Here is a 121,599-nt window from a genome sequence, read left to right on the forward strand (position 1 = left end):
TTAGGTGTGCCCCATGCTTCAGTGCAGTGGCTGCAGCTGCCGCCTTGATTGACAAAGCCAGTGTGCATGTTAGGCTCCCCTATTCATCTCTATGTTCCCCAGGCGGTGTCAGCTATTCTACAAGTTCAAAGGATACGGCAACTCTCTACACGGTGACAGGCCACTTATGAGCTGACTTTCTCATCATCTTACATCGTTGTAACCGTTTGAATCCAGCCACTTTACTACCCCTCCCTGACGGAGAGCCCCGCTGTATCACACGTGATTGCCTTGCAGCCGTAGAAATGGTCTCAAAGGCACGAGAGGTTCTCTCAGACACCCCTTTAGGTAACCCAGCCTGACTTCTATTTTGTGATGGCTCCCGTCAATGAAGTTTCTTGGGAAACATAACTGCTTACGCTGCAGTTTCCCCTCGTGGGACGCCTGCTGCTCATTCTGATGCCACAGGAAAATCAGCCCTGGCTGCTGAGCTCATAGCTCTTACTAGAGCTTGCACCTTAGCAGAAGGGAAAACTGCCGCTATTTACACAGATTCCAGATGTGCTGTTGGAGTCTGCCTTGCTGTTGGCACAATTTGCAGATCCCGTGGCCTCTTAACTTCTGCAGGTAATCTTATTGCTAATGACCATACAGCAGCTACCTTATTACAAGATAGTCACCTCCCTTCCAAAACTGCTGTTGTTCATTGTTCAGCGCATACCAAGGAAATGCTGTATCTTTAGGAAATGATCAGACTGACAAGAGTTGCTAAAATCCAGCTCAAAATGGACACCCTTGTTCCTTCTCTACCGAATTTTTAAACTTACTTTTATTCTTGACTGATTTTATCAACTGTTAAGCAAATGCCCCGCAGTCTGAAAGAGGCAAACGGGTGCAAAAGGGTGCTAAACAATTACCAGATGGATACATCAGGCCAAATGAACTTCCTATAGCACCCTTTCCTTTAACCTCTTGGCTTATATCCCATCAAGTGGGATATATGTGCAGATGGGGGAGAATTAAGGAAATACAAGACAATTGGTTTTGCCCAGGCATCCATAGAATTTCTGACCAAAGTATTTCCCTGTGTACTACTTGTAAATCTCCCCAAATTTCTGGGAAATACCTGGGATACCCCAAGAAATCCTCCAAGGCCCACATTCCCCTTTGTGGCACTCCAAATGAATTTTATAGATTTCCTCCCGCTTTAGGCTATTCTCACTGTTTGGCTGTTGTCTACATGTTTCGTGGATGGACTGAATCCTATTGGACTACACATGCCTCAACCACAACAGTGGTAAAGACATTAATAACTGACGTTATTCCTCACTTTGGCATTCCTTTATGGATTGAATCAGATCAAGGAACTCATTTTACAACATAAAGCACTTGCTTGCAAAAATTCCGGGGTACTCATTACAATTTCAGACCCCGTATCATCCTTAACCCTCAGGGAAAGTGGAACGTAAAAAATCTAGACATAAAAAAACTTTAGGAAAGATCTGTCAAGAAACTGGACTTAAATGGCCAGAAGCTTTGCCCTTGGCCCTTATAAAGATCCAGAATACTCCAAATAGGAGACACGGACTGACCCCTTTCAAAATGGTCTTTGGATACCCAATGTCCATTGGTATTTCTAAACCTTCCATTCCTGGGTTAAGTGAAGATTATGGGAATTTAGGTGAACAACCTGATGATATGACTAGCTAGATACAACAACAAATGTACATGAAGAAGGTAAAAGGGGCTTGGCTTCCATCAACTGATAAGCCTCGCCATCCTTTCGACCAGGAGACCAAGTGTACATCAAGGTCTTTAGAAGAAAACATGTGCTGTCACCTCCCTGGGAAGGGCCTAATGAGGTACTGCCAACCACCTACACTGTCGTCAAAAGGAAAATCCTCCTGGATCCATGCAAGCCATGCCAACATAGGCCCAGAACATCCCTCTCAAGACAAGTGGGAGACAGATCCCCCAGGTGACTTTTAAAGATTTCCAGGGCCAATTCCCAGGCCCCAGAAGCAGCCAGCATCATGAAGTAGACAGCTTTTCCCAAGATCACAGATCAAGAAGCCTCACTTTCACCTATCTCCCTTTCCCCACTTTTAAGACTCCCTATACACACACATTAAAAACCAAAACAAAACACTTTTTCTTATTAACAAATCCTTTCTCTGCATTTATTAATCATTTATTAGAAAGCTAGCTGGAGAGCACTTGTCTCTATCTTATTTCTCCTCTAAGTCTCCACTCTGGGCTCGTTTTCAACCTGTGTTTTGTTCTTACTAACCCTCCCTTACCCCCTTATGCTAATTTACCAAACCCTGGCCACGCTAACTCAGCCTGAGTGTTGATTATGTCAACATCTGGATAGTGCAAAAGAGCCTGAACAAGTCTGGGTTCCTGCTGATGTGGACGTGGTGGGCTAAGTACGTAAGATGGATGAGCGGCAGGGTATGATATCCATGACAAGAAAATCATCACTCTGCATTTTTTTGTGATACGCGGGGCTCTCACTGTTGTGGCCTCTCCCGTTGTGGAGCATAGGCTCCGGATGCACAGGCTCAGCGGCCATAGCTCACGGGCCCAGCCGCTCTGCGGCATGAGGGATCTTCCCGGACTGGGGCACGAACCCGTGTCCCCTGCATCGGCAGGCAGACTCTCAACCACTGCGCCACCAGGGAAGCCCTCTGCATCTTCTTTTAGTGAGTCATTTGGGCCCCAGAAAAAAATCTGTAGAAGCCCACAGACTGTCCCTTACCCAGATAAATAGGTGAAAAATTTTCCCTTTGCATTAAAAGCAAACATGACACTGGACCTTTCTTGGGTGACATACCAGGACAATATTGCAAATCAAATTCTGTGGTTTGATTCCATAGGTGACATCTTTAAACCTCTCAAGGAAATTGCAAATGACTCTAGCACCACCATCTTGGGAACAAATGTCTGCCAAATCACCACGTGTCCCGGATGTCTCAGAAGTCGCCCTTGTACAATTCAGGATATTGCAGCTGCCCCCATGATCAAGCTGCCCCAAACCACAAACTATACATGGGTGGATCAAAAATCTGGACTTACTTTGGTTAGGTGACAGAAATAAGCTTTACAGCTGCCAAAACCAGACAACAGACCTCCTATATCAGCTATTTTGCAATCTGTTTCACTCTCACATGTCGACAGGAGCGCATGGAGAATGGAGGCGTTTGGACACTACAGCACCACTGGCAAAAGTCATGGAATACCCCTGGGAATCACAGCTTCCATTCTAACCTTGTCTGTAAACCACTCTAGTCTTTTTATTTTATGTGACAACCAAATGTATAAAGGGTTCACTGACTAAATGGTCAGGACCATGTGGATTTGGATACCAATCTCCTTCTGTCACCAAATACTCCACCCTAAATGCCAGCCAAATTACAAACATGAGTTCCTTTGTTCATAAAGTTGTGCCACATAAACATGCTTGCCGAGAAATCACAGGCAATCTGCTGCGTATCCCAGTCCCAATGTCTTTTCAGCACTGAGGGTCTTATTGCCAAGCTTTAAAGATTATGAATTGGAAAAAGGAATCTCTCTGTAGTAATGGAAGAAGAGTTCAATATTGCTATGCAAACCCTGAAAATACTCCAATCAGAAGTTAATAGCTTAGGGCTTCCCTGGTGGCACAGTGGTTGAGAGTCCGCCTACCGATGCAGGGGACACGGGTTCGGGCCCTGGTCTGGGAGGATCCCACATGCCATGGAGCGGCTGGGCCCGTGAGCCACAGCTACTGAGCCTGCGCTTCTGGAGCCTGTGCTCCGCAGTAAGAGAGGCCGCGACAGTGAGAGGCCCGCACACGGCGATGAAGAGTGGACCCCGCTCGCCGCAACTAGAGAAAGCCCTCGCACAGAAACGAAGACCCAACACAGCCAAAAATAAATAAATAGATAGATAAAACACACACACACACACACACACACACACACAAAAACCAAACTGCTTGAAGACGGGAAATGAAATTTTAAAAAAGGGGGAGGTATTAATATCTAATGCCAACTCTTAAAAAGTAAAGAGAGAAAGACAAATACCGTATGCTAACACATATATATGGAATTTAAGGAAAAAAAATGTCATGAAGAACCTAGGAGTAAGACAGAAATAAAGACACAGACCTACTAGAGAATGGACTTGAGGATATGGGGAGGGAGAAGGATAAGCTGTGATAAAGTGAGAGAGTGGCATGGACATATATACACTACCAAACGTAAAATAGATAGGTAGTGGGAAGCAGCCGCATAGCACAGGGAGATCAGCTTGGTGCTTTGTGACCACCTGGAGGGGTGGGATAGGGAGACGCAAGAGGGAAGAGATATGGGGACATATGTATATGTATAACTGATTCACTTTGTTATAAAGCAGAAACTAACACACCACTGTAAAGCAATTATACTCCAATAAAGATGTAAAAAAAAAAAAGTAAAGAAACATTACAGAAACCTAAGGTGGAATTATTGTTGCCACTAAGGTAAGATAGAAGGCCCACTCCAAGAAGGGGCTATCACCATAGATAACTATAGTATAATATAAACTATGTGTGGTAGACAGGAAAGAACCCGGCAAGGCCTGGTGGGTCAAAGTCTTCTTTGAGTCCCACTATCTCTAGATGTCCCAGCAAACGCTTGTCTACCAAGCATTAACTCTTTTCATCTTCTTGTGGATTATCTTACTTCCGCTAGAAGTCCCAAACCTCCACCTCCTTTCTCCTTGGTCCAGAAGGACATATATACCTCATCTTGCCTTACTACCTTTGTAATTTCTCATGCTTATGTGAATTCCCCATATGTACATGTTAAACTTGATTTTCTCCTCTTAATCTGCTTTTTGCCATTTTAGTTATATGACCAGCCAAAAAGAATCAAGAGGGGAAGGGGGTAACTTTCCCCTCCCCACAGATGCATGTGTGTAATATATGTGTGTGGAAGGGGGTGACAGAGTGTGCCCATGAGAAAGAGGGGGGCAGAGAGAGAAGAGTACAAAGAATACTGGTCTCAATTTCAGATTTCAGTTTAAGCTCTGTTGCTAACTAGCTGTAAAACCTCGGATGAATTATCCAACTCTCTAACCCTCAGCAGCCTGTTCACTGAATGAGACTAAGAGGACCTTTTCTGTTATACCTTCTTAATCAGAGGGTTTGGGAGGATCAAATGAACTAGCTAACATATTAATTCAACACAACTAAATTCCTGCTCTGTGTATTCAAGTTAGTAATACAAGATGAAAACATAGTCACTGCCTTCAACAAGCCCACAGTGGTAAGAGCTGTGAGCTGGTGGTGACAAAGACGGGGAGAGTTGAAGACCAGGGCAGAGGAGAACAAGGGCTAAGGACTCACAGGTGAGGATGCTTAACCCATTCTGGGAAAAGTAGAGATGGCTTCCTACATATAGCAATGAGGTCTTCACTGAGCTGGGTTGGTGTTGATCAAATGAAAAAGGGACGGAGAGATGAAGGAAATTGGGGGGATAGGAACTGGATTTCTAGTTGTGAAGTTGGAAACATGATGTCATGGCAAGAATAGAGAAGAGCCAGTTCACACTCTCTCTATGAAGATGACTTCAAGTATTGCTTATGTCTGGTAGGAAACATGGTACCTGGCCTCATGGAATCTAGAATCCAAATGGTGCTTTTATGCCCATCAGGAAGAGCTGTAAGACTCAGATTAAGGAGGACTTCTGGATTCTGCCAGTGATTTGGATTTTATCACAAAGCTGCTGGGAAGTTACAGGAGAGATTTTTAGCTATAGGGCTATAGGTGGGGTGTAATCTGGTTTTAGAAAACATCAGTGTTTTAGAAAATCAAGAGATACGGAGAATGGAATGGGGTAGGGGAGGTATTAATATCTAATGGCAACTCTTAAAAAATAAAGAAACATTACAGAAACCTAAGGTGGAATTATTGTTGCCACACACATGCACAAAAAATCACCTCACAAGGTACTCATATATTATAATTTCAATATGTCCAGGCTGCCTAATTTATACCAGCATTCCTTTCCATTATATTGACCTAGGGTAAGCATCTCCTTGTGTGGGGTTCAGAGGCAACCTTTTGATCAAGGGAGTGACAATCAACAGTTAGACCTTCCTCCAGCTTGAGTTGGTAACCAGGCCTGAAGCCTGCTTTCCATCTTGTTCTGGGTCTCTGAACTAGACTGCCTGGGTTTTGAACACAAGAACAAGAGAGGTGAGAACTTGCAAGCAAGGAAATTCAGTGATGTTTTGTGGTTGCTTGATCAAACCACATTGTACATGTACAACTCCCAAGAATGAGCAATATTATCTTGGTGACGAAATAAACTAATTACTTTTCTCTAATTTCCAAAAATAAGCAAAATGGAGTCTGCTATTACTGAGACCATTTTTTACATGATAATGCAGAGCATTTAGCTCCTCAAAGGTACAACCCTCAAACTTCTTAATTCATACTACATTCCCACAACAAAAGCCCAAAGAAGTCATTTGCTCAGAACAGGAACTTTTGCTGTTTCAACAGGCTCACAACTTTGCCAAGTCTTTCCTTTTCTTATCTTGGGTCTTCACCATGATCTCCTTGAAAAGTATGCGTGTGTTAAGAAAGATTTGTTTTCAGGGTTTCTCTCTGAATAGTGGCACTTTTTTATTCCTTTCTGTGTTGTTTACATTTTTTGTTTTTTAACAATAAGCATATACTATCTTTTATAATTAGAAAATAAGCTGAAATTTTTATTTCAGAGAACCATGGGATCTGTGTAATTGTTAAAAAAAGAAACTACAGGCCCAAAATGGAGTCACTTATGTTGAGCTCACGAAGACTTAATACCTAACCTAACTGCAGTTAGAACCTCCCCCAGAAATGTACTCTTAATTGCTCAGTCTGGAATTTTCCAGTCAGTGCCAATGAGGTCATCTGCCACATAGCCCCTTTTCCATCAGCCAAACGAAGATGAGCTTTCCATTTTGTACAGCTCCTCTGAGCTTCTGTTAGATGGGTTGCTGCCCAATTCATGAATTCTTGGATTAAGCCAGTTAGACCTTCACATTTACTCAGTTGAATTTTTGTTACTTAACAGATTTGGTGGCAGTGACAGTGGGATCCAAAGTTATCTTCTGATGGCATTTAGGGACAAAGAGAAACACAGGTGTGGTACCCCATACAACCTTTGAGTTCACTGTCTTTCCTGTTATTTTCGAGGGCCACTGGTAAGTTCCTTTTGGTTTTAAGCTCCACTCTCTTTGTATAGAGCTCCCCATCTAACTGGCTTTCTGCAATTCCCTATTTGGTTGGAAACTCTGACCTTGGTTTTGTCTCCCAATCCCCAGATTCCATGGTGGTTACTGGCCAGAGATGACTGGGTCCAACTTAAAAACCAAACTGAGTCTGAGGTTGGACTGGGTCCCACTTGAACTGGACTAAGTCCAGCAAAGTCTAGTTGATAATGGGAGAAACTTGAGAGTCACAAAAAGCTGCAAAAATGCTTGGCATGCATTGAGCATTTAAGAACTGTTACAGCACTCACCACTTAACCTGAAAACTCCCGTGTTAGGGTAAGTTGGTCACAGAATGGGTTAGATTGACACTAGGTCACCCGCCAACCTCTAAAAAATGTCTGTGAGAGAAGGTACACTGTGAAACATCACACAATTTCCAACTCAGCAGCACACTTTTTAGATGTTAGTTTGATGCTGAGAGACCCAAAAGTTTAACTAAGTAAATCCAAAATGGGTTCCTTAAAATCCAAAGAGTTAAGTGCACTACCTTACGGCACACCTACCTATTTTATAGGTAAGAACTATTTGTCGTGGAAGCTCCAAGAATTTGGCTTGGTAACCATGAGGTTGGGGGTCAAAGTTTGGCGGCTGGACAGAGATGTGGGTTAATCTCCATTTTCAGCCCAGGTCCTACCAAATTGCTGCCAGCTCTTGGGGAGTTACAACGGCCACGACGGACCATTCAGATTAGACAAGATCATTTAAAAAGTGCACTTAAAAGTAAGGGTTCCCAAATTAAGCAAGCAGAATGGGATACCTATTTTAATTAGTACACAGAGGAATCCAAAAGGCTTCAAAATTCCAAAATAGCTTCATGGGGGGGAAAAAAAAAGATTGTTGCAGAAGACAAATGAAGATTTAAAGACAGGAGATCATAAGTAAAAGCTCACCAAACCATTAGCTTTACAGGTACAACAGCTTCAGGGCCAAGCACCTAAAATACCTGGTCCCCCCACAGGGCACATTCCTAGGAGCCCTGTCATTAAAACACTGGCCTAGGGACTGTTGTTTTAGTTGTAATCAACTGGGACACTAGAAAAGAGGTTGCCCTTCAAGGGCCTATGATGATTTGTCAACATCAATTCAAATGCCTTCATAATCCACCCCTAAAGGTATGCCCCCTTATAGGCCCCTTCCAGAACTGATGGGACTCCAAGACTCCAAAGGATTCCCTGGGAAAGTGCTATGCTATTTTCTTCAATAGCCAAGGGAAGTTAAAATTTAAATGAATAAGAAACCAGTCTGCAGAGGGGATTCCTGGAAAAACTGGCAGAAGCCAGTTGAAGGGTGAGAATTCTTACCACAATCTCCTGAATCTGTCGTGCTCAGCTGAGAGAGAAAAGTAAAATTTCACGTTGTTCCTTTCTTTCCAAATCCAGACCTATTGGTTATTGATGCTTCCTCTCCCAGGGACAACTGTTGCATTCTTTCTTGTCTAGTTTTGTGTCCTAAGAGCCTGGCTTGGCGTTCTGCCTGCCTGGGACAAGCAGGCTATGGGTTCTCTAGCTATCTATGGGAGTGCCTCTAGATCTTGGGAAGGGGGTAACTTGCACACTAAGATGCCTTTTGGGTCCGTGAAGTTATTTAATACCTGCCAGAAATATTTATTGTCTCTTCCAGCTGAAACCTGGCAAGATATTTGAAAACATTTAATAACTATTTTTATTTAACATCTTCATTGGAGTATAATTGTTTTACAATGTTGTGCTAGTTTCTGTTGTATAACAAAGTGAATCAGCTGTATGCAAATGTATATCCCCATATCCCCTCCCTCTTGCGCCTCCCTCCCACCCTCCTTATCCCACTCCTCTCGCACCGAGCTGATCTCCCTGTGCTATGCAGTTTCTTCCCACTGGCTATCTATCTTACATTTGATAGAGTATATATGTCAATGTTACTCTCACTTCGTCCCAGCTTACCCTTCCCCCTCCCCGTGTCCTCAAGTCCATTCTCTAGGAGTCTGCCTTTATTCCTCTCCTGCCCCTAAGTTCATCAGAACCTTTTTTTTTTAGATTCCATATATATGTGTTAGCATACGGTATTTGTTTTTCTCTGAAGGGATTTAATAACTTTATGATCAGAAATTTGGCCAAATTGGAAACTGATATTCAGAGCCTAAAGGGATTTTTTTTTAAGCCTCCTCCTGTAAGCTAAAGTGAAACCACGTCCCCAGAGAGAAAGAAGACCTATTTAAAACCCTCATAAAAGGATTTTGGGTGGATCAACCTGTGGTGTCATTTAAGTTACAACCCAATTGCTTAAAGACAGTTGCTCTTAATTCCTTATCTCTAAACTCCTTGTAAAACTAGAAATGCAGTTTTGGAGACAGTTCAAAGTTCACTTATTCCTTTACCGATCCCAACACCCCCCCCCCCCCCCATCCCTCAGAGGTCTGTAAATATTAGCCTTGGGAAACCAAAGTTCTTCTTGGAGGAACTTGCATTCCTTCCCTGTGCTTTGAGATATAAATATTCTATAAACTTAAAGGAAGTAATTCTTGTTAGAAGGAAAACAAAAGGGGAAAAGGTAATTTGAAACTTGGGCAAAGAGAAAATTCTTTTAATTGCTTCTCCACAGATATATATTGAAAGGCTTTAACCAGGTAAACTTAACTTACTCCATCTACCAGAAAAACTTAGATTCAACTTTTATAACTAATGAGCTTTACATGATTGTACCTATCTCATGGCTGAAATTTCAGAACAAGTCTATAAGGTCTCTGCATCTGTCTGTATGTTCATGTGTGTTTATATAGATAGATGTGAGATATATATCTAACACTGGATGGTATTGCTAAGATTAATTTATAGAAGAGCTCTAATTGGCTTAAAAAGCACTTATATAAATTAACAGAAACTAAGCTAACGTGATCTAGGATTACATTGTGTTTATATAGGTATATAAGTATTTTGGAAATTATGTGAAATTCCTGAAAATCTGATATGTCCTGATATAATATTATCAGTCCTAATGCCAGTTATCATCTATTGGGCTGCATCCCTCAGGTCTGCAAGTCCTGTACTTGCCCAGCCTCAAGATCAAAGAAAGAGCTCAGAGATGTTACCCAGTCCAAGCTTGTACTGCTCACCCTCTGGCCAGCTAATAAATCAAGAGACAAGTTGTCTAAGTGCCCATCACCGGATGAACGGATAAAGAAGATGTGGCACATATATACAATGGAATATTACTCAGCCATAAAAAGAAACGAAATTGAGCTGTTTGTAATGAGGTGGATAGACTTAGAGTCTGTCATACAGTGAAGTAAATCAGAAAGAGAAAGACAAATTCCGTATGCTAACACATATATATGGAATTTAAGAAAATGTCATGAAGAACCTAGGGGTAAGACAGGAATAAAGACACAGACCTACTAGAGAACGGACTTGAGGATATGGGGAGGGGGAAGGGTGAGCTGTGACAAAGCGAAGAGAGAGGCATGGACATACATACACTACCAAACGTAAGGTAGATAGCTAGTGGGAAGCAGCCGCATAGCACAGGGAGATAAGCTCAGTGCTTTGTGACCACCTAGAGGGGTGGGATAGGGAGGGTGGGAGGGAGGGAGACGCAAGAGGGAAGAGATACTGGAACATATGTATATGTATAACTGATTCACTTTGTTATAAAGCAGAAACTAACACATTATTGTAAAGCAATTATACCCCAATAAAGATGTTTAAAAAAAAAAAAAGAGAAGTTGTTGGGCTTCACTGGTGGCGCAGTGGTTGAGAGTTCACCTGCTGATGCAAGGGACACGGGTTCGTGCCCCGGCCTGGGAAGATGCCGCGGAGCGGCTGGGCCCATGAGCCATGGCCGAGCCTGCGCGTCCGGAGCCTGTGCTCCACTACAGGAGAGGCCACAATAGTGAGAGGCACGCGTACTGCAAAAAAAAAAAAAAAAAAAAAAAAAAGACAAGTTGTTGGGACAAGCAATAGTGGCTTTATTTGGAAAGCCACCAGACCAAGATGTTGGGCTCGTGTCCCAAAGAACCATCTTGCCTGAGTTAAAATTCAGGCTTCTTTTATACTAAAAGTGGAGGGAGTGAAGACCAGCATTTCCTGGTTCCCATCAGCCTCTGGGGGGGTTGTGTTAATTTCTTCCCTCCGGCTGTCATTCACAGGTGGGTCTGGTCAGGATGTTTTCTGTGAGCTAAACAAAGGTATTTTAGCTTAATGCTCATTACCTGGGAGGCAGAGTTCCCCGGGAGATGGACCCTTATGTATAACTTAGGCTGACGGGCAACATCCCTTTAGCAATTAACTTGAAATACAAAAGGTTCTTCCCTATTACAGTACCCTGTCAATATCCCTTCCACAGTCTTGTGGGGAAAGGGATGAAGACTTCCCTGGCTTTCTGCTGAATGGAGGTGATGAATATTCCTTAGAATCTTTAGTCAGGCCTCTTTTTTTTTTGCAATACGCTGGCCTCTCCCGTTGAGGAGCACAGGCTCTGGACACGCAGGCCCAGAGGCCATGGCTCACGGGCCCAGCCGCTTCACCGCATGTGGGATCCTCCCGGACCGGGGCACGAACCCGAGTCCCCTGCATCGGCAGGTGGACTCTCAACCTCTGCGCCACCAGGGAAGCCCTAGTCAGGGCTCTTTCATCTGCAACTATTTGAACCTGATGAAACCCCTTAGCACTTTGTTGTCTAATTTGTAATTGAACTTGGAGGTTTTGTTCCAGTTCCCAATACATATAATAAATTCCCACGCTATTTATTTGGACATAAATAGGTAGGTTGACTCTTCTCCAGCTACAATGAAACTACCATCTACTTCAGCTGGATAGGCAGACCTGTTGGGGGCAAACTCATGAAGAGATTAGTATACTGCCCAAAGTTTTAATGTAATTGGCAACTGCTGGGTCTCTTAAAGCATTTATAGATTCTCTCGCCTGGGCAGACACCTGGAAATGGCCTACCATACAATATTTCAAAGGGGCTTAATTTAAACCTGCTTCTGGGTGCCACCGATCTGTATCAGGGCGACTGGCAAGGCCTTATCCCAAGTTAAATTAGTCTCGACATATTTTAGAGATGTTCCTTTTTAAAAGTATAATTCACTTTCTTGGTTTTTCCTGTTGACTGTGGTCTGCAGGATGAAAGTAGTTTTAATGCCTCAACCCAAATCCGGGGATAATTTCCCTTAGGAGGGCTTTAACCACTTCAGAGACTTCTGTCCAGGTGGAATATGCTTCCATCCATCCTGAAAAAGTATCCATAAACACTAGCAGGTTATCAGGAATTTCCTGCAGTTCAGGGTATTTGAGTAAAGTCTATTTTCCCGGCCTCGGTGTGGCAGGTTCCTGTTTTGAGTCCCCATCTAGGGAGGTCTGACGGCAGTCTTTTTATTATTTTTAGACTGTGATGTCAAGCTGTTCTGGTGGAAAGCTTCAGGGTGAGGTCCATCAGAAAGTTAATCAGCTCATTCCCCACTGTCAATTTTTAAATGGGGCTCCTGTGGGGAATTAGATGCCTCAAGTCCAAGGGAGCCCCTGGGCTTCTTTGTTCATCATGTTCCTCTCTTTCTACTATGAGAAAGTCTTACTGCTTTACTTATGTTTTGGCCTAGGGCAATCTGTTTTCCAATGTTCTTTCTGCTTACAGGAAGCACATGTTTCTTCTTGAATAGTGGCTTACCTCTCTTCAAGAAACTAGCCTTCTGGGAATCCAATACTGCTGCCAAAAAAGTGGCGTTTTGTTTGCATCTTCTTTCTTCTGTTCACCCTGCTGAACACTTTAAAAGCAACATCCACCAATTGAGAAGGATTTATTCCAAATGCACCATCTAATTCTTGCAATTTCTCCTGGTATCTGAAGCACTTTGCCCTCCCCGCGCCCCCCAAAAAGGGGCAAGTTTACCATTCTTTTATTTTCAGGGGCCTCACAATCTGCATTAAGATGATGTCAGTAGGCCTGATAAATCCTTTCCAAAAACTCAGAGGTCTTCATTTGTGTTTTTGCTGAGTTTCTTTTTTTTTTTTTTTTTTTTTTGCATTACGCGGGCCTCTCACTGTTGTGGCCTCTCCCGTTGCGGAGCACAGGCTCCGGACGCGCAGTCTCAGCGGCCATGGCTCACGGGCCCAGCCACTCCGCGGCATGTGGGATCCCCGCGGACCGGGGCACGAACCTGTGTCCCCTGCATCGGCAGGCGGACTCCCAACCACTGCGCCACCAGGGAAGCCCTGAGTTTCTTGAATTTTGTTCAAACTCTTTTGCTTTGGTTCCCTCTTTCAAAGCCCTGCCAAGATGCACTAATAAGTAGTGCTCTAATAAGGGCATTCTTCCCTCATTGGGCCTCCAAGTTGGCTCAGCTGTGGGTGCTGTCAGTTGGCCTTCAGGTGTAGAGGACCCTCCCTATAAATGAGTGTTGCAATCTTTCCAGTTAAACAAGTCTGAGAAACCCAGCTGGCTGGTCATTTGCATTTAGCCCTCATGTAAGATAACAGAATGGAAAGTGCCTTGCCCTGGGAGTGGCTCCTGGCTCAAACTGGGTGCCCTGTTGGGTCTTAGATGGCGATACCTGGCCATGTCCCTGTGCCCCAGAAACTAAACACGGGATTTTTTTCTTTTTTTAAGTTTACTGAAGTATTGTTGATTTACAATTTTGTGTTAATTTCTGCTGTACATCTAAGTGATTCAGTTATGTATAACTTTTTTTCATATTCTTTTCCATTATGGTTAATTGCAGGATATTGACTGTTGTTCCCTTTGCTATACAGTAGGACCCTGTTTATCCTTTCTATATATGATAGTTTGCATCTGCTAATCTCAAACTCCAAATCTATCCCTCCTCCACACCCCCTCCCTTGGCAACTACAAGTCAGTTCTCTAATTGATCCTTAGAAGGGGGGAAGTCATGAGCTCAGTCAGTGGAGTTAGGTTTGAAGCAACATATTCTCACTCTCATTCCCTTCCTTTTATTTTCCCTGATGTAATAGCACAAATACTTGAACATAAAGGATTTCATCATTCTTCCCCGCTTCTGTACAAAATTGCTATAGTCATTCAAAAGCCACTGTAAAACTATAAATAGCAGTTGATCATCTCTAACCATTAAAGGGATGCCTTTTTGCTTTGGCATCAACCAGCCAGGATTACAATGCAATTGAAAAGAAAATTGGTTACTGCTGTGACACACAGTTTAAGATAATTACTAAAAGTATTAGTGATATCATTTACCAGGATATTCCAGGACTTTAGAAGTTCCATATAATTTCCAGAATGCGTATATTAAGTGTTTGCCCATGATATAATCTAAGACGTTTTATCACCATTTATTTGACAGTGCTTCCCACGTAATTTAACATACCAAGTAAGCCTAGTTAGTTTAATATTCCTCTCTCTGAGATTGAAAGAATCCAAATAATTTGAGGTGTTCCAGGGACCCTTTGGAAAATCTCAAAAGTTAACTAGAGGTCAAGTGAGCTTCATTTAGAATTTGATCTTTGGGAAGCTTGTCAAAAATATCAAAAATTTTAACCAGTGATAATAAAAGATCTCAATGGCAAATACAGATCACTTAAAGAAACTCAGTTACCGTTAAGTTCAATATTTCAAGAAACCTTTGTCCTCTTAGAGAACCAAATTCAGGTTTTGTACCACTTTACCTTTAAAATTCTATTTCTTAAGTTCAGTATTACCTTAGCCAATCCTGACAATGCACAAAACTCTTTCAGCGTTCCTCCTCCACAAGCGTTCCACAACTTTCTGTATCCTTATTCATCTGTTCCTTTCTTTTCCATTTAGAAACAACCAGCTCTAGGACAGAACCGCCTTTTTCCCTTTAACAAAATGTATTGTCAGGCTGAAACCATACACGTCAGACTGGAACTTGAACCCAGACTGGAACTTGAACCCAAGCGGCCAGGACTCGAATCCAGCCAAAACCCACAGTCTTCCAACTGAGATCACACACCTGGTTTCAGGACTTAATGAAACATCAGGTTCTTGATGTCTCATTGCAAAAAGAATTCAGTGAGAAACAAAGTGATAGGTAAGAAGTGGATTTATTTAGAGAGAAACACAGAGTGTGGGCCACCACAGAAGGGGAGAAAGGCACCAGGGTATGGAGTTGTCAGTTTTTATAGGGGTGGGTAATTTCATAGGCTAATGTGCAGGAGGAATATTCCAGCTATTTTGGGGAAGGGGTGGGGATTTCCAGAAATTGGGCTACCACTCACTTTTTGACCTTTAGGGTCAGGCTTAGAACTGTCATGGTGCCTGTGGGTGTATCATTTAGCTCGCTGATGTGTTACAATGAGCCAAACTGAGGCTCAAGGTCTCGTGGAAGTCAACTTGTCCGCCATCTTGGACCCATTTGTTTCTAATCAGTTTATGTCATGTTCTCGGGCTATGTCATTCTTCCAAAGGTTGTGCTCTGTCCTCTTCCCTCCTGCTTCAATTCCTCATTCCTTCTTTGCTGAAGACAAACATCCTACATTTTTTCATACTGAAATGTTTCCCTTATAATTCTTAACCTTAAAACCTTAATCTCTAGTGAAAACCAAGATGCAAGTAATTGTAAACTGTCATACCAGCATTTCCTGATTGATAAACTTATGTTCTAATATTTTGTCCTATTTGAAATGACCCAGATAGTCAATGAATTCTCTTTTAACTTAAAGTTACAAAAATCTGGAGAGACTATTATACATAGACATTCCCAAAACATAATTATTCCTAGAGTTCACCTAAAACTTTTACCTCATTTACCTCTATTTACTTAAAAGCTTTGTCGTATTGTTATTTTTCTTGCTGACAAACTTTGTAACAGGAATAAGGTCTTATTTGATTTCTAGTAAACCTGGGTACAATAAAAGTATTATACTTAATGTTGATAACCCTAAAGATAGGTCTGTATTAATCAAACCAACAAGCTCAAGCTAACTTTAATACTAGATATTAATTCAATACCGAATATTTCCTAGATCACATGAACCCAAAAGTTATTCTGGCCAGTTTTATATTTTGAGCATTTATATAAGCACTTAATTTCCTTTAAGTCAATCAAGCAGAGCTCTTTTACAAATTAATATCGGTAATGCCACACATCTATAACACACCTACAAACACAGACCTCATAGCTCCCATTCCAAAATTTCAGCCATGAATCAGATACAACAACGTAAAACTCAGTTACAAAATAGATTGGATTCAAATTGGGTTTCTGGCAGATGAGAAATCAAGCTCACCTGTTTAGATGGCTAAGCCCTTTTTACTAATATTTATGGAAAAGACAAGTCTATTTCTATTTGTAGCTTTTGCTGATTTTAGGAACCAAGTGGAAACTTTTTCTTCCTGGAAATGTCCCACTCTTCAACAAGGAAAGGTGGTTTTTTTTTTTCCTGTTCTTTTCCTCCATTTGACATCAGTAGAAGTTTTAAATATCACAAAGCTGATTTGGGTGTGAGGCAGGAGACAGATGGGCCCTCAGGGCAAATAGATTTCGATACTCCCAGACCAGAATAACAGGACAATTGAGAGGGGAAGCTGGGCCCTGCCCAGATAGAAGATAAGAGACCACATATTCTTCATTTTCAAAGTCAGGAGACCTCCCCGACTACACAAGTGCAGAAAGGCTCCCTGGAGGTCAAAAGGGGAGTGATGCCAAGTTGCCAAACCTACCCTTAGGCCTCTTCGGTAGAATCCATCTTGGCTAAGAGCTGCGCGTGCACACATGGGAAAATCCTGAGCTATACCAAATACAGACTTTGAACCAGGCAAATCAAAATGATTGGCCAAAGGAAACCTGGAAGAAATACCCCATAAAAGTGATTCAAATTGCCATGAGGGAGGGTGCGATTCTGAGCCCGCCCGTGTGTCTATCCACATGTACTGTACTTCTTTTTTCTCCTAATAAATACTTTATTTGTTTCACTACTTTCCGTCTTTGTGGGAATTCTTTTTCTTTAAAGCGATAGGGCCAGGGCCTTGTCACTGACCCCTGGTCTAGTGGCTAGGATTTGGTACTCTCATTGCTGTGTCCCGACCTCAATCACTGGCCGGGAACCGAAACCCTGCTTCAAGCCGCTGCAGGCCGAGGCCACCCAAGATCAGGTGTAAATGGAGAAACAGTACTAAACAAAGTGAAAAACCCAAAGGGCAAACAGAAAATCCTAAATAAACCCTCAAGTTTGGTCGTGGGGTTTTACACATACCAATGACACAGGAGACCATAAACAACATAATTAACACAGCAACAGTAGCAGTACATGGTGCACATGACACAGGAGACCATAAACAACATAATTAACACAGCAACAGTAGCAGTACATGGTGCACAGGGTCCCAAGATAACCCTGCCTACACCCCTTTGTGGAGATCCTAACAGGTACTGTGGTCACACAGTGTTACAATAAAATAGCATCTTCCTCTCACCCGTGAGTTCACAGCTATAATCAGATCACTTATCCAAAATGCGCCACAGAGGACTTTCTTTAGGGATAGTTGAAACATTCCCCATTTTTTTTTTTTTTTTTTTTTTTTGCGGTACGTGGGCCTCTCACTGTTGTGGCCTCTCCCGTTGCGGAACACAGGCTGCGGACGCGCAGGCTCAGCTGCCATGGCTCACGGGCCCAGCCGCTCTGCGGCATGTGGGATCTTTCCGGACCGGAGCACGAACCCGTGTCCCCTGCATCGGCAGGCGGACTCTCAACCACTGTGCCACCAGGGAAGCCCCATTCCCCATTTTTAAAAACAGCAATTCAAGACAAAACACAAACTGCACACACAAATGCTAGTATCCAAATAAATGAACCAGTTCACAAATCCGGTAAAAGTCCAAAAACTCTCTCTCCAACAGGTACCCTACTCAAATACAAAACAGATTCGCTTATTCCGGAGAAAAAGCCCCAGATAGAGAGGAAATAAAGTTTCCAGCTATACACACTGGACGGACTTACCCTGCTGCATGGAGCCTGTCAGCTGCTCCCAAGTGTTGATTCCTTGTTCCAAATGCCAAGCACTGGGGCAGCCGGTGCTGCTTTGGGGAATTTTTTTTTTTTAATATCTTTATTGGAGTATAATTGCTTTACAATGTTGTGTTAGTTTCTGGCTTTGAGAAATTTTGAAGGAAAGATCCTCAGGACAAGTGATCCCGCAGCTGCTAGGGCCTTACCCGAAAATTCCCCAATCAGGCCGGCTAGCCAAGAGAAGCAAGGATCCTGGCTGGCTGTGCCACAATTTGTTTCGTAGTCCAAGCTTGTACTGCTCGCCACGTGACAGGCCAATAAATCAAGAGAGGAATTGTTAGGGCAAGGAATGCCGACTTTATCTGGGAAGTTGGCTGACCAAGCAGATGACGACCCCCTCCTCAAACAACCATCTTGCCTGAGTTAGAATTCAAGCTTCTTTTATACTAAAAGGGGAGGAAGTAAGTCCCGTATTTCCTGGTTCCCATCAGCCTCTGGGGGGGTTGTGTTAATTTCTTCCCGCCGGCTGTCATTCACAGGTGGGCCTGGTCAGGATGTTTTCTGTGAGCTAAACAAAGGTATTTTAGCTTAATGCTCATTACCTGGGAGGCAGAGTTCCCCGGGAGATGGACCCTTATGTATAATTTAAGCTTACAGGCAACATCCTTTTAGTGATTAACTTGAAACAGAATACAAAGTTTTTTCCCTCTTACGGAGACAGAGACGTCAATGGTTTAGTGGGTAGGGGGGGATTCTTCCGTGTCTGAAGCAAGGTCCTGGAGCAACACCCCACTGTGTGTGGCAGACAGCAGGCAGGACATGGCAGTAGTCCTTGCTACGGGGAGGTGGGTAAGGGGCGGGGGCACTGGGGCAAAGGGGAGAAGTTACCAGTTATAGAGGGAATTGACCTCAGGTTAGCTCTTTGGTTACCAGGGAAAACAGCAGAGGAGTGTGCCCTTAACTGTCTGTCCCTTTGTGTTGTTTTGGGTTTTTTTGCGGTACGCGGGCCTCTCACTGTTGTGGCCTCTCCCGTTGCGGAGCACAGGCTCTGGACGCACAGGCTCAGCGGCCATGGCGCACAGGCCCAGCCGCTCCGCGGCATGTGGGATTTTCCCGGACCGGGCAACGAACCCGTGTCCCCTGCATCGGCAGGTGGACTCTCAACCACTGCGCCACCAGGGAAGTCCTGTCTGTCCCTTTGATAAGCTATCCCTAATCTTTAGAACAATCAGTAGCTGGGGTCTGGGACAAGTATCTAGGCATATACTGATTAGGATCTGTGATTAAGAGGAGGGCTTGCCTGGTGGCTTGAGCCTTGGGTACACACGTCACAGCTAAAGAAGTCTATACCTGACATCTGCTCTGGTACAAATGCTGGAGACCTTCAGATCACATTGATTAGGAGGAGAAGTAGCTGATATCAGTGTAGACTGCTTCCTCTTGAGACAATGGAGTTTTCTTCTCAAGCAGAGCCAACCATATCAAATTAGATTAGTAACACACACCTCACTGTCTCTTGCTCACAACTGCCTAAAATAAGACCACAAAGCTTTGCAAAATTGCCCTGCAATAAACCCTCACTTTGCTCCAAACACCTGCTGTCAGAGTTTGGCTTTCTGCGCTGCGGGCACACCAGCCCATTGCTTGGTTACAATCTCCACCTATGATCTTTCCCATCTCAGTACATTACAGCCCAGTCTTCCAAATTCTCAGGCCAACATCTCGGAGTCACTCGGAGTCACCCTTGAAATATGTCCAGAATTCAACCACTCCTCACCATGCCCCTTTTACCAATCTATCTTCACCTCTCACCTGGATTATCACAATGACCTCCTAAGCAGTCTTCTCGCTTCCTCCCCTGTCCCCTACATTGTATTCTCCTCCCAGCAGTCAGAATTATCCTTTTACAGTATAAGTCAGTTATGTCAATCCTCCGATCACTTGGAGATGGGCAACATGAGGAAATAGCCTCAGCGTTTTTTCCATTTTTGCTGGATGGGTGGCATCAGACACGTACAGCTTCTGGGGTTTGCAGTTTAAGAGTAGCTTTCTAGAATTGCTGACAGCCAGCAGTTGTAGAAACGTCCTGTTGCTGGCATTTCTTACATAGCATCATTGGTGATGATGGTTTTCTTATCAACCAGACCTGGGCATTGCTTTAGGAAGCTGAGTCTGGGGATTGTTTCTCCAGCCCCCTCAATCATTCTGTCAGCTACCTTATTTGTTTTAATAAATGATTTTTCTGCTTAATTTTGCCAGAGTGGCTTCTTTTGTTTGCAGCTAAAAATCCTGACTTCTTTTTTTTTTTTTGTCACACCCAGTGTCTTGCGGGATCTTAGTTCCCCAACCAGGGATTGAACCTGGGCCCTTGGCAGTGAAAGTGCAGTCCTAACCACTGGACCACCAGGGAAGTCCCAAGAATCCTGACTTTTTGAGGAGGAAAAAACAAATCTATCAGTCCACCTCAGGAGACCCTCCCCACCTTTTAACATTTTGGTGTACTTCTTTCAGTGTTTTACGTTCATATATATACATTCACATACATATGTATGTTTTCAATATCTATATAATACACATGCAGAAATTTGTTAAATGAGGGCATAATTTTATGCAATTTAGTGTCTTGCTTTTTTCTCTACTTACCACCATTTCATAAGTATGTTTTTTGTTATTATGACTTTTCACAAACATTTTGAGGGCTGCACAATGTTTCCTCAAACCTCTATGAGTGCCTCATAACTTACATAGCAAATTATTGTTGGATATTCAGATTCTTTCCAATTTTTCTTTATTATAAATAATGCTGCTGTGGATATCTTTATATATAAGGCATATATCATAGGATTGATTCCTAGAAATAGAATTACTGAGTAACAAGGTATGAGTGTTATAAAGATTTCAGATACAGAATGTCCAATTACCCTCACAGAACTTGTACTAATTTATACTTCCATCATCGTCATATGGACATTGAGACCATATATTATGTTTAACATCAGAACTATGTACCTGTTTGTGCATATTGTCAAAGAGAACCAGAGCCAGACACTAGTTAAAGCAGTAAAGATAGATTTAATTCAGAAACTATTGCAATCGGGGAAATTCTTTTTTTCCTTTTGTTTTAATTTACCCTTTATTATTGGAGGTGGAACAATTTTTTTTTTTTAACATATACTTGTATCTTTTCTTTTTCAAAATCTTTCCCCATTTAGGTTGTTACATAACACTGAGCAGAGTTCCCTGTGCTATACTGTAGGTCCTTGTTGTTTATCCATTTTAAATATAGCAGTGTGTACTTGTCAATCCCAAACTCCCTAACTGTCCCTTCCCCCCACCCTTCCCCCCAGTAATCATAAGTTCATTCTCTAAGCCTGTGAGTCTGTTTCTGTTTTGTAAATAAGTTCATTTGCATCATTTTAAGATTCTCCATATAAGTGATATCATACAGTATTTGTCTTTCTCTACCTGACATTTCACTCTATGACAATCTCTAGATCCATCCATGTTGCTGCAAATGGCATTATTTCATTCTTTTTAATGGCTGAGTGATATTCCGTTGTATATATGTACCACATCTTCTTTATCCGTGCATCTGTTGATGGACATTTAGGTTGCTTCCCTGAAGAGACTTCAGTTTAGAACTGAGCTCAATTAAGAATACAAGGCAGCCAAGATTGATAGCCAAGGAACAGAGTTGGGGAGGAAAGATTTGGTGGATGGAAAATTACTAGTAGCAGGCCAGAGTAATCAGGTGGCAAGGGTGGGGGAGGAGATATTTGATGAGCTATTTAGAGTGATCAGATCTGAAGAGTGGGGGAGATTTTCTCTAAACTGATTTGGCAGGATTCTTGCTAAAACTGGGCTATGCACATTTGGCAAGGATAGGGATAAGAATGCAAAGTCAAAGCCTAGTCAGGAACAGGGCTTAGAGAGGTCTGACTAAAGAGTTTGGTCAGGGAGAGTGTCTTGTCTATATGCGTATTTGAGTGCTTCCCGTTTTCTCTCCCTTTCTATGCCGGATTTTGGTTTATCATCTCCTAACTTTAGCTGACTTTGAGGCATATTTTGTCCAAAGAGGAGGCCACAGTGGAATTTCTAAATTTTGCCTTTGATCTGTTGTACGATATGGCAAAAGAAACAGCACCCAAACAACGTTATAAGCACTGGGATCAATTCTGCTCATACTTAAACAGAGCGGTCACTTTTAAAGTATGAATTCAAAGATAATGTTAACATGAGAATTGAGTAACGTAAGATTTCTAAACTCTTAAACATAGCTGCACTTGTCTTTCTATAAATATTTCTAAACACTTTCTTTAGCATAGATATGTTTCAGAGGAAAGCATTTACTGAGGGTTCACCTCCTCTTGTTGCATTTCTTAATTTCATAAGAGTCCAAATTTGAGTTAACTCAATTTCAGCATAAAAGTCTGCCTGGTGCTTCCTTTTCCGTTTCACTATGGAGTAACGCTGTTCTGATTTCGTAAGGCAAGAGAGAAGTTTTTACCGTGTACTCCGTCAAGTTCCTTCGGGGCCTCTCTGCTGGGGTGACCTCAGAGAATGACTCATATGCTTCAGTGTTTATACTACTGGCCTCAGCAACTGAGCTAAGATCTCTGTACAAACTGCAAATTGTGTGCAAGAAAATCAGCTGCCACGTGGAGAGGCTGAGGGGGCTGGCGTGCAGTTACCTTAGCACTGCGCCTTCACTTTCTGCCTTTAGCTTCTGCCCTGCCCAAGACTGGGGAAGCCTACTAATCGCATGCTGGACTACTCCACTTACTCCAAGAGGCAGGTATCTTCTGCCAGTTCACTATGGTCCATTCACAAGACAGAGATCCATGACATGGCATAGCATCACCCAGCCTGTTCTCAGTTAATGTTTACTTCATTATGGTCCTGGAAAGTATGTATTATACAGCTACATCTGGGGGCCAACATTAAGTAAGTTGCTCACGTTCACACAGTTAGTAAATGAAAGAAGTGAATTAAACTTAAGGTTATCTCTCTTCTTTATACCAATGACTCACACACCTGGTGTGCATTAGAATGTCCACACTAACAACCCATCACTGCTTTTAATCAGCTCTTCCCAATGTTTTAATCAACAGAATTTTATTTCTCACATTTCTGGAGACTGAGACGTCCCACCATCTGTGTGCCAGCTGGTTCGGCTCTTGGTGAGGCCCTCTTCCTGGCTTGCGGAAGGTCACCTTCTCACTCTGTCCTCACGTGGTGAAGAGGGAGAGGGAGAGGAAGAGGGGGAGAGAGAGAGAAAAGACACTGATCCCATCATGGGCGCTCCACTTTCACGACCTCATCTTCCCAAAAGCCCCACCTCCTAATACCATCACACTGGGGGTTAGGGCTTCAACATATGAATTTGGAGGGGACACAAACATTCAGTCAATACACCCTCTAATTTGGAATCCCCACCTCAAATCATAGAAAGTAAACAGAAGCTTACTTGGATATTGGATAAGATGTGCTCTAGAGGTAAAGCACTTTCGAGAGCTCAGTCTTTAAATCTGTGCTGTCTAGTGTTATAACCACTAGCCACATGGGCTGATGAGCACTTGAAATGTGGCTAGTCTAAATTGAGAGGTATTTGAAATGTAAAATATACATCGGATTTGAAAGAATTTGTATGAAACAAAGGGTATAAAACATCACCTTAATACTTTTAATATTGATTATGTGCTGAAATGATAATATTTTGAATTTGTTGGACTAGATAAGATCTAGTATTAAAATTAATTTCACCTGCTTCTTTTTACTTTTTTAAGTAGCTACAAGAAAATTTAAAATAACACGTGTGGCTTGCATTATATTTCTTTAGACAGTGATGTTTTAAGTAAATAACCCATGACGATCAGTATGAATATACTGACTAACACAAACGTATGGACTGATACAGTTAAGGAATATCAGGAACCAGGAACTTTGTGTATAAAACTGTACTTATAAGAATATTTCATTTTTTATAATTCTCCAAACTATATAGTAAATTCTAGTTTCTTATCAATATGAGATTAAAATTAGAAAGAATTTAGTGACAAGCCTAGTCCACCTCATTATCAGAAGGTTTTATGGATTCTGTCCTAAATATTCTTGCATAACAATTAAAATATAGCAGCGTCATTATCCAAGTATTCATATTCAAGTCACCACAGTTACAAGGTGGCACAGGTCTAGAGTGGCATGGACATATATACACTACCAAACGTAAAATAGATAGCTAGTGGGAAGCAGCCGCATAGCACAGGCAGATCAGCTCGGTGCTTTGTCACCGCCTAGAGGGGTGGGGTAGGGAGGGTGGGAGGGAGACGCAAGAGGGAAGAGATATGGGAACACATGTATATGTATAACTGATTCACTTTGTTATAAAGCAGAAACTAACACACCATTGTAAAGCAATTATACTCCAATAAAGATGTTAAAAAAAAAGACACACAAATTTGTTAATAAACTTATATACAATTACTTCCAATTCAAACATTCCTATTCCCTTATCACTAACATCTAATCTTTGCACTTTCATTTTTTAAAAGAAAACTCCATTTAAATAATTTTCTCTCACATTTTATTTAGAATTTTTGATCCTCATTTAATGTATGTTTTCTTTAAACAGTCTTTTTCTGATACAGTACCAGTTATCATAAGATAATTATGATGGCCACGTTTTCAAAATCATTATAAATTCAAACACGATATAAATGTACTTTCCAAATCAATAAATATCCAGAAATGGATAAATATTAATAGATCAATGCTTGTGTTTATGAAGTGCTTACATTATACTGAATAACACTGCTAGATTTAGTCATTCCTGAATTAAACTTGTTAGGCATTCTAAATATAAACTGAGTGTTTACAGGTAGGAATACAAGATATAAATGGTCAAAGAGGTAATGTAGCCAATATAATCTTGTAGCATTGAGACTTATCCAATGTTAACACTATTCAACTAGCTACACATTTTAGTCTAGTTAACTTCTCACTTCTGAGAAGGAAATTATTTTGAACTTGCTCTACCCTAAGGAAATGGTGGTTTCAACAGCAATTTAGCTGTTTCCTTTGAACTTTTATTTTTTTCAGTTTCATTACTAAAATCTTCTAAAGCATGTTTTGTCAGGTGTGGTTCTGGGCGACTACGCTCTGTTTTTATTACAAGCCTTATAGGATTATTTGATTTCTTAAAGTATGCATATGTATATCTTTAATATAAATAAAATTTAAGAAACAAAAATGTTTTTAAAAGCTTTATTATCATTGTTGTGAGTAAAATACTGTCCTTTGTCTCTGACCCAGAAGTCTTGCATTTTCTCTAAGTATCCTTGACTAACTTGTTAACTTGCTGGCAGGATACAGTCTCAGACCTTTCACAGTTTTTGACAGGAAGCCATTTCAAATATTTTTCTTTATTCTTATGTTGGTTTTGGAAGTGGACTCATTCAAGAATTTGCTCATTCCATCTAAATTGTTGAATCTATTGACGAAAAGTTACTCATTATGTTCACTTATCATTCTTTTAATTTCTCTAGACCTCTAGTAGTGTCCCTTGTTTATTCCTGATACTGGTGATTTTTGTTTTCTGTCTCTTTTTTTTTCCTCAGTCAGCCTTTCTCATTGCAGGTAGGCTCAGCCAGGATGCCATGAGCCTGACAGTTGTAAGGAGAGTTAAAAGCTTCTGCCAAAGTCACTGCTAGGAAAGCTGAACCAGGCCGAAAGAAAGGATTGCAAAATTTAGCCGGTCAAATCAGAAACCAAGACAGGAAATTTGTCAGTGGGCAGGGTCTGAGGTCATTTGATGATAGTCCTTTTGTGAGGCACACACCTGTCACCATGAGACTGTAACTGACAACTTTGCAAATAGGTGTGGAAATGGAGAAAGTCACACTTTGATTTAAAACAGAAAGAAAACAAAAACCAGAACTAAAACATATGCTATTTGTTATTTAAAGTAAGATGCCAGCTGCTTGTGTTGAGCTGCTAAGATGTGCCAGTACTAAATCACTGATAAACATGATTGACTTCATTAAGCTTGCATGAGCAATTAGGCCAGGGGAAGCAGGCCATTAACACAGCGGTTTTGTTTTGAGGTTGTTTTTGAAGTGGGGGAGGGTTGCACAAAAACTCATCTACCGTGGCTTAACTACAATGGGCTATACTTTTTCTAAAATAATAGTTAAGTCCAAAGGTGGGGAGTCCAGGGCTGGTGCAGTGGCAACACGATGTCAATGTTTCTATCTCTTCCTATTTTTCTGCTTAATCATCTTTAGCATGTGGCTTTTCCACTCATGCTTCTTATCTCATGGTCACAAGACAGGTGCTCCTTCTACAGCTTCACATCCACATTCTAAGTATGAAGAAGAAAAAGAAAGGAAGGGATGGTGCCTATATCAGACTGGGGATACGATGGAGATAGCTAGTTTCTGCTTTGTGTAGGAGGCTGAAAGATAAAACTACTTTAACAGAAGTTATTCAGAGAGATATCAGCATCCCCAGTCAAGGCACCCATTATGGATTGCATTGAGCCCCTTCAGAAGATATGTGGAAACCCTAACCCCATGAACCTCAGAATGACATTTAGAAATGGGGTCCTTACAGATGTAATCAAGTTAATTTGAGGTTGTTAGGATGGACTGTAATCCAATACAACTAATGTCCTTATAAGAAGTGGAGAAGAGATACAGAGAAGAGAATTCCATGTGAAGACACAGAGGCAAAGAGAGAGAAGACCATGTGAAGATGGAGGCAGAGACTGGAATCATGCTGTCACAAGGTAAGGAATGCCTTGGGCTACTAGCAGCTGGGAGAGGGAAGGAAGCTTAATCCCTTTGAGGCTTCAATGGGAGGACAGCCCAACCTACACCTTAATTTTGAACTTCTGACCTCCAAAAATGTGAGAGAATAAATTTCTCTTGTTTTAAGCCATCCAATTTGTGGTAGGTTGTTACCCTAGCCCTAGGAAACTAACATAGCATTCAACCCAGATTTGAGGGATGTTAATTCTTTTTTATGTTTTAAAAAATTTATTTCTTTATTTTTGGCTGCATTGGGCCTTCGTCGCCGCGCTCAGGCTTTTCTCTAGTTGCGGCGGGCAGGGGTTACTCTTCTTTGTGGTGCGCGGGCTTCTCATTGCGGTGGCTTCTCTTGTTGTGGAGCATGGGCTCTAGGCACGTGGGCTTCAGTAGTTGTGGCACACAGGCTCAGTAGTTGTGGCTCACAGGCTCTAGAGTGCAGGCTCAGTAGTTGTGGTGCACGGGCTTAGTTGCTCCGTGGTATGTGGGATCTTCGCGGACCAGGGCTCAAACCTGTGTCCCCTGCATTGGCAGGCAGATTCTTAAATACTGCGCCACCAGGGAAGACCGGATGTTAATTCTTGAGTTCCAGAACTTGAGAGGACAATAATAAGATAGAACCTGCTTAGATGAAAGTTTTCTTGGGTGTCATCCTGGGAGGGTAGCAACATAAACATGATTATACCCCTCTAAGGGAATCAGAAGTAGAAATAGTAAAGAAATAAATAAACACAGAGTACTGAGGTTTTAGAATAGGACAAAGTTTTTAAGTTATTATATTTATAAAAATACTATTTTTGTCTTGCTTTTAAGTTATATAAATAGTTCAATAGAACACCTCATTCTAAAGCTGCAATTATAATCTATTTTTTAAGGAGAGGTAAATAGTTAATACATGTTTAATAAAATTAATGTTCATAATTTTTATTAGAATATAAATAATAAATTTAGCATTAAAATAGGTACAGAATGTTTATGCAAAAGTCCTTTTGACATTAAATGAACTATTAAATGAGACCATTAACCTTTATTTAAGTCCTAATAATTATGCATAAATTATAAAACTATTAAGCTGGACTCAAATATATACATACACATATTACCTGGTTATAATACAGTAATGTATCATGACAGCAGGAGTTGAGGAAAAAGCAAGGAATGAGGGAAAGAAGGCCTCAGGGAAGAAATAGAAAAAAGAGTGGAAGAAGAGGAGCCAAGAGACGGAACAAAAATAGTGTCCCTTAGAGGAAAGTAACTAAGAAATGAGTGACAGTACAGAAATACATTAAATGAATATGGAACTAATATCTTGAATTGGAAAACTACATTGAGAAGTGTCAGTTTCACTAATGTATAATATAAATTGAATACAATCACAATTATAATAATCCCAATGAAAGATACTAATGATTTGACAAAATAATCCCAATTCAGAAGATTGGGAATAGCAAAAAAATTTTGAAAAAGGAAAGGATAAGGAGAGATTCCTCTGAGAAAGATGAGAAAATGTACTAGATTACTATAATAATAATAAGAAGAATCTTACCAGTGTAAGAATGAACAAATTGGCCTCAAACTTCTCAAATTCATTCTAGTCCTTTTACTCCACCCCAAGTAGGACTATTAAACTTCATTAATCATTTGCAAATATTTTCTCCCATTCTGAGGGCTGTCTTTTCATCTTGTTTATGGTTTCCTTTACTGTGCAATAGCTTTTAAGTTTCATTAGGTCTCATTTGTTTATTTTCATTTTTATTCTCATTACTCTAGGAGGTGGGTCAAAAAAGATCTTGCTGCTATTTATGTCAAACAGTGTTCTGCCTAAGTTTTCCTCTAAGAGTTTTATAGTGTCTGGCCTTACATTTAGGTTTTTAATCCTTTTGAGTTTATTTTTGTGTATGGTTTTAGGGAATGTTCTAATTTCATTCTTTTACATGTAGCTGTCCAGTTTTCCCAGCACCACTTATTGAAGAGGCTGTCTTTGCTCTATCATATATTCTGGCCTCCTTTGTCATAGATTAGGTGACCATAGGTGTGTGGGTTTATCTCTGGGTTTTCTATCCTGTACCATTGGTTATATTTCTGTTTTTGTGCCAGTACCATACTATCTTGACTACTGTACCTTTGTAGTATAGTCTGAAGTCATGAAGCCTGATTCCTCCAGCTCTGTTTTTTTTTTTTTTCTCAAGATTGCTTTTGCCATTTGGGGTCTTTTGTGTTTCCATACAAATTGTAAAAGTTTTTGTTCTAGTTCTGTGAGAAATACCATTGGTAATTTGATAGGGATTGCATTGAATCTGTAGATTGCTTTGGGTAGTATAGTCATTTTCACAATATTGATTCTTCCAATCCAAGAACATGGTATATCTCTCCAACTGTTTGCAAATGAAGCAACTGACAAAGGACTAATTTCCAAAATATACAAACAGCTCATGCAGCTCAATATCAAAAAAACAAACAACCCAATAAAAAAATGGGCAGAAGACCTAAATAGACATTTCTCCAAAGAAGACATACAGATGGCCAACAAACACATGAAAGAATGCTCAACATCACTAATCATTAGAGAAATGCAAATCAAAACTACAATGAGCTATCACCTCACACTGGTCAGAATGGCCATCATCAAAAAATCTACAAACAATAAATGCTGGAGAGGGTGAGAAGAAAACGCAACCCTCTTGCACTGTTGGTGGGGATGTAAATTGATACAGCCACTATGGAGAACAGTATGGAGGTTCCTTAAAAAACTAAAAATAGAAATACCATATGACCCAGCAATCCCACTACTGGGCATATACCCTGAGAAACCATAATTCAAAAAGAGTCATGTACCACAATGTTCATTGCAGCTCTATTTACAATGGCCAGGACATGGAAGCAACCTAAGTGTCCATTGACAGATGAATGGATAAAGAAGATGTGGTACATATATACAATGGAATATTACTCGGCCATAAAAAGGAACGAAAGTAGGTCAGTTGTAGAGACATGGATGGACCTAGAGATTGTCATACTGAGTAATATTGTCATACTGGAGTAAGTAGGAAAGAGGAAAACAAATATTGTATATTAATGTATATATGTGGAATCTGAAAAAATTGGTATAGATGATCTCATTTACAAAGCAGAAATAGAGACACTGACATAGAGAACAAACATATGAATACCAAGGGGGAAAGGGGGATGGGGTAATTTGGGAGATTGGGATTCACATATATACACTATTGATACCATGTATAAAATAGATAACCAATGAGAACCTACTATATAGCACAGGGAACTCTACTCAATGCTCTGTGGTGATCTAAATGGGAAGGAAATCCAAAAAAGAGGGGATATATGTATATGTATAGCTGATTCACTTTGCTGTACAGTAGAAATTAATACAACATTGTAAAGCAACTATACTCCAATAAAAATTAGAAAAAAATAAACTTCATTAGTCATGTGTCATTGCACTGGCTGGGCCATGTTATTTGGAATGGAGCATTCAAAGGAAAAAAAAGTAATAATAAATATGGGTGTGATCTCTTCACTATTTTTCTTCCATGCTTGGGCACATCTCCTTCTGGAGTCTGTAGTACTTCTGTCTTTACTCACTTAAGATATGCCTGGGATACACATGTGCTTAATTCATTTACTCTGTTTCCTCTGGTATGGCTTTCAGTTCTACTCAATGCTAAATCCTGAGATCCAGGGATAGGTATTGGGGAGAGAGAGTGCACAGGCCATAGTTGGACATAGCTTAATCAAGCTCACTATGGTTCTTCAGTGGGAGCTTGGGGACAAAATCTTTGCTAACAGTAAAGAGTTATATTGCCTTGCATAATTCTCACTCAGCTAGAGAGTGTGTGTTGAGGAATGGAGGGAAGTGAGATAGCCATGATACTACTAGGTCTCTTGGTTAACAGCATCTCAGTTGTATTATGCTCCTCCAGAGAAACACAACCAACAGGACATATATAGATATGTAGAAAGGGATCCATTATGAGGGATAGGCTCATATGATTACAGAGGTTGAGAAGTCTCATGATTTGCCATCTGCAAGCTGGAGACCCAGGAAAGCTGGCAGTACAGTCTTAGTTCAAACCTGAAGGCCTGAGAACTAGTGGACCCAATGGTGTTAAGTCCGAATCTGAGTCTGAAGGCCTAAGCACCTGGAGTGTTGATGTCTGAGGGCGGGAGAGGATGGAAGACCCCGCTCAAGCAGAAAGCTAATTTACCTTTCCTCTAACATTTTGTTCTATTGGAGCCCTCAGCAAATTGGATAATGCTCACCCACATTGGTGACGGGATCTTTTTTACTCAGTCTACTGATTCAAATGCTCATATCTTCTGGATATACCCTCAAAGACATACACAGAAATAATGTTTCACCTGCTATCTGGGCATCCCTTAGCCCAGTCAACTTGACACATACAATTAACCATCACCTCAGTATAATCCATTTCTTACCATCAACCTAACTAGACATATCAGTGGAATAAAATTTAAAAATTCAAAAATAAATGCAAGTGTTTATAAGAATTTAATATATGGTAGCATTTTATCAAACTATATTCTCTTGAACACAGACCAGATATGTGAGAAAGTACTTAATGATAAGAAGGGTGAAAAGCTCTTCATATTCTAAACACACTTTATTTATTTTTTTATGATAGGTGTTATTTTTTAAAAATTTTTATTGGAGTATAGTTGCTTTACAATGTTGTGTTATTTTCTACTTCTACACACACTTTAGAGATTCCTAATTCACATTTAGCCTATCAAAGTCTCTGAGAATTCTTGTGGTATCTAGTAAAGAAGTCTGTTTAACTTTTTAAATTCAGCATTTTCAACTGCAGAAATTTCGAATTCAAAATTGTATTTGGCCAGAATTGCAGTGCAAATTTGTTTTGGTCTCGGTATGTGCCTAACGTATCTGGGGATTAACTGACTATTCAAGAAGTGATTTCAAAGCAACAATCAATTTGGCAAAAACTGCAGTGGCACATTGCTGCAATTAACTGTAGTAACTATGGTGTTTCTGGTTTCTGCATACAGAACCCTCCCATCTATTACCTCTGTGTAGCCAGGGTTTGGCTGTCTATCATGATGCCCTGTTCCTCCATCTCCATGTACTGGAATATGCACAGAGCCTAGATTGGGCCAATCAGAGTCTTGCTTGGTCTCTCTCTGCATTCTCTGGGTATGGTGATTGGTTCAGGAATGAGAACATGGTCCAAGCTAAGCCAATCAGTACTTCTTGAGTTTTGGGCTGGAGCTGGTAAGGCAGATTGCCCCTCTTTCTTTGTGAGATATAAGAATACAGGCCTGGGGTTATTGACAGTGAGATTTAAAACAGCACCATAGACAAATATAAAGACAAGTAACAAACTGTAGACAGATATTGCTACCCACATGATATAGCATGGTTATCATCCTTAAATATAGTCTTATTTATCAATAAGAAAACGATAAAAGCTCCAACTGAGGACTGGGTAAGAAATCCAGACAAACAATAGAAAAACTGAAATGGTCAATAAGCCTAAGGGAAAAAGAAATACTACCTCAGTAGTATTAAAAAAATAAATTAAAATATGAAGATAGCATTTGTAATCAATCAGATTTACAGACAGTAAAAACAATGATAGCATTCTACATTGGACGAGAGGTGGAAAACAGGTAATCTCAGCCACTAATTATAGGAGTATAAGTTGTTAACATTTTGTGAACCGTTACTGTGGTAAAACAAATCAAATATCTTCAGCATTTGTATGTCTCGATATCCCAGTTAATTTATCCCAAGGAAATAATTGGACAAGTGCTCAGATATGTGTGTTTGTGGCAGGGCTCAGAGTTATTGAATCAGTGCTGGAGTCTTCTCTCAAGATCCTTCCTTAAGGGTTGCGGACATACAGAGTAAGAATGCTTAGGGCACATTCTTTTCTTCTCTACTTCTTTAAAATGCCAATTTACTGTTGCCTGATTCTCTATCTGCATCTTTCCTTTGCCCTATTGGAGGAGATATATTTGAGAAATACTCCAAATGGTGAACAGCAAATATGGTATGACCAAACTCTCTCCTCTCTTCATTCCAACCTACGTTCCAAACTCCATGGAGTTTCGCTTCCCCTAGGTAGGGAGACTCTGTGAGCATGGTATCTGCCTTAGTTATGAGAGACAGGGCTGATCCAGCCTATTACTCTTATTAATGAAATCCTAGTAGTCACATTTGTATAACAAGTCACAGATTACTGGAATTCTAATGTTTCCATCTTGGAGACATGTAACTGAATCTCTGCTCTTAATATAATGACTGTAATAACAATTGCCTAAAAACTTACCTGGGTAATTATGAGTTACATCTTTCATCTCTATCCCCTCATTGTCAACTCCAACTCTTAGAAACAATTCAACTGGTGATCTACCTTTATCATCCTTCAACGTGAATTGAAACACATTCTTTTAATCTGGAACATTACTTAATGCTCTATCACTCCTCCTATTTTGGCTAGTAATTGCTTAAAGTGCCCATTTAAATTTTTACTTATTCCTCCGCTTTGTGTTTGATATGAATTGTTGAGAGGATTACTTCACCATTGTATTTCCTTGTCCTTCCTTCCTCTTTTTTTTTTTTTTTCTTTTTACATTTTTGGCCATGTCATGCAGCATGTGGGACAGTTTTCTGACCAGGGATCAAACCTGGGCCTCTGCAGTGAAAGTGCCAAATCCTAGCCACTAGGCCACCAGGAAACTCCCTGTCCTTCCTTTCTTATACTGTTTGTGCTATAAAATGCTACTTCCTGATCTGATGATATCTAAGTTTGGGTCTGTATTTGTGGATAGTCTTGCCTTTTAGCCTTTTTTGTCTTTGTCAAGGCCTCAGTCACAAAGTCAAAACCAAAAATATTGTCAATACTGTCAATACCAGAGAAAACCTATTTATAACTTGTTGCTCCCATGGGTGATAAACCTGTTTACTGATTGAAATATAAACATGTCTTTGGCTGTTTAGAAGCTGGACAATCCCAAGGAAGAAGAGCAATTTCTGGAGATGCGTCCATTGAAACATAGCTTACAGCCCTGAGCACACCCATCTCAGGAAACTAACACTGCCAAAGCTTACACGAACATATATATCTTATCTCAATCACGAGCAGACTTCTCCTCTGAATGTGACTGATGGGCATCAACATGACTAATCTGTAGTTTTAGATAAAGCTCATGGCTTTTTCTTTTTAAGTCCAGCATCCAAATGAGGTTATTTTAAAGTCTGGTTCCCTGTATCCCACTTGCCAAAACAAGTGGTTAGACCAGTGGTCATTGACTGAGTCATTATACGTATACATAAATATGTCTGTCTATCACTATCTATCTATCTATCTATCCATCTCATCTAGCTATCTCAGAAGGGGTTTATGCTAGCCACACTGCATATATCTCTGTCCATTTTGCTGATATACCCCATCTTTTTTTCTTTTACTAGAAATTTTCAGTTAGCTGGTATTCTTTCAGACACAAATCCTCTCCATTAACCAAGCATTGCCATCCATAAACTAAGCTCCCTCACTTTTTTTTTTTTTCTGAATACAGAAACTCACACGGTATAGTATAAGCCTTCAATGTCAGAAGTAAATCCTCTCACAAGGACAGTCTTGGTCCCTGGAAAGTGACTTCCTCTTATTTGTAGACAGGTTTCTGAATATATCATTTCCATTTAATCAATTCGCTTTGATGAGCTGCTTGTGTTTTTTTTTGTTGTTATTTAAATGCTTTTCTGACAATGCCCAGGTTCTTCTTGGAATCTTTGATCTTAAAATTATTGGAGTCCCTCATTTGTAGCTTACATGACAACATGGGGGTTAATCCATGTATAATTTATAGTCAGCCATGTGTATCCATGGCTCTGCATCAGTGGATTCAACCAAACATGGACCATGTAGTACTGTATTATTTATTACTGAGAAATATCCACAGATACGTGGACCAGGGCAGTTCAAACCTGTGTTATACACGGGTCAACTGTAGTCTTGAGTGTGCTCTGTAGAATGTCTATGATTGTACTTCAAAGGGAAAACGGTGAGTAGCTGGATCAAGGATGGTTTGGTCTCAAAGCCCAATGTTCTTTCCTGTAGCACTTTCCCTGCTTTCAACCAGAAGTACAATTTCCTATTGTGCCCCAAGGAAGTCTGTATTGTTAAAACTTTCCTGTGTCTTTCAGCTTTGACTACTCCAAGGTTTCCATTCAATGAACCCTTCCTTACTCTCTCCTAATGCAGCAGTAGAGTTACCTACTCACTCATACCATCCATAGACTCTGGTATTCCTCATAATAGAATTTGTTACTGATTTGTTAGTCTAACACCTTTTACTCTTTCACCACTGCATCCTTCTCTCTCCTCACTATTGATGTATGGTCCTTGCCCTAGGATCTGTGTTATATGGTACACTGAGACAAGTACTGTATCCAGAAATCCATGAAAGCTCTGTTACTGATCCAAGCAGGACCAGAGGACATGAATAAGCTACATGAGCGGGCAACTTAGACGTCCATTTCACTCACCACAGCTACACCAAAACCCCTCTCTCAACTCACACCTTTGACTATATTGAGTGGGGGGTCTTGTATCTCTAGGTAAAGGTAAGGAAAAAAGCCAAATCTTAGCTTATCAGTTGGTTGACTTGGCACGTGAGTGCAAGCTGAAAATGTACAATGGCTACGTTACAGCCATACTCAGGGGTGGCCTTGAAAGACACTGGTAAGGGAAGATCTTGAAGGTGGAGTTCTGAGTGGCTTACCTGGTCACCACTTTGTATGGAAACATGAGTGGCCTGAGATGGGAATTAATATGGATACATGGACAGTAGAAAATGCCTGACCAGAGGTTAGGGGTTTAGAAGAAAAAGGATTGAAAGATCAGAAATAAGAGGGTCTGGGGCAAAGGAATGTGAATGGAGATATGGGAGTGGAGTGGGAATGGTGTGTGAGACTTTTTACAGGTTAATGCCCACCAGAGGCATTGAATAACCAAGTAGACAAATTGGCTCAATCAGTTGACATTAGCCAGGCTTTGTTTATTGTGCACCCAGAATTAGCACGATGGACAAATAAAAGGCATGTATGCCACACATTGGTTCAAATGCATGGACTTTCACTTATCAATGCTGACCTAGGTATCTCTCTACGTACGATCTACCAACAGTGGAGATGAATGTTGTGTCTGCATCATGGCACTATTGTTTGAGGAGACCAATTGGCACTTGGTGGCAAGTTGACTACATTGGATTCCTTCCATTCTGGAAAAGCCAGTGGTTCATTCTCATTGGAACAGACACCCATTCTGACATTTTTTTCTGGGTATGGGTTTGACTTTCCTGCTCTCAGAGTCTTAGCCAGTACCACCATGTGTGGACTTCCAGAGTGCCTGATCCACAGGAAGAGAATACCACACAAGCTAGCATCCCATCAGAGGTATCACTTCACAATGGAGGATTTTCAGGAGGGGGACACTGACTATGGAATCCACTGATTATTTGACATATCATTCCATGCAAAAACTTCTGGCCTGATAAAGCATTGGGATGGTCTTTTGAAGGTGCAGCTAACATGCCAGGTTAGAGGCAATATTCTGCAAGGATATGCTGCCAATAGGAAGACTACGTGGGACCAGGAATCAGGGGGTGGAAGCTAGAGCGGCCCTATTACCCTCACTCCCAAGGACCCATTGGGTGACTTTGTGCTCTTCAGGCTTTGGGCTCCTTTAAACTATAAGTTATAGCTGGCTAGTTTTTTTTGTTTATTTTCATTGTACAGGTTTGTCACCACACTACACTGTCCCAACTTGAGTGAGTCAGAAGGTTACTGATTATAGTTTTCTCTAATGATAAGGTCTATAAAGTCTGTTTAATGAGGGGAATATCATTAGTACTCCTCAGATTTTAAATATTTTTATTTTATTATTATCATTTTGGCTGTGTTGTGCGGCATGCGGGATCTTAGTTCCCTGACCAGGGATTGAACGCATAGGGAAGTCCTAGATTTTAGATATTTTTAGGTGCCCATAATCATATTTCCTTCACTCAGGTGGTACTTTGAATTTAAGTGGGCATGTGCTTTTGGCAATTTCCTCTTTCAAGACAAAACTGTTGAATTTCTGCTAAGGAAGGCAAAAAAAGTTACTGTCCAGTGCCCCCTCACTCCATCTCAGTCCCCTGCAGCTGACTAACCTGGTTTCCCGGCAACATTGTGTTGAATGATCTAGAAGAGAGTTCATGGTTATAATAAATAATTGCAGGTCCTACCACCTCTAGAGTCATCAAGCCCTGTGACTGTAGTTCCTCCCCCCATTGCTGTGTTGTTCCTTGTAAACGTTCTCCTCTTCCCCAGACTCCCTTTGTGTAGTGTCTATTACCACACAGCACTGTAGTCCATTGCTAAGGGAAACTGAGGAACCTATAGCAAAACCAACTATCTTCACTTTTATCTGGTTTTAAGGAATAACAAACATGATCTTTGACCATTTAAATGGAGGACTCAAGATAGCATTGGATCACTAACATTTTGTATTTATTGACAAAGTATACTGATTCTTTCACACTATTTTTTCCAGCCCTTAGCTAAATCAAAGGCAAATAGAAAACCAACATGGTACCACATGGTATCATCTCTGTCCCCTTTATTATCCCAAAGTTTTCCCTACAGAGATTTATCCATATTGGATATGGAGTCTTTGTGTCATTTCCATTCTGCACAACCGCTACAATAACAATGTAAATGTATTGATGGATAAACAAGGCACAAACACTTGAGAACATCAAACAGTTTTTACTCATGTAAAGGACACAAAAGGATGTCAGGATATACGGCAGACAGTAGCAACATTCTCCAGCACCAAAGAGTGCAAACTTCCTAGTACTACACCTCATCAGCAGATGTATGGTTGCAGAGGTTAAAATGTAAATGACTGAAGGCCTAGAAGCACAACTGTCTTCTTCTGGCCTAGTCATATACTGGGGCGAACCTGCACATAATGTAGTATAGACACTTTCTGGAGATTACCTTGCCAGGGCTAGGAGCATTTCTATATTCTCAGTTATACAGTGCAGAATAGAATACACAGTACTTTAAGGAATTAAGCAAATGCTCATCTATCACCCCAGCCTATCTATGCTAGCATATCCTGGTTAAAGTATATTCCTGAACTCAGAGCAATGGAAAAACTTTCCCAGACACCTCTGGGATTCATACAAATAATCCCTTGATCTAGCTGAAGGAGTCCACCTGTGACTCGTGTAATAAGGATAAAAACAAGTATTCTAAGCACATAGGGTGTGTGGTTCTAGGAGAGCTAGAGATGATACCAAAGACAAAGATTTGGGAAATAAAACTTAAGAAGAACCTGTTCCTTTGACCACATGATGATATGAAGAACATCTATAAATTGAGTTTTTGTTCATGCTGTTTCAGAATAATGAAAATTTTAATTAAAATAAATTTGTAGTATGAATGTCCTTCAGTTGAATCAGAGGAATTGAATTCAAAATAACATAAGAAAAGAGGTAAACTTACTGGATAGAATTAGGATATATTCTGAAAAAACAAAACAAAACAGTTCATGTGAAACGTTGGGATGAAACTAGGTATCAGAGACAACAAACAGTCTTTCACTACTTCTCTCTGTGTTTGGACTTCATTCTTTCTTTCCATGTGGTATGCTACATAGCCTCAGAGCTTCACATATTAAAATTTTAGCCACCAAGGAGGACATGCCTCGAATGTCTGTCTGGATCCCCAAACCAAACACCATGACTGGGCCCAGCTGTGGTCAGTGGACCATCACCCAAACTAGGGAGACAGAATCACAAAAACAAAGTGACACTATTGGCGTTTTGGACCAGATCATTCTTTGTTGTGAGGGCTTGTCCTGTGTACTTCAGGATGTTTAGCAGCATTTCTGACCTCTACCCACTAGACAACAGCAGCACCTTCCTGGTTGTGGCAATCAAAAATGTTCCCAAACACTGCCATATGTCATTGGTGGAGAGGTGGCAAAATTGCCCCCAGTTAAGAACCACTGGCCTGTAGCAATCATATTCCATGAAATCACCAGAGAACATGGCGAAGAGTAGACGTAGAGGAGTAGGAATCAGATTATAGATACAGAGCAAGGTTTGTCGCAGTGGGAATAGAACATGGTATGGTGAGGAATTTATGCTTATAAATGCATCAGAATGTTCAGAAAGTAATTTGTTCTCAGTCCTAGATTGAACCACTTTGCAAATGCAAAATCAGTTTTCTCAGTTTAAAAGTGGAAGCAATACCAACTCCACAGAGTGGCTTTGAGTATTAAATAATTATGTGAAAGCACTTCAGAAGCTATGAAATGACACACAAATATAAGATAATAATAATAAATAAAATCACTGTAGAGAACCAGCCCTTTTCTCTACCTCAGGCTTTTTCTCAGGAGGCTGGGTAGAAAAGAGGCTGACTTCATGGAAATTTTATATATCTATATCTATCTATCTCAGAGCTCTTGAAAAACAAAACAAAGCAAGTGAAAACAAACAAACAAAAAACCAGAAACTATCAAATACAAGAGGATAGTTCATTGCTTTTTTATATAATTCTCATGTTGTCCCATTTAAGAACAGGCTTTTGATATAATACAGTTAATAAACATCAAGTTTATACCATTTGATGTATTTTGCTTATGTTACTCATTTTTACTCAGTTCATTTATTAGTACTACAAGTGGTAAGTAGTTAATTTATATTACTAATTTATGAACTTTTACTATAGATATTGAATAACTATAAGTAAATAACTATTTAAAAATTTTTATTTTATTTTATAACATAAATTTGGAAGCAGCCATATTGCTCAATCACAAATAATTAAACTTTTGACATTTATTAGCCCTTGGTGTCAACAAATTGTATAGCCTAGTAAAGAATTACAGCAAGGCTTTAATGAAATATTGAACATGAAGTAGAAATAATAAATTTGTCTCCTAACAGCATGTACAAATACCACTTAAGCCATTCCAAAACACATATACTACAAAGATAAATAATGGTATTAGAAGCCTTGATAACACATGGAAAATATCACCACCATCATCACCACCAATAACAACTGTGATAGGAATGATAAAAAATCAAAAGTTGTCAAATGGTTGTCCTGAACTTGGAATGGTCCTAAGCACCTTACATGTATAATCTTATTTAATACTCAAGAATTTTTTAAACCCATTTAAAAATACTTAAAACATAGAGATAGAAACATGTTTAGAAAGTGGAAATTTCATTCTTTATCAGAATAACATAGTGAAATCTTAAGATTAATTAGACTGGTCAAATCTTTTTTTAGTATTTCTGTCATCGCATCTTTATTTGTTCTTAGTGTTCAAGAACTTGCCTTACAGTACTTACTATAAAATACATGTTTTTTGTTTGTTTGTTTCTTTGTTTTTCAAATTTAAATTTGTTGAATAAATATGGGGAAGAGAAGGAAATAAAAGGTGTTGCAGTTGTGGTTTGTGCATATTCTTTTTTGTTAAAGCTCAGTGGGTTTTTTTTCAGTGTTTATTATTTTATTTTTTTTGCCTTTTTTGTATTACATTTTTGTCCTATGATAGTGGTAAATCTCACCCCTTCACCTCCTCTTCCACCTTTTCCTCTTCCTCTTCCTCTTCCTCTTTTTTCCTGTCCTCCTCCTCCTCCTCCCCCTCGTCCTCCTCTCCCTCCCCCTTCTCCTCCTCTTCCTCTTCCCCTTCCTCCTCCTCCCCCTCCTCCTCCTCCTCCTCCCCCTCCTCCTCCTCCTCCTCCTTCTCCTCCTCCCCTTCCCCCTCTTCCTCCTCTTCCTCCTCCTCCTCCTCCTCCTCCTCCTCCTCCTCCTCCTCCTCTTTCTCTACCTTTTCCTCCTCCTTTGCTGGCCCAGTTACCTCAGGGGTAAAAACTATCTCTTTTTCCAATAATATATTTGGAAAATGAGACTGTATTATCAAAACAATTGCGGCACTTAGTGAAAAACACAGCATTCTGAGAAATAAAATAAGCATGCACAGTGGATCACACACAATTGGCCGGGGTACTTCCCACCTTGGATACCAAAATCGGTAATCTGTAAATAAAGAAGTAATTGAAAGCTGGATTTCACATAAAGTAGTAAAATCGTTCAAGAAATAAAGGACAAAAATACATACATATGGCTTGGTCACGACCTGCATTACCTAGAAAGATAAAGAAAGTTCATAGTTACATAGAATTTCTTCTTTTTCTAGAATATATGTTTCTCAACAATAATAATATCATTCTCCTAGTTTTCAGGCACCATGCTCTCATCTTTGATGTCTCCCCTTCAACAAGTAGCCAATTGTAAAGTACAACATATTTTCTTTTAGTAAAAGTCCTCCTGGTCTACCAGAGAGAGCACAGAAGTACAGGAGGAAGAGGTGTGGATTCTAGTACTAATTCTGTCTCTAAATCCTGACAACTTATATAAGCCACTCCACTCCTGCCTTTCAAAGATTGTTCCATCTTCGACATTCTAGAATTCTACATCTTTCTTTTTAAAAAATTGAAGTATAGTTAATTTGCAATGTCCTGTTAGAACATCTCTTATTTTTATCTCTCTTCTCCCCACTGCCCCCCAAGATCATTCAAAATTAATTTTCTGAATCTACTCACTTTATTCATTTAATTCTTATTTTCAGAAGCTTTCAGTTGCTCTTCATTTCCTAGATGGCAAGGTTAACTACAGAGCCTGGTATTCCTTGTTTTTGCTATCTAGCCCAATGCTATCATAATACTTTTCAGGAAATAAATTTCCCTTCCTCTGCTCACCTGGGCAGAGAAGGTCAAACAATCATTCCCAGATTCCACTAGAAAGGAGAGTGGGAGAATAAATGCAGTCTCACCCATAGAGAGCCCAATGTCAACCAGGGCTTTGTCTTGCAATGATGGTACACTTAGAGGAAAATTTAGAAATCACTCCTCAGGCACCGTGGAGATGAACTGAACTTCTGGTGGATCTTTGACATTATTTTAAATGATACGCTATGTCAGGCTTCTCCTTCCCACCCCATGTGGATTCTATCCTCACTTTGCTTGGACTCTGACACCACATAGTGAGCCACTCCCGCATGGACATCCCTTTACCCTGATCTTATACCCCAAGCCTGACCTCATGCGGGTACACTCACCTCATTCCATGAGAGCTCTAACTTCCCATACAAGGCCATACCATGTGGCCACCGTTCTCACCCTACTTAGGCTCTTTCCCCATGCCTACCACATCATGTATGAATCCCTCGTCTTCTTGCTTAGGTTCTAACATGTCACATCTGGATGCCCTCTGTGTGGATGCCTACTTCTTTCTGACCTACCCAATGGCTTTAGGTCTGGATATTTTCAGGAAGAGAAAGAAAAGGCGAAGAGGAAGAGCAAGGTTTTGCATCTTGATTCAAATGAAGCAAGGGAAGAAATGTTACGGTGGAGTCACTCCAGCAGTGGCATTATAATGAAATTGTTCACTAGTTTCTTTAACATAAAAGCCTAATATGCCCCTTACTCACTGTCTGACTTTATCCCCTACCACATTCCTCTAAGCATCATATATTCCAGCTATAGTTATACTTTTGGATTATACGCTCTCATGTTTAGAAAAACTAAAAGAAAAATTTAATAAAACATATTTTCTACTTTTATCTTTTTAATGTTTAGGGGAAAAATGAAAATAAAATATTAAATATTTGCTACTTTACTTCTTTCCTCTTTCTGAATGTTTTGGAATATCCTATCCTTTCGAGCAGCCACTCTCAAACAGGCCGCTATTTCAGGAATTAACTGAGAAGCTTTTTCAGGGCATAACTGTTAGTTCTCTTTCCTTCTTTCAGATTCTAGTATGTACTAAGGGGCAGGAATAATAGTAAGAGAGGGCAGAAGAGGTTGTGTAGTTTAAAAAAATCTAAAGATGATACTGTTTGATACCACCTTTGATAATATAACAATACCATTCTGAACAAAGGAACAATATTAACATGACAATGAAAGACTAGTGTTCACCACTTCTTTTGCTTGTCATCCAATGCATTATGGATTTTTTTTCATGTTTCAGTTATTTTCTTTATCTTACTGCATAGAAAATCTGTGCATCTGTCATAGCTGCTACATCGAGAACACATTAATCCTCGTTGATAAGGACTTCTTGACAGAGATCCTCTACAAAAAAGCAGAAAACATTTTGTTAGAAAAAGTCTCAAATTTTATGTTATTTAAATAATATGGTTAACCAATTTTTAGTTAATTTATAAAGGCGATTTAATTTAAAAAATGGACTTAAGGGAGTACTTAAAAGTACTTAAATTGGAGATGTAATCTTCCCCTTCTTTTTTCCCCCCAGAAATACTCTCTTCTGAAACTAATTCCCATTAATTTTAAAGTATTGTAATTTAAATATGAGGGAGTTTTAAAGCTTCTTTCATTTTATTTTGTATCAAAAATTTCCTTTAAAAATGGATGTTATAGAATGTTTTATAACTAATTGCTTCCTGATTGGCACATACATATAAAAAGCTATGTATAAATGATATATTAGTTTTCTGAAACATTTGCAAAATCCTGAAATGCCTATTGGCACAAATACCCAGCTGCATGGATTATTTTGAGGTCTACATGAAAAACACATAAGTATATAAACAAGCAAATAAATGTAAATGGGATTTTACAAAGTTGTTTTAATCTATCGTACAGAGCACAGGGGAGAAGTTAAAAATTACTACATCAATTGCCCAGAGGTAAGTTAGGAAAAGAGGCCCAAAAATAGATATGAATTGGGAAGCATATTTTAAAATATCTGAATAAGAAAGATAGAGAAGATAGATAGGGAAAATATATTTTTGAGTGAGAAGAGGGTCATTAATTGTGGTTATTTAAACATGATTGCTTATTTACTCAGTGTATAGTTGCAAGCTATAAAAACAAACATTAGGCATTTAGGTTCCTGGTTAGGCCACTCTGGGCCATCTAGAAGAATGGCCAAACCTTAGAAATACATATTCAAAAATGTGAATATCAAATTTCTGAGTCGTATCTTAACAGAAGTTTTTGATGATACCCAATAAGGTATCTGATACCCTCAAATGTCAAGCTTTCAAGTACATCAAGGATATACAGATACCTATTGTTATTTGCAGATCATATATCATTCTCTAATTTCACTGTTCCACAATCAAACCATTTCAAGAAGGAAATGAATTTTGTTTGGATCCCAGCCAGAATACTAGCTGTCAAGAAATCCAAGAATTGAACCAGTCATCTTTACCTAATACCATAGTCTACTTTTACTGCCTTAATTCTTTATCACTGAAACAGATGCCTCCAACTCAAAAGCAGAGCTTATACTGTTCTAAAATCCCTGGGGTGGGGGACCTTTGTTCTTGTACCTATGCAGAAAGCTACTCACTATACAGACTGCCTTTAAAACCTGGAGCAAGCAACAGATGATTGTATAAATGTCCATCAACAGATGATTGTATAAAGAAGATGTGGCACATATATACAATGGAATATCACTCAGCCATAGAAAGGAACGAAATTGAGTTATCTGTAGTGAGGTGGATGGACCTAGAATCTGTCATACAGAATGAAGTAAGTCAGAAAGAGAAAAACAAATACCATATGTTAACACATATATATGGAATTTTAAAATGCAGTACTGATGAACCTAGTGGCAGGGCAGGAATAAAGGCGCAGACGTAGAGAACAGACCTGAGGGCACAGGGGTGAAGGGGAAGCTGGGATGAAGTGAGAGAGTAGCACTGACGTATATACACTACCAAATGTAAAATGGATGGCTACTGGGAAGCTGCTGCATAGCATGGGGAGATCGGCGTGGTACTTTGTGACAACCTAGAGGGATGGGATAGGGAGGGTGGGAGTGAGGCTCAAGAGGGAGGGGATATGAAGATACATGTATACATATAGCTGATTCACTTTGCTGTACAGCAGAAACTAACACAACATTGTAAAGCATTTATACTCCAATAAAGATGTGAAAAAAAAAAACCTCAAAAACCTGGAGCATAGGCCAATCATCCCATGACCATAATGTCTGATAACCATGGCCTGGAATAACTCTGGAAAGGCAAATAAATATATAAATAAATACATGAATTAATTAATCAAAATAAATAAATTCACATTGTGCTAGAATACAACGGGCCCTCCTTTTCAAAGATATGAACATTATAAAACTGTTTATATTAGGTAGGCAGAAATGGCAAGCTAATACTCTCTCATGTTAATCTTCCTGTTCTGAGTTTCTAAAAAGTTTAACCTAAAGCAACTTGAGTCTGAATCTACAGTACAAGTCCACAACTGCAATTGGAAATTATTGGGCTGGATTAGGAGAAAACAACAGATAAGTATCTACAACTAGCAAAGTCCATTGAAATTTCATAGCTGCCCTGGTGGTGCCTGAAGAAATAGATGATATTCTCTGTCTTTAGGCATTTGCCTTTTCCGAGAAGCAGCCCAAGGGTTCGCTGAGACCAAGTCCTGACTCTGAACATAGTCCTCGGGAACTTTTCTTAGACTTGCATCTGGCCATATCTTCATTATATTGCCACCTATAGGATATGTGTCCAGGCCCTAGATAAGGACATGTCACCTGGGTAGCCCAATGGGTAAACTATTCCCATGCCCAACCCAAAGTCCATTAGAAAACCATTATTCAAATTTTATAATAGATCTACATTGTTCCAGAATGAGAACACAATTCTGGTGGTGATGGAAACTTTTATTGCCTGCCACTTTGTTCATGAAGGAGATAATCCAGCTCCATGGATTGACAATCTAGGAATTACAATTTGTAGATAGATTCTTCTCTTCAAAGTTCTCCATGTGCAGACTCATATAGTTTGTATATTGTCCATGGAACAATGGCCAGAGTACATCAAATAGATATTGATTTTTCCATATTATACAACCAGAAAAACTAGGCCACCTACAGTAACTCTTTTCACTTTTACTACATCCATATGGCACTGAGAAATATCACAGTGCTGGCTTCTGGTTCATATTCAAACATCTATAGATTTCCCAAGTAGACTTAAAGAATCTATCCCAATAAGCTAGAGAAAAATACAATGCAATAAGCAGCAAAGATTATCTTTTAGAGATTCTATCTGGCTCTTCTGATTCATCTAATATATTTGTCTTTGCCCAAAACTCCATGACTACTTCTTGGACCTATTCAAGGTCAAGGAAGGTATGGATCCTGTTGTTTTCTGCCTCAAATTATCCCTGTATATGCAAAGCTACCTCACTTTATATCACTTTCTGTGAAAATCAGTTGGTCACATCTCCTCCCTTCACTTCCACATCTTGCACCTAAAGGACCAGGGAACACAGTTAAACACCTATAAAGCTCCTTGAGGCTGATATTATGTAGTTGTACCATCCTCTAATCCTCCCCAAGATACCATCTACCTTCTGATCATGCCTCCTTATTCACTTTGGTATCTGGCTCACCATTGTGCTTTTTAGTCAAAATTGTGCGATTGTCTACAAATTTGGGACCTAGAGGATTACAATATGCTAATGGATAATTCATCCAATAACTTGGTCTCTATGTTATTGGATGTCTTCACCATCATAAAACTTCCTAATGCTACATAACTGTCACTTGTGTAGCCACATTCTGCATCTTATTATCTCCTAAATCTGCTCTACTTCTGAACTCACAAATCACACATTCCACTCATTGACTGCAACCTCCCGTCCTTCCAGGTTGCTAACTCATTCACTCCCATCACACTTGTCCATTAATTTCACTGTTTCCACAGTGTACTTTCTCTCCTATTTTTCTCCCTATCCATCGTGTTGTCTTTTCTCCATCTAGCTTAGGTCCATCACTTTGCATGTTCTCTACCTAAAACCTTGAAACTCGCTTGCACTATTTTCCTTTACATCCACCTGACAAAACCGCTGTGTTGGAAAAAGTGAAGGAATCTTACTGTCTGCATGTCCCATGCCTGCTTCAGGGCTGCTGGGTGCTGCTGGAGGAAAATCATTAAACTAGGTAGAGAATAGCTGTATCATTCTCTCTATTCAGCTTCCGCTCTCATGTTCCATAATAACTATTTCATATCTTCCCAGTCCTCAAACTTCCAGCTTCACTGTCTCTCCCTTTATTCTCAGGACATGATCTATTCTACTTCACAGAGAATCATAACAGCTATTAGACTGGAACTCGAGAAATTTTCTGTCACTAAATATGACAAATATACCTACCCTTTCCTTTCTAATACAACTGAAGAACTGCTCCTCATTCTTTCTAAGGCTAATCTCTCTTTTTTTTTTAAGTTCAAAAGTCATATAATTAATTGTTTGCACTTTTTTTTGTTGTTGTTGGTCCTACATTTTCTTTTAGCATCTTTATTGGAGTATAATGGCTTTACAATGTTGTATTAGTTTCTGCCGTATAACAAAGTGAATCAGCTCTACGTATACATATATCCCCATATCTCCTCCCTCTTATGTCTCCCTCCCACCCTCCCTATCCCACTCCTCTAGGTGGTCACAAAGCACTGAGCTGATCTCCCTGTGCTATGCGGCTGCTTCCCACTAGCTATCTATTTTACATTTGGTAGTGTATATATGTCCATGCCACCCTCACTTCGTCCCAGCTTACCCTTCCTACTCCCCGCGTCCTCAAGTCCATTCTCTCCATCTGAATCTTTATTCCTGTCCTGCTCCTAGGTTCTTGAGAACCATTTTTTCTTTTTTTTTGGATTCCATATATATGTGTTAGCATATGGTATTTTTTTTCTCTTTCTGACTTACTCCACTCTGTATGACAGACTCTAGGTCCATCCACCTCACTACAAATAACTCAATTTCATTTCTTTTTATGGCTGAGTAATATTCCATTGTATATATGTGCCACATCTTCTTTATCTATTCATATGTCAATGGGCACTTAGGTTGCTTCCATGTCCTGGCTATTGTAAATAGAGCTGCAACGAATATTGTGGTACATGAGTCTTTTTGAGTTATGGTTTTCTCATGGTATATGCCCAGTAGTGGGATTGCTGGGTCGTATGGTAGTTCTATTTTTAGTTTTTTAAGGAACCTCCATACTGTTCTCCATAGTGGCTGTATCAATTTACATTCCCACCAACAGTGCAAGAGGGTTCCCTTTTCTCCACACCCTCTCCAGCATTTATTGTTTGTAGATTTTTTGATGATGGCCATTCTGACTGGTGTGAGGTGATAACCTCGTTGTAGTTTGGATTTGCATTTCTCTAATGATTAGTGATGTTGAGCATCCTTTCATGTATTTGTTGGCAATCTGTATATCTTCTTTGGAGAAATGTCTATTTAGGTCTTCTGCCCATTTTTGGATTGGGTTGTTTTTTTGATATTGAGCTGCATGAGCTGCTTGTATATTTTGGAGATTAATCCTTTGTCAGTTGCTTCGCTTGCAAATATTTTCTCCCATTCTGAGGGTTGTCTTTTCATCTTGTTTATGGTTTCCTTTTCTGTTCAAAAGATTTTAAATTTGATTAGGTTCCATTTGTTTATTTTTGCTTTTGTTTCCATTTCTCTAGGAGGTGGGTCAAAAAGGATCTTGCTGTGATTTATGTCATAGAGTGTTCTGCCTATGTTTTCCTCCAAGAGTTTTATAGTGTCTGGCCTTTAGGTCTTTAATCCATTTTGAGTTTATTTTTGTGTATGGTGTTAGGGAATGTTCTAGTTTCATTCATTTACATGTAGCTGTCCAGTTTTCCCAGCACCACTTACAGAAGAGGCTGTCTTTTCTCCATTGTATATTTTTGCCTCCTTTATCAAAGAAAGGTGACCATATGTGCATGGGTTTATCTCTGGGCTCTCTATCCTGTTCCACTGGGGGGACCTTCAAGATGGCGGAGGAGTAAGCCATAGAGCTCCCCCTCCTCCCCACAAATACATCAGAAATACATCTACACGCGGAACAACTCCTACAGAACACCTGCTGAATGCTGGAAGAAGACCTCATACCTCCCAAAAGGCAAGAAACTCCCCACGTACCTGGGTAGGGCAAAAGAAAAAAAGAAAAAACAGACAAAATAGGGATGGGCCCTGCACCACTGGGAGGGAGCTGAGAAGGAGGAAAGTTTCCACACACTAGGAAGACCCTTCACTGGAGAAGACGGGGTGGGGGGGGGGGTAGGCAGTGGGGGAGCTTCGGAGCCACGGAGAAGAGCGCAGCAACAGAGGTGCAGAGGGCAAAGCGGTGAGATTCCCGCACAGAGGATCGGTGCCGACCAGCACTCACCAGCCTGAGCGGCTTGTCTGTTCACCCGCCGGGGCGGGCGGGCTGGGAGCTGAGGCTCGGACTTCGGAGGTCGGATCCCAGGGAGAGGACTGGGGTTGGCTTTGTGAACACAGCCTGAGGGGGGCTAGTGCGCCACAGCTAGCCGGGAGGGAGTCCGGGAAAAAGTCTGCACCTGCCTAAGAGGCAAGAGACCATTGTTTCCTGGTGCGCGAGGAGAGGGGATTAAGAGCACCGCCTAAACGAGCTCCAGAGACGGGCGCGAGGCGCGGTTATCAGCGCGGACCCCAGAGACGGGCATGAGACGCTAAGGCTGCTGCTGCCGCCACCAAGAAGCCTGTATGCAAAGCACAGCTCACTCTCCACACCTCCCCTCCTGGGAGCCTGTGCAGCCCGCCACTGCCAGGTCCCCGTGATTCAGGGACCACTTCCCCAGAAGAACGCACGGCGCGCCTCAGGCTGGTGCAAAGTCATGCCGGCCTCTGCCGCCGCAGGCCCGCCCCGCACTCCGCGCCCCTCCCTTCCCCGGGCCTGAGTGAGCCAGAGCCCCCGAATTAGCTGCTCCTTTAACCCCGTCCTGTCTGAGCGAAGAACAGGCGCCCTCAGGCGACCTACACGCAGAGGCGGGGCCAAATCCAAAGCTGAGCCCCAGGAGCTGTGCGAACAAAGACAAAGGGAAATCTCTCCCAGTAGCCTCAGGAGCAGCGGATTAAATCTCCACAATCAACTTGATGTACCCTGCATCTGTGGAATACATGAATAGAAAACGAATTATCCCAAATTAAGGAGGTGGCCTTTGGGAGCAATGATATATATATATTTTTTTCCTTTTTCTCTTTTTGTGAGTGTGTATGTGTATGCTTCTTTGTGTGATTTTGTCTGTATAGCTTTGCTTTTACCATTTGTCCTATGGTTCTGTCTGCTTTTTTTTTTAAGTATAGTTTTTTTTAGCCCTAATCTCTTTTAAACCCTTCCTTTTTCTCTTTTAAAGCCTTCTGTTTTCTCAGGGACTTGTATCTTTACATATACCCTGCCTTTATACTCTATAAAGAATTACTTTTATTTTGTATTAGATTCTTCATGTCAATATTTAAATATGCTCACATCTTCCCCATTTTAAAAACAAAACAAAATAAAAACAACAACAAAACAGTTCTCAATTCATTCCAACCTGGCATCAGTTTCCTCTACTCCATAGAAGCAGTTTTCCTATGTTTATTAATGAACTTCTCTTTAGATCTGATATTTTTAAGTCCTGACTTTGCTTGACACCTTGGAATTTGAAAGTTTGGACGAGTTTTTCCTTTTAAAAATATTCTTTTCCCACACCTTCCCTGATACCATACTCTTCCGCTTTTTCTTCTACCTGTCTGGCCACTCTTCTTAGGTCTCCCACTTATCTTCCACTAACTGCCCTTAAATGTTAGCATGAAATTCCACAGGTCCTAGTCTCTTCTCATTCCATACTCTCTTGCTAAGCAAGCTCATCTATTCCCATGATTTAAATTACCCTATGTTTCCTGGCACTCCAAATATTTCCTCTATGCCATTCCTCACTCATGAGCTTCTGACCTAAATAACCACCTGCTTACTAAACATCTCAAAGTGAGTATTTCACAGACAACTCAAATTCATTATGTACAAAGTGGAACTCATTATCTTCCCTCCCAAAATGTTCAGTGTTCCCCTTTGCAGTTAATGCAAATACCATTCATGCCTGATCATAAATTTGAAAATCTTTCTTGACTACTTCCTCTCTCTGATTACTTAATACAATGACCTGCAAATCTTGTTATTTATACCTTCTGGAAATGTCTTAAATATGTCTCCAATCTCAATCCAGACATCCCTTGTTGATGTAAAAGATAAACAAAAGTAATACATATATATTATTTATAAGTATATGATAGAAAGGAGGAAGCAGAAAAGGGCACCTTTAAAGGGGAAAAAATGTCTCCATCCTCCACTTTCCATCTGTCTCTCCAGAGATAACATCTGTTAACAACTTCTTATGATTCCTTCCAGAAGAAAGTTTTTCATAAAGATTCTCAGTACTTACATGCTTGTGATAGAGACTGCTAGCTGTCAATCTAAATATCTCTTGAAATACTGAAATAACAGTATTTTAGCGTGGCACATTAATGGCTAGTCTTAGTACATTTCCCAACCTCTCCTGCAACTTAGATGTGGCCATGAGATTAATTTTATATCCAACGGAATGGCAGTAGCAGTGATGTGCACCACTCCCCACCTGGTACTCATGCTGCCAACATGTTTCTTTTCCCTTACTATGAGCTTGAGCTAGCTTATGTCTGTGGCCTGGATTTGATCATGTGGACAAAGACACTGCCCCCAGGGGATGGTGAAGAAACAAAATAGGAGCAACCTGGGTCTTTGAATGACTAATGGAGCACAGTACCCACCAAACTGAAATTTCCCACTTTTATCTTGAATCACTACATTTTTTGGTAATAGTAACTGTTATAACAAAAAGACCTGTTCTTACTTATTGTTTTTTATCTTACTTTTTCACCTAACGAGTGAGACCTTTCCAAACTGGTACACAGAAAAGTACACCAGTTTTTTCAATGGTTACACAATAGCGTGCAGTAAATTAATTGCTTAGTCCCCTATTACTGGAGTCGTTGGTTTTTTAAATTTCAGTTTCATGCTATTAAAACATGCTCCAATGTGCATCCTTGTATGTATATCTTGGCCATCTTTCATGAAGATATTACTAAGATAAAATCCTGATAAGGAGATTACAAGATCAAATGGTAAGTATAATTTTAAATTTTGTTACACTGCCACACCCAGAAAGACTGTATCAATTTATTGCCCTATTGCAAACGCAGAGTATCAATTAAGCTTTTCTATATTCTCAAAGGGATGAGTGGAAAGTGAACATTTATTTTTGTTTTCACCTGAATTACTTCAATTATGAGTGAGACTGAATACATTTTGATATGATTCATGGCCATTTTCTTTTCTTTTTAATAAATGACCTCTTCATATCTTCTGCACATTATTCTCTTGGGTTGTTTCTCTTTTTCTTTTTGATTTGTATGAATTCTTTGTAAATTAAGGGGACTGTCTCTGCCATATATTCCACACATACATTTTCCAGTATATCAATTTTTCTATGATCTATAGTATTTCTTTAGTCATTAATTAGTTTGAAATTTTTATAAAATCAGATACATATTTTTCGGATTTTAATGTTCTGCTTGGTCAGGCTTTTCGTCAATACCTCTCCATTTTGGCTAGGCCCAAACTGCAGCTTTGTCTTCTCAGCACTGTGCAGCTTCTGAAATCTCTGTGCAGGTCTTCAGCCTGCAAGTAACTGTTCCTATCTAATCCTTCCAGAATCTCACTTTGAGGAGTGCAGCTTAGGAGCTGCCCAAGGACTTGCAGAGGACTTGTACACAGACTTTTGGGGGTCCTTCTCTGCAGCCCCCTCCTCTTTGGGATCCTGTCCTAAATCCTAGACTACTTAACATCAATCAACACTGATATCTCCTTTGCCCAGAAAATACACAATCTTTGCTTGCTTTGGCTATGGTTTGTACAATAGGATGCTCACAGAGAGAAAACCAAGGCACATATAGGGTTCCCACTGTGTTCTTTTCTATTTGCAAGCATCATAGCCCTGTACTGGTTGTTTTCTAATGCCTAAAAACAGTTATTTTATATGTTTTATCCAGTCTTTATAGTTACTTTAAGCAGGAGGCTAATTCTTATACCAGCTTACATAATGTCCAGAATCAAAGTGGATCAAATTAATTTAGAAGTTAAAAAAAAAAAAAGAATCGTTAGAAGAAAATGTGAGATAATAATATTTGGGGAAGGCTTGTCTAAGTATGATACAAACCTCAAAACCCATGAAAAAAGTATTGATACATTTTTTTCTACAATGAAACAAAATCATTCTATTGGCAAAAATAAATTGCATTATAAATAAAGTCAAAAGTTAAACATAAAACTAGAAAAACTTGTAAATTATATTACATAAAAGAGCTAATTTTCTTGTACATAAGACACTCCTACAAGTTAAAAAACAAAAAAAGTCCAACAACTTAAGAGAAAAACAGTAAATGTATAGGAGCCCTCAGGTCCCAGTAAATGAAATCCACATATTCTAAAATATAAAAAAATATACTTAAACTCATGAAAAATAGAAGATGAAAATTAAATATATACATAACTCATAGTAGTAAATAGAAAAATATTTGAAAATATATTATCTTAGCAAGGAAGTTTAAATATACACCGTTTTATATGCTGATGTAAAAAAAAGTTGTAATAGAAAAAATGGCGTGACTATGATGAATAGATATTTAGTAATATCTATGCAAATTAAAAGTACACATTCTCTTTGGCCTAGGGTTTCCATGACTATACGTTTATATTATAGCTACTAACTCATGTCAGAATTACATGTCTAACTGGATAATTACTGCTTGAAATAAAATTAATAAAATAGTCTAAACGTCCATCAGAAGGAGAGGATTATTCAAATTAATTTTTGTACATCCACTAAAAAAAGAAACCAAACTGTGAAATTCTTAAAAAGAATCTGGAAACTCTTCATGTACTCAAATGGAAAGACTTCCAGTTCATATCAAGTAAAAAAATTAAAGAACATCACAAGAAATGTAGTGCGCTCCTGTTTGAATTATGGAAATGCACACATTTGTGCACCCAGACACACATACACAAAGATAGATATATTTTTCTGTATGCACAGAATATATCTTTTAGGATAAAATTTTGGAGAGAGTAACTGAAAGACAAGGATGGGAACATTATTTTCTCCTTGGATAGATTTTTCCATCATGAATATGTATCAAGTACTAAACATGATTTATTAAATGACCTAAAATTACAATACATAGAAAGCAATGAGAAAGAGACTATGTCATACGAGATCCTAAGGTCTAGTAAAAATTGTAATCAAAGGAAAATATATAACTGTAAATATCTTCACTATTAAGTAGGATTAAAGATAAACGAATGTAGTATATTTTGATAAAAACAGCAACATATAACAGCCCCTCTCCCTAAAAAGTACTTGGAAGATTAAATATCTCAAAACAAAGGAATGAGAAAGGATAAATAACCCCTTAAATCTTTTCTTTCGAAAGATCAATAAAATAGATTAAACCCTCATGAGCAAGAAAGAAAAATATTTACTATTAAGAATTTCTCTAATTTTCTCTTCTTATACTTCTCTCCTCCTGTTTTTTTTCCAGATAGAACTTTCTTTTTCAATTCTTCCCCCATCTCTTATATGTTCTAATATATTCTATCACTCTCTATTTATGATGGCTTTCTTTAGCTTATAAAAATACATTCGAAACCAAAGCCATAAAACAGAAACTTTCACTCAACTCTACACACCTACACACCTTCCTTTTCTTCGTTGCCAAATATCTATATAGAATATTCTAAATTGGCATTACTATTTTTCAAACTGCAAGTTATGAGCTATTAATAGGTCATGAAATCAAATTTAGTGCTTCTTCACAGTTCACAACCAATATTTTAAAATATGAGACAGACTAGAAAGCTGTACTTAACTGTGAATAATATACTATTTCATATATTGATAACATGTTCTTATGTTATCATTCAGAGTAAGGATACACATTGTTCTGTAAATCTTTTCTTTCAGTTATGTACTGTGCCTCATAATTCTAAGATGTACATCTTTTCTTATTTTAGCACCTCTGAAATTGAGATGCATCTTAACATTGATGGCATCTTAAAATCACAGTTGACCAGGCAGTGAACATGATATGGTTGTCACTGCACATTGTGAACTTGTCATAGCTTTTCATACTGTCATACTTGAAATGGGTTATATGCATTCTTTGCATTTTACGTATTTAAATTGCTATTCAAAATGTCTAAAATGATCACAATAATATATCATTGAATCATAAATTATTATGCATGCAGAAAAGCATGGAAAGAGAGCCACCTCATATATAACACAGACTGATGAGAAAATAAGTCTAAATGTTATTTTAAACATCTACCAGCACAGTTCTAGTTTCCCTCTTACCTTACTAGCCTCTTTCTATACTCCTTTGCTAGCTCCTTTCCCTGAAGTTGAAATATTGTAGTGATGTAGGGTTTAGTCCTTGGCCTCTTCTGTCCCATTTTCCATACCTATTTTCTCACAAGGTGATTTCTTTCAGGACTGTGACTCATTTCTGCCTCAGGGCCTTTATATCTGCAGTTCCCACTACTTAAAAACCCATCCTAGACCTTCATCTGACTAGCTCCCTCATTTGATTCATTCACATTTCTCACATTTATTACTCCACCAAATGTATGTGAACCAAAACACTTGATCTTCTCTCAAGCTCTGCTCCTCCACAAGTCTTCCCTATCTGTCTAATGGCACCAACGTTCATCCAGTTGCTGAGACTAAAGGCATAGGTGTCATCCTTGATTATTCTATTCCAGTCACCCCTAAAGTTAAATCTGTCAGCAGGTGTTGTTAGCTCCATCTTCAAATTATATCCCGAATCTGACCTTTCCTCACTATTTCCATGTTCTGTAGGCAGAATCCATGTCATGGTACAGTATGGGTTTTGGTAGTATAGAGGAGCTTTCCTCCATGCAGTGATTCTGGGGCACTGGCTCATTTCATCTTGTGGCTCTGCCACTCGCTAGGACATCTTAATCCTCCACCAGATCCTCTGTATCCAACCAGTAGATGAGGGAAGACCAAGAGTGTGAAGGATCATGTAGGAAGTTTTCAAAGGCCAGGCCTGGAAGTGGCCTAAATTCTACTGGCCAAAGCTTAGTCACATGGCCCAACCAAACTTCTAGGGAGGCTGGGAAACATATTCTAGCTGTCTGTTCATAACGTAAAGAAAATGGCACCACCTGCCAGATTGCATTTCCTTAATTTTTAAATAAAGAAAATTTTCTTTACTAAATACCTTTGGACACTATAATTTACTTCTTTTAAAGGTCCAGCTTTAGATTCAAGTCATTTTCTTCAATCTCAGAACTCTTACCTCCCCCACTGGCCTCATTTCCCTTCTAATACACCTTTATGCATCAAACTTAACTACTTCTGAATCTGTATCCTGGCTAACTGCTTCTATGATTTCATACCTGCTTTTACAACAGATCTTTTCTATTTAAAATACAGATGTTGTATGTATTTGGTTAACGTTGTGTATTTTTTTAAATTTCTTTCCCAACAGTCTATAAGTGTTTTCAGGATGAATACCATGTAAAAAATGTGGAATTCTATTGCTTAGTTATTGTTTAAATGTACCTACTATAAACATATTTAAATAAGTAAAAGATCCTGCAGGAACCTGCAGATGCAACATGTCTAAAAATAAATAAATCCTTTTTTCTTCCACCCTACATCTTTTCCTAACTCAGTTAATAAAATTACTGCTCACTTAAGCTTAAATTCTAATGCTCATCTTTGATTGTACCCCCTTCAATACCGAAATTCAAGGCTAATCTAATTAATACTGTTTTATTTTACTTTGTTTTATTTTTCTTGGAAATGTATGTTTTTTATTTTATTTTATTATTATTTTTTGACTGTACCACGTAGCTTGTGGGATCTTAGGTTCCTCGACCAGATTGAACCCATGCCCTCGGCAGTGAAGGCATGGAGTCCAACCACTAGACTGCAAGGGAATTCCCAGAAATGTATAAGTTTTTATCTTTGAAATTGAAAAATAACCACTAGAAAATGACATACGTAAATATTGTTGCAGTTCGCTTTTTCTGATACATTATAAGCTATCTTAATCTTTATATAGGTATCTATACAGATTCTTTTCTTTTGCTTATTATTTTCTTTTCTTTGATTACTATTTCTGTTCCGTTTATTCTCTGTTCTTTAGGAGCAATAATTTATAGATTTATCACCCTACAGGGTTCCTTTCTTTTTCCATATATATTTTTACTTCTGTTCTACATCTTCGTGTTCTGAAATTTTTCAAGATTGTGGTTGACTCATATTTTCCCTATTGCCAAATCTGTTTTATTCTTCCATTCTGTACTAGCTTGCTGTGGCTACTTTAACAATGCCACAAACTTGGTGGTTTAAAAAAATAGAAATTAATTTTCTCAGTTCTGGAGGCCTGAAGTCCAAAATCAAGGTGTTGGCAGGGCTATGCTCCCTCCAAAGGCTCAGAGAGGGAATTCCTTGACTCTTCCAGCTTCTGGTGGCTCCAGAAGTTCCTTGGTTTGTGAATATATCACTCCAAACTCTCCCTCCACAGTCACATTGCCTCCTTCTCTTCTGTGTGTCTAGTGCTGAAATCTCCTCCCTCTCTCTTATGAGGACACAAGTAATTACATTTAGGTCCCACCTGAATAATCTAAGATAAGCGCTTCCTCTGAAGATCCTTATCTTAAACATGTGTTTTGCCATATAAGGCAATATTTACTCTTGACATGTAACTTAATATTCACAGGTTCTGTGAATTAGGAACTAGATACATCCTTTGGTGGGGGCCACCATTCAGTCCATTACACATTCTAATTTTCAATTTGGTTTTCTTTTTTTTTTTGCTGTGTTGGGTCTTTGTTGCTGCGCGCGGGCTTTCTCTAGTTGCTGTGGCGAGTGGGGGCTACTCTTTGTTGTGGTGCGTGAGCTTCTCATTGCAGTGGCTTCTCGTTACAGAGCATGGGCTCTAGGCATGCAGGCTTCAGTAGTTGCAGCCTGTGGGCCCTGGAGCACGCAGGCTTCAGTAGTTGTGGCGCATGGGCTTAGTTGCTCTGTGGTGTGTGGGATCTACCCAAACCAGGGCTCCAACCCATGTCCCCTGCATTGGCAGGTGGATTCTTAATCACTGCACCACCAGGGAAGTCCCCAATCTGGCTTTCTTATTTTCATTTCTATGAAGTATTTTATAAGACTGTGATGAATTGATTTTTCTATCAATGATTCTTAAGAAAGATACCTATGACTGCCTATTTTGAGTACATATCAAATAAAACTTGGACTGAGTTGACTCAGTCAACTCATAATTGAGTTGACTCACATGATATATGTGCCAACCTAGATCCTTCACAAGTGGACTTTTCAAAGTTTGTATCAAGGAAAAAATGGTTGATAGAAATTTCAAGACAAAGAAGCCTATGGGACAGGTGAGTGGAAAGAAGAGTAATCCTAATGACTAGTAGGTTCATCTTATCACTATAGTCATGGGATACCCCTGCAGTCACTACTGCTATTAAGGTCACCAAATACCTTCATCTTTTCAAATGGAAATGTCATCTTTCCTTCCTCATTTTTTTTTTTTTTTCATTCTTTCAGGAGCATCTCATACAGTTAACCACTTTGGGCATCATGACTCACGTTCTTCACTTGATTTCCAAGTACCCTTACCAGCACTGTTTGGGTTTCCTTCTTATCTTGTTAGCCTCTTCACTCTCCTTTGTTATCTCTTTTGCCTGAAGTTGAAATACTGTACACTGCTCTAGGACTTAATCCTTAAATTAAGTCTCCATACTCACTCTTTCATAAGGGGGTCTTGTTCAGGACTGTGACTCATTTCTACGTCAGGGCCTTTATAGTAGCAGTTTCCTCTACTTCAAAACCTATCCCAGACCCTCATACAGCTAGTTCCTTCTCATGATTCATTTACATTTTCCACATTTATATTTCTACCTAATGTGTCCAAACATAAAACACATCTTCTGATGTTCTTCCTTATCTTAGTTAATGGTATCATCATTTATCCAGTTGTTCAGACTAAAAGCATGGGTATCACCATAGTTTATTCTATACCTCTTCTCCCTAAAGTCAAATCCATCAACTGGTATTTTTAGCTCTACCTTCATAATATATCCAGAAACTGACCTTTTTTCACAATTTCCATGGTATATCAAACAGAATTCTAAAATGGAGCACAAGCTCCCCTACCCCTGCTATACATGCCTTGCATAATTCTGAGGAAAGTGAATGTAATGGACTTTACTTCCATGATTAAATTATGTCATTTGGCACAGCTGACCTTCAAATAGGGAAATTATCCAGGAAAATATCCTGACCCAATCACTTGGGCACCCTAAAAGCAGAGAGTTTTGTCTGGCTGGTCACAGAAAAGAAGTCAGAGATTTGGATCGTGGGAAGGACCTGATGCGCCTTTGTGGACGTAAATATGGTGGGAGCCATGCATCAAGGAATGTGGGCAGCCTCTAGAAGATGAGAGCAACCACTGGCTTAGAACCAGCAAGAAAATGGGGACCTAAGTCCTATAACCACAAGGCACTGAATTCTGCTAACAACCTGAAGGAGCTTAAAAGCAGATTCTTCCCCAGAGCCTCCAGATAAGAACTCAGTCAACACCTTGACTTTGGCCTTTGAGACCCTGAGCAGAGAATCCAGCTATACTGTGCCTGGACTTATAACTTACAGAACTGTTTAATAATAAATGGCTGCTGTTTTAAGTCACTAAGTTTGTGGTTTATTATGCAGCAATAGAAAACCAATTCACATGCTAGAATCCTAATCCAAGATACCAGTCTATAGCCTGCACTACAGAAACAATCTCCTAATTGTGCTTGTTTCTCTTTGTACCGTTGTTTTCCTATACTCCATTATCGACACAACAGCAAGAGCAATCTTTTATTGCTAAGTTTTCTTTTCAAAACATAGATGAGGGACTTCCCTGGTGGCACAGTGGTTAATAATCCTCCTGCCAGTGCAGGGGACGTGGGTTCGATCCCTTGTCCGGGAAGATCCCACATGCCGTGGAGCAACTAAGCCCGTGCGCCACAACTACTGAGCCTGCGCTCTGGAACCCGTGAGCCACAACTACTGAGCCCGAGTGCCACAACTACTGAAGCCCACGTGCCTAGAGCTCATGCTCCACAACAAGAGAAGCCACTGCAATGAGAAGCTTGTGCACCACAACGAAGAGTAGCCCCTGCTCGCCGCAACTAGAGAAAGCCCGTGTGCAGCAACGAAGACTCAATGCAGCCAAAGATACATTAAAAAAAAAAAAAAACTTTAAAAAAAAAGAACAGGGAGAAAAAAAATCATAGATGAGATCATGCCACTTACTTGCTTAAAACTTTCAAATGACTTTGCCATTATGTAGAATAAACCCCCAAATCCTTAACCTGGCCTATGGTATTCTATTTGATTTAGTTGTCACCTAACTCTCTACCTCGTCTCCTACCTCTAACCACAGTTATTCATTTTTCAAACATGCTAAACTTATTCCAAGCTCAGAGATTTTACATGTGCTCTCACTTCTACCTGAAATATTCTTTAGCCGTCTCCTCATCTTTTGGCTTTCAGTTTAAATGCCACCTCCTTTTGCAGCTATCTTATCCATATTCTATACTAGTTATTCCCTATTTGCTTACTGTGCTTTGTTTCTATGGCATATTTTATTATTTAATTAAATATCATTTATTTCTATGTTCACTTATTTATTGTTTGTCTCTCTTCCAAGACTACAAACTAAGTATGGTCAGTCTTTATTGGTTTGTCAGTAGACAGATCAGAGCCTTGTATGTAATTGCTGAGCATGTAAAATGAAGACTAGTACCCCAGAGGAACCTCTTCCTTCCCCACCACCCATGCCCAGTGGTCTGTTTGAATTTTCAATACCAATCAGTAATTAACTTTCAAAAGTTTCTCCATGTAATAGATATCACCCCAGTACTTCCAGTCTGTAGGACTGAAAGAGGCCAAAAAACTTTTGCAGTTACTCTACATTCCAAACTTGTTTTGCATGCTTATGTTCAAAGTCAGCAAAGCTTCCATTTAAGAAGGGGTTTCTGAATCTAATTCAACTTACATCATAGTTCTGTTGTTTTCTCTATCTAGGGGAATACAATCATTAATTAGTAATCAATGTTTTTTTTTCTTTCTCTTTTTGGTTTAGCCCCAGAAGCATTTTATTTTTGAGAAATTCCTTCTCAATCCTAGCATGTAGTCAATTTTTCTGGCATGTTGATTAGGATATTTTCTCACTTCAGTTAGACGTTTTAACAGTATTACTTATAGTATCATATCGACCTGTAAGAAAACTCGAGACTTTCCAACAAAGCTCTCCAGAGAGGGAGGCTATTTTGGAAGGTAGTTTTTTCCCATCATTGGAAAGTTTTTTAGGTACAAGTAAGTAACCACATGGTAAGTAAGTGTTAAGAATTCAAGTTTCATATGCATAGCTTAACTAGAAGACTTGTGAAGTACTTTTGCACCTCTGAGTTATTACAATTCCTTATATGTATGAGAGTAGCCCAATTAATAATACACTCTCCAGAGGATAGTCAACTAAAGTGTTCCTTCATGTTATAAAACTGATGTACTCTTGAAACAATTCTTACAACATACATTTCAACACACTTACCTTATTTCCTTTTAGCTTTTTAAAAATAAATATGGAGATAAACAATTTGGAAAATAATTTAAATCCTATGTTAATTAGGCTAGGTACTGTGAAATAATACTAAAGTTAAAATTCTCTCAGGAAGTAATATTTGGCTAGTCTATACATAAAATCAGTATGCCTAAATATGACTTATTTTATTATTAATTAAAAAAATTTCATATAAAGTCTTTAATTGCTATCTCATACTTAAGTCTTTTATAGCTTGCAAAGACATTTCGAAGAATATGTTGAAAGTTAGGAAAACTTAACCTTGAAAATCCCCAATTTATTTTTATATTATTTAAAAAATTTAAAGGAACTTACCCTGGTGCATAGTTGCATATGAAAAGTGCTGCATGTTTAATATGTCCAATTCTTGACATGGAGTAAACAGCACAACCAACTTTGTAAGACTTGTCCCAAACAAGCTAAAATAAAATTTTCAAAGAAAACATAAGATTTAATTCTAAACATTTACTCTGCCATAGTATAAACAATAGTATATTCAATACACATAGGACCTTTAACAAAGCAATTCAAGGAATACGAACAATTCTTCATTTGGATGCAGGTAGAGAATTATCATGGATTTAGGGAAGCATTTCCAAAACTGTATTTAGAGAAACACTTTAATAGGTTCTACCAATACTGTATTCTTAGGATAAAGAGTCTGAGAAAAACTGATCCAGAATAATGTTTTAGAGCCAAAGGAAGACACCTGCTGAATCAATTTTCGACCTCTTGTTGACTCTGAGAGTTCTAGGTTATTGGCAAAGAGGAAGAGGGAAATGAGAAGACACAAAGTTTTGGAAGAATGGAAGTTGTGAATAAAAAGGAAAAAAAGAGGGGACAGTAAGATTATAGAAGGGAAGGAAAAGAAATACAAGAGTAGAAAGTAATTGAATGTTATCAGCATTTTTCTTTTCTTTTATTGAGGAAATTCCATTACAAAATAAAATGAAGTCTGGGCCTTTCATTAAAAAAATGAGTAAAAGAGCTGGTTCCTATAAAATAACTTCTTGCAAAATAGGTCTTGGAGTGAAAATATGAGAATAATTAAAGATATTCCAGAAATTCCTGAATGGCTTTAATATTCCTAATACTTACAAGTGAATGACAACAAAAAATTGTTTTGTTAACCTCTGTGGGAGAGGGAGAAACAATTTGTTTTCCTTTTCTCTATAGCTGAAGTCTTAGTGATTCCAAAAGAAATAGAGTTTCTTTAAAAGAATAGAGAATAGAATGTCTGTTGAAGTTAAACAGGTCAAATGCAGGAAATGAAAATGTCTAGGAAACTAGACTTAAGGAGGAAAAAATACAGAGGAGTAGGTCAGGGAGTAGACTTTTACTCAGAGTACTGAAGTCATATTAAGGAGTCTAGCTTTGACATGAGTTAAGACAGTAGAGAACCACTCTAACTTTCTAGGAGAAAAAAATTGATTAAAAAAATTTTGAAACATAAATTATTTGATGGAACAGGAAGACATGAGTTCAACATGAAAAAATTCCAAGATTTTAAGTTCTACATTAGAGTCTATTGACTGAAAAATAATCTTTTAAATGAGCTTGGCAGTTAATTCAATAGTTTCTTGATACCTGATACAAATATTTATTGAAGACCTAAATAATGTCATGTTGCTGTGCTGAGAATACATGGATAAGAAGACAAGGTCCCTGCCCTTAGTGTAGTATTAGATATATAAACAGATGATTATAAAACAATGTAATATGTGAAAAAATAAATGTTTGTACAGGAAATAAAAAGTGGTTCAGTGTTCTTGGAGTACAAAGTGTAAGAGTGAATTGTTAGACATGAGGTAGGGAAATAATTATATGTATTTGCATTTAAAATATTTTAATCAGTTATATAGTAGTATGTGTGCTGATCTGTGCAAAAAAAATCATCTTTTACTTATGTTTATAGTCAATAAACTAAAACTAATTTTTATTTGCTAGTTTCTTTCTTTTCCAGTGTACATTATTTTAGAAAGGTACTTTTCATCTTTGGCCATGGAGATTAGACTTACTATATTTAAAGGAATGTTTTAATTGCATGGTTCAAATAATAGAAGAAATTATGAACATTCAGAAGATCTAGGACTGATTAGAACTTTGATTCTATTAGAGGTAATAATTTTACCATTTGAGTTTATTTATAAAATTGAAACACAATAACAACGTAGTAGTAAAGCAATTAAGGAGTCTATTGAATTAATAATATAAAATTAGATACCTGTAGATAATTAGAACAGTTATCAGAGCAACTGTTCTTTTCAAAATTGTACTTTTTCCTCTGTGCGAACCAACTTCTGATAGCAGTACTTGCAGTAAATTCATTTTCAGGGCCGACCCACATATTTTCACCAATACCATTAAATCTAGGATGGGCCATTTTTCGTTTTTCTAAATGAATATTACGTTCAAACACACATTTTTTCCCCCATGCTCTAGCAGTCCGTGACAAAGCTACATCCCAAGTCTGAAAAAAAAAAATGCAAAAAAGTAAAGAAGAAAAAATAACAACGAGTTATTTTTTTTTTTGTGCTCTAAATTATTTTCCTTGAGTTCTCATAATTATATGTAAGGAAAACAATTCTTATTTTGTGCTTATGAGTCTGGTTTATGGAATTTATGTAGGAGAAAAAGTGTTTTGAGACAATTATAAATGAAACAACTATTTCCTGAGATGAAGGCTTATGCATATATTTGTAAGTAAAAAATCAGATTGCTAGATGATGCAAATGGTTATAATACTCTTACATGTAGTCTATTCAGAAAATGTGTATTTTTAATCTCATGCCTTTTATATGTAATAATACAATAATTTAAAATATTTAAGCACTATTTATTGAGCACTGATTATACGCAAATTATTGTACTATGAGGAATAAAATATGAAGTCAACATAAATTTTGTCCTCTAGTTGCTTACTGTTGTTAGGAGAAAAACCTGGGATAATATATACATACATATACATATATATACAAATACATATATATATATATTTATATATATATATTTTAACACATAGGGGTAGTTGGTAAATGTTATAAAAGAGGCACATGTAAAGTTTTTAGGATGTTCCCAGAAATGTAAGAAAATATCACAAGATGCTGCTCCCCTCCATTTATGGAAATATCCAGAAATGTGTACTTTTGACATATTTAGAGCCTCATTAAATTCATTGTTTAGTTAAGGACAAGAACAAAAACAACACAAATAGAAAAATCAACAAAATATTTGTAAAACCAACATGCTAAATATATATATGTTACAGTAAATCTGAAAATAAACATTTCTGAAAAACAATACTAAGATTTCCCTAGAGTTTTCTTGGTTAGTTTCATAGATTATACAGAAGTACAATACAGAAAATATATTATAGAAAACTTTAGCGTATCCCCTCCCTCCCCGCACTATTTCCCTCCCCAGAGGTAATCATTTTTTAAAAAATTGTTTATGTAGAAATTTCTCTAGCTCCATATACACACATTCATATATAAGATATGTTAGGGTGTTTTAGATGAGTATTTTGTGATTTTTGTCTTTGCACGGTTTTAATCATACCATACACAATATTATTGGCCTGTAACTTGCAGTTTTCACTTAGAGAGATTTTCCATATTAGCACAACTAGATCTACATAATTTTTTGCAAACTTTTTATAGTATTCCATAGTATGGTTAGCAGCATGTAATAAAGGTTACCGTTCAACTATTAATGGCCCTTCAGATTCTTTGCCATTTGCAAACAATGCTCCATGGACCATCTTTCTACTGCCTAATTTTGCATATTGTTTACACATCACAAGCTTACAATGCACCATGTCACTATTCTAAGTGGGTTTTTTTCCTTCCATTTTTATTGAGATATAATTGACACACAGCACTGTGTAAGTTTCAGGTGTACAGCATAATACATCATGAAATGATTAACACAATTAGTTTAGTGAACATCCATTATCTCATATAGATATAAAAACAAAATTTTTCCCTTGTGATGAGAACTCAAGATTTACTCTCTTAACAATTTCAGATATAACACACAGCAGTAGTGTTATATTAATCATTTGGACATCATCCCTAGTATTTATCTTATAACTGGAAGTTTGTACCTTTTAACCACCTTCATCCAATCCCCCCCTGCCCCCACCCCCATAACCACAAATCTGATCTCTTTTTCTATGAGTATTTTTGTTTTTGTTGTTTTTTGAAGTATAATTGGCCTACAACACTACTATGTTAGTTCCTGATGAACAACATAGTGATTCAATATTTCCATACATTACAAAATAATCAGCACAAGTCTAGTTACCATTTGTCTCCATACAAAGATATTACATTATTTTTGACTGTACTTCCCAAATTTCATTCCCCTGGCTCACTTATTTTGTAACTGGAAGTTTGTACCTCTTAATTTCCCTCACCTATTTCACTCATCCCCCCCGCCCACTCCCCTCTGGCAATCACCTGTTTGTTCTCTTTATCTATGACTCTGTTTCTGTTTGATTATGTTTGTTGTTTTCTGGACTCCATATATAAGTGAAATCATATGGTATTTGTCTTTCTCTGTCTGACTTATTTCACTTAGCATAATACCTTCCAGGTCCATCCATGCTGTTGCCAATAGCAAGATTTCATTCTTTTTTATGGTTGAGTAATTTCCCATTGTGTATGTATGTGTATATATATATATATATATATATATACACACACAACATCTTCTCTATCCATTCATTTATCGATGGGCACTTAGGTTGCTTCCATATCTCGGCTATTGTGAATAATGCTGCAATGAACACAGGAGTGCAGATACCTTTTTGAATTAGTGTTTTTTTTGTTTTTTTTCTTTCGGAAAAATACCCAGAAGTGGAATTGCTGCCACTGGAATGTCTACTCCCTTGTTTCTATGAGTTTGACTTTTTTTTTTTCATATTCCACATATAAGTGATACCATGCAATATTTGTCTTTGTCTGGATTATTTCACTTAGCATAATGCCTTCAAGTTCCATCCCAGTTGTTGCAAATAGCAGGATTTCCTTCTTTTCTCATGGCTGAACAATATTCCATTGTATATATACACACCACTTCCTCTTTGTCCATTCGTCCATCGATGGGCACTTAGGTTGCTTCCATATCTTGGCTATTGTGAATAATGCTGCAGTGAACACAGGAGTGCAGACATCTCTGTGATATCCTGTTGTCATTTCCTTTGTTTTTATACCTAAGAGTGGAATTGCTGGATCATATGGTAGTTCTTTTTAAAATTTTTTAAGGAATCCTCCACACTAATTTCCATAGTGGTTGTACGAATATACATTCCCAACAACAATGCACAAATCTTCCCTTTTCTCTATATCCTCACCAATGTTTGTTTTCTCCTGTCTTTTTTGGTGATAGACATTTTAATGGGTGTGAAATGATATCTTACTGTGGTTTTAATTTGCATTTCCCAGATGATTAGTCATGTTGAGCACCTTTTTATGTACCTGTTGGCTAAAGCTATAAAATTCTTACAAGAAACAAAGGGGAAAAGCTTCATGACATTGGATTTGGCGATAATTTCTTAGATATGTCACCAAAAGCACAGGCAGCAAGATAAAAAAAATAGATAATTAGACCTAATTACAATTAAAAACTTTTGTGTATCAAAGGACACTATTAACAGAATGAAAGGCAACCTATGGAGGGGAGAAAACATCTGAAGATCATATATTTGACAAGGGATTTTATCCAGAATATATAAAGAATTCCTTCAATTCAGCTAACCAAAAGACCCTAACAACCTGACCAAAAAATGACCAAAGAACTTGTGCAAACATTTCTACAAAGAAGACATATAAAATGGCCAATAAACACCTGAAAATATGCTCAACATAAGTAATCATTAGGGAAATGAAAATCAAAACCATAATGACATACCACTTCACACCCATTAAAACAAGTGTTGGCAAGGATGTGGAGAAATTGAAACCCTGTGCATTGCTGGTAGGAATGTGAAATGTGCAGCCACTATGGGAAACAGAATGTCAGTTCTTCAAAAAATTAAGCATAGAATTTGTACATGTTTTTGCAATTCCATTTCTGGGTATATACCTAGTAAAGGTGAAAGCAGGGAATCGAACAGATATTTATTCACATACCTATGTCCACAGCAGCATTATTCACGATAACCAAAATGTGGAAGAAACTCAACTGTCCATGGAGAGATAAATGGATAAACAAAATGTGGTATATACATAAAGTAGAATATTATTCAGCCTTCAAGAGGATGGAAATTCTTTTTTAAAAAATTTTTAAAAATTAATTTATTTTTTGGCTGTATTGGGTCTTTTTTGCTGTGTGGGCTTTCTCTAGTTGTGGAGAGCAGGGGCTACTCTTCATGCAGTGCACAGGCTTCTCATCACAGTGGCTTCTCTTGTTGCGGAGCACAGGCTCTAGGTGTGCAGGCTCAGTAGTTGTGGCACACGGGCTTAGTTGCTCCGTGGCATGTGGGATCTTCCCAGACCAGGGCTCGAACACATATTCCCTGTGTTGGCAGGTGGATTCTTAACCACTGCACCACCAAGGAAGTCCCAGAATGGAACCTTGAAGACATCATGCTAAGTGAAACAATCCAGTCACAAAGAGGAACACTTATGATTCTTATATGATGTACCTGGAGTAGTCAAATTTATGAGACAGAAAGTAGAATGGTAGTAGCCAGCAGAAAGAAGGGAATGGGGAGTTAGTGTTTAATGGGTACCGAGTTTCTATTGCGTAGGATGAAAATGTTCTGGAGATGAATGGTGGTGATGATTGCACAACAATGTGAATGTATTTAATGTCATAGAACTGTACACTTAAAGATGGTTAAAATGGTAAATTTTATGTTATGTATATTTTACAATTAAAAAACCCAATAAATTTTTGATTTTAAAAATTGTTTTGAGTTTAAAAACAAGGTAGAACAAAAATACTAGGTGACGACAACAACAGCATGGACATGCGCAAAAGACAATTTATGTGTTGTAATATCTTTTTAATATTTAGAAGGTTATAGATGTTGATTAACTTTGGACTTTGTAAAGATATACATTAAAATGTTAAGCATAATCAGTAAATAATAAAGATAAAATGTATGATTTCCCAACCTGTCAAGGAAAAGTTCTAAGTAGACCATACTATTATGATAGACTATACTATTTACAGTTATCATTTACATCTTAGTAAAATCCATGGGAAAAATATATACAAATTTTTAGAAAGAAGGATAAAATTTAGAGTGCAGCTTTAAACTGTACCCAAAACATTATTCCTTCAAAAATGTTCACATATTAAGATATATATTGAGGGGACACAATATTATGCTTTATATTATTCTCTACGCTTTATGTTTGAAATAAAATTTTTAGACATTAGGAATACAGAGCCTATAAAAAGTTGAATTAAAAATATTTTGTGTCTATTCATTATCAGGAGGAATGCTAATCTTCAAACTTGGAAGAAATAGAATTAATCACAAAGGGTGGGAAATACATAGATATAACTCTCAAATATCCTCAAATTCTAATTAAATTCAAAAGATTAAAATTGGCTTGGATAAAACTATCTTCAGCAAATACAATGCTAGTATTGATATATTTCTATAAGAAAATATATAAACAGAAGAGGAAACTTACTGAGAATTCAAAAGGTAAAGAAAATGAATAAAATATGTACAAAATACGTCCAATCAAAATAATATTTTAAAATCAACATTAAAGCAAAGTTCCCTTTTATAATTTATTTATAGTTTAGCAAGTGACTGAAAATGCCCAAGCCAGTCAGATGTGGTATGTCCAGTCACATGTGTGTATGGTATGTCACATGTGCAGTCCAGTAAATTAGTTCAAGTGTCTGGCATACATTGTCATGTGCGTGCATCCTCTACAAGTGGTTGTGCTTTGTGTACTTACTTTGTGTAGCTTACTAATGAAGACCTGATGGAATTGAGGCCCAGAGAATGGACAAAGAGAGACTAGAGGAAGAAGAAGTAACTAAAGAACAGAAGAGATTCAAGACGCAGGAAATGGCAAGGGGATTTTCTTTATTTGAGAAGGCACTGTTAGTTTCTTTTTTTTTTTTTCTTTTTAACATCGTTATTGGAGTATAATTGCTTTACAATGGTATGTTAGTTTCAGCTTCACAACAAAATGAATCAGTTATATATATATACATATGTTCCCATATCTCTTCCCGCTTGCGTCTCCCTCCCTATCCCACCCCTCCAGGCGGTCACAAAGCACCGAGCTGATCTCCCTGTGCTATGCGGCTGCTTCCCACTAGCTATCTACCCTACGTTTGGCAGTGTATATATGTCCATGCCTCTCTCTCGCTTTGTCACAGTTGCGCTGTTAGTTTCTAAGGCACAGGACCTGAACGTAGTATGGTACACAAAGGTTGCAGCAGCCATTCAGAATGCAATCCATTGCTACCATGTCATCTATGACAAGAAAAAAACAGCTACTACCCAGACATCACTGGATTGCTTTTTCAAGAGGGTAGATAGAATTGAATCCAGCAAGGAACCAGAACCTGTGCCATCAACTACAGGTGTTAGTGAAATTGCAGCTTGCCCTCTATCTCCTATTGCTGACAATCCTTCAGCTCTGTCATCTCCCACCTCCTCTCCCTCCTCCAGTCAGTAACTCTTCTTGCCTGTTCACTAGATGGCAGCCCCTGTATGCCAGCTATTGTACTGTACTACTGTGCTTTTCAAGGTACTATACAGTAAGGTTAAACATGTTTCATCTGGGGGCTTCCCTGGTGGCGCAGTAGTTGAGAATCTGCTTGCTAATGCAGGGGACACGGGTTCGAGCTCTGGTCTGGGATGATCCCACATGCCATGGAGCAACTAGGTCTGTGAGCCATAACTACTGAGCCTGCGCGTCTGGAGCCTGTGCTCTGCAACAAGAGACGCCGCGATAATGAGAGGCCTGCGCACCGCGATGAAGAGTGGCCCCTGCTTGCCACAACTAGAGAAAGCCCTTGTGCAGAAACGAAGACCCAACACAGCAAAAATAAATAAATTAATTAATAAACTACCCCCAATATCTTAAAAAAAAAAGTTTTATTTTTTGTGTTTTATGTATTATTTGTGTGAAAAGTATTATAAACCTATTACAGTACAGTACTATATAGCCGCTTGTGTTAGTTGGGTACCTAGAGCTAACTTTGTTGGACTTCAGAACAAATTGGACTTAAGAACGCACTCTGGGAACTGAACTTGTTCGTATGTAGGGGACTTACTGTACTTCTACACTGCTGATATTTGCTTTATTTGGCACAGTCCTTCAGTATAGCAATTGCTACGTATCGTACAAATAAAATAATCACATACTTTATTTGTCACGTTTCTGGAATTTTTCCTAAGGAACTAATCCAGAAGGAAGAAAAGACATATCTAGGGAGACAGTCCTTGCAATATTTACAACATAAATTGGAAGGTCCTAATTGCCCGATATTTACTCAATACATTTTGCATTCATTTTTAATGACAATCATGAAGACTCTGTAGCACCAGGGGAACAGCTAACGAATCACTGCAAAGAAATACGGGGAAAAAAATGGGAAAGAAGCAAGAACTATTTTGTAAGGGAACGCAAAATCAGGGCCGGGTCTAGGACGAGGTGAATGAAACATTCTCCTGGGAGCAAAATTTAGGCTGGATACCAAAAAACTCAATAATCAAGATGAAAAATATTTTAAAAAGGCAAAATTAGTGTGAAAACATCCATGATAAAAATTCAAAATTTTAAATAAGAACAGAATCTGACCTTTCATTTGCATTATCCTGAGAGTGCCTCACTTGCCTCTCCCAAATTCAAGCTCAAAGATCCTGTCTTTGTTTAAAGTGATTCTGTTTCATCAATAATACTTTTGCATTGATTTTTAAATTAAAAAAATTACATTAAACTATCATTTTCTCGAATTAAAGCTCCCTTAAATTTTGCACCTCTGGTGAGTACCTCTACTCACCCTAGTCCAAGCCCTGTGCAAACCCTTGGTAATAACTATGGGTTCGAGTGACAGAGGTTTTTATTTCTTGAACATATAAACTTTACGTGTATTTAAAAACCCAAACTCTAAGCGCGGTTGTCCGCGATCCTTAAGGCTCAGAGACCCAGACTCTCCGCGGCCGAGGGGGAGGTGCTGACAGGGGCTGTTGGAGGTTTGGGCAACCGCCTTAGGGCCTCACCATGAAGCGCAAGTTAGCCCCTCGGGGGATGACGCTGCCCCGGAGCTCATTGTGGAGGTTCACGTACTCATTGATAAACGTTACGTTCTCTTCGTGTGGCAAAAAATGCGCGTTCAAACCGGAACCCAGCAGTAGTAGCCAGAACTCACAAAGCCACACCTCCCAAACAACCGTCTGCGCCAGAGGAAGCGTTTGGGCACACCACTCTCGGGCGAAGCGCCTCGGGGTCTCCATGGTTCACTGGCCCTGGCCAGGCCAGTGCGCACGCGCCGGCCCGCCCCAGCGAACTGCCAATCAACGGGGAGGGGCGGTGCAGGCACGTCTGGCCCCGCCATCCCGCGAACGGAGGGAAAAGGATGAAGGGAAACCAGAGTGAGGGAAGACTCGTGAAAGCTGTCTGCAGAACTAACCACAACAGAGGCTTGAGTTAAATGAGTGCAAGCTTTTCACTAAACTAATGTAGTTAAATATCCAGAGTCGATTTCTGACACCAGATGATGTGTCATCGTTTATTAATGTGTCAACTACCCAGTAAATGCCAATTGCTGAATAAGTAACATGTCTGAGGAACCTTCTAATTCTTCTGTGACACTGATGAAAATTCAACCAAAAAAAAAAAAAATCCTCACTTGTTAAGTTGGGAGTTTAATGCAAGACCTTCCTTTTATTTTCCTCCTGGACAGAAGAATATCCTCTTTTAGGCCAACTTCCTCACTGAGATTTTCTCAATGTTTTGGTGATCATTTGTGGGAAACCGCAGGATAAATGGGAAAAGTGGAAGGCTCAGCAGGTAGGGGGTAGACTAGGGATCATCAAATTCTCATAAAGTTAAAATATTTTCATTTTTTTCTTTCACCAGCATGTCTGGAATATCAATATTCATCTTCTCTGACAAATTGTCATGTTAACAGTAGGTAAGAACTCATTTTTTTTTTTGGTTTTCATTTCTTTCAGAAAAAAATGGCTAGTGTCCTAGCAGATTTTGGCCTGGTTTCTTTAGCTTCAAGTATTTGGCTCAAGAAAACTTGCTTTGAAGAATGTAAGTTGTAGGCACAAAATAAAAACATATTCGTTTTGGGGTACATATTTGCATATCACATATTGTGCTGGATAGCATTAAGGAGATATTCAGAATCATTGACACAGGAACAGAATTTTGCAACAAAGAAAGCATTGAAACCGCTTGACCAAAAAGTATCTAAAAATAAATGTGCTTTTAAAGATTATCTATGGTGTACACAACTGAAAGCAGTAGACCTCACAAGATGGTTTCATTCATGCCTTAATTTTTTTAATAAATATGTATTACCAGGTAGTGTGTTAGGTGGATGAGAAAGGCCAGTGGACAAGACACAAACCCTGCTTCCAAGTAGCTTACAGTCTAGAGAACTAGTAAATCGGTGACTTTATACCATGGATAAATATAAAGCCAAAGTGCTATGGCATAATGTGTGGGGCAACTAACACCCTTTTTGAGGACCAGGTAGGCCTGTTTGGGGAGTGTGACATCGAGAAAGTGAAGCACACAAGTTAAAGAGTGCATTCTAAACAAAGGAAAAAGCATGTAGTATGCTAGGAGATCAAAAAAGGCTAAAAGTGTTTTAGTATGACCAGAGCGTATTGTGGGGGGTCAAGGTGGCAAGTGCTGAAAGATGGAATTCCTTTATTATGTTGGTACTGTTGTTAGACTATGAAAACTGCTATATTAAAGCACAAGATAAATACAATAATGCAGACTTTTACTCATCCCACTGTATTAGACATATCTGACACATCACTGACAGGTGATCACCATATCCTCTGCTTAAATAATTATGTTAGCAGGGAAGTCACTATCTCTTAGGCAGCCCATTCCATTGCTGGACATCTTACTCATTAATTTAATAAGTATTTCTTTAGAACCTCTATGTGTCAGACCCATGCTAGGTGTTAAAGCTACAAATTCTCAGTAAATTAGATTCGTAGTCTATCCACATGAAGCTTTTAGTTAAAGGTGATACAAATCATCAAATAACTATAATACAGAGTAATAAGTGCTATTTTAAAATTTTTAAAATTCTTGCTGTGTGTCAGGAGCTATTTTGTTTGTTTTCTATTGTGGTAAAATATACATAAAATTTACCATTTTAACCCTTTTTAGTGGAAAATTCAGTGTCAGTTACATTCACTATGTTGTTTCCAGAACTATCAGGTGAGATTTTAAATGTATGGAAAATATCAACTCATTTAAATCATAAAAACCTCAAGAAACAGATATTATGTTAAAATTTTTATTGAAGTATAGTTGATTTACAATGTTGTGTTTAATTTCTGCTGTGCAGCAAAGTGACTCGGTTATATTTAAATATTCTTTTTCATGTTCTTTTTCATCATGGTTTATCACAGGATATTAAATATAGTTCTCTGTGCTATACAGTAGGACCTTGTTGTTTATCCATGCTATATATGTTTGCCTCTGCTAATCCCAAACTCCCAATCGTTTTCTCCCACACCTCTCCATCCCCTTGGCAACCATAAGTCTGTTCTCTATATCTGTGAGTCTGTTTCTGTTTCATAGATATGTTCATTTGTGTCGTATTTCAGATTCCACATATAAGTAATATCATATGGTATTTGTCTTTCTTTTTCTGACTTACTTTGCTTAGTATGATAATCTCTAGGTCCATCCATGTTGCTGCAAATGGCTTTATTTCATTCTTTCTAATGACTGAGTAATATTCCATTGTATATATATACCACATCTTCTTTATCCATTCATCTGTTGATGGGCAATTAGGTTGTTTCTATGTCCTGGCTCTTGTAAATAGTGCTGCTATAAACATAGGGTGCATGTATCTTTTCAAATTAGAGTTTTATCTGGATATATGCCCAGGAGTGGGACTGCTGGATCATATGGCAACTCTATTTTTAGCTTTTGAGGAATCTCCATACTGTTTTTCATAGTGGCTGCACCAATATACATTACCACCAACAGTGTAAGAAGGTTCCCTTTCTCCACACCCTCTCTAGCATTTATTATTTGTAGACAATTATTATTATAATGATGGCCATTCTGACTGGTGTGAGATGGTACCTCATTGTTAAGAAACAGATATTATTATTATCTCCATTTTACAGAGGGAAAAGCTAAGAAAAAGCGAAGTAAAGTAAGTTGTCTAAAGCCACCCAGCCAGTAGGTGTTAGAGCTGATTTTCAAACTCAGGTGACTAATACAGGAGTACACAGGAACAGGAAATGAAGACGTCTAGTTTGGTTTGTGTAGAAAGAGGCCAAGCTTGCTGAAGATGTTTTGCAAACGTTCAACCTTTCAGATCTGTCAGTGAATTGGCTGACATCATGTACTTCATACAAAAAATAGAGCTAGGTTCTTCATGACAGTTTTTTTTTTCTTAAATTCCATATATATGTGTTAGCATATGGTATTTGTCTCTCTCTTTCTGACTTACTTCACTCTGTATGACAGACTCTAGGTCCCTCCACCTCATTACAAATAACTCAATTTCATTTCTTTTTTGGCTGAGTAATATTCCATTGTATATATGTGCCACATCTTCTTTATCCATTCATCTGTTGATGGACACTAAGGTTGCTTCCATAACCTGGATACTGTAAATAGGGCTGTAATGAACATTGTGGTACATGACTCTTTTTGAATTACGGTTTTCTCAGGGTGTATGCCCAGTAGTGGGATTCCTGGGTCATATGGTAGTTCTATTTTTAGTTTTTTAAGAAACCTCCATACTGTTCTCCATAGTGGCTGTATCAATTTACATTCCCACCAGCAGTGCAAGAGGGTTCCCTTTTCTCCACACCCTCTCCAGCATTTATTGTTTCTAGTTTTTTTTTTTTTTTTTTTTTTTTTTGCGGTACGCGGGCCTCTCACTGTTGTGGCCTCTCCCGTTGCGCAGCACAGGTTCCGGATGCGCAGGCTCAGCGGCCATGGCTCACGGACCTAGCCGCTCCGCGGCATGTGGGATCTTCCCAGACCGGGGCATGAACCCGTGTCCCCTGCATCGGCAGGCAGACTCTCAACCACTGCGCCACCAGGGAAGCCCTAGATTTTTTTAATGAAAGCCATTCTGACTGGTGTGAGGTGATACCCCATTGTAGTTTTGATTTGCATTTCTGTAATGATTACTGATGTTCAGCATCCTTTCATGTGTTTGTTGGCAATCTGTATATCTTCTTTGGAGAAATGTCTATTTAGGTCTTCTGCCCATTTTTGGATTGGGCTGTTTTATTGACATTGACCTGCAGGAGCTGCTTGTATATTTTGGAGATTAAATTTTGTCAGTTGCTTCATTTGCAACTATTTTCTCCTGTTCTGAGGGTTGTCTTTTCATCTGGTTTATGATTTCCTTTACTATGCAAAAGCTTTTAAGTTTCATTAGGTCCCATTTATTTATTTTTGTTTTTATTTCCATTTCTCTAGGAGATGGGTCAAAAAGGATCTTGCTGTGATTTATGTCAAAGAGTGTTCCTCCTTGAGTTTTATAGTGTCTGGCCTTATATTTAGGTCTTTAAAACGTTTTGAGTTTATTTTTGTGTATGGTGTTAGGGAGTATTCTAATTTCATTCTTTTACATGTAGCTGTCCAGTTTTCCCAGCACGACTTATTGAAAAGACTCTCTTTTCTCCATTGTATATCCTTGCCTCCTTTGTCATAGATTAGTTGACCACACGTGCATGGGTTTATCTCTGGGCTCTCTATCCTGTTCCATTGATCTATATTTCTGTTTTTGTCCCAGTACCATATTGTCTTGATTACTGTAGCTTTGTAGTATAGTCTGAAGTCAGGGAGTCTGATTCCTCCAGCTCCGTTTTTTTCTCTCAAGACTGCTTTGGCTATTTGGGGTCTTTTGTGTCTCCATACAAATTTTAAGATTTTTTATTCTAGTTCTGTAAAAAATGTCATTGGTAATTTGATAGGGATTGGATTCAATTTGTAGATTGATTTGGGTAGTAAAGTCATTTTCACAATATTGATTTTTCCAATCCAAGAACATGGTATATCTCTTCATCTGTTGGTATCATCTTTAATTTCTTTCATCAGTGTCTTATAGTTTTCTGCATACAGGTCTTTTGTCTCCCTAGGTAGTTTTATTCCTAGGTATTTTATTCTGTTTGTTGCAATGATAAATGGGAGTGTTTCCTTAATTTCTATTTCAGATTTTTCATCATTAGTGTATAGGAATGAAAGAGATTTCTGTGCATTAATTTTGTATCCTGAAACTTTACCAAATTCATTGATTAGCTCTAGTAGTTTTCTGGTGGCATCTTTAGGATTCTCTATGTATAGTATCATGTCATTGGCAAACAGTGACAGTTTTACTTCTTCTTTCCCAATTTGTATTCCTTTTATTTCTTTTCCTTCTCTGATTGCTGTGGCTAGGACTTCCAAAACTACGTTGAATAATAGTGGTGAGAGTGGACATTCTTGTCTCATTCCTGATCTTAGAGGAAATGCTTTCAGTTTTTCACCATTGAGAATGATGTTTGCTGTGAGTTTGTCGTATATGGCCTTTATTATGTTGAGGTAAGTTCCCTTGATGCCTAATTTCTGGAGGGTTTTTCTCATAAATGAATGTTGAATTTTGTCAAAAGCTTTTTCTGCATCTATTGAGATGATCATATGGTTTTTCATCTTCAATTTGTTAGTATGGTGTATCACATTGATTGATTTGTGTATATTGAAGAATCCTTGCATCACTGGGATAAATCCCACTTGATCATGGTGTATGATCCATTTAATGTGTTGTTGGATTCTGTTTGCTAGTATTTTGTTTAGGATTTTTGCATTTATATTCATCAGTGATATTGGTCTGTAAGTTTCTTTCTTTTGTAGTGTCTTTGTCTGGATTTGGTTTCAGGGTGATGGTGGCCTCATAGAATGAGTTTTGGAGTGTTCATTCCTCTGCAATTTTTTGGAAGAGTTTGAGAAGGATGGGTGTTAGCTCTTCTCTAAATGTTTGATAGAATTCACCTGTGAAGCCATCTGGTCCTGGACTTTTGTTTGTTGGAAGACTTTTAATCACAGTTTCAATTTCATTACTTGTGATTGGTCCATTCATATTTTCTATTTCTTCCTGGTTCAATCTTGGAAGGTTATACCTTTCTAAGAATTTGTCCATTTCTTCCAGGTTGTCCATTTTATTGGCATTGAGTTGCTTGTAGTAGTCTCTTAGGATGCTTTGTATTTCTGCAGTGTCTGTTGTAACTACTCGTTTTTCCTTTCTAATTTTATTGATTTGAGTCGTCTCCCTCTTTTTCTTGATGAGTCTGGCTAATGGTTTGTCAATTTTGTTTATCTTCTCAAAGAACCATCTTTTAGTTTTATTGACCTTTGCTATTGTTTTCTTACATTCTATTTCATTTATTTCTGCTCTGGTCTTTATGATTTCTTTCCTTCTGCTAACTTTGGGTTTTGTTTGTTCTTCTTTCTCTAGTTCCTTTAGGTGTAACATTAGATTGTTTATTTGAGATTTTTCTTGTTTCTTGAGGTAGGCTTGTATAGCTATAAACTTCCCTCTTAGAACTGCTTTTGCTGCATCCCATAGGTTTTGGATCATCATGTTTTCATTGTCATTTGTCTCTCGATATTTTTTGATTTCCTCTTTGATTTCTTTACTGATCTCTTGGTTATTTAGTAACGTATTGTTTAGCCTCCATTTGTTTGTGTTTTTTACGTTCTTTTCCCTGTAACTGATTTCTAATCTCATAGCGTTGTGGTCAGAAAAGATGCTTGATATGATTTCAATTTTCTTATATTTACTGAGGCTTGAATTGTGACCCAAGTTGTGATCTATCCTGGAGAATGTTCCATGCTCACTTGAGAAGAAAGTGTAATCTGCTGTTTTTGGATGGAATGTCCTACAAATATCAATTAAATCTATCTGGTCTATTGTGTCGTTTAAAGCGTGTGTTTCCTTATTAATTTTCTGTTTGGATGATCTGTCCATTGGTGTAAGTGAGGTGTTAAAGTCCCCCACTAGTATTGTGTTACTGTCAGTTTCCTCTTTTAGAGCTGTTAGCAGTTGCCTTATGTATTGAGGTACTCCTATGTTGGGTGCATATATATTTACAATTGTTATACCTTCTTCTTGGATTGATCCCTTTATCATTACGTAGTGCCCTTCCTTGTATCTTGTCACATTCTTTATTTTAAAGTCTATTTTATCTGATATGAGTATTGCCACTCCAGCTTTCTTTTGATTTCCATTTGCATGGAATATCTTTTTCCATTCCCTCACTTTCAGTCTGTATGTGTCCCTAGGTCTGAAGTGGGTCTCTTGTACACAGCATATATATGGGTCTTGTTTTTGTATCCATTTAGCAAGCCTGTGTCTTTTGGTTGGAGCATTTAATCTATTCACATTTAAGGTAATTATCGATATGTATGTTCCTATGACCATTTTCTTAATTGTTTTGGGTTTGTTTTTGTAGGTCCTTTTCTTCTGCTGTGTTTCCCACTTAGAGAAGTTCTGTTAACATTTGTTGTAGAGCTGGTTTGGTGGTGCTGAATTCTCTTATCTTTTGCTTGTCTGTAAAGCTTTTGATTTCTCCATCGAATCTGAATGAGATCCTTGCCGGGTAGAGTAATCTTGGTTGTAGGTTCTTCCCTTTCATCACATTAAATATATCATGCCACTCCCTTCTGGCTTGTAGAGTTTCTGCTGAGAAATCAGCTGTTAATCTTATGGGAGTTCCCTTGTATGTTACTTGTCATTTTTCCCTTGTTGCTTTCAATAATTTTTCTTTGTCTTTAATTTTTGCCAGTTTGATTACTATGTGTCTCGGTGTGTTTCTCCTTGGGCTTATCCTGCATGGGAATTGCTGCACTTCCTGGACTTGGGTGGCTATTTCTTTTCCCATGTTAGGGAAGTTTTCGACTATAATCTCTTCAAATATTTTCTCGGGTCCTTTCTCTCCCTCTTCTCCTTCTGGGACCCATATAATGCGAATGTTGTTGCATTTAATGTTGTCCCAGAGGTCTCTTAGGCTCTCTTCATTTCTTTTCATTCTTTTTTCTTTATTCTGTTCCACAGCAGTGAATTCCACCATTCTGTCTTCCAGGTCACTTATCTGTTCTTCTGCCTCAGTTATTCTGCTATTGATTCCTTCTAGTGTATTTTTCATTTTAGTTATTGTATTGTTCATCTCTGTTTGTTTGTTCTTTAATTCTTCTAGATCTTTGTTAAACATTTCTTGCATCTTCTCGATCTTTGCCTCCATTCTTTTTCCGAGGTCCTGGATCATCTTCACTATCATTATCTTGAATTCTTTTTCTGGAAGTTTGCCTATCTCCATTTCATTTAGTTGTTTTTCTGGGGTTTTATCTTGTTCCTTCATCTGGTACATAGCCCTCTGCCTTTCCATCTTGTCTATCTTTCTGTGAATGTGGTTTTTGTTCCACAGGCTGCAGGATTGTAGTTCTTCTTGCTTCTGCTGTCTGCCCTCTGGTGGATGAGGCTATCGAAGTATATATCTTTATATAGATGTTTTAGTGGTTGCTATAGGTATTACATAATATATAAGTGTAATTTATTACAAACTATTGGTGTCAGCATTTTACCAGTTTGAATGAAGTGTAGAAATATTACTTCCATTTAGGTCCCTTTGCCACTCACTCCACCAATAATACAATTGTCTTAAATATTTCTTCTATATCAAGAACCTATATATGTTCCATAACCAATATAATATAACCAATATAACCATAACCTATGTTATAATTTTTGCTTTAACTCTCAAACATAATTTAGAAAAGATAAGGGAATAGTTTGTTATGTTTACTCATAGTTTTACCTTTGCCTTGTGTTTTCTTCATCCCTGATGTTCCAGGAATCCTTGATTTATCATTATCTTACTATTTTAAGATCTTTGTTTAGCTATTCTTTTAGAGTGGGTCTGATTATGACAAATCATCTTAGTTTTTCTGAATCTGAGAATGTCTTAATTTCAATCTTCATTCCTAAAGCATATTTTCTCTATGTAGTATTCTTAGTTGACTCTTTTTTGAAATTGAAATTAAAGTTGAAAATGTTGTGCCACTTTCTCTGGTATCCTTGGATTTGGTTGAGAAATTTGATGACACTGAAATTGTTGTTCTCCTATAGGTAATGTATTGTTTCTCTCCAGCTACTTTTAAGCTTTTTTGTCTTAGGGTCTCTGAAGTTTGATTATGATGTATGTTGGCATGAATTTCTTTGGGCTTATCATATTTGGCCTTTACTCAGAATTGTTTATCTCTTTATATAAATTTTGGAAGTTCTCAGCCACTATTTCTTAGAATATTTTTTCTGGCCCTCCCCATCTTTCTCAATTCCTTCTGGGACTCCAATGACATGAATATTAGATATAATATTTTGTTATTGTCTCATAGATCCCTGATGTTCTGTTCATTTTCTTTTTTCAGTCCATTTTCTCTCTGTTGTTCAGATTTGGTAATTCCTACTGTTCTATTTTCAAGTTCACCGGTCTTTTCCTTTCCCATTTTCATTGCCCATCCAGTGAATTTTTAATATTGGTTTGTCTACTTTTTAGTTCTAAAGTTTCCATTTGAATCTGTAACTTCCATTTCCTAGCTGAGACTTTATTTTTTTTTCATTTCTCTTAAGCATTTTTGTAGTAGCTCCTTGAAGCATTTTTATGGTTTTTTGGATATTTTTTTAAATTGAAGTACAGTTGATTACACTGTTTCAGGTGTACTGCAAAGTTATATATATGTATGTATACATTCTTTTTATGATGTCTACTTTAAAATCCTTGTCAGATAATCCTAACATCTGTGCCATCTGGGTGTTGACATCTGTTGCCTTTTCTCATTCACGTCGAGATTTTCCTGCTTCTTGGTATGTGACTGATTTTTTAAATTGTATCCTTGACATTTTGAGTTTTATATTATGAGATTCTAGATCTTAGTCAATCTTCCAGTTTTAGCAGGTCTTCACTGACATTGCTCCAGTGGGGGTCAGTCCTACTTATCACTGGTTGGTGGGCAAAAGTCCAGGATCCCTATTCACTTTTATTAACCCTGCTGTGGGGAGGGTTATCTTGTTACCACTGGAAGGAGATGGACATCCAGGCTCCCCCTTTGCTTCTGCTGACATCATCTCATGGGGAGAGAAAGGGGTACCTTGTTATGACCAGGTGGGAATGAAAGTCTAAGCTCCCCACTTGACCTCTGCTGACACCTCAGGAGAGCAAGGGGTATCTATTGCCTCAGATGAGGCTGGAAGTCCTGTTTCCCCATATGGCCTCCATGACACTGTTGGGGGGGGGTTGTTGTGAGGTGCACTTCCTTACTGCTGGGTGGTAGTGAACGTGTATGCTCCATGCTTGGCCTCCTCTGACACCACCCTGGCTGGGAGGGAGAGGGGCACCTCATTACTGCCTGGTGGGGGCTGGAAGTCTCCTCACTCTCCTCTGACACATCACTGGTGGAGAGGTGATGGGAGGGGTGCTTCATAAGTGTCAGGCAAGGATGACGGTCTAAGTCCTCCACTTGGCCTTTGTTGAAAAGGATAAGAGGCTTGTTTTTTCCTCACGTTGTTTGTCCAGAAGAAGATGTTTACTTTAAAAAACAAAACAAACAAAAAACATTTCTGCCTTACTAGGCTGTCCCTTTCCTTATTCTCTGGCAAGAAAGGGCAGGCTTTTCTTGAGGCTTTTGTTTCCGTCATCCATTGACATTTCTGGATTTCAGACTTCTTTAGTACCCAGTCCAGGATTTACAAGAGTCAAAAAGGAATTCCAGGGAACTCACCTTGTGTCATTCCTTGAGTCTTGGAGTCTCTAGAGGATCTGTCTGCTTTCTTTTCTCCAACTTTACGTCTTCTGATATTTGTTTTATATAGAATATCCAAGGTTTTTAGCTATACTTAATGGGGAGAGTAGGGCAAATGGATCTACTCCATCTTGTTGGGAAGGTAATTTTTTAAAGTTTTTGCTCATTGTATTTCCCATTCCTATCTCCACAACTCTAAAAGAAGGCATTCCTAATAGATAGATAGATTCCCTATAATTCCTTGACTCAAGAATTCTGGCCTGGCAGAAAGCTTGAGCAGCTAAAAATAAAGGCTGCTACCAGTATCAGAATCGTAGCCTTGAGCATACAAAAAGATCTCAGAGGGAATGGTAGGACATTGGACTCGGAAGGTAGGGTATCTAATATTGTTCTTCCAGCCTTCGTCATGATTTCTGTGGCATAGGACTACCATGGAAGCAGTAGCATGTCCAACCTGGAAGGACAATGTCACTGGCATCCCAGTGGTCACTAGTTTGGAAGGATAATAATGATTATTGACTTGATTCCTAAAGATGTTTCCTTTATCTTTTGGGACAAAGACTTCAGATTTTGTGTGTGTGTGTAACAATGGGGGAAGATAAGTCCAAAAATGTTAAAGATAGCATTTTTAACTCCCTTGTCAATGTGAGGACTAAAAATTACACTGAAGTTGATTTAATGAAAATAAATAAATGCCATTATGTTTCCATTTTAGGATTGTAGATTTAAATTTATGCTATTAACCTCATTGGTTAATTTCCTATATTCTTTTTTTGTCATTTTAATCACTAATTTTCTTTCAAACTGCAAAAATTGTTGTATCAAAAATTTTGTTTTCAGTATCCAAGAGAGACTTCAGTAGTTTTCAGAGGATGGTACATAATTTACTCTTCTGAAAAGTGAATAGACTGAGTGATGAGTTCTGACATACCAACCTCCACCAAAAATTATATGAACTTGAAACAGGTAAAATACCAGAAAGAAAGAGCCTCCATTTTTTTCTCGCAGATACAATTCAGAACCAAACCAAGAAATCAACAACAGCAAAGAAATGTTTTCAAGCCAATTCTTTTCAACTAATATATTCCTAGCTATAGTTTTTATGCAATACATTTCTTTTCCAAGATATCTCAGCATATCTATAACCTCTAGAAAACTTTACCTCCCATTAAGCCTGTGAGAATCCTAGTCTTTTGCCTGGATCATTGGGAGATTTCTCTGCTTTAAAAAGGAAAAATGATTAGCTTTAATCTGGTATATATTTTAAAAGAAAAAATATAAATTAAAGTACAGTTCTACCATGAAATAGCTTGTACCAAGTCATCCTCTATCCAAAGTATGGTACAAAAGAAAACTATTCTGTCATTCTAATTAAGATCTAGAATTATTACTATCCAAATGGTAAAGACTATGGTCTTGAAAAAGTAAGAATTAATATCTGATGGCTAAGGAATTATATTTATTCAAAACATGTATTTCAAGCCAGTTCAAACATACATAACATGCACAAATTATAATTCCCTAGATGTATGTATAACTAAAAACATATATTTGCATTTTAAAATTCCCAAGGAGTCTATAATTATAGCTCATTTGTTTTGAATGAACAATGTAATTAAAAATTTTTCTAGAAAAAAAATTTAACGACCTCTCAGATCTGGCAATGCTTTCACTTAAAACGTAATTGCTATTAAGTCTCTGGCCCTAAGGGAAAATTTTTATTGAGCAGTATTCTGCCTTAATTTGTAAATGGAAGAATTTGACTTACTTATAGACACGAATCTCTTTAAAAAGCCTAATCACTTGTCTTATGCCTAGTAACTAATAATTCAAGTACATTCTAGAAGCTCTTGTAATCACAAACACTCATATTATGAATCACATCTATATAACAAGTTTCTCTACACAAGGAAGAAGAAGAAAGCCTACCAAGAAATTCTTCAAAATAGAAACTAAATACAAAGATATTTATAATAGTTTAATCTGATGGAGAGTTCCCACACTACTTTTTTTTTTTTTTTTTTTTTTTTTTTGCGGTACGCAGGCCTCTCACTGTTGTGGCCTCTCCCGTTGCGGAGCACAGGCTCCAGACGCACAGGCTCAGCGGCCATGGCTCACGGGCCCAGCCGCTCCGCGGCATGTGGGATCTTCCTGGACTGGGGCACGAACCCACGTACCCTGCATCGGCAGGCGGACTCTCAACCACTGCGCCACCAGGGAAGCCCCCTCTTTGTTTTAAATGAATGTAAACTAAAGATTAATAGGTCTAGTATTTTTTAAAAGTTAACTAGATTGTATTAACTAGATTGCACACAGACACTTGCTCACTAGTTTACTGGTTATATAATTCCATCCAGGCATGTGAATAAACACGTATTATAAACACGCATCTTGATATGCCATCCAGAGTTTGCCTGTATCTGCCGTATAAGTTTGAGTTTTATCGTATTGATTTCTCTTAGCAGCAGTGTATGGCAGCTGAGCTTGTCCCAGCTCTTCTCCTTCCTGTCTGCTACTTGAGCAGCAGGTTTTAGAGGTGCTTTCTCTCCTTCTAGTTCTCTTCAGCAGCTCCTAGGGCTATAAAAACCTTTGGCTGTCAATTTAGGTACCTTAAGGATCCTTCCAGTGGCTGTAATTTCTTTATTCCAATATATAAAATCATTGTATGTTAGCCTTAGAAGGGATCTTGGAGGACTTCTAATCTAGTGGTTTTTAAACTTTTAAAAAGGAGCTAAATCTTTTTTTTTTATTATTAAAGAAATATTATGTAAAGCCCCAGTATCTAAAAAAGAGGCTAAATAACAAAGTGCTTTGTTTAAGAAGGGAGTGAACTGAGTGGAGCTGAAACTATCAAGCTCTTTGATGCCCTGATGTTGGTCCTTGAGGCACCTGGGTAGAACTAAGCTGATCTTATTCATCCTCCTCTTTTTACAGATGAGGGACCTGAATCCTACCATAGTTAATTGCCTTGCCGGGTTGTAGCCTAGGTAAGAGAATGGCAGATTTTCAATTCATTAGCCTCTCAGTCAAGGACTTTTTCTATTATACCATGCTGCTTCTAATGGAATTACTGCATTCTTAAAAGTTACAATGACCTACATATGTATTTTTTAATTAGTATTACTTTCCTTGGCAGAGATATCAATTAAATTGCATCTTGGTTCCCATGAAAATCAAGGAAAAATTATAGGATTTTAGTGTCATTAAATATATGTTGAAAATTTATCTGATGTATAATAGCAAATTTATAATTAAAAAATTAATATAATCTATACATTTATAGGATATATTTATTTACATTAACACGGTATTTTTTATTTTATGTTTTTAAAGTTTAAAAATCACAACTGTTATCCCTAGGCCTAGTGATAGTGGTGGTTATCTTGATAGAGAGTGTTGTCATTTGTCAGATTGGCAGGGTACTAGTTCTAGAGGTGAATCAGTTTCCAATGTGATTAAAAGTGAGAAAAAGAATTTAAGCCCGTGTTATTAATTTTTTTTTTTTTGCGGTACGCGGGCCTCTCACTGTTGTGGCCTCTCCCGTTGCGGAGCACAGGCTCTGGACGCGCAGGCTCAGCGGCCATGGCTCACAGGCCCAGCCGCTCCGTGGCATGTGGGATCGTCCCAGACCGGGGCACGAACCCGTGTCCCCTGCATCGGCAGGTGGACTCTCAACCACTGCACCACCAGGGAAGCCCCACACACGCTACTTTTTAAGGATATGCTCAGATAATCATGATACTTCTGCTTATGCTGTGGCAAGAAACATTATATTGTGCATAGGGTTGAGAGCAGGAGGATGTTGGGATGTATCATATGCTACTGAAGAATTTATTCTATACACAGAGAGGATAAAAAAATGTTCAGCAATAAAAATATATAGCATAGTAGTCACTATTCAAAATTCCTGAAAGGAATATACTAAATAATGCAAATGACAAAAATAATACTTTAAAATGGATTTACTGAGGTATAATTGATATGGAAAAAAACTGTACATCTTAAATGTGTACAATTTGATGAGTTTGGACATATGCAAACACTCATGATACCATCACCACAATCAAGGTAACAGACATAATCAACACTTCCCAGTATCTACTTGTATCCCTTTGTGTGTGTGTGTGTGTTTTTTAAATAAATTTATTTATTTTATATTTGTTTTTGTTTGTTTGTTTTTGCAGTACGTGGGCCTCTCACTGTTGTGGCCTCTCCCGTTGCGGAGCACAGGCTCCGGACGCGCAGGCTCAGCGGCCATGACTCACGGGCCCAGCCACTCCGCGGCATGTGGGATCTTCCCGGACCGGGGCACGAACCCGTGTCCCCTGCATCGGCAGGCGGACTCTCAACCACTGCGCCATTTGTCTGCTTGGGTCTTCCTTGCTGGGCCCGGGCTTTCTCTAGTTGCACGTGAGCGGGGGGCTACTCTTTGTTGCGGTGCACGGGCTTCTCGCTGCGGTGGCTTCTCTTTTTTGCGGAGCACGGCTCTAAGCACGCGGGCTTCAGTAGTTGTGGTTCACAGGCTCTGGAGCCCAGGCTCAGTAGTTGTGGCACACTGGCTTAGTTGCTCCGTGGCATGTGGGAACTTCCTGGACCAGGGCTCGAACCCACATCCCCTGCATTGGCAGGAGGACTCTCAACCACTGTGCCACCAGGGAAGTCCCTCCCTTTGTGTTTTGTTTGTTTTTATGGTAAAAACACTTAACAAATGAGATCTACCTTCTTCACAAATTTTGGAGTGCACCATACCTTATTGTTAACAATTGGCATCATGCTATTTGGCAGATCTCTAGAACTTATTCATCTAATGTAACTGAAACTTTGTACCCTTTGAATAACAATTCCCCGATTTTTCCACCTCCAAGACCCTGGCAACCACTACTGTATTCTTTGCTTCTATGAGTTTGACTATTTTAGATGCATCCAATAGCTGGAATCATACAGTATGTGTCCTTCTGTGACTGGTTTATTTCACTTAGCATAATGTCCTTCAGAATTCTTCCATGTTGCCAAAAATGGCAGGATTTCCCTCTTTTTTTAAGGCTGCATAATATTCCATTGTAATGTATATACAACATTTCTTTATCCAGTCATCTTTGATTGGACCCTTGGGTTGGTTCCTATATCTTGGCTAATGCAAATAGTGCTGCAATGAACGTGGAAGTGCAGATATCTCTTCCAGATCCTGAGTTTTCAATTTTTTTTGGATAGATACCCAGAAGTGGGATTTCTGGATCATATCATAGTTCTATTTTTTAATTTCTTGAGGAAGCTCCATACTTTTTTCCATAGCTGCAGCACAATTTTACATTCCCACTAACAGTGTACCATGGTTCCAATTTCTCCACAACCTCACCAAAACTTATCTTAAAATTTATTTGTGTTATAATTAGTTACCACCAGCATAACAAACATTTGCAGTTAAGAATAACAACAATCTGAATGAGTCATTAATTTAATAAAAAATGGGGATGAAAAGAAAGCAAAAGGATGCTAAACCTTTTACATTAGAATAGCAAGAGGATCAGTAGATACCCTCCTATTCTTCACATTGGTAAAGCAATTATCCAATGAATGACCTTGGGAGCTCTTGTTATACTGCCTGTCACTGAGCTAGCTGAGTTTGGGGGCACTCCTTTGCCCCAGCCAGAGAGGCTGAATCCTAACTCATTTTCTCTACAACCTGTGTTAAGTATGAAATTAAACTTTGTTTCATTAAGCCACTGAGATTTCAGGGTTTATTTCATACCAGGGCTCAGCCTAGCCTCTTGTAAAACTTATTGCTGGAAGTGCAGTGCAGCCATAATAAAAATCCAAGCTCATACCTCTTGAGACCTAGGTAGGAAGGATCCCTGCTCTGGGTCCAGACTATATAGGACATCACATATTACACACACACACACACACACTTTATTTTAAAATGAGGAGAAAGATTCTCCTTATTATAACCTTAGCACGGGTTCAATGAGACCCGCAACACTGAATGCCTGCATCTTTTGCCACATGTTTTTAAAGCAAAAGGCATCTGTATCTGAATGGTAAAAAGGATTGCGAATATTGTTGCTGATGACACTGGAGACAGACACTGCTTCAGAGTCCAAGAAAGATTTGAACCATGGAAGCTCTTAGGTTAAGAGAAAAGCTCAACTTGTCAAATCTTTCATTTCAGCATGAAAGCAGTAGATTCATGCATAATATAATATTGTTTAGAAGTACTACTGAAGATCTGTTTCCTCACTTCTCTCTTCATATTCCCATTTCAGGGATAAGGAGACTTTTTGCAATGGTAACAAGTTTCTATTACTGTTAAGTAGGGATAAATGTAGTTGTTTATGTCACCTAAGTGAAGCATGACATCAGTTCTTCACATTGGCCAGTAGATGGATATGAGCACTAGAATAGTAAATAATCTTATACTTATAAAAATATTTAAGAAGACAATTAAATTTTCCAAAAACTTAAAAAATATTTAAAATACTAAAATTGATGACCATTCATTATAACTTTAACCCTAACCCTAACCCTGTAGTTATAGTTATAACTATAAAATTATAGCTATAATTTTAATGGACAGTTTTGATTATTTTAGAAGAAATGGAAATTTAGTTAATAACATCAATGAAAATGAGCAAAATTATCCTGACCGAATCCAAATCTGAGCAGATTAGATGAAATCCCTGAAACCACATATTCTTTTTTTTTTTTTCTTTTTTGCAGTACGCGGGCCTCTCACTGCCGTGGCCTCTCCCGTTGCGGAGCACAGGCTCCGGACGCGCAGGCTCAGCGGCCATGGCTCACGGGCCTAGCCGCTCCGCAGCACGTGGGATCTTCCTGGACCAGTGCACGAACTCGTGTCCCCTGCATCGGCAGGCAGACTCCCAACCACTGCGCCACCGGGGAAGCCCCACATTCTTTACTAAATAAAAATTTACTGAGCCAACAATGAGACTATATGTGAGCTTCCATTTTCTTACTTCATCTAGCCCACAAATGTTAGTGGCAAGCTTGCCTTAGCTATGTGGTAGAGTTTACCAGTTAGTTGGCAAGCAGTGAGGAAACTTATGTCAGAGGAATGATGGCAATCCATGTGATTCAGAGCCAAAATATCTGAAAACGTGATCTATTACTCAGGAGGCAGATCATGAGTCCATTGAACTTGAAGCTCTAAGCAGAGGTTGGAAAACAGATAATAGTATTTGTAGGTTGTAGTGTGGGTTCAAGAAGATATTATAAAAGTATTTAAAACACTGGCCAGTTTGGAAGCAGAAAGAGAGAATCAAGAAATGTGGGGCTTTTGAGAAATGGAAAAGGAGCTGCTTCTATATAAAAGGCTTTGAGAGACCAATGTTGTAAAACTTTCATGTGATTAAAAGCCTCAGGGCAAAGAGAAGATGAAGTATGTGATTCCAAGGAAATTCTCTTAATTGATTAAAAATTGCCTCAGCAAATGGAACAGGTTAAGACTGTACCCATTTCTCCAAAATTCATGTTTCAAGGTAACCGGCATTAAGATGAAAAAGAAAAGCACCAGGGTGAAAAAACAAAGAAATAAAGATTTGAAAATTTCTCCAAACTATACTTTAAGCATGGGTATTGGTACTTGGAACTGACTGGAGGCATATAGCTGAAAGACCTTCAGAGCTTTGGAGAGAGGTGTATTCCCAAAGATACTGTAAACCTGTTATGAAAAAGCAATGAATGCAAGATATTTTAATGACTCTTAGACCTTAAACTTCCGTGGGCAGAAAGCAGTCTGAGAAGGCTGTGTAGCCCTCAAAGATGGCATATTTCCCAAGGCCCCCTTCAGAATGGTCCAAGGAGAATGAGGGATAAGGAAGAACATTTTTCTTTTTTTTTGCGGTACGCGGGCCTCTCACTGTTGTGGCCTCTCCCCTTGCGGAGCACAGGCTCTGGACGCGCAGGCTCAGCAGCCATGGCTCACGGGCCCAGCTGCTCCACGGCATGTGGAATCCTCCCGGACCGGAGAACGAACCCGTGTCCCCTGCATCCGCAGGCGGACTCTCTACCACTGCGCCACCAGGGAAGCCCTGGAAAGGGTTACTTTAAATGTATAAGTATAGGATAGCATTCCAAAGCCTTGATGCTATTTAATATATAACCTACAGTTTGAAGATTTCAAACTATTTTAGAAATTTTGAACTGATGAATTGATGTCAGGCAGATCACTCAAAAATTTGTAATTCAGTTGGTAATTACAAAGAAAGAGGAAGGAGATTAAAGATATGGGCTTGACAGATGAAGAGGAAACCTGGAAAATTTTTAAAAACTAAGATTTTATTTGTAACATTTAGGTTATTTTCATGCTGATAAAGTGAACCATTATTTTCCTATATATAAAATGCAACACTTTCACCACACAGTGGTGCTATTGTTCTGGTATATTTTACATGTGATTTTGTATATAACCCCCTTTACTAAGAGCATTCTATTTTTGAAAGCCTTTTGTCAGTCATACTTATGATCTGGTTGCATAGTCACATCCCTTATGTCAGTTATATCAACTTTAATTTTCTTACCGGAAAGACAATTGCAACTTGATACATTTGTGCATAGGAATAATTAGCTTCCATCTCTCTTCTTCTTAAACAGATGTGCTAAAAGAACAGCTATGTAAAAGAGGTGTTCGTATTTTGACTGGATTGAGAAAATACCTTCAACAATTGGACAAGGAAGGAAATGGACTTTTAGATAAGGCAGATTTCACAGGGAGATCAGCTCGGTGCTTTGTGACCACCTGGAGGGGTGGGATAGGGAGGATGGGAGGGAGGGAGACGCAAGAGGGAAGAGATATGGGAACATATGTATATGTATAACTGATTCACTTTGTTATAAAGCAGAAACTAACACACTATTGTAAAGCAATTATACTCCAATAAAGATGTAAAACAAAACAAAAAAAGTATTTCACTTAGAAGTGTCCGAAAATGTATGTACCACAGATAATTCTCTGCAGTGAATGACATAATATTCTTCAGTGGTCTTATTCACTTTTCTACTGAAATTTTAGTAGTTCATTTGTCTCCTTCTTTATGCCTCGTTATCAGTGTTAAGCCATCAGGCAAGTCCTGCTGATTTTTAAAACGTCAACATTCATCCCTCCCTCATATACTTATTAAGAGTCTAATAAGTGGGCATTGTTCTAAACTCTGAGAAGACATACTCTGTACTCTTAAGGTCTTCATAAGCAAAGGAAAGAAAAATATAAATGATTACAAAACAACATGATAAGTGTTAAATAGAGAATGCTTTCAGAACATGTGAGATAAACTGCAAGCCAGGTTAAGGAGAAGGAAGTTCATAGGATTTCTGGGAGAAGGAAGTTCATAGGATTCCTGGAGGTGGGTATGTGTCAGAGCTGAGTTTTGAAAGATGAGGAGGAATGAAGCAGACAAGAGGGTAGGAGGAGCGTGGATCCGACAATAGCTACTTCAGGAAAGGGAGAAGCACATGTGAAGGCTTCCAGGGGAGAGGGAGTGCGGCAGGTTCCAGGAATTGCCCCAGAGGTTTCACCCCTACCTTTCCCTCTGCTGTGAGTAATCTTCCACCAGACCTTTGCATGGCTGAATTTTCTCATCATTCAGGTTTTCTCTGCTAAGAACACTACACTGACACCTCCATCTAAAGGAGCACCCCATCTGATCCCTGATGCTCTCCATACCATTTATCCATTTTGTTTTCTTTATACCACTTTGTATATATTCTCTGGCTCTGCCTGCAGTAGAATGGAAGTTCCATCAGGGCAGAGACCAAGGTGCTTCTTGTTTCCTGCTCTATTTCTAATACCTCGAATAGAACCTGGCGTTTGGCAGGTGCTGAATAAATAGACGATGCATGAGTTGAAATAGATAGATAGGTGGAAGGAAGGAAAGGAGAAGAATGGAGAGAAATAAGCCTAGCAGGTTCCATTACATTAAAGCTTTGCACGTTATGCTCAGAAGTTTGGATTTTATCCTGAGTGTATATGAATTTGAAACATGTCTACCTCAAGGGTTTTAGATAAGGCATTCTCTTGCATTGTTCTCTTTTGCTTCAAATCGTCTTGTCACAAGATATAGTACATTTTGTGGGAGGAACACTGGAAATTGAATTTATGAGATCAAGGTTCAAGTTCTAGCCTTAACATCTGAAATGTGTGATCTTAAATAGGCCTTTTCACTTTTCTGACAGACAGACTCTGCTGGAGCAATCCAGAGATAATAATTATAGTCAGAGTTGCTTTGAAACTCAAATGAGAAAATTACATGCTTTATCAATTGTAAACTTCTGTGCTAGTATGGTATTGCTTATCATTGCTGTGCCATACCTGTCTTGTGTTTTTTACAGTGTTTAACCCTGTGGCCCACCTAGTGACACACACTAGGGATTATCTAACTTCATCTCTTCCTTGCATTAATAATAATAATAATAGTAATAAAACAGCAATAGAAAATTAGAAAGATGTGGTGTCTTATACCCTGTTTTTTCTTTTCCTCTATAATATCACTGGAGACTGCCCATGCAATGAGAAGCAAAAACAAGAACATAAGAATCACCAACCTGGGTCTAATTCTGGCACTAGTTTGGGGGAAGGCAAAGTCATTCTTACTAATTTGAAATTTTAAAAAATTGGTATGCCCCCTAAATAGCCTAATTTATATAGAGATACTATCAATAAATATACCTTAGTTCTTTTTCAACTGAATTATCATTTTCCATCCTGCACCATATTTTAGAAAGAGTTATATAAATTTGTTGCAACTTTTGGTAAATTATTCAATTCTTGAAAAATGTTTCTTTTAAGCTTCTAGCATTATCTTTTAATTCTAGTATCCCTTGAGTTGGGTGAACAAATTCATCTTCTATCCATACTACGTATGATTTTAAAGATTAAGCTCATTTTCACTCTTAAAAGCTCATTTTATAGACCTTAAAGTCTTTTTATGTACAGGGCATTACAACAGACCAAAAAAAAATGTATGGGTTGTTGAGAACTGTGGGGGGGTGGGGCAGGGCGTCTTAGGTTTCCTTATTAAAATTTTAATTGAAAAAATTAGAAGGAAACGGAAGAGAATATTTTGGGGGTAACCATTGTCAGTCACCTTGCTAGACGTTTTATTTATATTCTCATTTAAAGCTAACAACTTGACTGAAATATTGAAAATCTATTTACCTGAGTTTAAGAAAATCTCATACTGTATTTTTGTTGTTGTTGTTAGGAACTCTATGAATAGAATATTCTATTAAATAGTGCATTTGCCAAAGAAGTAAGTGGCAATGGTGAAATGAATAAATTGGCATAAGGGATCTACTCAGAACAGCACCTTTCAGTGTAAATCATGGAATAATTGTTAGAGTCATTCAAATCTCTTGTACTTTCAAGTATGAAGACTAGCAGAAGTACAGTCAGTATCTTAATGCCTTTTGGAGGCATTCCAGTAAGTGAAGTGACTTCTTAATTGTCACTGATATAATACATTAAAGATAATGAAATGGTCAAATTCAAGTGAATGGTAAGCATTTTTTATTGAAAAAAAAAAATTTAAAAAGATACATTTGGGGCTTCCCTGGTGGCGCAGTGGTTGAGAGTCCGCCTGCTGATGCAGGGGACGCGGGTTCGTGCCCCAGTCCGGGAAGATCCCACATGCCGCGGAGCGGCTGGGCCCGTGAGCCATGGTTGCTGAGCCTGCGCGTCTGGAGCCTGTGCTCCGCAACGGGAGAGGCCACAACAGTGAGAGGCCCACGTACCTAAAAAAAAAAAAAAAAAAAAAAAAAGATACATTTGTGATTTATTGCCACTCTTAAATGTTTCTTAACTTTATGGAACTGTCCACTACAGAGTTCCTCTAAATAAGCTTTTTTAGTGCATTTGATTGGATTTATATGTAACTTTTTGGAATTTTCTTATTAAGTCCACTACCTTGTCTAGGGCTACAACAGATGTAACAAAATGCTATTATGATGATTATTGTTGTAGCCATATATAACTTAAAGGTGTAACAGTTGTCTCTGTGTGATTATTTCTAGGATTTTGAGTCTTTGTGGCTAATTCTAAATGGTTATGGCAATGGCAAGGTTGATTACAGAGAATTCAAGCATGCCGTTATAGATGAAATGAATGAATACAGAAAATCATTTGTTCAAAAGGAAACGAAGTAATCTTTCAAATAGTTACTTTTAATAGATTTTTAGGTTCTTTCTTTTAAATCTTTAATGAATTACCTTTGAAAATGTTTTAAATTCCTTTCCCTGTAATGTATTTTGGGTTTAGTAAAACACAAACACACACATACAAATCTACCCAGTATAAAGCGACATAACTTATGCCTATGTTTTAGGAAAATATTATAAAAGGAAAATAAAATCTGAAATTAAATTTCAGTTCACAAATTACTAATTCCATAAATTGCTGGCTCCATATAGCTATATGTCTATATCTATTATTAAATATTTCCAAGCCTCAGTTTCTTATCTCACAGAACTGGTCTAAGGTATTACATGTAAAATTATGAGCATTATAGCTGTCCCAGTGTCAAGGCTCAATGCACATTATCTTAGGATGATGACTAAAACACGTTTCTCTACTTTTTAAATATGCATGCTAAATGTTAAAATGAAGATTAAAATGATCATGCTAAATTGTAAATTAAAAACAGGAGCTCTGACTTATGTAGGAGAGAAGATATTACTTAGGTTCTGGTAGCCATTTTTAGAGCATGCTTTTGAGCAATGTAGTTTTCTTTTTCTTTTGTATATGTACCTAATATAAAAGGTATATTTATCTAATACTGAAACAAAGCTATTGTGAATAGGGTAGTGTGAACAATTACATTGGGTACAAATCTCCAATAGAAAATGTCAAAATCTTTATCTTTACTGGCCAAAAGACAAAATAAAAACCTTATGTTAAACAAATTCACCACATAATATTTATAAATTTGCATATATTTTTACCTTACATGTCCTAGTGATAGACATGAGTATCAGGAGTAGAAACTGGAGGGTTGTCTCTTTCATAAATCTTGGTCCTGGGAATAGAGGACAAAAGTAGACTTAGTTTGCTAGGGCTACCATCACAAATACCATAGACTGGGTGACTTACACGACAGAAATTTGTTGTCTCACAATTCTGGAGGCTAGAAGTCCAAGATCAAGGTGTCATTAGGTTTGGTTTCTCCTGAGGCTGCTTTCCTTGGCTTGTAATTAACTGGCTGTCTTCTCCCTGTGTCCTCATGGGCATCCCTCAGTCTGTGTTGTCTGTGTCCTAATCTCCTCTTCTTATGAGGATACCAGTCATATTGGATTAGGGCCCACCCTAATGATTTCATTTTACCTTAATCACCTCTTTAAAGGCTCTATCTTTTTCTGCAGTCACACACTGAGGTACTGGGGATTAGAGCTTCAACATATGAATTTTGGGGAGGATGCAATTCAGCCCATAACAGGTACCACATACCTGTGACATTATTGTGAATAAACAAACTTGATTCTAGTTTTGACTCATCTGCAAATGAAGGATGGTGCTTTTGGTCAGTTGTATGTTTCTATGGACACACTCCTCTTCTCAATAAAATATATTTTATGATCCTCAGAATTGCATTGAATTAGAGGAGTGATAAAACAACTAGCATTTCGAAAGGTAGTGTTAAATTTCAGGAAATAGAGTAACAAAACCCATTTAAGAATTACTTAACTTTCTCATTGATTTTAGTACTGGAATATTTGCAGGTTTACTTTCTGACTCAAAATACTCCTGGTCATTTGTCTTGGCCATTTATCAATTTCATGTGATTCGTAGAGCTGAAAGTTACCTGAGAGGTCTTTTACCCAACTCCTCAGTGTGCAGAAGAGGAAAGCCAGGGTAACAGAGGTTAAGTTACTTTCTCAAGGTCAGGGTGCTAGAAAGTGGTAGTGCACCTTAAGTGCAGGTTACCTAATATCTTGCTCCAATATCTTTCTCCCTGTTTTCATGATGCTTCCTTCATATACCAGTTTAGTACTTTAAACTGTCTTGTTTAGAGGTCAAAAATAACCTACTGCAGAATAGAAAATTAGGTTCTAATGATTTCATAGAAAAAAATAACACTTCTCTCTTTATTTAGGCCTTTATGAAAATGGATTTTAACAAAACAGGCAGTGCATCTGTTATAGGCATAAGAAAATGTTATTGTGCAAAGAAGCATCCTTAAGTAATTTCAGGTAATCATTACAAGTCAAAATACATTAGATTTCTAAAATGTGAGTTAATCAAAGTAATATCTTTAAATTATATTAATTCATAGCATGGACTTGAGGCCATTAAGTGAGGAAATAAATAATTATTTTTTAAACCAGAAATGTTTATTAGAGTATAATTGCTTTACAATGGTGTGTCAGTTTCTGCTTTATAACAAAGTGAATCAGTTATACATATACATATGTCCCCATATCTCTTCCCTCTCGCGTCTCCCTCCCACCCTCCCTATCCCACCCCTCTAGGTGGTCACAAAGCACCGAGCTGATCTCCCTGTGCTTTGCGGCTGCTTCCCATTAGCTAGCTACTTTACGTTTGGTAGTGTATATATGTCCATGCCACTCTCTCACTTTGTCCCAGCTTACCCTTCCCCCTCCCTGTATCCTCAAGTCCATTCTCTAGTAGGTCTGCATCTTTATTCCCCTCTTGCCCCTAGGTTCTTCTGACCATTTTCTTTTCTTTTTTTTTTTTTAGATTCCATATATCTGTGTTAGCATATGGTATTTGTTTTTCTCTTTCTGACTTACTTCACTCTGTATGACAGTCTCTAGGTCCATCCACCTCACTACAAATAACTCAAGTTTCGTTCCATTTTATGGCTGAGTATTATTCCAGTGTATATATGTGTCACATCTTCTTTATCCATTCATCTGTTGATGGACAGTTAGGTTGCTTCCACGTCCTGACTATTGTAAATAGAGCTGCAATGAACATTTTGGTACATGACTCTTTTTCAGTTATGGTTTTCTCAGGGTATATGCCCAGTAGTGGGATTGCTGGGATGTATGGTAGTTCTATTTTTAGTTTTTTAAGGAACCTCCATACTGTTCTCCATAGTGGCTGTATCAATTTACATTCCCACCAACAGTGCAAGAGGGTTCCCTTTTCTCCATAACCTCTCCAGCATTTATTGTTTCTAGATTTTTTGATGATGGCCATTCTGACTGGTGTGAGATGATATCTTAGTTTTGATTTGCATTTCTCTAATGATTAATGATGTTGAGCATTCTTTCATGTGTGTGTTGGCAATCTGTATATCTTCTTTGGAGAAATGTCTATTTAGGTCTTCTGCCCATTTTTGGTTTGGGTTGTTTGTGTTTTTGATATTGAGCTATATGAGCTGCTTGTAAATTTTGGAGATTAATCCTTTGTCATTGCTTCATTTGCAAATATTTTCTCCCATTCTGAGGGTTGTCTTTTGGTCTTGTTCATGGTTTCCTTTGCTGTGCAAAAGCTTTTAAGTTTCATTAGGTCTCATTTGTTTATTTCCATTTCTCTAGGAGGTGGGTCAAAAAGGATCTCGCTGTGATTTACGTCATAGAGTGTTCTGCCTATGTTTTTGGTTTTTTTCTGTTTTTTCTTTTTGGAATGAGGGCCTCTCACTGTTGTGGGCTCTCCCGTTGTGGAGCACAGGCTCCGGACGCGCAGGCTCAGCGGCCATGGCTCACGGGCCCACCGCTCTGCGGCATGTGGGATCTTCCCAGACCGGGGCACGAACCCATGGCCCCTGCATCAGCAGGCAGACTCTCAACCACTGCGCCACCAGGGAAGCCCCTGCCTATGTTTTCCTCTAAGAGTTTGATAGTGTCTGGCCTTACCTTTAGGGCTTTAATCCATTTTCAGTTTATTTTTGTGTATGGTGTTAGGGAGTGTTTTAATTTCATTATTTTCCATGTAGCTGTCCGAGCAGTTTTCACAGCACCACTTACTGAAGAGGCTGTCTTATCTCCACTGTATATTCTTGCCTCCTTTATCAAAGATAAGGTGACCATATGTGCATGGGTTTATCTCTGGGCTTTCCATCCTGTTCCATTGATCTATATTTCTGTTTTTGTGCCAGTACCATACTGTCTTGATTACTGTAGCTTTGTAGTATAGTCTGAAGTCAGGGAGCCTGATTCCTCCACCTGCGTTTTTCTTTCTCAAGATTGCTTTGGCTATTCAGGGTCTTTTGTGTTAACATAAAAAGTGTGAAATTTTCTGTTCTAGTTCTGTGAAAAATGCCAGTGGTAGTTTGATAGCGATTGCATTGAATCTGTAGATTGCTTTGGGTAGTAGAGTCATTTTCACAATGTTGATTCTTCCAATCCAAGAACATGGTATATCTCTCCATCTATTTGTATCATCTTTAATTTCTTTCATCTGTGTTGTATAATTTTCTGCATACAGGTCTTTTGTCTCCTTAGGTAGGTTTATTCCTAGATATTTTATTCTTTTTGTTGCAATGGTAAATGGAAGTGTTTTCTTACTTTCACTTTCATATTTTTCACCATTGGTGTATAGGAATGCAAGAGATTTCTGTGCTTTTTTTTTTTTTCTTTTGCGGTACACGGGCTTCTCACTGTTGTGGCCTCTCCCGTTTTGGAGCACAGGCTCTGGATGTGCAGGCTCAGCGGCCATGGCTCACAGGTCCAGCCGCTCCATGGCATGTGGAATCTTCCTGGACTGGGGCACGAACCTGTGTCCCCTGCATCAGCAGGTGGACTCTCAACCACTGCGCCACCAGGGAAGCCCTGTGCATTACTTTTGTATTCTGCTACTTTACCAACTTCGTTGATTAGCTCTAGTAGTTTTCTAGTAGCATCTTTAGGATTCTCTATGTATAGTATCATGTCATCTGCAGACAGTGACAGCTTTATTTCTTCTTTTCCAATTTGGATTCCTTTTAGATCTTTTTCTTCTCTGATTGCTGTGACTAAAACTTCCAACACTAAGTTGAATAATAGTGGTGAGAGTGGGCATTCCTGATCTTAGTGGAAATGCTTTCAGTTTTTCACCATTGAGTATGATGTTGGCTGTGGGTTTGTCATATATGGCCTTTATCATGTTGAGGAAAGTTCCCTCTATGCCTGCTTTCTGGAGGGTTTTTATCATAAATGGGTGTTGAATTTTGTCAAAAGCTTTCTCTGCATCTATTGAGATGATAATATGGTTTTTCTCCTTCAAATTTTTAATATGGTGTATCACGTTGATTGCTTTGCATATATTGAAGAATCCTTGCATTCCTGGGATAAACCCCACTTGATCATAATGTATGATCCTTTTAATGTGCTGTTGGATTCTGTTTACTAGTATTTTGTTGAGGATTTCTGCATCTATGTTCATAAGTGATATTGGCCTATAGTTTTCTTTCTTTGTGACATCTTTTTCTGGTTTTGGTATCAGAGTGATGGTGGCCTCGTAGAATGAGTTTGGGCGTGTTCCTCCCTCTGCTATATTTTGGAAGAGTTTGAGAAGGACAGGTGTTACCTCTTCTCTAAATGTTTGATAGATTTCTCCTGTGAAGCCATCTGGTCCTGGGCTTTTGTTTGTTGGAAGATTTTTAATCACAGTTTCAATTTCAGTGCTTGTGATTGGTCTGTTCATATTTTCTATTTCTTCTTGGTTCATTCTCAGAAGGTTGTGCATTTCTAAGAATTTGTCCATTTCTTCCAGGTTGTCCATTTTATTGGCATATAGTTGCTTTTAGTAATCTCTCATGATCCCTTGTATTTCTGCAGTGTCAGTTGTTACTTCTTTTTCATTTCTAATTCTATTGATTTGAGTCTTCTCCTTTTTCTTGATAAGTCTGGCTAATGATTTATGAATTTTATTTATCTTCTCAGGGAACCAGCTTTTAGTTTTATTGATCTTTGCTACCGTTTCCTTCATTTCTTTTTCATTTATTTCTGATCTGATCTTTATGATTTCTTTCCTTCTGCTAACTTTGGGCTTTTTTTGTTCTTCTTTCTCTAATTGCTTTGGGTGTAAGATTAGGTTATTTATTTGAGATGTCTCTTGTTTCTCAAGGTAGGCTTGTATAGCTATGAACTTCTCTCTTAGAACTGCTCTTGCTGCATCCCATAGGTTTTCGGTTATTGTGTTTTCATTGTCATTTGTTTCTAGGTGTTTTTTGATTTATTCTTTGATTTCTTCAGTGATCTCTTGGTTCTTAAGTAGTGTGTTGTTTAGCCTCTGTGTGTTTGTATTTCCTACAGATTTTTTGCTGTAATTGATATCTAGTCACATGGCATTGTGGTCAGAAAAGATACTTGATACGATTTCAATTTTCTTCAACTTACCAAGGCTTGGTTTGTGACCCAAGATATGATCTATCCTGGAGAATGTTCCATGAGCACTTGAGAAGAATGTGTATTCTGTTGTTTTGGGATGGAATGTCCTATAAATATCAATTAAGTCCATCTTGTTTAATGTGTCATTTAAAGCTTGTGTTTCCTTATTTATTTTCACCTTGGATGATCTGTCCATTGGTGAAAGTGGGGTGTTAAAGTCCCCTACCATGAATGTGTTATTGTCGATTTCCCCTTTTATGGCTCTTAGTATTTGTCTTATATATTGAAGTGCTCCTATGTTGGGTGCATAAGTATTTACAATTGCTATTTCTTCATCTTGGATTGATCCCTTGATCATTATGTAGTGTCCTTCTTTGTCTCTTGTAATAGTCTTTGTTTTAAAGTCTATTTTGTCTGATAGAATTGCTACTCCAGCTTTCTTTTGATTTCCATTTGCATGGAATATCTTTTTCCATCCCCTCACTTTCAGTCTGTATGTATCCCTAGGTCTGAAGTGGTTCTCTTGTAGACAGCATATATACGGGTCTTGTTTTTGTACCCATTCAGCCAGTATATGTCTTTTGGTTGGAGCATTTAATCCATTTACATTTAAGGTAATTATCGATATGTATGTTCCTATGACCATTTTCTTAATTGTTTTGGGTTTGCTATTGTAGGTCTTTTCCTTCTCTTTTGTTTCCTCCTAGAGAACTTCCTTTAGCATTTGTTGTAAAGCTGGTTTGGTGGTGCTGAATTCTCTTAGCTTTTGCTTTTCTGTAAAACATTTAATTTCTCCATCAAATCTGAATGAGATCCTTGCTGGGTAGAGTAATCTTGGTTGTAGGTTTTTCTCTTTCATCATTTTAAATATGTCCTGCCACTCCCTTCTGGCTTGCAGAGTGTCTGCTGAAAGATCAGCTGTTATCCTTATGGGGATTCCCTTATGTGTCACTTGCTGTTTTTCCCTTTCAGCTGTTAACCTTATGGGGATTCCTTTATGTGTTACTTGCTGTTTTCCCCTTGCTGCTTTTAATATTTGTTGTTTGTATTTAAATTTTGATAGTTTCATTAATATGTCTTGGTGTGTTTCTCCTTGCATTTATCCTATATGGGATTCTCTGTTCTTCCTGGACTTGATTAACTATTTCCCTTCCCATAGTAGGGAAGTTTTCAACTATAATCTCTTCAAATATTTTCTCAGTCCCTTTCTTTTTCTCTTCTTCTTCTGGGACCCCTATCATTCAAATGTTGGTGCATTTAATGTTGTCCCAGAGGTCTCTGAGACTGTCCTCAATTCTTTTCATTCTTTTTTCTTTATTCTGCTCTGCAGTAGTTATTTCCACTATTTTATCTTCCAGGTCACTTACCCGTTCATCTGCCTCCGTTATTCTGCTATTGATCCCTTCTAGAGAATTTTAAATTTCATTTATTGTGTTTTTCATCTCTGTTTGTTTGCTTTTAAGTTCTTCTAGGTCCTTGTTAAACGTTTCTTTTATTTTCTCCATTCTATTCCAAGATTGTGGATCATCTTTACTATCATTATTCTGAATTCTTTTTCAGGTAGACTGCCTATTTCCTCTTCATTTTTTAGGTCTGGTGGGTTTTTGACTTGCTCCTTCATCTGCTGTGTATATCTGTCTTCTCATTTTGCTTAACTTACTGTGCTTGGGGTCTCCTGTTCGCAGGCTGCAGGTTCGTAGTTCCTGTTGTTTTTGGTGTCTGTCCCCAGTGGCTAAGGTTGGTTCAGTGCGTTGTGTAGGCTTCCTGGTTGAGGGGACTGGTGCCTGTGTTCTACTGGAGGAGGCTGGATTTTGTCCATCTGGTGAGCAGGTCCACGTCTGCTGGTGTGTTTTGGGGTGTCTGTGGCCTTATTATGATTTTAGGCAGCCTCTCTGCTAATGGATGGGGTTGTGTTCCTGTCTTGCTAGTTGTTTGGCATAGGGTGTCCTGCACTGTAGCTTGCTGGTCGTTGAGTGGAGGTGGGTCTTGGCGTTGAGATGGAGATCTCTGGGAGATTTTCGCCGTTTGATATTACGTGGAGCTGGGAGGTCTCTTGTGGACCAGTGTCCTGAACTTGGCTCTCCCACCTCAGTGGCACAGCCCTGGCGCCTAGCTGGAGCACTAAGAGCCTGTCCTCCACATGGCTCAGAATAAACGGGAGAAAAGAAAGAAAGAAAGAAGAAGATAAAATAAAATAAAATAAATCTATTAAAATAAAAAATAAATATCAAGAAAAAAAATTTTTTTAAGTAAAAAAAACAAAAAAACGGACAGAGAGAACTCTAGGACAAATGGTAAAAGCAAAGCTATACAGACAAAATCACACACAGAAGCATACACATACACACTCACAAAAAGAGAAAAAGGGGGAAACATATATATATCATTGCTCCCAAAGTCTACCTCCTCAGTTTGTGATGATTCGTTGTCTCTTCAGGTATTCCACCGATGCAGGGTACATCAAGATGATTGTGGAGATTTAAGCCGCTGCTCCTGAGGCTGCTGGGAGAGCTTTCCCTTTCTCTTCTTTGTTCCCACAGCTCCCGGGGGCTCAGCTTTAGATTTGGCCCCGCCTCTGCATGTAGGTCGCCTGAGGGCGTCTGTTCCTCGCTCAGACAGGACGGGGTTAAAGAACCAGCTGCTTTGGGGGCTCTGGCTCCCTCAGGCTGGAGGGAGGAAGGGGTACGGATGCGGGACGAGCCTGCTGAGGCAGAGGCCGGCGTGACGTTGCACTAGCCTGAGGCACGCCGTGTGTTCCCCCGGGGAAGTTGTCCCTGGATCACGGGGCCCTGGCAGTGGCGGGCTGCACAGGCTCCCAGGAGGGGAGGTGTGGAGAGTGACCTGTGCTCGCACACAGGCTTCTTGGTGGCTGCAGTAGCAGCCTTAGCATCTCATGCCCGTCTCTGGGGTCCGCGCTTTTAGCCGCGGCTCGCGCCCGTCTCTGGAGCTCCTTGAAGCGGCGCTCTTAATCCCCTCTCCTCGCGCACCAGGAAACAAAGAGGCAAGAAAAAGTCTCTTGCCGTTTCGGTAGCTCCAGACTTTTTCCCGGACTCCCTCCCAGCTAGCTGTGGCGCACTAACCCCCTTCAGGGTGTGTTCATGCAGCCAACCCCAGTCCTCTCCCTGCGATACGACCGAAGCCCGAGCCTCAGCTCCCGGCCCCCTCCCGCTCCGGCGGGTGAGCAGACAAGCCTCTCGGGCTGGTGAGTGCCGGTCGGCCCTGATCCTCTGTGCGGAAATCTCCCCGCTTTGCCCTCCGCACCCCTGTTGCTGTGCTCTCCTCCTCGGCTCCTAAGCTTTCCCCCTCTGCCACCCGCAGTCTCCGCCCGCGAAGGGCCTTCCTACTGTGTGGAAATCTTTCCTTCTTCACAGCTCCCTCCCACTGGTGCAGGTCCTGTCCCTATTCTTTGTGTCTGTTTTTTCTTTTGCCCTACCCAGGTACGTGGGGAGTTTCTTGCCTTTTGGGAGGTCAGAGGTCTTCTGCCAGCGTTCAGTAGGTGTTCTGTAGGAGTTGTTCCACATGTAGTTGTATTTCTGATGTTTTTTGTTGGCAGGAAGGTGAGCTCCGCGTCTTACTCTTCCGCCATCTTGAAGCCAAACAGTAAAGTTTAGTATGTTCTTTTACTATAAACGGCTGAGGCCCTTCCTGAGATACTGCAAAGTTTAATGGGAAAACTGTGGGAGTTCCAATCAGAGAGATCCATGTAATTCACTGCTTAACCATTTACTGTCTGTGTGATACTGGATGAGTTATTTAGCCCTATGAGTTCTTTCCTGTAAGTGGTCGGCCATGGAGCTCTTTCTTCTTAAACACGTTAGCAGCAACTGGAGAGCTTCTTAATTTAAAAATTCTGAGGTCTATTATCTGTACTTATTTTTTTCTTTTATGTTTATAATTGAGATTAACTTTTATTTCCTGTTGAGGAGTTAGTGATGAAATTGAGTTAGAACAGAATAGATTTAGAGGATACATAATTACATGTGCAAGTTCTCTGAATTAGTTTTACTGTAACTGCTTATGCTTCAAGATTTAAGGCAGAATAAGGAAATGGCTTCCTCTATGGATGGAGCTATCATATAATGAACATAAATATGTCTATCAAAATTTGAAGGTACAGAAAATATCCTAATATTTCCTCCCTAAGGAAAAAGTATTTAAGCTGAGATCACTCTTTCCTTTAACTGGCCATAATATAATCAAAGGTATTATTTAAATAGCTTATTGTTCTTTTTCTAAATTAAAAAATCAAATGAATTTTTAAAAAAGGATGAATCAGATATTTTATGTTCTCACTTTAAATAACAAACTAAAGAATTCAATTTTTTTTTGTTACATATGTGATTCTCAATAGCATCTTCCTATGGGTAAAATTTAATCATATTTAGTATAACCGACCAGTGGAAATAGTCTACTTAATGTCAGAGATTAAAAATAGAATGAGTTAAGTAAAATTTCTTCCAGCAAAGATTTTCATAGGCCTCTGAATCCTGTGTTTGCAGTAATATTTTCTAGCTGCAGTTATGAGTAACTGCTTCATAAAGTAACTAATGCCTTTAACACATTGCATTACTGTGTTATCAGCCTATAAATCATGAAACTATTTGTTTTCTTCTTTCCTCCTTTCTAATGGGAATGAAACCGAGTTCTCTAAAACATTAACAAATTCAAGAATATCTACAGTAGTAACTGTTATTTTGCCTATACATAAGGACACATCCTGTCAGACGCTTTTAAAAGATGCTTCAAATGTGTGTTGAAGTCCTCACCATTAAATTCTAGTTCATGCAAGAAAATGTTTAAATAAATTGCAGGGTAGTTTGACATAAGATTTCAAATTGTTGGAAAGATTTCATCAGGTGACTTAAGTATTTCTTTATTATCATCAGCCATTTCACTGAACTTTTAAGGACATTGTTTCATAGTCAGTACTATTTTACAGGACATTCCACAGAGGAAGAAATCAAAACATCTTTTCCAGAAACACTGAAAGATGCCTGCAGTAAGTCTGATGAAGTGTCGTATGGTGAATTTGAAGATTACTATGAAGGTTTAAGTACAGGGATAGTAGATGATGAAGATTCTGTTAATATCTTACATACTCCATGGGGGATCTAGTTTTTTAAAATGAGTATATCATCAGTACTAAGCATTTTAAAGGAGAGATGAATTGAATTTAAAGTATCAAACACTGGAATGTATTTTTCTAGGGCTCTCATTATTCTGTTTGTTTGTTGTTGTTTTCTCAAAAAAGTTGAACCTGGAAAGAGAGGTATTCAGAAAGATAGATGTAAGGGTATGTGTATACTCAAACACATATACGAGTGCTCGCCTGCTTATAAGTTTAGAAAGATCTGTCTTTCTGATTTATTACTTATCTTGAATAAGTAATTATTCAAGTTATTTTAGTAGGTCATATTTTATTAGCCTTCATAGAAAAGTAACATCTGTATCAAACAATAGGTGAGCAGCTATACAGTAACCACGTTTCTTGTCCATTGATTTTTTTTGCTCCCCATTCCCCAAAATATAATTGCCACCATTCCCAATTTGATGAACTAGACTTGGACCCAAAGCCTATGAGACTGAAATAGTTCAGCTTGCTTCAAACATCTGAAAATGTTAAATGAATTAAAGGATATGCAAAAGAAACTTTCCATGCAATGTGATTATAGATGTTTTCTGTACATAAATATTTAGAATGGTGGAGGCTTACCCCTCAAATGCTTATTTAAACACTGACTTGTGAATTCTTGTCTTCCAACTCATGTACTATTGCTTGTTCAATAGAGCACAATGTAATTATTCTGGTGACCAGTTCTATTTGTTATTTTATTCTGTTTTTAACTGCAATTCCTATTACCTGCACAGAATTATTATTTAACTAGAAACAATACAAAATGGGGAGAGAAATATTTTCTTAGAATATTAAATAAAGAACTCAAAAAGTATGTTATCACTTGTATGGACTAAGGGATAATTTAGTAATTCTTAACCAAAATGTAAAAAGTTCATCTGTGTCCTAAAATGAATGTATGCTATCCTAAATAACACCTCTTTTTGGTATACTAAACAACTGAAACATTTTTTTCTAAATAGATCTTATTTAACAGTTAGATGTAATCATTCTTTATAAATTCTTCTATGTTCCTCACATCTCTTTGGAAATGCAGAGAGAAAGAAAAAACTTTATAGAGTTATTTTCAAGTTTATGATTTAAAATTTTATGTATTAAGATAAAACAAACTATAAAAAATAGTGTCAAGCAAAATAAGAAGTGGTTCAAAAATGAAAATACATACTGTGTAGAATATGAATTTTGGCATATAACTTCATATTTTGACAACATTATCAGAAATGTGATGTGCGTGAGCCCCATAAATTTAAAGTAGTACTTTTTCAAGATTCGAGGAGGTACTAAAACTTTCTACTGAAATATCAGAAACAAAGTATACATGGACATTTTAGTGCTATTTTCTCTAGCTAAATTCTTTATTCCTTCTTCAATTAGGTTATTGTAATTAAAACAATATGCTGGAAGATGTTTTGACACAAATAAGTCTATAACACTATTTCTTAGTCAGATTCTTTTTCTTGTAAACATTTATCCAACTATAGTCATTTTAAACCCTACAAATTGTTTTTACATTAAAATGACTAATAACTCTGGGTGTTCAATATGCATGTAATATTTTTCGTTGGTTAATTTTTATTTAGTTCTCCTTAACAAATCTATTCTTAATATTGTTATGTCATATTTTCCTGTGAATATAATCAGAAAATGTATAGGCTGTCATATTGGAAAAAAAAAAGGGGGTGGGGAGATTCTTCCAGGATTTAACATATTAATATAACAGCATATTCTTCAATAAACCTCCACCCTCTGAATATAAATATTCATGTGATTATTTGCAGGAATTTTCTCTGTTTAGGAGATGTAACTTCTTGTAGTTAATTTCTTATTATTTTACACTGTTATCTCCATGTAGAGCTAGATAATCCATGTTCAATATGTTATTTGGCATAGTTTGTTAAATTATAATTGGTGGCACAATAAATCATTCTGCTTTTGCCTCACTGTCTGCATTCTTCTTTGGTATAGTAAAAATCTATTGTTTAGTATTCAATTTAATAGGAGAGCATTTAATAGAAGTTACATTTTCAAACATCCACAACATAATAATTGACTTTTGAAATTATATTAAAAATATAGTCTTCATATTCTAAAAATCTCTTGATTAGCTTTAAAATATTGTTATATGTTGTAACGATGTTACATGAAGTTTATGGTTAAGAGTATTTCATTGTTCTCTAGATCTTTAAAAGGTAGTTGTTTGTTTGTGGTACAGAATTGCTTTTCCAGTTAACCATACTGTTTGTTGAATTCTATATATTGACTTTACTGTTTCTATTCTTATAAATAAAGTTTTACAGATTTTCAGGGAAAAGTTATATTTAATTAGAAAAGGGATATTATTTAGGAACTTTTAGCTATATTTTAATTAGGAAAGAATATACATTTGTATGATGGAACAACTATAGTATAGATAAAAGTATATGTTCCTGTTTTAAATTTTATGGTATATGAATATAGGTACTTAATAAGCCAGTGATTCTGCACAGGGAGAGTCACTTAGGATAATTCATAATGTAGATGCAGCTGTAAAACACATCTTAGTTTATTCATTACTTTGGATTTCTAGTCAATCTAAGTTGTCAGTTACTTCAGGAGAGAATTGTATAAAGTAAGCTGTGCTTACTGCAGATTAATTAACATGCATTTGTGAGATTACAGTTTATGCTATAGTGCTTGCAAAATAAAATATGTACTGTGATAAACTAATCACTACTAGGTTGACCAGCAAGAAAAAAACATCTACAGTGAAAGTGCTTAAAGAAGTAGAAGGGACTGAGCCTGTATAACAGAAGCCAAGCAAGAGAAGAGAATCCAATGGGTTGACAGGGATTATTAGAAACTGATAAGAGAAGAAGCGTGTGTCATTGCCTCCTACTTTTATTTTATGGTTATACAAACTTCTAAGGACAACTTACGTATTGGATATCTTCATATAGTAAAGAATAAATACTCCATATTGGGGCCACGTTCATTTGATCATTACTTCATTCATTCAGTCATTTACACCTATTGTGTAGCACTATCCATACAATTGCCCAAGGCAGAGGTATTCTAAATTTTTCTCACACTCTGTATATCCACTCAGTCTCAAGTCCTTTGGTTTCTTTCTTTTGAATCTGTTCCTTTCACTATTCTTGATTGCTTATGCCTTTGCTCAAGGTTTTACCACATACCCCCTCGTCAACTCTGTCTCTTCCCCAGTCCTGCTTCAACCCATCCTACATATTGCTGTTGGAATGATCTTTCTAAAATGTACACTTCTTCCATGATTAAAATCTTCCCTTGGTATACCATATCTTTTAGAAAAGTTCAAACTGCTTACCTTAACTTGTAAACCTGAATGATCTTGTCTCCCTCTCTAAGGTCTCCCTCTCCTCTCTAAGCTCCTCTCTCTCCACTCAGCTCACTCTCCTTGATCCCCCAGCCATTCTGAACTGCTTACAATTTTGAAAATGGATTGTGAGGTTTCAAACTTCTCTGCCTTCAGAATTGCTCTGCTACTTTTGTCCAAAATTATTTCTTCCACTTAGTGCATCTAACTTAATTCATAGTTGTGTTCTGATACTACTTCAAGAACCATGTCTTTTAGAAAGCTACATCAAACTCTTGAGTCTGATGTAGTTGCCCTTCTTTGGGATCCTCTTGGCACCTTGGATGTGCCCTTAATCCAGCATTTATCACTTCATACTATAGTGATTATTTTGCTTATGTTTCTCCAACTAGATTGTAAGCTTGAGGATAAGAACCATATCTTATTTAACGTTATGGTGTCTAGCATTGTGTCTGACCTGTGGTAGGTGTTAAATCAGAATTTGTTGACAGGATATACGTGTGATTTACTGAGCAGCGATTGTTAATGGTTCTTACATACGAACACTTTTGCATTAAAACATTTTAGCATAGACCATGTAAATAGTATGAATGTGCACTTTAGTGCAAACTTCAACTACAAGGGCAGTAAGTTTCCCTAATAAAGAATGCACAGACTGCACTTCATCAACAAGGCCTCATGGCTCAGGGGCTACTATATTCACTTCAGTTAGCTGGGACTCAGTCATTATCGGATGCCTAGGTAATTAGCCTCCTAAATGCAATGGGTTTTATTCATGAAAACAGTGTCTTGTTAGAGTCCTAAATGGTCTTGTGTCCATCTATGGATTAGAACGACTTCTGGCCAACCAATTGTAACAATGCAGTAACCAGATCCCTCCCCTGGAGTGTGGCGGCTTCTTCCTCTGGTGAGCATTTCAGCATAGCGTTGATTGCAGTTCCCAAAAGGACAGATTGCTGGGATTTCACTGAGTTTACGGAAGAGGTTTGGTAATCTCTCCGTGCCTCCTTGCTAAGGCGTACTTGTTTAATAAACGTCTGTATGTTTGGCAGAATTTACTCTGAAATTTATTTCGTTATAACTGGGTAGTGATGATAAGAGGAATAGCTAATTCTCACCTACCTCAAAGATTTTAGGGAGGGTGGGGAAGTCACAGTTAACTACCATAAAGAACCTATTACTTGTGTACAACTAAATTAGCTACTTCTAAGTTAGTTGTCAGGTCACAGCTGCAGTTCTCTGTCAGACACTACAGTAGGCATCACGGACCCAAATATGGCATGGCACAATGCCCAAGGTAGTAGAGTTAAAAATTCCAAAACCTAATTCATGATTGCTGTAACACAGGCATAAACTAGGCACAGTGGAGCATGGAAGGGCTGTCTGTGTCATCCCAGGGGAATAATAATAACACACCATTCTGAAAATATTTGATTTATTAAGGTATTATTGAGATGGCAATTAAAAGGTTCTATTGATATATATAAGCTGAAACAGAGAAGATTTTGGAGATTTGATCATGGAGATTTTAGAAATGTATTAGTGGATACACATTTTCAGATTTCTCTCTTTAATAACCTGTGTAAGCTGATTTGTATAGTTTTTGGATATCCAAGCAAGGCAAAATTATTTGGAAGGATTTGAATAAAAATTACCTCTCTGGTGACAAATTTTATGCCAAGAGAAAACAATCATGGTCCTTGTTGTGTTTAAGTATTCTTTTTATCAAGTTAGAATGGGATTTCGGAGCCATGGCTGAATAAGTTTAGATATAAATGAAAAGATTCCTCACCTTTGCAACTGTATGTTGAGTTTTCTGCGATTTTCAGATGATGAGAAAGTCAGTATGAAACAAATGACTGTAATTCAAGGAAATCATTGTGTGTCACTTACCAAAGTTGCACACTTATAAAGTAGTTGAAGAGATTCTTACAGAACTTTTTTTTTTTTTTTTTTTTGCGGTATGCGGACCTCTCACTGCTGTGGCCTCTCCCGTTGCGGAGCACAGGCTCCGGACGCACAGGATCAGAGGCCATGGCTCACAGGCCCAGCCACTCCGCGGCTTGTGGGATCCTCCCGGACCGGGGCATGAACCCGTGTCCCCTGCATCGGCAGGTGGACTCAACCACTGCGCCACCAGGGAAGCCCTACAGAACTTTTAAGTTGTCAAGGAAAAGTAATTTGGGGGAAGTATTCAGATGACCACCACATCAAGGAAAAGTATGTGCTTATAGTACTATTTTAATGTAAATGATGTTGTGGAAAGAGCACAAGCTTTAAAGTCACTGAATACTGCTTTCAAACCTGAGCTCTGCTGCAAATCAGCTATATGACTTTGGGAAGCAACTTAGTATCACTTAGTCTCTACTTTTGCATCTGATGGTTGAAATGAAGGTTGAATATAGATATAGAAATGGATATACTTAAAGATGTTAAGCGTAAATACATATCCAGATACAGTACTTAGCACAATCTAGTAGACAGATGTAACTCAGTATACATTTAGTTCCTTTGTTTTCTTGCTTGAAATAAAATAATCAAATGTTTTCCTTATTTTTTTCTGATTAATCCCAAATGGCAATCATAAGAGCTACTTTTTTTTTTAAACATCTTTATTGGAGGGAGTATAATTGCTTTACAATGGTGTGTTAGTTTCTGCTTTATAACAAAGTGAATCAGCTATACATATACATACATCCCCATATCTCCTCCCTCTTGCGTCTCCCTCCCACCCTCCCTATCCCACCCCTCTAGGTGGGCACAAAGCACCGAGCTGATCTCCCTGTGCTATGCGGCTGTAGAGCTGTTCTTTTAAAGGGATATATATTATGGGTAGAAATAATTTGTATGTCACTATTTGCTCCTGCATCTAATAAACTTCTCATTATTATCAATTCTCTTCCTTCAACAGAGCCCATGAAGGAAATTCAAAATCTTGTATTAAGGCTATCAATTCTTTAGTGATTAGTAATAAAACTTATTGTTATTGAAATTAATTGAAAGATGATACATATGGAAGACTAATTTTATATCTATACAGACTTTAGGTGACACTTCTAATATCTTTGGTGTGTTACAGTAAGACAGTAGACTGCCTGGAATTCTGTAAGAGATTGTTTTCCAAAGATGGCTGCAACAGTATCCCATCCCATGTAGTGTTCTTACATAGTGAATTTGGCTTCACATCAAGAAATGGGGTCTATTTCCCCTTTGCTTGGTTGTGGATAACTTGTTACTTCTTTGTAACAATGGATTATGGCTACACAGTGATGCTGTGTTACTTGTCAGACTAGGCAAGAAAAATCCACCTAGTTTTTGCCACATTTTTTGATACTTGAGCCACGTGGGACTGCCAAACTGCAGGGGTTATATGCAGGTGCTCTGATCAATAGCCAAATCTGCACTCGCAGCTAGTAACTAGTATCAATTGTTTGACAGGTAAGTGAGTCATTTTGGGTTAATTCCAGTCCCAGCCAACATCTCACTAGAGTTACATGACAGACCCCAAATGAGAACCACCCAGCTGAACCCTTAGCCCTTCCATATTCTTTTTTTTTAATTTCAGATTTATTGAGATATAATTGATCCATAACCTTGTGAGCAAAATAAAATGGTTGCTTTAACCTGCTAAGGTTTGGAGTTAATTTTTATATAAGAATAGTTAAACAAATCCTTAAACTTTGAATAAAGCAAGGATATTAAAAACATTTTGTCAAATATTCAGGGGATTTAATTTATATGGCAATGGTTTATAAAATTCTTTTGAGACACTAAAGGAAAAAATAGACATGATAAGTCTATATGATTTCAGTTGTATGGTAGAAAGTTATCTGATGGAATGTGTAATACACAAAATCCAAAAGGTCATACTTTATGAAAGAGAAACCAAATTGAATCGTAATGTAAAATCAAAACCTTGCAGAACATGTTACTTTACCACTGCAGCAGTTACTCTTTATATTATATTAGTTCTGGCAAATAGTTTACTTATTTATTTGCCAGTCTTAGATTAAGTATCATATAATTTTCTTGCTGAAAATATTTGCCTATTTCCTCTAACAGTTTCACCAATGACTCAAATAAATATGGCAAGATAATTTGTAGAGATAGTAATTTATGTTTGGTTTTTATTCCTATAAGATACAGAAAAGAATAAAAGAGATCCCTCCAGTCCCATTCCGAGAAGACAGGCAAGCTTTTGTTTTTATTGTTCCAAGGTCTGAAGCAGAAATGCCAAGAACTCAAATCAGGATCTGAACCTCACCTATCTTGAGTGTGTGTGTGTGTGTGTGTGTGTGTGTGTGTGTGTGTGTTGGAGGGAGTTTAAGTAGATTATAATGGATATGAGTCCACCTGGAGTGGAAGAGTAAAATTTGAGTTTCTACTGGGACAGAGAAGGAAATGGTTTTCCTATGCTAGATCTTCATGGTAACAAAGTAGAATAAAAGATGCTTTCTGTCCTCAAGAAGGCTTATGGGTCCTGGAGACTGCAGATCCAGAAGTCAATGGTTATAATAAGTGTGACAAGTGATTGACAACATAGATATAGAAATAATACTCTAGGTGAGCACATGTGCATTTGTATATGTGTCATGACAATGGGGCAAGAGACAAAGAAGATGATATGTAAGCAAGTTTAAATGGAGCTACCTAAGGCAATGAAGGCTGGAAGGCAGAGGGAGGGTAAGATTTTGATGTATTTCCTATTTATGTTTTTCTTTTGTATTTCAGTATCACTTAGAAGATAACTATTCTATTTCTGAAATTTCTTGTGAACAATTTAAAACCCACTTTCAGGTTTCATCTGAAACCTGAAAGAAACCTGCCAGAAATACTAGGACTCCTTTTTTATACCCTCCACAACATTCTCTTTATCTGTTGTATCACTCTGCCACTAGTATTTGTCTATTATTATCTTCCTTGAGAGGGCAGTTGACATTTTTAACTGTTCATCGCTATATTCTCATAGTCTAGTGCAGTTCCTGGTTTTGTGTCTGGCACATAAATAGAAAATAAATATTTGTCCACTGACATAATACATAAAATTGTATCTACCTCAACAATCCCACTGCTTTTGGATCATTTTTATATCATATATTTTATGTTGTTTATCTTGTCTATCCTGTCATATTCTTTATGATTTCTATATGAAGAACTGATATTTTTGAAAGTTATGTTCAAAAGTTACTGGAGTTATTTAAATTCCACACCAACTTCTTCTAAATGTTTGTATTTTACCCTTTTAAATGATCACTTTTATCTTCTTTTTATTATTTATGAATCACTAGTTAGTTTATAAAATATCCAAAGACTTTTTTTTTGAGTTTTCCTGTAACCTTTTAGTTATTGATGTTCTAAGTGCTATACTCTATTGTCCTCTGAAGAATGATGTATGAGTGGAAAAGATGTTGGAAATTGGCCTTTCTTAGTATGGCTCCTATAGCCGCCATGCAGTAGGGACAACTTGAGATTAGTCTTAGATCACCTGCTTTCTCTTTCAGGCTTTTGGAGACGTCACTCCTCTGTCTTTGGTAGTCTGAAGCACTCTTAAATTTGGTTTCCTGGTGGTAATCTGTTCACTCTCCTTCTGCTTTTGAAGTTTAGTGAATTCTTTTTTCTTGAAATTTAAGGCTTTTATTAGGATATATCCTAGTGTTGATTTCAGCTTGTTCATTTAACACCAGACATATTTTCTAATTTTTCCATTTCTCACCTTAGTTATTTTTCAGAATTTTTACATTATTATGTGGATTATCAATTTTGCTCTATTATTCAGGTGTTTTCTTTGCATATTTTAAGGTGGTATTGCAATGTTGTAATATCCATATCCATATTTCTTATATTAAATGTTTGCTGTTTTCCATATTTTTCTTGACTATCTTCTATTTTATAAATGGCACGTTCATATGTCATTATATCCTTTTTTTGTATTAAAGGTCCATGTTTATATGTCACTATATCCTTTTCTTGTATTAAAGTTCTTTCTTTTGCAGTGGAGTTAGATTAGTGTTTTCTGGTTTTCCTGTTACCTTGCAAGCTCCCCCGTCCCATCCCCAAGTTAGGACCTATCAATTGCATCTCCTGAGCCAGCTTTTCCTCAGAACTCAGTAAGAAGAAGTTATCTTTTAGAAAAGTGAAACAAAAATACGTGTATGCATGTGTGTATGTGTACACACACATTTATTTTGTACAATCCCTGTTCAGTATTATTTTCCAATTAAATCACTGAATTGTAGTTTCTTCATTAAGAGTCTCACTGGTGTTCCTTATTGTTGGCTAATTCTGAAGCTATAGATAAACACTAATCTTAATTGAAAGTATTTAGCCTAATTGTTTTTTACCCTTAAGCAGGCCCATAGTACTTCTCCTTTGTTATTTCCTTCAGCAAATATATACTGAATACTTACTATATATGTCAGGCACTGTGCCAGGCACGGAGAGTATACAAAGACAAACCACATAGTTACTACACTTGTGTGACTGTCTCATATGGGAAACAGCTATCTTATAAAAATATAAGCCAAATTATAAAATATCAGGAACTATGGAAGTCCCAGTAATGTAATGGTGGTGGCTAATCAGAGAAAAGTTCTTACAGGAATTGAAACCAGAGATACTTCTTAAAGGACGAGGAGGGGTTATTTAGTGAATACCAGGGATGGAGATGGGAGAAGTGTGGAAGAGAAAGGCATGAGCAAATGCACAGAAGTAAGGACCAGCATAGTACATGGGGTGTGTGTGTGTATGTGTGTGTGTGTATGTGTGTGTGTGCGTGCTCCCATACAGTTTAGTTTTGCTGGAATTTGACTAGTCCAACAAGGAGTGGCAGAAGCACAGAGCAGGTCCTGGAGAGCAGGTCCTGGAGAGCCTTGTATGCCTTATAAAGGGACTTGGATTTTATGCTGAAGGTGAGTGGTTCTTAATCTTTGGATAATGTTCCCCTTTGAGAATCTGTTGACAGCACTGGAACCTCTCCAGAACAGTGGGGGGAGACTTGCACATGTTCATAGATTAAAGGGCTTGCACTCAAGACACTTCATATCTTCTTCTCCAAATACAAGCAAATGACAAAATATCAAATGAAATTAACTGACAATAAAATGTTATTTTGTGTGCGCATTTAAAATAAAGAATAAAATGAAAACTGTAAACAACAATAACATTGTGCAGGAAGGGACTGTGAAAGATGACATGATTGGCTAGGGGTAGAGGTAGAAATACTGTTACATTTTGCTAAAAATTATAATTAAGTATTCATATCAAAATTTTAGCAGAAGTCACCAAAAAGAATAAAAATGTAATCTATACTTTTAAAACCATCATAGATAAAAGAAAACATAAAATTATTTATCAAATGGAAGGTAAGTAGGGAAGGAATCTAAGAAAAACTTTGGATAAACAGAAACCACAAAATAGGATTGTAATAAAATCCTAATATACTAGTAACCATAATAAATACAATTGGGCTAACTTCACCAGGCAGATTTTAACACATTGAATAAAAAGAATAAAAATTTTAGCCACATACTACTTATAAGGGACACCCAAGTTAAATAATTAATTACCTAAATCAAAACCACACAGAAATGGATGAGGAAATATATACCATTCAAAAAATAACCAAAAGAGGGCTTCCCTGGTGGCACAGTGGTTGAGAGTCCGCCTGCCGATGCAGGCGACACGGGTTCGTGCCCCGGTCCGGGAAGATCCCACATGCCGCGGAGCGGCTGGGCCCGTGAGCCATAGCCGCTGAGCCTGCGCGTCCGGAGCTGGTGCCCCGCAACGGGAGAGGCCACAACAGTGAGAGGCCCGCGTACAGCAAAAAAAAAAAACCCAAAGAAAGTTGATCTAGCTAAACTAATATTGGACAAAACAATGTAAGGCAAAAAGCATTTATGAGAATAAAGCAAGGGCACTACTTAAGAATAATAAGAAGATAAAAGGGAAGGAGATTAAAAAATATGAGGTACTGATGGAGTACTAGGTAGCTTGGGACAAGATGGGGTCAAGGGTACACATGATGAACTTTAAGATTCTTGGGAAAGAATAGTGCAGATGGTTGAGAATGGGTGTAACCTAATTGTTGGCAGTCCTCTCTTGTGGTTAGAAAAATTGGGGTAGAGATAAGGAGGCGTGCATTTTCACTTGTGTCCAGTGGCTATTCAGAAAAATCTCACTTTGAAGTTTTCCCAAGTTATTCTGGGAGGCTTGAAACTGGTATTTCATATGCTCCCAGGACCATTCTGCCAGCTGCATTAACTGAGCTTATGGTTCAAGGATAAGTTCCTAGTCTTAGTACTGGATCAGCTACCTCTTCTCAGGACCATGTGGTTCACATTTTTCTCATGGGTTTGCTGAAAGCAAAAATAGGAACTGCATGTACATAATAAGCACAAGGAGGCTGATTACTCAATGAAAGTTTACTACTCTTATTTTGACCAAACTACAAAACATCAACCAAGATTGTTCTTGTCATTGGAGGTTCATGTATTAAAGATCTTTTCTTGAATTAAAGAGGCTTACCCATTTTATATTCTATACCCCCCTTCTCTTGACATAGAATACATGGATGTCAGTGGTCTATACCCCTTCTACGAGGGCAGCCATGAATGGGAGTTAAGGGGCTGGTGAGCATATATTAAGGTGGCAAATGAATGTCAGGTTAGATTTAAATCTGGGGGGAAACTGAAAGCCTATTCCTTGAAATGACTGCTAGGCATCTACTCATTGAACAGTATAAGCATTAGTTAGGACCTCTCCTCCAAATGCTAGCAGGCATAGTATGGGAATGAAGTCAGCTATTGGGCAGATTTCAGGCATCAGGATAAATCCAGATTGGCTTTTCTCATTTGCTACATTATCTCAATCCACATGACAGATGGTAGTGTACCATGACAGATGGTATAAAATGATATCACTGGATTAGGATGACAGCTATTGGGGAGTTCAAATTCTGATCATACTTTGAAGGTAGAGTCAAAAGGATATTCTAATGTTGCAAATGGTATATGGCATTACCTGTTGCCCCCCAAACCACCCATGTGTACACTTATGATGTTGTCCAATGTTTTAGAAATATCAACAGTTAACTATTGAACCCTTCCAGTTAAGTTTGGCAGATTGACCACCCTTGCCCATCAGCTCTCCCTCCAAAAACTTCATTAAAATATCAGTGAAGAAGCAAAAAAGTATTAACCACAAGGGTAAATTCAACATAAGGGAAAACCATGGATGAAAGATTTCAAAAAATGTTTAGACAGCAAACTAATGGAGGAGATTTAATGAACTTAGCAGACTAGAAGAAGTAGAAATCCAAATACCTGCAAGAGGTGGGGTACTTATAAGAATTTATCTAATTTACCTTGAAGAATGCCTAGAACATGGGCTGAGGTGTGATTGGCAACATGATTGGTTTAATATCTGTACATCAACTGGTTGAACTTGCCTGCTCCCCTGCAATTCCCTGAGCAGTCAGAGAACGACTCTACCCACCTCCATTGCATGCAGCAACAGGTTTAGTCTGGAGAAACTAAGCCCAGGAGCTCTGGATTCAGAGACAACAGACATAGGATAAGATAGGGGTGAGTGTTGGAGCTAAGAATATTGGAATTATGTAAACATCTATGTATTGAAACACTGGACTAGCAGGCTGCTTCTCCTGCTTTGCTCCTAGAATCCTAGACAGCCAGGTTGCTACCCTCCACCAACACACAACAATGCACTTCTTCCAATCAGCTTCTCATTTTTACATAAAGGGAATGCCGATAATCACTGCACATTTGAGAAAAGACAACTCAAGAGGCAGAGACAAAAACAAACAGAAAAAAACTTGGACAAAAACAATCAATGGAACAGAGAACCAAATAAAGGTCATAGTTAATATCATCAAAGATAGAAGAAAAGATTATCTGTTTATGAAACCAAAATGGGATCTTATAGAAAAGGAAATAAGAACAATTTTTAACTTTGGAAATTAAAAATATGATGAACAAGAACAGGTTTGCTTCAGCTTCTGCTGATGGCATGCCATGGCCCGAGAGCTGCTGGGAGACCAGAGCCTGCAGGAGGAGATGCTGCCAGTAGGAGGGTGGGCATGGACAGCGGTGTGAAGCTGGGCTCTGAGGCTGCGGAGGAGGTGGCAGAGGCAGTGGAGGGTTGGATGCTTGTTGGGGGCACTGTTGAGCTGGTGGGTCACTGACCCAGGGAAGAGTCCATCGTGTTCTTCTGTGCTCAGCTCTCTCCAGGCCAGATGCTGCCTCTCCCACCTAGTGAAGAATCTGGGGGCATAGGTCTTGGCAGTCTGGAATAAGTTCAGCTCTCTGAGCTACTGAAATTCTACTTGGAATAGGAACAGAAATTCCAACCACAAAAAAAGGACTGAGCTTGACGAAGGCTTCCCCTGAGAACAATAACATTGTGTGTTAAAGACAGAGACAGGTCAAGATTTAAGAGATTTAACCAACTTTTTTATTTTCAATCTTGCACATAAACTTTTATCCTGGTTGTCAATATTTTGGACAGATCCTTGGCTTTTATGAAGGTGAAACCTAAAATTTGTCTTGCACTGGAGTCTGTTGTTTTTGCTGGCTGCCAGAAGAGTTGAAGAAGAATGCAATGATTCATCTTCTCATGAAGTAGTCTGGATTACTCAATGTAAATGCACTGCTTCTGACAGAAAACAAAGGAAAAAAATAACTTTGGAAGAAAAATTAGAACAATGAAATGGAACATACTGCTGTATTAAACTTTTTTTTTCTTACACAAGACTATTATATTTCTTCATATTTCGGAAAGGAAAGAAATATTGAGCCTTGATAAACTGGAAGCTCAGCTGAAAGCTTGCAATTTTCCACTAGTCTTTGCAAAAGCAAAGCCATCAGTATTAGCTTTGTGTCTTCTCATTCTGGAAGTAGAAACGTAATTCATTAAGTTATCGCAGTTTCTCCAGCTTGTTGTAAAGTATTCAAAGATTAATGATACTGGGTCCTTTTACTGGAGGTAAGTAAATAGTTTCTAAGTGACTAGCTGGATATTTTCTCTTGGATGTTGCAAGAAGTTGGTTTGGATTGTCTATAGGCAAGAGCCCAGACACCCCAAGACAGCAACTGTGGTGTTCCTAAGTTGTCAACAATACCAGAAGATTGCTGTCTTGATGAAAGTGAAAGTGAATCCCTTAAGGATGTGAATTTTAGAGAATGAAGTCTCAGCAGTTCTCTCGCCATCTCAGTGATCAAAGATGCACTGTCTTTTTCAACTCAAAAGTGGCACACTCTCTGTTTTCCATCTTAGAAATCTAATTACATTGTGTCAGACTTTAAATTATACATATAGTTTATAAGCAATTAATGGGGAAGTAGGTAGTTTTTGGTCCAGCCCCTATCTAGGTAGGACTACAAAGACTGGAACACCTGTTGTCTATAATTATTCAGATCAGATCTGGTTTATTTTCATATTCCAAGCTATCAAATGGGTTAGGACCTCTCAAATGATTGAAAATGATTAAAATTTTTCACTTTAGTTTTTTCTTTGAATAAAATAATTTTTAGCTACTTTTCCATATGGATAATATATTTTGCTGGTAAGGATGTAGGGAGGTAGAGAGAGAACCTTCTTTTTCCCCATGATGAAATATAAAGCAGAAGACTTTGATATCTGCTGAGAATAAAAGAGCCGAGTCTGAGCGAAGATGAGGTTTGAGGGAGGGGAGTGGTGCAAGTTCTGAATGTGTTTTGAGGGGAAGGTTGGAGGGAACTAATCAAGGAAAGTAAGAGTACTGAGGTTGATGCTGAGGTCCTAGCCAGGGCTGAAAATCATGAATTTATAGTAGTGCAAAATCAAAGAATTGGGAGATTTTTATCCAGTATTCTCAACTATCAAAATGTAGAAACAAAAAGGTTAACTGTTACTGCTCCAGGATTTGGGTTTTGCAGTTGCTGAACTTCTGAGGTCCAAGCTCAGTAAGGAAGGAAGTTAGCCTAGGATGGAACCGATAAATCCAAAGAAAATGGGGAATCCAGGGACTAGAGGGTTTGTGGAAATTGTTGTGCAGATTTGGTGGGAAGGATAGTAGGAGAGAGGTGAAAAAACAAAAATTTGTTTACAAAGTATAGAATATGAAACTTTGAAATTTCTGAGTGAGCTATTAAAATGTGTTCTTTAGAGGAGCGCTGTAATG

The 121,599-nt window shown here is 38.3% G+C and overlaps 2 protein-coding genes and 1 pseudogene across 2 annotated transcripts; 2 read left to right on the top strand and 1 right to left on the bottom strand.

Annotated features, from left to right (window-relative positions):
• Positions 1-43,077: 43,077 nt before the first annotated feature.
• Positions 43,078-72,125, bottom strand: GLIPR1L2 (GLIPR1 like 2). The gene is made up of 4 exons (XM_032646708.1): positions 71,892-72,125; positions 63,906-64,151; positions 61,997-62,100; positions 43,078-43,192 (listed from the first exon to the last, which is right to left on the bottom strand). Exons 1-4 carry the CDS (start codon positions 72,123-72,125, stop codon positions 43,078-43,080), a joined length of 699 nt encoding a protein of 232 aa, XP_032502599.1.
• CAPS2 (calcyphosine 2) lies at positions 72,124-106,074 on the top strand. Its single transcript, XM_032646932.1, is given in 7 exon segments — positions 72,124-72,263; positions 86,038-86,138; positions 91,288-91,408; positions 91,591-91,624; positions 94,702-94,819; positions 96,775-96,873; positions 105,899-106,074. Coding segments are annotated over 7 exon segments (789 nt in total).
• Positions 106,075-119,517: 13,443 nt separating this feature from the next.
• Positions 119,518-120,713, top strand: LOC116761155 (annotated as a pseudogene).
• The last annotated feature ends 886 nt before the right edge of the window (positions 120,714-121,599 follow it).

The sequence above is a fragment of the Phocoena sinus genome, chromosome 10 (genome assembly GCF_008692025.1).
Source record: "Phocoena sinus isolate mPhoSin1 chromosome 10, mPhoSin1.pri, whole genome shotgun sequence".
NCBI lineage: Eukaryota > Metazoa > Chordata > Mammalia > Artiodactyla > Phocoenidae > Phocoena > Phocoena sinus.

Bases quoted from the DNA above. Each gene is read 5' to 3' on its own strand.
- GLIPR1L2 (XM_032646708.1), bottom strand. From the start codon at position 72,125: ATGGAGACCCCGAGGCGCTTCGCCCGAGAGTGGTGTGCCCAAACGCTT. The intron at 64,152-71,891 runs GTGAGGCCCTAA...TTTTTTTTTCAG, and splicing joins GGGCTAACTTGCGCTTCATG to ACTTGGGATGTAGCTTTGTC. The intron at 43,193-61,996 runs GTAAGTTCCTTT...GCTTTTTTGTAG, and splicing joins ATATGCAACTATGCACCAGG to AGGATCTCTGTCAAGAAGTC.